Source organism: Melanaphis sacchari, unplaced genomic scaffold, assembly GCF_002803265.2.
Source record: "Melanaphis sacchari strain LSU unplaced genomic scaffold, SCAv2.0 Contig31_pilon_pilon, whole genome shotgun sequence".
Taxonomy (NCBI): domain Eukaryota; kingdom Metazoa; phylum Arthropoda; class Insecta; order Hemiptera; family Aphididae; genus Melanaphis; species Melanaphis sacchari.
Genome location: NW_020271193.1, coordinates 1,676,808 through 1,820,986, shown reverse-complemented (window position 1 = coordinate 1,820,986; position 144,179 = coordinate 1,676,808). Strand labels below are relative to the sequence as shown.

The following is a 144,179-nucleotide window of genomic DNA, read 5'->3' as shown; positions in this document are numbered from 1 at the left end:
AATTAGGAGTGATGAGTAAAAAATGTTATGATCGCTGAACAAAATATAATAATAAACTGTAAAGACAATGAAATATTAATTTTTTTTTTATATATATATTTTGTTACATAGACATTTTTTTTTTTTCATCAGCATCATCTAGACTAAAATAATTACTTATAGCTACCGAATAATATCGTTTCGCGTAACATCACAGATTTTATTATACATTAATTATATAAAACAAAAACTTACACTATAAATTATATTGGTAATGAAAATAATAGATACCAAAAAATAAAAAATAAAATTATATGATAAAAATAAAGTAACTTGTCATTGGTTTAATTAAATATAGGGAGTTACATAGATTATCTAAATGCGATTTAAATTATGAACAAAATTTCAGCATAATAATTATTATTAAGTCAGTAATAATTAACTGTACAGGGTGTACTGCTCAAATAAACAATCTCATGTTCGTTCAACAACAATAGTCTTTTCTCTTCATTCGTTTTACAAATTAAGTACCTTTTTTCCATACATGTTCAGAAATTGTTTAAAATGTATTTTGAGTTTGAATTATTTTAGTGAACAACGTTGATGAATTTAATAGCTAAATTAAAGAAATGTATCTAATGTAGTATGTTTTATTATGTAAAATGTTTATATAATTATGAGATGTGCTGCAAAATGTGTTTTAAAATTATAGAAATTTTCTTAAAATACTAGCATTCCAGGCATAAAAGATGTAATTATTTCAATCATACTCCTTATCAAATTTATGTTATGATTTTCCTATAAAATGTAGTATTCTATTTTTTATACATAAATAATTGAAACATTTTTTCTCTTTAATTTCAAAATTTGAATTTACAACTTTTTACATACAAATCAAAATAGGTAAACAAAAGAAATAATTTTGTTTTTAATTTAATTGATACTGTCCATTTATAAATTAAACTAAACATTTCAACAATAAAATATACAATGTAATCTAAACTGAAACTGTCATACAAAAATCAAGATGTTTTTAATGTATTTATCTTAATTGTTAACCAAAGTATACACCATAAAAAATATAATTTCTCAATTATAAAAAATAAAAGCAATATTATGTATGCAAGATGGTAATTTAAGATACGTACATAAAAATAATTACTATTATGAAGGGTAAAATAAAGTCAAATTAATAGAGTCTTAGTCTTTATGACGGTTGATAAAAAATAATTTTATAATTTATGAATAGGTAAATTAATGAGCACTTTACTAATTAGTAAATTGGTAGTAGTCACCAACTATATAATATACTTAGTAAGGAAAAAAATAAGTATATTAATATCCGTAATAAAATACAATAATATTCAGATACTAAATCAACAACGATGGATATGAATTTGTATAATTTCAGTCTAAAAATAAATCATTTGAATACCTCTTAAATTGATCAAAATAACTTATAGCTACTGTATCGACAATATTGTAAAATTTGTCATGATTACATATATTTTATTAACATTTACTTATTATTATTACTACATCACAAGGTCGCCTTTTTAAAAATTTAAATTTACTTCTACCAAACAGTTTTTGAAATAATATTATTTCAAGTTATATTAGATTGCGATAATTTTTAATATTTTCTAATCGCACCACAAATAACTATTATTTATTAAATGAAATTATAGAAATCATGATAATAAACAATATCATATAATTTTCTTATATTGTTTTAGTTATTTGAATAATTATAGGTAATGGTAATCAGTAAACAATGGCTTTCTATGTCGTTCAATTACTTACATAATTACAGTTAATTTAAATTTGAGGTAAAATAGTTTTGTTTATTTCATAACAAAATATTCTATTTGTTTGTACATGGCCTAAACAGCATATTGTTTAGTTGAAAATAATGTAATCACTTTAATAGTTGTCTATGTCAAAGAGAAATGTACAATAAAACAACATGAAAATAAGATTATTGTTTAAGAGTTTACCAACGAAGGAGTATGTATAAAGATATACGAGCTATAATTTGGTATAGTTAGATAAAGGAATTTGAATTATTGAATATGATAATATTAGATTAAAGAACTAAATACTTGGAAATGGAATAAATATTGCTTCACTAGCTCAAAAATCAATAAAATATTATTATTTTATGTTATAAGAACTTATCCATGAATACGATTTGTAATTTTCTTAGTTAAATTATTAACTGAACTATAATAATGGGAAATTTATTACACTCATCTTTAATATAGTTATTGTCCAATTAAAATAAGACATGTATTCAATAGTTAAAAATATTTTTTTTTTTTTTTAAGAATAGTTTGTTTTTAGTAAAATCTATATGGTTTATATATAAAATGTAAATATAAACTGACTAATTAACTATTTTAAAAATAATCCAAAGTAAATAAGTAGTTATATATTTTGGTAGAAAGTAATTTCAAATATTATTTTTACCAAACTATTAATTATTATTGATCTAAAAGGTATCTGATTATTTTTATATCAATACATTATTATTTTTTTTATGCAAATCTGATTATGACAACACAATTATAACTTCACAGTAACAATCAAAAATGTTAAAACACTATTGGTCAAACAAACATTTATTATAATAAATGGACAGAAATGTATTTGTTTATCAGCATTAGACACGTAAAAACAATATTATATATTTTTGAGACAGTGAAGAATAAAATAATATATATAAAAGTTGCATATAAATAAAAATAACTAAAATACTTAATGTCTTATGGTATATACTATATAGTAGGTATCAGAAAAATAATAGTACTACAATTGTATAGATTATTTTAAATGTGGATTAATTATGAATTATTTTTTATGATAGTATATGGAATATTCAAATAAAATAAGGAAAACTTTATCGGACTCAAAATATCTCATTACGAGCAAATAACACTCATAGAAATTATGAAGTACTACTATTGGAAACAAATATTGAGCAACAAGAATATTTCAATTTTTTACTTACATTTTTGTTAGTCTGATATTTTATTATTATATTTACAAGGCCGCTCAAGGAACACTGTATAATATAATAATATAATACTCAAAAACTGATGACAAAAGATAAAAGTTTAATATCTAAAATCCATGATTTTGTATTTAAATTTTTTTTTCAAAATTCATTGTTGCACCCTAGTTAATCAGTACAAAATAGTTATTGTCGTTTTTTTTTTTTTTGTTAAAAAACAATTTTACTGGACACTAAAGCTGTAATTGACAACGCTAATATTGCTGTTCTGTCTGTATGAGAGTTGTGTCGCTGCTGTCCTTTTGTAATTGAAATCATTACTTGTGTGCACGCTCACTGATTGAACTGTACGATGATGTCGAGTACGCTAGAGTAAACACCAGTAACTAATCCCAAAATGCCAAACATTATAATGGCCAAGTTTTTCCACAGACGCCAGTATCCTCTGCCTAATCCAGGTTCTTCCCAGCATGTAACTAGATCGATACAGCTTGGCAAGATTAGACCCAAAAATGACAGACACAGTGCTCCGACGAGCGATATGACTGGGCCCAGGTTAGGACAAGCAATTGCAACACAAACTAGAATAAAAAAAAAAAAATAACATAACTAGTTAAATATTTAAATTTTTCTGGATTTTAATTTAAATAAGTAATATTGTAAAATGTTTAATGACTCTCTTTTTATTAATTTATAATAATTTGAATGTAAATAGTCACATATTATTCATATTGATCAATTCCAGTAGGTGTTTCTCCTAAGTCCTAATCATGCTAAAAATTATATATTTATAAAATTATAAGTTATGTTTCAAAAAAAATATTTAAATGTCTTTTGAGAATATCGTTTGGCTAATGTTGACGTATTTTCCTCTTTTTCACTAGATTATTATTTAAATTTTACTGAATTTGTACTTTTTTCTTTATATTTTATTGTATATTAGACCTTGTCCTATATGTTGAGTAAATAAATATAATATCTGATGTTTTTATAGAAATATCTCACTCAAAATTTAACAAATAATACTTGTTATTGTATAATGCTCAATAATAAATAAACATTTTTAATATATTCATACAAAGTCATAATTTAATAATGATATTAATAGGTAAGTTAATTATTACCACAAGGTGGATGACTTACCCGTGCACACGACTAAAAACACTCTGAGCAAATATTCAAAAAGAACAGGGTGTGATGTAAACCGGTGCTTAGTGCCTTTCCAGATAATCTCAAAAGGTACATAAAACTGAAGACTGTATGTAAGGAAAATGGCCACGGCTATCATGACCTTTACGGATTGCGCTAATCTGCAATTAGGAACAGAAATTTTTATTAATTTATTTTAATGCTAAAATAGTTAAAATGTTATTGTAAGCATTTGTTGAAAGAATCACTAATGCAGAATTATAGTAACTTACAATTGATCTTTTGGTAAATTCAACGTTATGCTGCCTTCAGTCTTATCACCATACTTGAGGAAACCAAACAATCCAACGGTAGAGTACAAAACCACAACAATGGACATGCCAATGTTGAGCACGCTGGGACAACCAATAAAATGTTGTGGTGTTTTCATGTTGTTTTCCAATGGCATTACCTAAATAAATTATCAGATACATAGTCATTATATTATCTTATAATATTTAAGAACATTTATACACATATATACATAATTTTATCAAGAGATAATCCTCAACTTATTCTTTTGCAAAGTAAATGTTGCAAAAAAATATTAGATTATTATTATAAAATTATTACAAATACTCAATTTAAAAAAATTAATTTGTAAAATATGATATACTTACAACACCAATTCCTTCCAATGCAAAGATTGCAGTGCCAAAGAAAAGTGGCCATTTGTGCCAATCTGTAATATACGGTACAGTTTTTGTGGATGGCACATCTTGAAACACGTACCAGAATGTAATGGTCATGCAAATACCAACCAAAAAGTTTGCAATCATTGAAAATGGAGCCAGATACTTTAGATTACGTATTAAATTCATGGCGATTACCAAAGGCAACATCATCAACATGTACCATCTAACATTTAATTCTAAAACATATTCATCCATAACCTGAAAACAAAAACCATATGTTAAACATAAAAGGTTAAGGCAAACAATAAAAAATTGTCTCAAGAATCAACAAGACGTAGAAATTTAATACATTCAATACTATCATATTATATTAATAAATTATGTAGCATATAAGTGAAGTTACCTAATTATTTCAAAACATTTGTTGTTTATAATAACAATGTGGTACCTTTATATGAAAGTATTTAATAGTTTTCTTATTCATTCATATTATGTATTATTATAACTAAATAGATAGATATAGGCATATTATTTTATTCATCACAATATTACCTAGATATCTAAAAATCTAGAACTATTTCAAGTATCTAATTTAATTATATAAAATCTTTTTAAATATTTTTATAAGTGCTTAATCGTCTTGAAAATGTTCAACATAAAAAATTTGTGTTCAGTAGTTAATTATTATAGTAAGTCTTGATAATTAAAATGGATTAATCAATTACCCAACTTAAGTCAAGATATTGCATTCAGATCGGTTTAAAAGTATTTTAATTTACAAGTAATAAGTATATAAAATATTATAATTTATTTAAACTTCTCAATTTACTTAAAAATTTAAATAAAACATAAATTAATTAACTAGGATCATACAGAACTAACTTTAGACTTTATTTAACAGTTTATTTGAAGATTAATAAATTTCTAACAAAATAAAAAACTAAACCAAGGTTGGTATTAATTTTTAAAAGGAAGAATACCTATAATATTTATAAATAACAATAATAACGTTATTTATTTGCATTTGGGTTTATGAATAAAAAATTCTTATCAATTAATAAAAACTTAGTAATAAATGTCTTGATAACTACTAAATGTAAATTATAAATATTTGATAAATGCATACTATTTTATGTTTTACCTGTTTTATATTTTTTGCAACAAAAACAATATAAACACAACAGCAACCAAGCAAATCAATGGTTAGGAACGTGTTAACGAGGCCTCTGAAAAATAAATATATATTTAAGTCCATATTTTTATAGTCAATATGATAGACAATTAGACAAAGATACCTAAAAAAAAACATCATACCAAAGATTGTCATATTCTATTAATCACACGTGGAACTTAACATAAACAAGTTCACAAAGTTCTAACTTAAATTATTGGAAAATGTTTTTAGAGCTGAAATTCTAACATTAAAAACCAATGACAAAAATATTTAGTAAAAGAGTTTAATTAGCATACAGCAAGTTATTATAAATAAAATATATTTAAATAAAATTTATAATTAGCAATACTACAATGTATTAAATACCAAAAATAATGTTATAAGACACAATCAAAAGAATCTATTTTTATAATACCTAGTGTGTTACCTAACATTACTGAACAGTAACAATGATCATGTTTCAACCATTTACACTAATAGGTACTTTATGAACTTATTTTTACTGTATTCCACATGCAAGATGCAAATGTACAATAAAATTTTGTGAACCACCTCTTTCTAAAAAATTATATACCTACAAAGAAATATTTAGTATTTAAATTTTTGATTTTGTACCTGAAAAGACCTGAAAATTTATGGAAAGCTGGAGGCCCAGCGAGGAAGGCAACTTCTGCAACATCAGCAAATCCCAATGCTGGTACTTGCATTCTACGACACAGTTTATGAGAAGATTTTACCTAAAAATACAAAAATACTTATGTAAGTAGGTTTAGGTAATAATCATCATAAAATCGTTGAATTTATAATAATGTATAATTATTTCTAATTTATTAATTAATTAATTTTTCTTTTAGAAAAATAGTTTTATTGAATCATCTATATGGAAAGATATGTTTTTACTAAACTTTATAGAATATTATTCGCTTAACTTTTACGTTTTTTTTAAAGAAATATTGCTAAGTTGTTATCATTAAAATTCTAATAATTTTGTTTATATAATATGTATAAAAATATGAATAACTTAAGCAAATAAGTAAATGTTTAAAATTAATAATATAAATTTTAAAGGTCAAACTGATAAAACTCATTAAATAGACTGAATTTATTTGAAGAAAAAAAAAATAATCGTCTAGATACATTTTTTTAAAAAAAAATATTGATTTTATCAACAAAGAATGAACAGAAAGTATTTATTGTAACATAATTCAAGATAATATTTTATTTTATTTTTTTTTTTGTTTTCTCGTCAAGTCAGTGTTGTTTGTACAAACAATTAATGTCTATAATATTTTAATACGATTAAATCTTACCAGTATGTGGACACAATATGTACAAACGAATCCAATTACAGCGGTTGCGACAAGCCCAAATACTAGTCCAGCGTTCATAAAAGCTAAAGGCATGGCCAATATGCCTGAACCCAGACTTCCTTTCAGCAAATGTATAAATGTTTCCATATCTCTGAAATTTAACAATTTTAAGTTTTTGTACGATAATCTTGGGAAATATTTTATTTAATTACGTGGTCGGATATTGGACTGTTCGATGATCGAATGGATTGTAGCCACCAAACTCGGCATCTTTGCTTGTACTTGGAACCAGCGGAAGTGTTGAGCCATTGGTTTGTGTTATAGGTACTCCGTTTGATGAACATTTGTATCTATTTAAACATATATAAGAAATTATTTAGTTTTAGATTTTAAAAAAATGCGGTTTTCAAATACAATTTCACACAACCAAGTTGTAATTATGCACATAGTACATTATAGCTATATCCACAAGCATCCACCATAATATTACATAAATTGTAAGTAAATACAACCACATAGTTATTATGTTTAGCTATGCAATACCTACTAAAATTTAACATTATCTGAGTAATAATAATTTATTTTTTAACGCATAAGTTAGCATTTTTCTGTTAAATGGTTCATACAAAAATAGACGTTAATAAAAAAGTAAGATGGGTTACCTCTCCACGTATGTATTCCACCAGATTTTTAAGCATATACATTGTAAGCACATTTAGAGTAATTAAACAACGACCGACGTCGGCATCTTATAGTTAGGTAACCAATAGAAATCAATTAATTGTTTTTTACTACAGAAATTTTAATATAAGTAATGCGTATGACATTTATTGTCTTTGTTAAATTAAGATGATAGATAATCGTTGTTCTTGTTTAATGTATAAAACAAGTCGTATATATTATTAAGTAATGTATGCACATACGTTATTGAAATAGATCAATGATTCTAAAATTCTAAGGCAATCTAATAATTTATTTATCATTTTTTAATTATATTCCTACATAGGTACTAGGTATACAGATTAAACTAAAAATATAAATGTTTGAATTTTTTACTGAATTTAAAATAGATCAATTTCGTATATGATTATTATAATTATAAGTATGATATAATTTTCTATGTTAAGAGCTTTCAAATGTAATTCATTCTAGATGAATTTAGTTTGAAACACGTTGGTGCAATATAAAAATAGATATTGATATAGGTAGGTACCTTACCCTATAGATATTATACCTTTAGAAAAGTAGAATACTTTAATACAAATTCTAAATAAAAAAAAATAGGGTAAAAAACTGTTTGAAAAAATGGTGTTATATACTTGAATAATGTATACCTAATTTAGTATTTCGGTTTTTATTTTTAGTTTTATTTTAAAATATTTTATATCATATACTATAATACTATTTATCAGTAAAATAAATATTTTTATAACTCTAAATTATAATTTATACATCTTTATGTTCAAAATATGTGAGCACTAATTTAATTATGATTAATTATTAACGATTATTATTGTATTTAAAAAAATATTATAGGTAAATGTAATTTTTAAGAATTAAATAAACACGTTTAATTAAAATTAAATAATTTAATCATAACAAGTGAGTGAGGTTATTAATTTGATTATTAATTATGAACAACTTTTAAATATATAATAAGTATTTAACTAATACATATTTTGTACAGTAATTGGTATGTCTGTTTCTATTAAGTCATCGTGAAGATAACAAGTTATTTAAGCTCGTAATGATATATTATATTAAATTAATAACACATTTTGTAATTGAGTGTTCAATTCATTAAATTATGTCAATTTCATTATCATGATATGATATGCATTATGCACAACAGTAATATTATTAAAAGTTAATTTTCTGCCGACAAAAGTAGTTAAAGATAATTGTGTCATAGTATCAGTGTATTAAACATCTAAATAAGAACACCGCAAGGTTGAAATTTTGAAATCGTAAAATATAAAACAAAAATATATAAAAATGGTTATATTATAATATTCTCAACAACTTTATACGTAGAATTATTCTTATACAAATTACTGGTATTTTTGTACCATTACAAATTTTTAACCATGAATATAAGTAGTGTGGATATTCGACTTAAATGAAAATATAGTGGTATCAATCAGTGTGTGCGGAGACACACACTATTTACTTTAGTGAAAACGGATTTTTTTTTTTTTTGTAGATTTATACCACTTCAGATTCGGTACGGTGTTTTAGATTGAATAGAATGCTTTGAGAACATTTCTAGTAAATGTAAAACATACTGTATTAAAATTGTATTACGTGAATACATTGAGTGTGGGTAATTTTCAGACTAATATACCAACTATAACTATATAATCACATTATGTATACGGTGGAAAGTTGATGTGCCTGGGTACCTCCTGACATTTTATAATTGGGTTTTAAAAGTTAAGCCGTCGGGCCCGTATTTTATGTGTTTTATTCCTAAATAAAATCTAAATTTTTCTAGAATATGTGATAAAAAAAATGAACAAAAAAATTATTCCGTGTTATTACATAATGTAATATAAGTACATTTTATATTTGCGTGAAAAAATCATTATTTAAAAAGTAGAAGTTTCATGATCAAAAACCATTAAGAATCATTAGATGTCTACTATAGAACAATAAATGGCTTCGGCTTCAAATGTAGATTTAGATTGATAGGAAGCGGGTTAAACAAAGTAAGGTGCTCAAAAATATTGTACTTAGCATATCTAAATTTCAGGTTTGTTAATTTATATATAATGAAAACTAAAATATCTAATACGATTAAATATTAATATGTTATTTGTGTTGGATAAGCATGTCTTATTATTAAATAAAAGTTATGATTGTTATGTATTAAATAATGTACAATTTTGATCAAATTGTTTTTTTTTTTTTAAGTGGTAATTTTATGGATAATATAAGTATATTATGCTCAGATGTGCTATATAAAAAGTTTGATGTTATATACCTAATTATTATACCTATTTATAATCAAAACCCAATAGGTTTAATAGATAATGTATTTACATTATATGTTGTATTCAAAATAAATTATTTTAGTGTGTTAATTTCAATATTCCTAGTTGTTCATTTTTAATATGAATAATAATTTTTAAAACGTACTTGACCATAACAAGATCGGCAACATCTGTTCGAATACATCCCTTTTTGTTGTTATCCAATTCTGTAATAATCGGTCGCATGGACCCCTGTAAAATAAAACAATACAATTAATTTTAATTTAAAAATAAATAATAATAATGTTACAACAAAAATTAAATTGTTCGTTTTAAAATTATATGTAAACATTTTTTATAAACAATTTCTTTTTAAGAACAGTTTTTTTTTCATCATGAGAAAAAATGTAATAAATTGATCAAATTATTTAATTTATAAGTTTGAATAAAATATAATTGAATACATTATTGAAGCATAAATATTAAAAATATTTAAATATGATAAAGTAAAATTAATAATCATTTATTGGTATTTTAAAATTGAGTATTACACAGTTTTTTTTTAAGAAAAGTAAGAACAATTTAATTTGTATTGCTTTAAAAATTCAACTATGTGATTATTCTATCATCTAATTAAGCAAAGTAGTTTTTTCATACTATAGTTATGACTGTTATGAGACTATACGAGCTTGTAATGTAACAAACTTTTTCTCAACACATTAAGTAAACTATAGCAGTATTTAAAATTACAAGGGGACATGTAACAAAAGTTTGAGCATGAAATCGTCAATAATATTCATGCTAATGCTATGGAGAACAACACAAATTTGAAGTATATACATGCGATGGTTATTTATTATAGTATGATGAATATCTACAGAAATGAAAAAAAATAACTGTATATTTAAACACATAATTTTAATTTTAAGTTAGCTATCAACAATAATTTGAAAAACCTATATTAAATCAATTAAATCATTTAAGTTAAACTATCTAATAATGTTATACACAAAGAAGAAAACAAAACTAAACGATGATATGCAAAGAAGTATAAACTAACTCATTTGGTTAATAATTATTATGCATTATTAAAATACCCTATAGCGCCTCATATTGAAACGACACCAACAACCGACCAACGAACACTACTCACTGCAGACTAAAAAAATGTAAAAGTGTCATATTGATCTCGAGTTTTATCAAAAAATCATAGACAACTTATTTATTTTAAGCTTTAATGGTATCGGATTACAAATTGTTCTTTACTGTTTCTAAACATAAATTAATTATCCCGATACCTTATATTTATATCATATATATATATATATATATATTCTATAAAATGAAACACTTGAGATAATAATTGTTTTACTACTGATTTTATTTAATCAATAATATATAGTTTTTACTTATTCGTAGGCATAATTTTATGCTAAATTGTTGATATAAGAATTTGTAATTACTAATTATCAGACTTAAGTTAATGCTCTTCAAAAAGTTATCAATAAATCCATGATAATAAAATTACAAATATAAAATACTAATGTTTATCTAACTCGAGTACTATTTAAAATTACTCTGATTAGATTTATGTAAATTTATCAAATATGTTTTGGCACTTTTGTTTTTACAATTTTACCCGAAGGTTCATAACACAATTAGTTAGTTTTGCAAATAATGGTTAAAGTGTTGGACGCTAATTTATTTAATTTTTTTTTTCTGAGTATAATTATATTAATAGTTTTAAAAATACAATATTAATAATATTTGATATTACTAATAAAATTAGTTTGAATTATCATTTGTTGGAGTGTTCGATAAAACATAATTTAAATAACAGAATGTTGGAGATGGAGTTAAAATTTTTGAACATTATTTTTTCTTAAAAAAGGTAAAGTATGAATTTTTAATTTTCATAGTTATTATTGTTTTAATTTTATAGGAATTTAAAATTAATGCTTATTTAACTATTTTAATTTTTGTATAAAAAAGTATTATTAATGGAATTTACCAAGCAGTTATAAATAGTTCAATTTTAAAATCTAAGAAGATTTATTTGGCACCTAACCTGTAATTGTTGAAAAAAATTATTTTTATAATTTTTAAATACTAAGTAATTTTTTTATTAGAAAAATAAAAATATAAATGCTTTTTATTCCAATGCGATAAATTCTTGACGATAATTTAAATTTAATTTTATCAAATGATATGCCATTATAAAGAAAAAATTGCATTAGATACCACCACAATAAAATATATGTATACGCTTATAAATAAATAAACCTTAAATAGAAACGAAAATACTCGTTTATTTGTTAAAATTATAAACGTTGCAAGTTGAAAGAGGTAAAAGGAATTTTTTAAGATTTATATTATATAATATATTCCGATTTTGTTTGTTAACAAAGACATTAAATTTATTTTTACACGAAAATAATCATATCGGATCATAAAAATATTTAACTACTTAAAAGTTATAATTTGAGTATAAAATGTAAAGGAAGAGATGTAATCTTAAATCAAAAATCGATATTTTCGAACGGGCTATTTTAAAGTATAGTTTAATTCAAACATAACTAAGTACAATTAGACTGTTTTATTTTAAAAATAAAATTAACATATTATAATTATTTACTTATTATATAAAAGTCTTATTAGATCTTCATAAAATTATAACATAGCGACTCTACATAAATAGAGAGGTAGGTAATTAAAATTTATTAATATTACAAATCATACACAAACTACCGATATGATGGTGTGTATTATGTTTGGTATTATATTAAACATTGATATTAAATCTACTTAATACCATGGCATAAATAAATTTGCAAAAAAAATATTTTAATCCTCTTGCTGAAAACTGTCAAAGCGTATACTTAAATTTCATTCTTGTTATGTTAAAAAAAGTGTGTTGTAAATAATTAGTAATTACCAAAAACTTTTATTTTTTTCATTTATTTTTATACTAAATATAGTTTACTAAGTTTTAAGAAACTGGAGGGGTATAAATCTCTCAAAACTACCACTGAAGTTTTATTAATATAAACATACATGTATATTATTAAGTAACGACGATTAAAATAACTACAAATAATTACACTAAATAAATATAAAAATTGCCACTTAAACTTGCAGCTAATATAGGTACACGCGTCATTGTCCAAGTACATCATATCGCTTGTCTAGTAATTTCAATTGATTCACATCATTTATCCATATGCGTAATAGTTATCGATTTTTCTCTATTCGTTAAAAGCAAACGGCGACTTAAGGCGTTCAATATTATTTTATACAATTGATTTACCCTTGACTTCGGTGACCCGTTGAAGGGCCGCTATATGCATACTTCATATACATATTATATACATTGTGCGTGTGTACATACAATATCTGGAGCAGTAAACAGTGGCGTTTTGTTTGTAGCGCAATTGATAAATTATTATGTAAGAACGGCAAAAATTCATCGAAGGCGATTTCAGAATATATTAAAACAATTAAGAGAAACAACGTTGAATATGTGGACGTGTTCCGAGAATTGATGTTAATTTATCACGATTATCGTTTGGTATAAAAATAAAATATTTGAGGACGCACAATGTCTGTTTTTAATTAAAACTAATTATTCCATTATAATAAACGCCTCGGTCATCACTAGAGTGCGTCGCAATAATGACACGTAATAATCTCTTATTGTTTTTAATAAAAAAATTAATATATCAATACGACACAAACAGCGTTGTTTGTGTTTATAAATAGATATGAATTGTGACAACGGTGTTATTCTTGGTTTTTGTTAACGGGGGTAGTTTAAAAATGTTTACGTTTGTAGAATATAAAAAAAATTCAACATAAATTTAAATAAAAAATAATGATATTTCTGCACAATATGATATTATAACTTTCAATTTTAAATTTAAACGAAATTTTATTTTAATAAACTCTGTTTTTACCTAACATAGGTATTTCAATTATCTTACCTGAGGTACGAGTAATATGATTTGTTGATAAAAAAATTTCAAACAATACAGCTGTATACACTAAAGTAATTAAAAAAAAGCAATATAATATTTTTTTATCCATATATAGTGACATTTTTAAAATATAGGCTCTAGAAATGTATACTAAACGGCACACTATAAATGCAATTCAATACATATGTATTGTTTTTTTTTTTTTTTTTTAATGGTGTAATAAATATTTAACATAGAATGAAGTATATACAAATTAAAAATCTAATTTGTAAAGTTTGAACTGAATACATCGTACTTACTACAATGTTTTTTTTTAACTATTAGGCAATGACAATAACTATTAGAATTACTAAAATTTTGACAGATTTTAAAATATCGATAATCAATTAAATTTATTATTGTAAACATAATAACGTGAAATAAATAAATAATCTATTAAAGTCAAAAAAAAAAAAAAAAAAGAAGTGTAATAGACATTCAGCACGTGGCATTACTGCATCGGTTGTATATGAAAAATGTTTTCAAAATAACATCTAAATGCGTTTTTAAATAATAAATTAGTCATTTATTTGAACAAGTGTACCTCTAAGTGTAAATAAAAAAAAACCTAAACAAATATGGGATCAAAGAATTCACTGACACAACGAGTTTAAAAGTAGCTTAGTATGTATTTTTTTCTCAACCTCTACACAATATTAAGCAGATAATAACATTTAAATTTAACGTTTAAAGTGAAATACTTTAGCAAAATAGTCATATTATTAAACATTACTGTCGTAAATCATACAAGACGGTTTAAAAGTGTGTAGAGCAGCATAGTTTTAGAATACATAAAGTTTTACGCAAATTGAAAAAAACTAGAAATTCATGACCTAATTGTTTTAATTTTTAAGTGGAATTTATTTAGTTTTAATTTGTTTTATATATTTATTTTAATATTTTCAATAGATTTAAATTTAATGACGATATTACAGATTAACAGATTCATAGTAGTAATAAACATAATCGTTAAGATAAAATAATTTAACCAGAATATTTCAAAATATATTATATTTAGACATATCAATATATTAGATCCATTCATAATAATTCACAAATTTGATTTTGTGTGTTCTCATTCGATAAATAATGTTCCAAACTTTTAAAAATAGCAAGGAATATTAAATAATTTATTGAATAAATTAAATTATAATTAATATTATGTATTAAAAAAAAAAAATCAATGAAAACCGAAATTCATTCAATATTACACTTATAAAATATAGATCTATAATTAATCTTACCATACTGAATAACTATTAAACTGGTCGAAAAAATATATAGATATCTATATATTATAATATACATATATACTGTATGTATTTATTATTAAATAACATTACAAATTATATAAGTACACATTACAAATTGCAATAGAGTTGAATATAATTAATTCTTTTTTTTTTTGTAGCGATAAAAAATATCAAATAAACGTGATTGATTTTAATATGTATGTATAACGGACGCTTTGATTAATGTTTATAATTATTAAAGTAATTTAGAACATATTATTATATCAAGACAAAGGTTATGTTTATTTACTATAATATAGGCACCATAAAGCTCTTCAACTAATAATCACACCATTTTTTTTTTTTTTTTTTGATAACATTTGGATTTTATTAAGTCCAATGGAAACAAGTGAAGGTTGAGCCTTAAGCATAAAAATTTAACAATATATGTAGGTATATCTATGTATAAATACAGTTATAATATTTTGTAGGTCATAATTCATAATTAACACATTCATTAGGAAACTACAGTAATTTAATGTTATTGAAAGTATGCCAAAAAAGAAAACCCGTTAAATTGCTGATTTTGAAAATTTATCAACTACACAAAATTCTAATATAAAAATGTATAATGTATATATGCAATTAAATTAAAATATATACGAGTATATATATATATAAATATATTTAAAATTTAAATTACACAGTAGTAAATTCATTATATTTTATTTCGATATTTTGAGATTTATATAAAATTTATCAAATGGTACTATACTGAAGAATTACTGTTTAACCATTTCAGTTAATCCAGTCACTTTAACGTGTAACCAATATTGTTTATTGTACTTTTATACATTTATAGATTGTAATTATTCATTTTCAATAAAAAAATTAAATATGTATTGTTTCCTATTTTCTATTTTAATAAATAGATGAATGTAAACCTTGAATGTTGTAAGAAAGATGTAGTCTCGACCGGATTGACTAGTTATCATAGGTATTATTAATATTAAATTTTTTTTTTAACAAATAAAATAAGATATACGCTTCAAACTATCATAATGGTCAATATATACACGTATATATTATAAGTTCTAAAATTATTGATGTGAAATAAACTCGTGAATTAGATTACTTTGTTCCAACTCCTAGTTTTTGTAACAAATATATAATATAATAATAATAATAATAATAATAAAATAATAAGATAAAATTTAATTTATTTTAACAAATTAATACCTAATGGTAATTAGGTACAAGTAACGTTTAATGTTACAAAGTTTTTTTTAGTAAGAATTTCGATAAAATAGGTACATGACGGGAATATTGTTTATAATGTTAATAGTCACTCGACGACTGTACATATAATAATTAATGAGTATTAGATACTTATATAGAATTTATGTTACTGAAAATCGGGTTCAAGGCGATTACATACAAAAATTGCTAATACTTTTTAGTTTCGTTCGAATGTTTATCATAATAAGATATCGTTTCCTACACATCATTTGCACCATACACGTCTCTAGTCATACAAATATTATATTTTATATCGACTAAGGTTATTGGCATGTTCTATAAGTGCGGTTTTCGTATTGTCTAATTCACACCATTGTGTAAGCTTTATTCAATACATATAAATGTATATTACGTATATAATAACTTAAACCATGCATTGCTGCTAGGTACACATTGTATTAATGATGAAAAATAACGAAACTGCTTTCGGCATATGATAATAATAATAATAATTACTATGAACACGCGCAATCGGTATTTCGTATTATTGTGTTTTGAATGCGTAGTGATGAATAATTTGGCCACTTGAAGTGTAAGAATCACAACCAACGGGCCTCGAACATGGCGAGCTAATATAGATGTCTTGACGTACACTTAATTCTGAATTCCTTCATGTCGTTTAATTTTTGACCAGTAGCAACAGATCTCTATCCATAAGAAAGACGAGCCGGTACCCGGTAATATTCGACGAAGATAAGAATTTATTAAGACTCGAAACTTTACAAATTTTTACATATTTCATAAAGAAAGTGGTATATAATGTACATTAAAAATATATTTAGAAATAATAATGTATAATCTGATATAACTTTCAATATCCAACTAATAGATGACAGTCACGTGTATTAAAATGATGCATGAGATGGATATGACATTGAAGACTTAAAAAAAAAAGGAAGTTTTCTGATGATTTAAATCCCACTCACTACCCTATACTAATCTGCGTGGGGGGCATATGCTATCAAAGAACGATATTTCTGACAATCGTGTAGTTGCTCACATGCAAAAACAGGAATATCGAGCGAAACCTTTATACGGACAGCTAATTTACATAAATCACGATTCGGCATATTTCAGACGACCGCGGGCGCGTGTAACGACGTCAAGCGTCCCAAAAACGAATATGATATATATTTCATTATACCTAGCTGCCTCCAGCGATTGAGAGGATCAGCAAATCAGCGAAATGTTAGCAAAAAGCAAATCCCGATTTTCTAGTCATTCTCGGCGCGTGTTTATCACGTTATATTCTAACCAGCGCATAAATTGTAGATAAATCGCCGCAAGTCGATAAACCGTCACTGTAGGCGAATATTGTGTGACCGCGTATCGTGTGTTCGACGTACGTACAACATATTATTATTATAAACTATACAATATCATAAAGAAAAACGTGTGAAAATGTAATCATATACGCGTGAGTGTGTATATGTGTGTGCGTGTAACTAGGTACATAATTTATATTAAAGTATAAAACCCGTTTATCGATAAAATTGTACGACTTACGAAGTTACGACCGTCGGCTACGCCAATTGTTATACACGCCTACATTACGCTTGCGAGTTGTGATCCAAGAACAATAAATTGAAACCACTGTTGAAAACAATAGAGTTGTAGGAAGACAACGCAAGTCGTGTGCGGCTCAAAGCCGAAAAGGTTGCAATGGTCAACAATAAAACAACTCTATCGTTTTTCTTTTTTTTTGTTTGTTTATCCTCGACTTAGTGAGTTACGGCGATATAGAAGTATAAACTCTTGCGTCAAATCCCAGCGTTAAAGGTCACTTTGGTTCCCGATAATATATTTCGAATCTCTGCGGAATTATATAATATATCTCACACGACTAGACTAGAACACTTTAGAACCTTTTTTTCATCACTGTGTATAAGATCTGTAGGTATATTATATACTCGTATTATTATTTAATCGCTAAAGCAGCAAACTTGTTTTGAATATAACTCGAATGCTAACTGAAATTAGGCAATTATATAATTTTTGTATACCAGTTCATCATTTTTAACGAGATTCTAGTTTATTATTTCATCGACATGAAATTCCACAACCGACGAAAACGTATATTATTTGTGAGATTTCAATATTTCAATTTTTTGAACGATTACCGTGTACGGTTCTACTACAGATCACGTGTCTAATTCGGCCGAAGACTGCGTATATTTGTTTAAATGGTGCAATAAAAATCTGCGTTAAAGTTGTGAGCGGGTTGTGGGCAGACGACGACTTACGAGAAAAAAGAAAAATCAATTATGATATGCAGGCGTGTGTGTTCACACAGGTGCGCTCGGAGATACACGGCTCTCCTGCAGTAACCTGGGCTCAGGTACAGACTGGTCGGCTGGCCTGAATACATAATGAATAGTCCGTGCTCGTGTTTTGTGCTCTTTATTTTATTTATTCGCTCTTCGGATTGCATTTCTCTTCTAGCGTACGCGCATATAAAAAACATTTCGCACAATCTTCGTGGCAGTGCCGGCTTTCCCGGCGCATATATAAATTGCTATTTTTTGCCATCGTATAGTTTGTGATAACGATGTTATCTGAACGGGGCAACAATAATATATTTAGTAGACAGGACAGATGATTGGACTGCTTTCCTGATGCTGATGCACAATGCACACCAAAGCAAATGAGATAGCGAGAGATAAAAATATGGGGAGGAGGTAGCTAAGATATGATGTATATTATATGGAGAGATATAGAAAGAGAAAGAGAGTGAGAGAGAGAAGGCATTTGGCAGGCGCACAACCTGGTATTTTTTCACCGCACACATGCCTGTACGTAAAATGAGAAATGGTATACACGCGAATATCACGCTTTATACACGTGCTCGCTACATCTGGTAGAGTCAATACGAAACCTACCGCCGTATTACACACGGACATGCCGAGCTATTATGGTACAATAATATTGTAAAACATCACTTAAACAAATTGGAATGATTATCGCCATAAAAACATAACTTGTAATATTAGAGTAATCAGAGAATAACTATCAGCGTTAAAGTCTTATCGATTAAAATCGATAGATAAATTGAATTTTTATAATGATTGTACAGTGGAAACATTACGCGATGTTTGTTTACATTACTATTACACAGTCACGGGATTAGGATTATCGTAGTTGATATATTAATATTAATGCAGGTATCACGAAAACTGATACTACGATTACAAGTAATCTGGCGATATAGTAAAAACTAATTTTAAATGAACAAAAAAATAGCGGTTATTAACGATTATGTTTTGATGCGTAAGAAACACGTTATTATTACTTAATAAATTAACCCACGTATAATAGGTATAATTATCATAATTTAACGGTTATTATTATTTACATAACGCGGTTAAAAAATTATTATTACTAATTGTCGGTACGATATGACATGTGTATGTCGCATGTGCACGGTGAGCCTGCTTTTTGGCGCGTCAACAGAGGTTATAAAGCGTCGTCCGGACTGTAGGTTTCGGACGTCCGGTAACAGGCGGTTCGACTGGTATTGATCTGGAAAACGGACGGGGACCGGAGGCGGTGTGGAGCCGGCGCATACACGCCGACCTCGCCAATAACAGAGCTCATTGTCCGAAAAAAAATAAATAAAAGAACTATATAGTTGCTAAAAAGAATGAAAACACAATATACACTCCTGTAGTTCTGTCTCCTACATACTTGCATAGGTACTACAACTTTATACACGTCCATAAAAGTATTAAGGGCGTAACTAGAATTTAGTTGTGACCTGTGACGGGGGCTAGTTCTGCAAAATCAGAATTTAAAAAAGGCTTGGTGGGTTTTGCGCACCACGTCTAACAAATAAGGCACTTTGCATAAAACATAAATAATAACATACAACGTATCGACTTGAAAAATGCTTCTAAACTCGAACAAAACTATCAAATAATTACCAGCATGAGAGTATAATCACTAATGCAAGTTAATAAACTATATTATAAATGTATACCTCCATGTATAATACGTATAATAATAATAGGTAGAACAGGTAGATATATATGTACTAAAGGTTTTTATACTTTATAATAAAGGATATTTATATTATATGCAAATATAACTCAGTCCACAACTATAAGATAATAATAAAAGACAATATCAACAACAAAATTTACAGTTTCAATTTTATTAATTTGTAATCTAAATACTTTAAGCATTAGATGTATTTTTCTTGAATATTAAATGATTTGACAAACCAATTATGACTATATAGGTATTAAGTTGATAACAAAATATAAATTCCTGATTTTTAGAGGACTTGGTAAAAATTCCAGAAAAGGCAAAATACAAGGATAAGTCTCTTTAATTATATCAATGATCTTAACACATAAATGACCATAAATATATTTTATCATATTATGACCGGTGTAGTGTGTACTTGTTGACGATACGGATATAATTTACCTAAATATTTGGTATACAAGTAGGTACACAATATTATAAAACCTACTGTTAGGTCAGTACTTGAGAGTATTTTATTAAAACGCCGTGCGATATCCATCAAGTCTATTTATTTACTCGATTGTGACACAAGATGTAAATGATGTGACATATGTCTCAAGACGAAGAACTCTACGAGAACAAGAACACGAAAACAAATGTTTTTTCATAGTAAAAAACAGTAATGACCGAGTGTACATATCGTTTGTGAACAAATACACAAAAAATAATGTACACAACATAACTCGAAGACTACGTGTCGTCCGTACAAATTCGGTTTCGCGCAAACATAATATGACATAAAATACATCATATTATTCATATTGTTATAATATTGTTAACGACGACGCGTCAAAGTTATTGTCGTAGTTGTCGCCATCGCCGCTGTTATGTCAAAATCGATTTTTGACCGTCTCACGCTATAAACGCAGGGTAAATACACACACGTACGATTCATATATAGATACATAAAATATAATCTGTGTAAACCTATTATTATAGAGACATGACATTTCAACAGTTTATCGTGGACGCGAGTCATGTTATATTATACAAATATACGTACTGCATCGTTATATATCGGCTAAGTGTTGGTGAAATTGTTCTCAAGTGGAGGTGGAGGATATAAATTATATTTGAATTTTCCTTTTTTTTACTTTTTGAGACGCCGAACGCGTCGAGAAATGCGTATTTCATTGGTATTTTTTTCGTTGTTGACAACGATGAGTGGTGTGTTTTGTTTTTTTAAGGTTTCTTTTCATATATCACTTTTTGCAGAAGAAAATGAAATACCAACGAAGATTACTAAATTCAAATCAAACACTGCCCGATAAAGATGTCGTTTTTGAAATTCTAAGGATCGAATGAAAACAAACACACTGATTTTAACTAAATGATGTTCATCATTTGTCAACTCTACTAAACTATTATTACTTTCAAAGTTACAAAGTTCAAAAATGTCAATCCCAATGATTCCAGTTACGTTTGTTTCAGATTAGTTGTTATTCAAGATGTGCGAAAACAATATCATGCTTTTTGAAATGTTTATCAGAGCATATTATTATGCCTCACGATATTTTGTTATGTAGAAAGCGTACAGACAATTTAGTAATTTACAAATCGATGATTATAATATAAATAATTTAATATACGGCATCCTCCAATATAAAATATACTCTCTAAAACGCCACTGACGAGGTTGTGTATAGTGTGTGTAAACGAAATGAAGCCGCGGTGGTGCACTGGTGCCTATTACAAATTGAAACGACAGGATTAACAGAGAACTACCACATTTCGATGTACGTATCAAAAACATGCACCGTTGTTATGACAGACAAATTTATGGCATGCCGAATAGCAAGGTCGTCGATTGATCAATTCATCCATGCATAGATATTAATATATTATACGTGAAATAATAAAATATAGTTCAATTTCACATCCGAAAATTATAATCCGGCCGAGCATATCAATACTTGTGCATCAATTTTGGAAAGGGGACAAAATAGGCATTTTCCACTATCTGATTTCACAAGCAACTCAAGGTCCAATGATTGCTGATAAAAGCATAACTATTTTTATAACTTTAAGGAAATTTAATACATTGTGATTATTAATTTATATTGTAGTTTTTAAGTTCGAATAAATAGGCATGTATAATATATGTATAAGATTTGGTGTAAATTATGCGATATAAGTTGGTTCTGTGAAAAAAACATAATAATTTATATCAGTCTATATATTATTATGTATTTTTAAATGCAAGCTATTATTTGTGTATTCTTCTTCTACTGTCAAACAGAATAACGCGGATATTACATAAATATTAGATACACGTTTACAAATATTTGTATGCAGACATGTACAACCACAATATAAATAATATTATGGTTCCATCAAATTGTATTTCTTAACTTACTTTTTTTCATTCCATTGATAATGTGTATCAACTACCACAATAAAAATTTTGAACAACCACTTATAGATTTATAAAAAAACCTTTGATATTTTATAGTAGTGTTTTTTTTTTTTTTTTGTAAAACTATAATATGAGAACTGGTTAAAACTATTGACTTCCTCTATTGAAAACTGAAATTATGTCACCGGCGAGGCGACAGTAATCACCGCTGGCTTCCGTAAAGACAATTACAACTTCCGAAATAGCATGCGCTTTTGTATGAACACAAGCGTGGTATGCACACATTATACTCTTTCCGAAAGCGTTCAAATCGATATTTGGCGGCAGTAGAGCTACAGCCGAATGACGCACACCGGAGGGCAAAAATAAAATAAAAGCCGTACCCGAGACGACTCAGCCGCGACGGTTAAGGCCAACATGGGTAATACTATTCACCCCGAAACCTGCAACTGTCGGTGTTTCAATTCGTATTTATATTCCTCTAGTTCCTTATTATAAATCCATAATCGCTCACAGTTGAATCATACTTGACGGCTGTAATTGATTTTTGTAATGCAGAGATTGCATAATATTATGTTGTATACCAACGAAAACAACATGACCTAACTCAATTCGTTTTTGTGGCGCATACAATTATTATACAGAGTTGCTTGAGTATTTGATACAGTAGCTGGAGAATATGGTAGAAAGCTGATCGAAAATAGAATCGATTGCAACCAAATACCTATTATATTACATGCATATATTATATATTATAATATATTAAGAGGCACCGAATGACAAATATTTAAATCTTATAGGGAAATACAAGTATTTTACTTGCCGATAGTGATGATTATATGATTTAGAGAGAGATGATCGAGACCTTTTTACGATATTTGTCACGCTGCGATGTAATACGTAACATGTAATTAGAACTTTAGAATCATTCTAAGTAATTTAATGTACTCTACACCTATTTCTACATAATAGGAATAGTAAGACAAATTTTATGAAATTATCACTATCTATACTTTTGTTCAAATAAAATATACATATAAGTCCGGATTAGAAAGGTAAATCTTAAGTTCTTTATTGAATGTGCCAGTTGACAAAAACGTAATTTAAAATGAATCAATGATTTATTTTATATAGTTATTAGTTAATGATAAAATAGAAATACCGAATCTGTCAAAAAAATGTTGACGGTTGTAAAATGTAACGTTTAGTCCATTTAGATTAGCAATTTTTTTACGATATTTACAATGGAAAATTTCTTATTTTAAATGGAATATTTTACAAATCTATACCGATTACCGAAACATAGCAATACAAAATATTCACTGTACATAGACGTTGCTTCAAAAAAAGTGGTACACTATTTTTAAATCAATAATGTGTATTACATGTGCAACTCTACTTTTAGCCGCCAGCTCGATATATGATCACATTGAAAATACAAATCGTTATTATTATTATATTATATTGCCGGTGTGCCACACAAAAATGATTTGTTTGCATACAATTATTTTATATATTGTATTGTATTGTCCGTAAAAAATGAAAATGTAATCGTTGTCGTCGTCGGACATGGATCAAAAATATTTGAGTGAGGTTTTATTGTTAAACAACAAAACAATTTCGAAACTTATACAAATAATAGTTATTACATTATTACGTCATTCGTCCATATACATAAACATCATATATTAATTTTACGAAATTATAAAAAAACAATGTTCGTCCTTTTAATTTGAATCAAACATCTACTACGCAATATTTGCTAAATTTAAATTGTACATTGCGTGCGTCGCGCACTATTACTTCGAACCGTACAGTATAATTTTATTCAATAATTGGATTTTACAGAAATATCTCTGATAAAGGCTGAGTCGATAAGTCCGTCGTCGTATTGCGGTCGTATTTTATACACGCCAGGGTGAAACGCGTGTGTGGGAGGGTTTGTCATTCGGTAAATTTAAGACAACCCACGCTGTTCGTGGAAACGATTGTCGATTGGTATACGGTAAGTACTAAGTATACTGTTATTGTAATTATGAATTATATTAATTATTACAGGTTAGGTAGTAGATACATGTCGACTTGAATATTAGGGATAATTTTAGTGGAATTGACTAAATGAGTTTTCATAATATAAAATAATTTATTGTATTATTATCATTATAATATTATTTGATATTATTAATATAAAACTCACTTAAATCCAGTTCTTTTATTTTCGCATAATAATTGTACGCATGTATCCTGCCAAATTTGAAGGCACATAAAAAAACGACGATAGCGTAACAATGAAACGCTACTGAACAATAAGTGGAGCAATTTACAAAATGAAAATAGTGGAAATTCGATAACAGAAAAATAACATTCGAGTCTATATTTTTCTAATTATCTTATATTTATTTTATATTTTTATTTTTATTAATTATTATAAAATATATTAATTGACTATATTTTTCACATATTTTAATCATTATTATATTTGATATTATTGTCTTGTTGATTTTTATAAATACATTTAACTTCACACATTTTTCACGTACATAATTAATATTATTGGTGCCTATTACAGTGAATAATTTATATCATAAATGGCTTTTATAATTCCTAACAAAAGGTTTATTATACTCCTTTCATTTTAATGGCCAAACGTGATGTTCTTTTTTAGGGATATCGACTGTTAAAATGTAATGTGATTTTGAATACAGAACAGGTAAAAATTTGTAATTAAAAATTCCCCTATAGTACTGCATCGGTTAAAATATATCATAATAACACGTTATATTTTCATTTCTACGGTATTATACGGACAGTTGGGTTTTGGTTAGCATCCGACGATTTTGCATTGCGATAAACGAGCGTTTCGATCATCGTTTTCGTGATCACGATTAACATGGGTAGGTCACAAGTATGACATGTTTAATGACATAGGTATTATTTTTAACGTATTAATGGACGAACAGTGGAGTTCAAAAAAAAAAATCATTGTAACTGTCCTGACTCCTCTTACTTTAGGAACAACACTTTTTTTATCATTATTTTTATTCCTCCGCATCATGTACGTAACTCTCTCGATTGATAAATCCATGACGAGACAACGATGACCACCACGACCTTTAGGCTTTGACCGCTACTATATCGGCGAGACGATGACGACTTGTCCTTTTATTTTTTTTACGTTTCACTTTTATTATACTATTATATTATTATTATTATCAGTGTACATTGTACATCGGCGCCGCCTCTCTTACGTTACGCCGAATATTTGTAATTTATTACGTTTCAGTATCGGCGTTCGTGGAACACAACTTACAAGTTTCACCGAAATTATTATAATATGGATATTATAGAAAACGATCGTTTCTGTTTAATATACTGATTAATATTATGTATTTTTGCTACACTAAGTCAAGAGAAATATTGATCACGTACCGGGCAGCTGGTATTTCATTTGGACCAGACGCAAGTTGAAGACACATTTTTCGATTTCATAGGTTCTCGTCAAACAGGTAGGAAATCTACATACCCACGAGGCTTTAAATCGCGAATACGATGCCATTGACCATATGTCATTGAAATCCACGTTATAAATCACACATTCACATATTACACCGGTTTAATGTACTCGTAATATACATTACATACACAAATATATTATACATTATACACATTACGCGTTTATTATGTACACATAATAATGTTGGTATACAGAAACACATTATACTACATACAACTATCATAATATTTTAATATATTTAAGTGTTTCAAAATACTGATAATATTATGTTACAATCCGTTATATTACTGTGAAATTATCATAATGAATGTTATTAAAATACCATACACCGTCGAAAATATTTGATGGTAAAAATATTATATACTTGCACAGAAGACGACTCCCTCCTCGCTCTAAATCACCCTCCCACAAATATAGAAGTCTTGAACTTCGCCATGACAATATACTATTCATGCAAAGGACATTCATACGTATTACGTTGTTATGGAAATTGATAGAATACAATAGGAATTGATACAACACCTGTGTTCCATAATAACTCATATAGGTACCTAAAGAAATTGTAAAAGGACTATGGATCGATTTAAAACTGATGTTCATAATCTCTGATCTCAGAATGTTTTCAATCAACATGTTATTCGGATAATCGGGTGATACGAACGTTAGACATGGCCATTTACCGCGCATATCCAATGGTATTGAATGGCGAGGGTTATAGAATGATATAATTATGATATTAATAATGTTACATTCTTTCTTAACGGTAAAAATAATATACAAGATGATTCTGACAATCATTATTTTGATGAAAAAGTATGAATGTTTATAAGGAAATATTAGTTTTACATAATTTTAACTATTTGAAGTCATTGCAAAACAACAATTTTGAAAAAAATGATTTTTTTACTTATTGTATCATTTTTATTTTTTTTTTAATGATATTGTATATTTTAAATTTAATATTCTTAAAAATAGAATATTTTTCTTAGAATTTCAAATGATCGATTTACTTTAAGTTGAGATAAGCTGGAGTATCACGCAAAATGTTAGATCTTTCACTCATTAAAATTTTAAATGCGCCTCTAAATTAACTAAATATTCGTTTGAAAGTAGGTATTCTGTTTGGAATATGAAACTAAAAATATATACTGTCATTAAGAACTGCAATATTTAAAAAAATATAGAAGAATAAAAACATAATTTATTTAAAATAACGTTTTGTAATGACTTCAAATTATGCAAAAACAATATTTTCAATAATTTTAGTACTGTTTGTTAAAACGAGTTAGCCTTTGAAAAAACTTATTTTATAAATTAATTTAAGATAAGGTTTTTAAATACATTAAATAATAAGTAAGTAAAAATATATGAAGATTTTAAACTTATATTGGGTTATATAAATAAATTTAGCTCTCAAAGTCCTGAAACATGCACTAATAATTAATCTGAAAATATTATTTAACAAGAAATCTTGTTTAAAATAAATATTGGATTTTTTTAAATAATATTTAATATTTTAATTAATTATATGATAATAATTTATAGCAATTTAATTTAACTTTGAATAATGGTATAAGCGTTTTAATCATTTAGTTTTTCATTTTATTACGATGATGAAAATTATTAAAAATATAAAATGACACGTAGGTACATTTAGCTTTCAACATAAAATACAGGCATTTTATTATTATTGTTGAATTATAATTTACAAAATGTATTATAAATGTAGATGAAGTACCTTATCTTTTTATAATGTAAAACGATAATTGGAATATAAACATGAAAACTGTATAATTCGTTCAACGTATTTTTGTTGCCTAAAACTAAATTAAAATATAGGTACTTAATTACGGTGTCCAAGTAATTTTAATTTAAATTGATTAATGAACATCATAATACACAAAATAAATATTGTTCACATACATTACATAAATGTATTTTTAACTTTATATATTATTTATTTATTTTGTTTGATTTTTTTTTTTTAGTTAGAAAAATAAGCATTTAAAATTTTAAAAATATATACTAGGAGAAAATATTTTTTAAGTCGTTTTCCAGATGCAATAAAAAGACGAAAGGGTTAAACGAATTTGTAAAAAAGACTTAGATATCCAATACCAGCTTGAGATCCACATAATTAATAAGATGACATAATTGTATCCGCTCTAATTACATGCATTCGTTCAATGATTATTTTTTTTAAATATTAATTTATCTAATAGGCAATAGATGACAACCCCTTAACGCAGTTATATATGACAAATATATCTTATTAACATCTCTAAGTACGGTACGAGTATAGCTCATAGTTTAATTTAAATTTATTCTGTATTCAAAGAAAAGTTTTTGATTAAGGTTTTTTTTTATGGTTGATTCAACCTGGATAGATCGTTTAGTTTTTAAGTTATATTATGTATGAAGAGGTGATTCACAACTTTTGTACAGATTAATAATATCCTAAATAAATTAATAAGTATAATAACTTAGAAAAAACTAGTTAAAACTTCAATTTATGTGTATAATCACTATAATCAATATTATCAAACAAATCATCTATAAACATTTAAAATAAACAAAATTGGATAATGTTTGAAAAAAATAATTTATATTAACAAGAGATGCGCCTCGAATTATAAAAAAATCTATAATGTGTATCTAAAATGTGAATTTAAGTATAAATTGTATTATTGGAGGAAGGAATGTGAATGAATATGCTTGCGAATCAACCCGTATTCACGTAAATAAATGTTTAGAAGATAATAGTGTGTAAAAATATTAACAGTTCATCCCATGTTGTCACGGTTAGGATCACTTAGAAAACTCAAAACAGGAAGGCGGAAGGTAATATGTAGAGGTCAACGCGATAGGTTATACTAAAACAGTTAATATTATTACTATTTATTAGAGTTTAACTATTTTTTCTGATATGTCCTTATGTTACGATTGTTACGAGCGTGTGTCACACATCTAGTCTCTGTATAAAAGCGAAGTTCGATGGTCATAAAAAAAATAAAAAGCAATTATCAACAGACGTAAAAAAAATACGCTTATATGAATGAGAACCTATTACCTACTGGAAATCGTATGGCTTTTTATAATCATGCACGCCTGTAAAATATTAAAAAATAAAATAAGTAATAAAAATGCGCAAGTACATCAGAGGATTTAAGTAATAATATAGTTATAATTTGTGTTACGTAGACAAATCGTGAAAATATCTAGAAGGTTTACTAGCAATGAATAATAACTATTCATCAAAGGATTTGGTCGAAAAATAATGATACACGATTAGTTATGTTATTATGTATCCGTAATAGGAGAACATCGAATTCGATTAAATATTTAGATAGTTCTGGTCCCCCGGATATGAGAAATTATAGTACATTTGTTCGATATGACGATGAATGATTATGGTATAAAATATAATAAGCATATATTTTATTATACAATTACAGTTTTAGAACTATAATGAAAGGTTTTTACGAAAAAATCGTTTTAATTTTAATTTGTTGTTTGTGTCTATTTGAGAATCAATTTTAAGTTGTGCTCAATCTCCAATGGATGTGTTCTGTTGTTCAAACGAACCAAACGCAATGATATAAAATATACACAGGTATAAGAAATTAAATATTATTTATACTAATATTACTAACTATTGTACTGGATTTCCACCAATTTTCATAGACCGTAATAAGTAATAACGGTTGTTTGGTTGTAAAATTTCAAACAATGACCATTATATATACTCGTAGCGAAACAACTACTCGGGACGACGAACGAACGGGAATATGAGATAATAGATTGTATAATTATAAATAATTATTGCTGTTGTCGACGCTGGCTGGAACATGTATGAGCGTTGAGCGTGTAAATTCTAAATCCGTGTGATAGGTATATAACGAAGAAAACACGAGCGAGATCTCTGAAGAAAAGAGAAACAGTAGCGAAACAATATTATTCATCATAAGGTAGAGCTCGATTATGGCGTCAGGGCATTGTGGCGGTACCTTGTGTATAATAATATTATCATACCTACTATTTCTAACGAATTAACCGTGATCGTTCATTGGCCATAAATCTTAAAACAGGCTGTGTTGGAACAACAACTTACAACAGTAACAATAATAATAATATTACGTCCGAGAAACTGTGTTTAAATTATTTGTGTAACCGTAGCTAATGTATAATATAGATCTAAACGTCATAATAGGAATGAAATTATTTTGTTTAAAAAATATTTAAATGCTTTGGATTTGAACGATAACATTTGTTATTAAACAAATATAAGTGTACATATAGTAAATACAGTTTATTATAATAACAATTGTGTAGGTACCGAGATATAGGTTGATGACGTAATACGGATATTAATAGTCTTATTACTTAATTATTCCAATATTGTTAAAGCTGAAGTTGGCATTCAACTTGTACCTAATACATTTTATATTGATAACCTATGCACAGTTACTACGGAAGGGAATATAGTAGCGTAAAAGCCATTTATTGAGATAATAATATTAGTATTTACTATACATTTTTAAGAAATTGTTATGAATACGGCCACGTCTATTAAATTATAATATTTGGTAATGTTTAAGCCAATGAACACTATCAGTTAACCAGTCCGTACTTTGTTTAAAATATTTAATAATGATTAAATTTCTAAAAATAAGTCACATATTTTAAAGAATAATTTTGGTTACAATTTGTATTGCATACTAACATTTGTACACATAATTTGAAAATTTTAAGTGTATTTTAATTGTTACTACACACTCAGTTCGAAAGAAAAATGTAATTAATTTCAAAATAAACTTCGTGAAATCAGTTAATGTAATGTTAGTGTGTCACAACATTGAAATATATTTTTAATTTCAATTATTATCATTTTTATTTTTTATTTTTTTATAATAATAACACATTACGTTGTTTACCCGACTCCCCACCCTTACAGCATACGAGTGTTTTTGTTGCTACAGTGTACGAGATGCCAGATGCTAAATATACATCGGTTCTGTAGGTGTATGGTGGGAGGAAAAGAAATACATCATTTGACATTCAAGAATTACTTGGATGTTCTAATTTATTTTTAAGTTTGACATGACCTTACCGGGTTTAGAAAAAACTAAATAGCTGGTGCCAGTAAAAAAATATCGATAGGAAAAATTGTTCAACCTCTTGCGCGATATGCAGTAAGAATAATATTTTTAAAAAAAACTGTTTTACATTTTTTACTCTGTACGTTATTCTTCAGTCCGTTTTTTACACGACCGTCAGATAAAACATTGCACTAAGTATATTCAAAACAAGCACCGCTTGTACGTGACCAGACTGACTTAAACATTTTCGATTTACGTCCATCCCCGACAGGTCATTCAATGTTAAACAAACCTTGGCGTTCCTTAAACAGTTATACTGGATCAGATGTGACAGAGAATAAAACTTTTCGGTTTAATAAAGAAAATGTAAAACCATATCGACCAAATACCACATACGCATATTACACACAATAAGAATAGAATATATTGGTTTTATTTTTGAAAGTGATCAACTTCTGTTGTTATCTTTATAGCCATTTTTATGTAAATATATGAAAAGGTAGATCTAATATACGAGAACAAATAGTTATGATAGAGTTGTATTAACAGTCATATATTTTTAACAAACAAAATAGCATACTAACATCGATCAGGTAAAAACATTTTTATAAAAATTCAGTTTAAGAATATCCATCGAAATATTTTAAAAATAAAATGTAACTATAGAACAGTTTTCATATTTGTTTGTAAAACATTATTTATAAACAATACAAGTTCTTTGAAATTTACTCGAAAAGTTTCGATTTCCTATATTCACAACATCTAACTAGTATACTTAATGAAATCACCAATTTGTAAAACAAGAAAAAATTTTTTTAGCATTAAATATGACGACTATAATGTATTAAACTTACTCAATAAAGCAAGTTCACAATTTTTGGTATAGAATTCATTTCTCGTGTTTCCCGCTTACCCCAATAGAAATCAATCATTTCTGTCCTAAAAAAACCATCTATTGGTTAGTCGCTTACCTAACTAAAATAGAACACAATGTTTGTTCAACGACAATAAGAGGAGTGGCCATAACGTTTTAAGTGCATATTAAAATTTAAAACGCACTCGACACTTTTGTAATCAACTACAAGTTTTAGTACACAATATGATTATACAGGAATTTAAATACATTATTAATATGAAAAAAGTATACAAAGTTATTTTCGACCGCGTTACAGGGGGTAGCTGTTTCCTAAAAAGAAATAAAAAATAGGCGATCGAAATACCCCGTAAAAATAGCATTATACATTTATAATATACAAAAGAATATAATAATAATAATAAATCGTTCAAAGTTAGAACCCTCATAAGAAATATTACATTATGGAAATAGAGAATATTATACTTTAAGACTAGAATGGTTAAATAATGACGCGGTGGATCAATTTTATTCAATGAAATCACTGTTTAATGTTTAATGTGTTGTGTAGAAATAAATTGAATTGTTATTAGTTTTATCGACGATCGCTTCAATTATTCATGTTAGAGTGTGTATACTGTTGTGGCAAATACCATATTATTTAGAATTTTTTTTCGTTCTCATTAAATAACTTAACGTCTTTATACCGATGTCATGATGATTGTTTACCAATCGATAATTATTTTTAAAGCCCGGAAGTATACTTAACAGACTTTTAAACATTGATTAAATGTATTTGCATAATATGCGTCGTATATATCAGCTATACATATGGTTATGTGGAAGTGAATAAACGCACGTTCACCTATACATATTTGAAGAATACGAATAATGTAAGTATATTTGTATTGAATACAATAAAAAAACCTAAATTAACGATTAGTTTATTTTATCGTTTCGACGTTTCTTTATAATTAACTACTATAATATTATACAAAAATGGAAGCCGCAAACGAATAATACAATAAAAAAACATTAAAACGAGTACTAGAAAAAAACATATTGTTCGGCATAGGAAGTTTAAGGGACAACTCGCAAACGAATAATAGATTGATTGACTCGCAACTATATAACATATTAACATTTAATACATTATACGGTTAACATGCAAATTTAATGTTAAATGGACAAGTCTAAATGTTTGACAAGTCTTGCTACACCAACAAAATGTTATATAATAATATTGTTATATAGTATGTAAACGAACACATCTCGTGGTAGTATAGAATTTTGGGATGATGGGATTATGGGCAGGCATCACTTGTATATTGAGGATGGTGTAATAGGTTATTTTTAAGTAGGTAAATGGGATCCCACAAACATAACATTATTATTGTATGAAAATGGTAAAACCAGTTTGCCCTCATTGTGTACGTGTTTAAGTATAAAAATAATATAACATAATGGCATATTATTATACACATGTGTACAAGCAGCATTATAGGATGTCAAAACTAGAAATTGAAACCCATTTTAAAAGTCGTAATGGTACCAGAAAAAAATACCAACAATTAGAATCGATTGTAATTTGTAACATTGACTAACTAATGCAGCACAACGAATCGTGAGGACAAGTTTTCAAAAAAAATTATTTTTGTGGTAAAACTCGAAAATCTTGTTGCAATACAATCATAATAATATAATACAAAATATCATTGTAAGTTTAATTTTAGTGTTGTGGAAGTCGGGTGTATTAATATTCCGGAAGGTTGCGTACATTCGCGCATGTGGTATCACAATCATATTATTATATATTGAACGTAACCTACCTATAAACCATCGTTTTAATACCAATGAAATTGATTCAAATAGTTTATAGAAATATTAACTAAACAACTAGACATAGACTGCCTAAGCGACTGCGCGTAGTAAAATAAATAAAATGGGAATCGCGTTTGGTGTTCCGGACCCCAATTCATGTTCAATATTTACACTGGAATGATACGAACAGATTTTTAGACCACGTAAAAAGCTGTGTAAATTGTTTGTCAGCCCGTGTGTCGTAATTACTGTCGTCACAATAAAAAAACTAAATATGGATGAAAAAAGTGAATTTTATTCGGTGGCGGTGTCTACAATATATAATGTAAAAATGTTATACTACACTAATGTAGTAATGATGTCCGTTTATTCGTACGCTGCACTGCTGTAGTGACAAATTAGCTAGTGTTAAATTTTAATTACAAGTTACAAAAAATAACAACAATAATAATATTAAAACAATAACACAGCAGCTCGTAAGCACTACTACTAACAATAATATCTATACATATGTAATTATGTATAAACGAATGTATCGTATCATTATTATTATTATCATTAATACTATTACTGTGGTAATTTACTATTACTGCATGTCTGCATGTGTTATATAAATCGAACTAGGCATATTATGGAAACAATAAAAAATAATTAAAAAATACAACAGAATGTAACAATATTTCGAGTTGCCCACTCAGAATGAATGAAAGCGGTCTTTGCACGCTACACACACAATCGCGCGTACGGCACGTTGCGTGTACTAAGTTATTAATAGTTATTAATATAATAATATATTTATATTATTATTATCTTTTATTGTATAGGTATTTAAGAAGACGTCGTACTCGCATGTGTCGTCTTCGCCTTACTAACGGACACCGTAGCAAATATGAGTTCAGCAGAATCCATTTTATGCTGTTTGTTTTAATCGTAGAGTAAATTTACTTAATCTTCAACTTTAAGGTTACCTAGGATACCTAGGGTATAACGTAGGCTTTTATTGATATTTTAATCTTAAACTGAGTTATAGCTATGAAAAATATTATAACTTAAAACGCTAATGACTAAAATATCGATAAAAGCCTATGTAATGCCCTAGATGATATTCTTACTTTTAAGTTAGATAATTGAGCAACTGACAGCATAAAACGGATTCTATTGAATGCAAATTTGCTATATTGTACGTTAATAAGACAGAGACAACATATACGAATATGATGTCCACTCAATCGTCTAATACAAATCTATTTAAATTATGTATACATTTAGACATGTAATTAATTATTAGTATATAAACGGTCATCAACATTTTTTGTAATAAAACTGGCAGAAAGTGTAAGTATAAATTTTGATACAATACGCGCTAGTATAAACGAACACTTTTTCGTTAACCCTGCGTATATAATAATATAATATTATAATAAAATCAAAATAATATTATATCGTCATGGTATAAAATCGTGGCATGCCAACAAACAAGCTCTCACATGCATTTCAGTTGGAAGAACATTGTTGTTATAACAAAATTAAAAAAATAATAATAGTATTATAAAAAACATGACATAATTATTATTAGATATATTATGATGTAGAGATAATATCCAAGCGTGTAGAATTTTGGGTGAGACAAACGTTATAGAATTCGGTTTTTAAAATACATTTTTTTCTATTAGATTTCCAAAGCATACATACGCACACCTGCAGTTTTCTGTCATCATTGTCGAAAGTCTGTAGGATTATATCTTCGGCCGAGACAGGTATACCCACCCCGACCTGAAAACGGGCAAGCGTGTCAAGAAAAAAAAAGCCGTACCACCAAATACAAATAACAGTATAATAATATTATATATTAATATTATGATTTCAAGGAACCCATAGAAGTTGAAAAATCTAGGAAAAAACTGATTTTACCGAATGCGAAAACGTTTTTGTAATCTTATGTAGGGAAAATCTTATAATTAATTTAAATAACAAGTATCCACAACATCAAAACCGTGGTATTTCTAAACAACACTATAGACAATTGATATAGATATTATAATAACACGTTTACAACATATTATCATAGAAACCCTTTTTTGCGAACCAATGTGCCGCGGTGCGTATATTTATATACATATAAATATATATATTTATATTTATATATATATATATGTAAATATATATATCGAACCTCGGCATCTGGCCAGCACGTGAGTCGGCGGCCGCAGCGGTGCGATAACACGCGTATCAACCCCCTCGTTGTGACGGAAAAACGTACAAAATCGTGTGGGTTCGTGAAAAATCGGGGAGGGAAACACGCGTTGCGCTTTCGCCGAGTGCAGGTGGAAAAACGATATATATAAAAAAAAAAAAAAAAATTAATTAATTAATAAATAAAAATACTTCCGCCAAAAGGCCGAACCAGCGCAAAACCAGTGGCGTTAACGCATAATCTACGGGACGGTGGTTAGTGGCGGCGGGTGGTGCAAGTGGTGACGGCAGTGTCCCCGGGAGGTAATAATATGTAATAACATAATGTAATAAAAATAAAAATCAATTAAATTAACGATATCGCAATAGGTATATTATTATAATGTGGGGCAAGCGCGGTCGCTGCCGCAATTACTTACCGTCGACTTGAGGGGCACTCCAGTGACGTCTCCGTCGGCGGCGAAATGATGCGACATAGCGGTGCGTCTGGTGCGGTCTGGTGCAGCTGTGCGGTTGTCCGTCGTCGTTAAGGCGCGCTGCAGTGGTGCAGCAGTGGCGGCGGCTGCGGCCGGCGGTCGTGCGGTACGGCGGCGGTCGTTTGGGTGCCGTGGCTACTACTACGTCGGGTAGCTGTGGCGGTGCGAAATTGTTACCAGTTTTGCGGCGACACGGTCAAGAGAAAAAACGGACGTGATGCGTGCGGGGACTCGGGTCTCGGGAGGGTCGGGACTTGGGACAGTTGGAGCGTTGGGGGATAAGCCTCGAATTGAATGAAAAAAAAAAAAACTTATGCGTCCCAGAGCGGAGTGATGTCTATTTTTTATTAATGTTATCCGCACGCGGACGATACCGAGACACGTCGGCTACTGCTGCAACGCCTACTACTCAGGTGGTAATAATAGTAGTAGTAGTAGTAGTAGTAGTAGTTAGTAGTGGTGGAGATGGTGGTGGTAGAGGCGACGGCAGAGTGCAATGATCGACAGCTGCAGCAGCAGTGCGTCGTGAAGTACGGTCCGCTGTGAACTGTCGGTGGCGTGTAGTGGCGGCGACGGTCGTCGTCGTGTAGTGCTAGTGCACCGTCGCGGTCGTCGTAGCTGTCGGCTCTACCCGCCGCCCACCACCACCGTTGACGCTGCCGTCCCGACGCGGTCCCAGCCGCCGCGCAGACCGTGCGCACGACGATCGCGCGAGCCACGCCTCCGTTTCTCCTCCGCGGCGCGCAAAAACGAAAACCATTAATTTCCATTCCCTCCCCACCGGTTTGCGAACGGATCTTCGGCGGGGGGGTATAGATACGGAGGAGCGTATATGCCAGCCACCCGGAGCCGTCACCACCCTGTTCTCGCCGGGCGCGTAGGTAGATGAGTTTACTGGAAAAACGTTCGTTCCGCGGCTTTGGCTGCCGTACGCAGGCGGAGGAGTTGACGGCGCACGAGCGTTGCCTCGATGATTATTTCTGCGGTTATTAATATCTAATAACAATTATTATTATTAATAACCACGACAATAAATAGTATTATTATTAAACGCCACCACCATTGATATAAGATATCCCTTAACGGATTGTTGTGAGACGCGATGACGCAAACGTGACGTCTCCACTGTTCGTTTCTCGGGTCAGCATAATATCAGAAACGCGAGTTGGTTTTTTTTTTTATAAAGCAAACGTCATCGGGTGGGCATTATCGTTGTTCCAGAACGATAACGTAATAGGTATATTGTTTTCGGCACGATCCGTATTATGTTCAATGTAGTTTCGCCGAACTCGGTACGCACATAGAGAAGGATTTCTGTGGAAGGGAATTCAACCTTCACTGTTTAAGTGTGTCTGCGCTGAACTACTTTCCAAGTTCATGGGTAAATATTGAATGTACTTTTTACCCATTCAGCCACCCCTTAAAAGTGTTATGTCGTATTGTATTGTATATATTATAACTAATACAATGTGGTTGATTAAGACATGCACTTGCACTCGCACTTACAGGAAATTTCCTTTTCGCTTAGTGTTCATATAAGAATTACAAGGTTTGTTAAAGTATTAAAATTATGAATCCGCGTTTAAAGCCAGTACACGAATACAATACATGGTTTTATTACGAGCAGGTATATATATATATATATATGTGTGTGTGTGTGTTTATAAAAATGACACAGTTATACATTCTTATAAAATATGTATGATAATATGTGAAATGTATAATATTTTTATACAACTATAGAAGATATAATTGAATATTACAATCCGTCATGTCATCCCACCCGTGTAGGTATTATATAAGATCTATTTATTTTAAAACTTTTACAACGATTCAGGTACAACCAAACCCCTGATGCACTGCTTGATATAGATACTAAGAAAAACATTTGGCTTTATACATCATATAATATTTCCTACGAATGTAATATATTACATTATACACATGCAATCATCTGCTACAGAATAAATTCAATTTGTTCAAAAATTTGATTAAAAAATCGTTTTTTAAACGTCTATGTGTATCAAATGTGTATAGATCATAAAATTTGATTTGTGATATCACTAAATCCAACGTTAGTTACATAAATCTGAAGCTTTTTTTTTTATAAATATTTATTATACCCATACAAAATAGCTCTTAAACACATTGTATCGTCATATCTGTATAGTGTACAAAAATATATAATTTAACGAGTTACAAGATAATAATAAACTTAAATTTTATTTCACTGTTCGTTAAACTTTAAATTAATTTATGAATTTACTAAAATTCACACTAATGTGCGTTTTAGTTTTTTGAAAGTTCAAAAATATAACGGCTACAACTAAGTATAACACCATTTAAATTTAAGCAAAATTACTGAACTGAAACAAAACCATGAGAAACTATAAAGTCTAGAATATTACAATAAAAAATATAATTATAAATTAATTATAGTTCATAACGTACAAAACTTAAAATTTAGTAATAACAACTGTTCTCAAATTTTTGAAATATTTTTTCGTTACATAAATATTGGCAAGATGACAAACAAAATATATTTTCAACTTATTGAACATTTTAGATACATTTAATTAAATATATTTCATCTCAAAGTTTAGTTGGCTACAGCCTGTTATAACAGATTCCTCGGTTAAAACCGTATACGTCTAAGTAACGTTTTTAATTTTTAGATACGCTCCAATCAAAGGATGATGTAAAAAGTCGATGATGAATGAAGAGCAATTATGAATAAATAATAATTTAATATTTTATATTATTAGCGATAGTGGACTAAAATAGTTAGGTACACAATAATCATTTTAGATTATATTTTTTCATAATTAACGTGTATTAATTATTATTAACTTTTAACTTATTATGCAATAGTCGCGTGAAAAATATTTAAACATGTGAAATGATAAAAGTGTATCTATATAAGCAAAATAATATTGTCATTAAACCAGGGGTTCTTAATAGGCCTGCAATTGAATTCCAAAAATCCATAATAAATCGGTGAATGATGTAGGTATAGGGTAAAATTCAATTTTTTCACTCGGGGGAAGCTAGACAAATTTGTAACAGACCTATGGGCTATGAGTGACATAACCTTCTCCTCTCCCTAACGAGGAAATACCCCTTCAGCATAATTTTTGAAATCTTGCTAAATTTTTATTTTTTATGTAAAATGTTATTGTTATATTATGATTATCACTCAAGCTTCTTTAAATAAAAGGTACAGGAATTGTCACTTCACACACCATCCATAGCATAAAAAATGACACTATCAAATTTTTTTTTATATTAAATGTATATTTATTTTATTTTTAAAAAGAGGACGTACGCTTGGTTTTCTTTAAAAGTTAGTATATTAAATATTTTGATATTATTTATGAATTATAAATACTTATAAAAAATAAATTATGATAGTGGGAAGGCCCTATTGCCGCTTACCAATTGCTCTTATGTTTCGTTTACCGAACTCCTTCAATGCATAAAGCTGCAATTTACATTAATAGCGACTGCAGCATCACCTCAGAACAGTATAACGGAGCAAGTCATTTCAAATGTTACTATAAATATGATTTAGATTATTGTAGATTTTTAGCAATATAACTTAATACAATTATTGCACTGCATTTTAAAAATTTTGAACTTTGTAAAAATTACACAAAATTATAAATTGATTGAATATAATAAGAATAATAAGTTTTAAAACAACGAAATTAATATATAAAAAAAAAAATTATAAAATAATACTCTAATTTGATAATTATTTTAGTTCAAAAAATGGTTTTTACGGTTACAAAATATGTACTTCAATTTTTGTAATTATTTAGTGATACGTTCAATTTTATGATTTAATTATAAACTAATATACATTTTCTGTAATTTATTAATCAATTTATTACAATATTCAATTAAAAAATCTTAGCCTGTTATTACTATAAATCATGTATATTTAAAAAAACTAACTGTATAAAATCACGACATATATTATATAAACATATAATTTATAATCAATCATTTATGTGCTATACTGCCATACCGTAAGCACATATGAAATTGGTGTGGTAAAATTTTTCTTCAATGATATTTGGAAAAGTCCTGCCCTGTTGTGTATTATTATTATTATAATACACCTAGGTTACCTATATTTTATCTATTTTATACAATATATCATTTTGAAATTTGAATTTATCTTTTAAAAGGACGTCAACCCCGCATTTATTGTCACTATCTTATATAAGTGCGTGACATAGCAAATTATTTACACTCAGCAGTTCACGTTTAGCTTCATAAGCTTAAATATTAAAGTGAATAACCTATTATGAAATTTAATGGTAAGAACGTTTAATGTATTCATTTTTTATGATGATTCTATTATTAAGTGAGTTATATAAGGATTTTAAAATTGCGTTATTTTATTAACGCAATGTTACAAAATTGAATTATTGTAAATACGATAACAAAAAAAGTTTTTAGAACAGATAAAGTTTCATAGTAGATTTACCATATAATATTAAAGTTAACGAAGCTAAACGTGAATAGCTGAGTGTAAATTTACTAGGCATGCATTTGTAAGAAGGAGACTACAATCGCGGGTGTAGTGTGTTCTTCGTAATTATTTTAATTTTTTTAATTAATAACACAAAAATTTTCGATATTAAAAAACCTAAGTGTATTGAGTAGAAATGACAATCGACTACCGACTAACAATGTAGAATATAGTATATTTATAATATATCTTTATACTGAATGTTTTCCCTAATTTATTTTATTCGGTTACTGAAAATAATTTATATTGTTATGTAAAGGATATTAATGAAGATAATAATTATATTGTCATTGAACGCAATACGAAAACTTGAAAAAAACAAATAACATAATTAACTACGCACGAATCATGTTAATACACAATGAATCCAATATAAACCTATAACTATTGAGTTGTTATTGCGTTTTACTCATCATTTGTAAAACAAATACTATAATTTGGATCTTAATATTTTTCTATGTAGAAGTCTTTGTAAATTATAAATTATAAGACTCGAAATTCAAAAATCTTAAAGAATAAAAAATGTACTAAAGTGTATTGTACGGTGTAAATACAGTAAATTATGTTAATAAAGCACAGTAAAATGATGATTATTTCATACTTTGTTGAACAATGTTTTAAGCTCAGAGGAGTACATACACGCTACTATAGTAGTTCTCAAAATATATATTCTTCATGAATAATGAGCACAATTATTGAGTAAAAAAAAAAAAAATATTTTTTAATTATCAAAATAAAATGAAAAGTGAATTAGGTATTGCTTAATACTGTTCACTAATGATAAGTTTTATATACTCTGTCTTCGACATCAGTTAATAGAATAGTCATTTATATTCTAATGATAAATAAATATATAAAATGTTTTGACATTAAACCCGTTGTTAGAAATACTAAAATAGTCAACTAAAAAGAAATTTAGATAATAAGAAAGTATGATATATAAGTTAACATTAGCACATAGAACTTTTGAGTAAAAAAATAAATAAAACAAGTTAAGTAAAATCAAATACTCTTTTAATTACTATAACAATGTCAAAATAATTTTTATTTATGTCAGATTTTGGCCCATTGATAGGAATATAAATTATAATGTTCGATGACTAATTAAAAAAAAAAAAGAATGAGAGATATGACAAATAATTTACACTTGAAACACGATTAATTTAAGACGTAATACACAGAAAAACTAGTATAAAATTGAATTGGTGATTGAAAGAGTTTGGTATCTGGACCACGATCAATAGACAGTATAAATAAATTTGTTTTGTAAATATAAATAAGAAAAAAAGAGGGAAAATAGGTAACCATTTTGTTGTACACAGTAGAAAATAGGAATGTATGATAATGATGAAATGAAAAAATTATAATGCAAGTACTTTTTGCTAAAAAATAAATAATAAGCTATATATTATATAATAGGTACTATTATAGATCAAGTACTTTTACAGCAGTACATTCAATTTTATAAATAATAATATTCTGTTTATTAAACGAAAAATAACATTGTCAGCTGCAAGGGAGAATCACGACTATAAAAAGCAGCACTTTACTTAAAATTTTGAAGTACATAAATGCTTAGTGTAATTATTTTTCTTAGCTCACCGATGGCTGACATCTTTAAATTATTTTAAATCTAGTTATGGTTTTTTTTTTTTTTAAATTCAAGTATAAACCAAATAAGATAACTTTGGTAAGTTTATCGAATAGTAAATAAAGTGAAATGAAATGCAAAAAATAATAATGACGTAAACAAACATTTGTATACGGGAATACATGATGGCGGCAACGTAGGATTTTGATATTGAGGTGGATAACTGCTGACATCATCTCACAATCGCATACGATGTACTTATGTATGTACAGAAAAAACAAGCACATATGATAACAAATTAATAAAAATAATGGCCGCGTGTAAAGATTATATTAAAGCATTAAATATAGTAATTTGGATGGCAGTGACTGCTGTGTTCAAAGTTTAAATAAATAAATAAAATAATTCATGTTATTATTACATCGTTACCAAGACATCAATGAAATGGCTAAGGAGGATTAAATCGATTCAGATGAAAACTGTTAGGTTTTTATATAATCTAATTTAAAACTCGTGTTTAATAGTAATCTTGTTAAAATTTTTGTCAAGTATTAGTCCGAATTATTCAATAATGTTTTATATTTTGATAATATTTAAACTATTACTCATATTATAGTCCATACACGTGTACCACCAGGTATAATATACCTGTAATAAACTATTGTATAATCATATTTAATTTCAATTAAAATTGTAGTTATTTAAGTTTAAAGTTACAAGTTATTGACCTTGTTGATTGATCATACATTTTTTAACGTTTTTATATTTTTTTTTTCTTAGTGATATGTATATATTTTTGGCGTGAAGGTGGATGTGTGGATGGTATGATATAAGTCACTTAGTAAAAAAAAAAAAAATACAGTCAGAACCTTTATTGTAAAATAATAAGTATTATAATTTATAAAATAGTTAATACAATTGTCTATGTCGTTTTTAATAATATACTACATACCTATGACCTGTCTATGTTGGACATAAAATATTAAAATGTAAATATTGAACCTATACGCTGCGTATAGATTACTGTTTATAGCTAGATGTGAATTAAATATTTAATATCTAATAATTATGCTTTAAACAATGCAGTAATATATAATATGGCTTTGATTGTTTTGAATAAACAGCAATTAATATGCACTTTGACCCAAATAATACATTAATTAATGTTATAATATTGTGTACCTACTTAGTTTTCGGATAGGTTAAAGCTAAACATTGTTGAATAAAACGCAATATAGCTATGTATTATATTACTTACCTATATCCAGCTCAATGTTTATTTAATAGAATTATCTAAATGCAAATAGTTGGTAAATATAATAATTATATGAAGGTTATACATACTTTAATATATAACTAGCATACGTGGACTACAAGTAAAAGATAAAAAATTACAAGGATTAGAATGAAAAAAACGATTTCATGGAGATAAAATTTGAAAAATAAAATACATTATATTATTTTTAGATAATTATGTTTACATTCTCGTTGACTCAATTTATAGAAATAAAGTTGCATAAATATTGAGTACCGAGTACTTACTTTTATTGCAAATATTTTCGCGTCTTATTGTTAAGTTGTTTTGATAATTACAAAATTCATCAGGAAATTGTTGGTTATCTTGTGGAAGATTATTGTATAAATCCATAAGAAAATAACTTGTTGAGAATGATACGAAACTAATGAAACTATGGAATTGTAGTAGCTGCAACTGTAAACATAATTGAATATTTTTCAGACAATAAATTATGTACTCAGTACTTGTGAGTCAGTGAGTCAAGACTTTACTTTCGTACGAATGTTATATTAATTTTAAATATTAAATGATAAAATGGTTGTCATGCGACATTAAAGTATAAATGTCATCTTAAAACAAAATTATGACATTCTGTGGTTATCATACGCAACCAGAAATTATCTACTAAAAAATACCGAACATCAGATTCTATTTAAAAATTATACAAGTTATAATAACCTACTATAATAAATAATAATTAGGTAATAAGTAATAAAAGTAATAACTATATTATATTATTAGGTAGAACTCAATTTTCGGATTGTATTGTGTATGTTGATTGAATAACAATAAAAATCTATAAATACGACACAATTGCGTTTTAATCGTTGCTTAATTTTTAATTATACGATTACAAACATTATACAATAGATTTTGTGAGTTTCTAATTAACAATTTCATGTACAATTTGACACTATTTTTTTTTTTTTATTAGAAAATAGATAACCAAGATTTAAAATATTTTTAAGGAAGACTATACTACGTTAATATTCTAGCGTAACTTAATGTATAAAATTATATTTACTTAAATCAACTGCCAAGTGCTTAGCCCATTCTAATGTAATTATTTTGATTGAATTTTTTATGTTTTACATTTATTACTAAGCATACTACACATTAAATATTGGTCATATAAAACTGAACTGAAAGATCAACTAATAACAACCCATAATGATAACTTATTAATTATTATTGATAAGTATATGATATGTGAATTTTTATTATTCAGAAAGTTGGTCATTAACTGGTTACAAAATTAAAGTTAAGTTAATTTTTTTATAAAGTTACTTTTAATTTAATGAAAATAAATTTGTCCCGATTTTATATCCTGTAATCCCTTAAAAGTAGCATATTAAAAATGAATCTAAATAGTTAATAAGTTTTGTTAGTATAATATGGTCTATTATGGAGTGAACTAATTTGTTACCTACTTTTTCATTAGTTTTTTACTTAATATTATTACTGTGTATTTCTGTAATTTTGTTAGATTTTTTTATTGCACTTTAACAAAAAAATGTAAAAATTCAGTCAGAAAAAAAACTGATTTATAATTAAGTTTTTTTTTCTTCTAATCAACATGTAGCTTTGACAGGTCGAAAGAAAAAAGGTAACTTTCAACTTAATAAGATAAAATATTAGTTAACTTGCCCAACCTTGATTTTACGATTATATAGTCTATACTCTAGACACTTAACTAATAATTAATGTAATTTCCTGGTGAGGCTAATGAAAAATGTACTACCATATTGAACACGGTACGCAATCGTATTCTATACCCATATTATTATTTTATTATACTACATATCACGCTTCAGAAAGGAAAAAGGTTGCAATAAATAACAGATCATCGCGTGATTCTTGAATTATCATGTTTGTAACTCTCATAAATTTAAAAAAAAAGCTTGATTCATATAGTATACTAAATTATTACTTATTGCGAACAAATCACTTTTTTAACTTTATATCAAATAAGGCCTTTGTTAATGAATATACCAATGTAAATAATATAATGCATTATTGTACATTCTTTTAAAGTTTTAAACAATGCGTAGGTCAAATTTCCTCAATGTTGGGTGGTTAACTATTAATTAGATATCATGCTGTTACTTATCAAAAAAAAAAAAATGTTATATTTATTATTTTATTAAAAAGTAAAGACAATCTAGATTCTAGTGACATGAGGAGGTTGCAGACAAACGATCCACGGGTATGTTGCGATTATTAATTCTCTCCGTTACCCTTTTCTTTTATAGCTATATAAATGATTATTTATATTGTTAATTATTTTCATATTACATATTAACTATAAATTAATTCTACCAAGTACAGTTTAAAAATAATAATCACAATTGTAACTAGTTACTTTTTTGCTTTGAATATTTATGTTAATCTGTTTATCAAATGGGTATTTAAATTATTGCTGTATAAATAGCAATGTATCATAATATGACCGTTTCAATGAATTGGTCATGATGGCAATACAAAAAGAAATATTAGTAACTTTAGACTTCAGACTAAATATTGAATGTTGGTAAAAATAAAAGAGGAAAATTTGATTGACGAAATAAATTATCTCGTAAATTAGGTAAATGTATAGGTAGAATTATTACTGTACTTACATTGTATAGAATTAGTGCAATTATTTTAAGCTTTAATGTTCGACTTGCAGACTTATGGTGAATGTTTATACTAATTACTAATGGAATATATTCAAACTAGTTAAAACATAATAACTAATAAGTAATATGTACGTGAATGATGGATCTTAATTTTTCATTTTTAAATCTTGTAAGTTGTAATAATAAAGAAATATATAATTTTGTACCTATAATATACAGGAAAGCGGAGCATTGTGACTAGGCTCGAGGGTTTTGATGTTCTTCGACACCGGGTAATAATTTATTTATGTATTTGACATAATATTTCGAATGTACATTAATAAAATATTAATGTATTTCCATCATCAACACTATCGCTACCACCACAATATGAGGTTAGCTTTGCGTTGGTTTAGACCAGCGGTTCTTAACTTGAGGTGCGCAGGTTAGGTTAGGCGAAAAAAATTGACTAATACCAGAAAATTTGTTTATTTAAAACCATTCGTTTCGAAAATATTCATTATATGTTATTAAAAATGAAAATTTATGTTTCAAATTAAAATTTAACCGTCAACTTATCTAATTGATATGAGTTTAGAATGTAACATAGAATTGTTTGCTACCTTTTATTTAAATATTTTAAAAGTAGTTATGTGAAAAAGTTTAAAAATTATTATGAGGGGTACAAATCTAGCAAAATATGAAACTTAGGGGTACGAAACAAAAAAAGGTTGAGAACTGCTGGTTTAGACGACTATAAGTTTCGTATATTCAATATTATTCATTAAGATATATGGTTTTATTAGAATTTATTAGGCTCCTGCAGAACCTCGAGTTCAGAATGTCCAGAAATCGTTTAACTGACTGTGTGAGTGTGTAAGGCAATGGCGGCTAACGTCGGAATATACTTCAATAAGTACTTACTATATTATTTGATTTAGTCCTTGTGGTGTTTTGTAATCAATCTTATAGGCTATAACTCTTCCTAATGGAGATTCCGTTATACTTTAGTTACGCTTAGTTAACGGTTTGGCCGAGCTGCTATGAAGATATAAACAATGCAAAACAAAAATCAATTTTAATACAAACCACAGACATGACTAAAATATCAATTTTCTTGTTTTTCGTATATTATGCTGATGCCAGTATTACTGTGTAATATGTAAAATGTAAATTTAACTGATTTGTTTTCGTGCATCAAGTGTATATACTACATTAAATTGTTGACTGTTGTTATTATTAAAGTCGATTGACGTATGTTCTCGGCCCTTGCATCTGTAAGAATAATAATAAAATGTCTTACAATATGTGATAAATGATAATATATTATATCGTCATGATGGACAATTCAATTATATCATTTTAAACGTCTTGACAGCAAATCGTATTATATTTTAGTGATATTATTATATTATTATATTAATATATTATACAGAATTATTGGAGTTTATTTTCGAAATTCTTCGTTAATTCGAGGATAACGAGGATAATAATAATAAAACCTATACACTTTGGTCCTTCAACGACGTACCTCATGGAACCACAATTAAAACGTATGGTCATTATGTGACTAATTAGTTATTTATTTGAGACGCGTATTTATAAATACGACAATTGCTGCAATTATACATTTATACGTATATTATATAACAATAATTGTGTATAGTTCGATTTATTTGGCTAGGATACCGTGGCTCCGGTCTGTTGTCAGTAATGACAGCGGCGGCGGTCGATCTCTACGAATAATAATAATGCATAAACGAGCAATTTAACAATATGCGTCGTAGTTGAACGGGTCGGCGGTGAAGAGCTACCTCCCTCAACGTATACTTGTGAGAACTGAGAAGACGGCGGTGACGACGGCTGTTATATTATCGCAGTGAAACAATATTAATGATCGAATCTTCTTCCGTGCCGGCCTATCGTCTATGTGACTATGTCACCGCAGCCATTACACCAGATAATTTTGTGTTTTTTTTTCTGTCTTGCGGTGGACTCGAAAAAGTTTTCCCTTGGGATTGATGTGCTTTAGAATATATATTTAATTTTATATCCTCATAATACTGATATGCACATTATTATGATTGGGCTAGAAACGCACATATCTTGCAGGCTCATTGCGTGCTTGTGAATAGGAGTGAAGGGATTAAAGGATCATGATAAATCAAAATAAAGTTCCACGCATTTTAATACTACCTAATACTAAAGATTTAGAAAATGCTTCATAAAATTTACAAAATCCCCAATATTCTATTGCTGAACATGACAACCGTAGACATTTTATAAACATACACATTAAAAAATAATAAGATTTTTCACTTTTTTTTGTATTTTCAAGAAATAATTGATTATATTTGATATTAAATATAAATACCCTAATCGTTCATCCCCATTTCCTGTACCACTCAACCATTGGCTAATATTGCCGACTGTTAATTATTAATAATTTTGCATAAAATTTCAGCTAAAATTACAAATATACAAAATCTATTATTGTAACAGTTTTTAATTAAAAGATTAATTATAAACGATATACTCGTATTATATAATAATACTCACAATATACGAATATTATCCCTCATATTCCATTAACTGATAGAAAAACTTTAAGTGAATTAATATTTTTTGGATAAATTAGTAAACGCTTCTATTTTTTCCACTCTCGTAATTAATACTATTTTATTTTTATTTAAATCATGAATTATACAAGGTACAATCCAAATTGGGTTTTATGCGTTTCTATATAATGAACGCACTTCCTTCTCATAATTTATTTATTTTATGTAGGTACCAACTTTATTTACAAAATTATTTGTTTTATTCTAAGTTAATTAACGGATTATTCATATAATAATCTTAGTATTTTGATCAATAGTTTTAACAACTAATACTGAATATTGATAAATTGGATTTTCTAAATTTTCATTTTCCCTTGCATCAGTCAGTGTTTGCCTATAGATTATAACAATTAATAACCCTATTATTATTAGACTATATTGTATATAGAATGTTGGCCTATATAATTTAATTTTTAATATTATTTCAGATATACAACAAAACTCATTCTCAATGGCTAAATCTTATATTAAGTAAATGGCTGTGAGTATCTACCTATCATGTGAAGATCTCTTGACTGAAATGTTGTATATATTTTCAATGAATACACAGCCATTGAACTAGGTTATCAAAAAATTCCTACACTCGTTTGTTCTCATATTGTATACTTAAAGAAAAAATTGTTGGATTCAAATATTTAGATAGGTACCCGACTAGCCAAAAAAACATATGATAATAGTTACACAAGTAATTCGTATTGAGTAGATGTTGATCTAAACTGGTAGATTAGTTGCAATCCAACAGAACCTTAGCAAACTATATATTTACATAATATGCATCACGGATAACTGAATAATTCCCAAAAAATACTCAATCCTTCAGTGTCATGGCTGATGAGTGACTTATTTTTCGTCAGGTGTCGGTAATATTTCTTTGTATACACTTGTAGAGAAAAAACTATTGAAAAACTAAATCTTCGTAGGGTGAATATCGTTCACTGGCCAGATTCGGTTCCACGAATATGTTTCTAACTCTTGCAGAGCACTTATGTTTGCTTTTACTAGTTTTATTTGAAAAAAGCGTTCACTCTCAATAACAATTTAAATACAATCAATCATTTAAATTCAATGTGACTAAGACATTTTAGGCTTTAGGTATATTATAATTTATATTATACTCTTTGCTTCGGTAGATATAAAAGTCAAACAAATAACACACACAATATTTATGCGTACACTCGTATTGTTATGATTAAATAATTGAGTAAATGTAAACCTATACATCGAATAGACGATCCGATGGTGGCTACGATGTCGACATATTTGTGTAACGAGATTTGATTGAAATGCATTCCGTCTCACTCCCAAAGAGATCAGTTTCATTTTAATACACCTTCGCAATCGACTGCCACCGTCATGACTATAGATTGTACCATTAAAATGTTTGAATAATTGTACTTTATTGTAGTAAAAGTTTTTATACATGCCATTATGCATGTTTATAATATCGCACATGCTTATAATAAATATGTCTCCACTAGTGCTGCAGGCTGTTGTTGTTGTGGTTTATTTTATCTTTAGGTACATAGCAATATTATCAATTATCATACATCGTGCGTCGCTAGTGACTAGTGTAGTATATATGGTTGTTTATACAAAACCACATCCATGTATAAAAATTTATTAACATTATGCGTATTACTGCATAAAATAATAATAATAGTAATATATTACTGTATTGGCCAGTAGGTATATAATAATATTATTATTTTTATAATTTATTATTTTGTTTCGATGTAAAACATACTGCTAAAGCAGTTATATTTTACAGGGCGATTTTTTTTTATCATGAGCCAAAGCACTACATATTATATGAAGCCATCGAGGTATTTTATTTATACCTACGTATATGGTACCTACTAATTACCAAGTTTTTTTGGAACTTTTATGCGTTGACATACATTTTTTTATACTGCAACTCATTTATGTAAATTAAACGTTAAAACATAAATAATATATTAACTGTAGCGGGATAAGCTGCAGATTGATTATTTATTATATTGTCGGTTTGGTCGAGGTTTACGGTAAGAAAATTTTTCTGTATTTTTGAAGTGAAAAATATTTTTGTAATATCATACTGCGTAAATATATTACATAAAATGTAAATTGAGTTTACCAAACTTTTTTTTTTGTGTGCACCGCAAGCTCATTAATTTTAAGTGACGAAAAAAATCGTTTTCTAAACTTGTGCTTTTAGATCACCGAACTTCAATGAGTTTTTGCTTCAGACGGCGTTTACGTCATTTCATCTCTTTACATTCGATTCCTTGAAAACCTAGTCAACTCTGTATTTATTCAATTTCGTTTGGTAGATAGTATAGTACTTAAATTATATTTTATGACCTATGTCCTATACAATTATAATGTTTGAGTCTTGGAAGTTTGCTTATATTATCGGATATCATCGGATAACCGGTTTGTATATTTACTGGTTTGAAGTTTGAACAAATTATTTTATTATTATTAACTGATTTTAAGAAACGAAGACTTAGCAACCAACGTTCCACTTAGTATTTGTATTGTTTCTATTAGTTTATAATTCTATTGTAAAACGATAATCACCGAATACTACTTGGTAAAATAGTCAATAAATATAGGTAATATTCATTATTTTTTCCTCAAAAATGTATGCTTTTTTTTCAGTGTACATACAGAATAAATATTTTATGATTATGATGTGCTATTCGCTCTATCACATTTCACATATTAAAAATTACTGTAATAAAAATGTATTATCTCTATAATATACGTTAAGGTACATAATATTCGCATATTCAATATATTTCATATTAAGATTTAAATTTTTATCCATACATACTATTATTTTTACAGTATACAAGGCACCGTCCATTAGTTTGTAATTTTACTATAAGTATCCTTAACTTCTAGACATATGAATTTTACAAAGGAAGTATATTATAATATATTGGATAACAAGTTTCCTTTATAGCGCTATAATAATGTATTTAAATCTTATATCAATATGTCATCATATCCATTAATGTATGTCATTATTAGATATTATAAGCATTAACTTACGTATGTATAATTTATTTAAGCTGTTGCGTAAGAATTAAAACTAAATATTTTTAATTTTTAAAATACGTTTGATAGACATTTTTTTGTATAACGTTTAATCGTATAAATGAATTTTAAATTTGAATTACCAAAAATATTGACTTTACAGCTTATGACTTATTTATTTTATAATAAAATTATTATGATACTCAAGCTTAGTTGATACTTGTCATAATATTAGTATGTACTTTGTACTTAAACAATATAATTAGATATTCAATAAACCAAAATTACACGATTTAGTTATTTTAATACATTTTAATTTTGAAATACATTATAGTTATGAGATATTTATTTTAAATGTATTTTAATTATATATTATATTTTGATTATCATTATACCAATATTGTCAACATTAAATTAATTAATGTTATTGAATTATCACTAATCTAGTTGAATAAAAATTTAAAAAAATACATTTTTCAAGTTAGACTTCTAAATTGAACATATTATGGTCAATTATAATATTTCATAAAAAACCATAAAATTTGATTTGTGCCATACCTGTAGTATAATATATAGATAGGTATTATAAAATATTCCATATCAACGATTAAATGTTACGGGTAAACGATTAATGCATATAAAACCGACAGCATAATATAGGTTACGATAAATATTCTAAATTATAAATAATGTGTGGTCATAAAAACATATATGTATTGTAGTTCATTATTGTATTATATATACATCACCATTTATACGTAAATATATAATAATCGGCATAACCCCCGCTCTCAAAAGGGATGCTTCAAAATGTGCACATTATATAATACCTACTGTGTTGTACAGTAATCGAGTTGATCAAAATGTGTGAGCATTCATCCAGTTAATTCCAACATTTTGCGTTTTCAAAACTACAGTACTTTACTGTAGCCGATAATCTGCTTTATTGTAATCTATCTTAATGATTATCTATCATATGTATTACTGTAGATATTATGAAATTATATTTTTAGTGATTGTATAATATTTTGGTTTACAATTAATGACTATTAAATACTTAAGTCTTAAATGTCAAAACTGTATTAAACAAAATATTTTTGTGAAAAATAATTATCTACACGATTTATAAAAGTACACATTTTATTATGAAAAAAATTAATTTTTCAAAATTGAAGAGAAGGATGTGTAATGTATAATTTAAACAAAACTAATAGAAGATATGGAAATCGACTACGAAAAGAAATATAAGGATGACATATTATTACCTTGTACGTATTTCTGCCACTTCAAACGCTGCTTTTATAGTGTTGTTTTTTAATAACATGCGTAAGTGGTTAATTTTATTATTCGAATAGTCGGATTATTCATAAGTTAATAATTTTAAATTTTCTATATCAAGATTTATAATAATAAAAAAAATCATCTTCAATATTTGATGATGGGTTTTTTCCGTATTTGTTTACATACTCGTATATTAATTTTTTCTTCTTCAGACTGTTCTTTGTCCTATTTTTCTTATTTTTTTTATTTCATAAGATATATCATTTGTAGGATTATACAATTTGTTTAAATCATACTATATGCCTTTGTCATTTGGATTGACACTTGACATTCAAGTAAACATAATTTGGATTACCGATATCTAGTATATTTTCTTCGGAATCAGATTCATAAAAATTGCCTACGAAATTATCAATTTAAATTTTTTACTGATATGCTTATTGAATTTTATTTTGATATATAATATCTTCTTTGTTTTTTTTTTCGGGATATTCTTGTATTATGAGATATTTTATGTCTAAGATTATCAATTTTGTAAATAGTTGGAATAATTAAATCAGAAACTAATAATAACTTTATTTTTTTTTCATTTGGCAGTTATTTTTTTTTGTAGTTTTCTTGATCCAGTAGAATCATTAATTTTCTTGAAAATTTTGAATTTATTCTAAATCCACTACCTGGGGGTTGAGAAAAAATCTTAACATTCACAAAACTCTGACCATTGTTAAATCTAAATGGTGATTTATTTCTTTTTGGAAAAATATAAAACTGAGTATTTTCAGATTAGTTGCAAGTGTTCATTTTCTCATCATTATTTGAATAGAATCCAAATTTGGAACAAAGAACCATTTTACTCCTACAGAAAGTACGCCATTTTATTTTAGTGTGATTATTTTTTAATTTTAATGTAGGTACTTACTTATTAAAACATACAATGTACTTTAATACTTATTGATATGGTTATATCGCATCTCTGGTTCATTTGTATCTGGCTGAATATTAACCATATTATTATCGTTAAAAGGGGGCTTATAAATAAATGGACGTATTGGCATGTTTAAATATTTAAAATATAGGTACTGTCAAAAACAAATAAAATTGATTATAAAACATATTTTGCTTATGCGAGTATATTATTTATAATACTGTTTAACATATATTTATAAGTTTAACTATTTCAACTTTATATAAAATAGGTACTTATTAACTAATTACTAAAATTTATAAATAAATTAAAAATTATTTCTATGTTATAGTACATTATTTTACTTCATAAAACAATATCCAAATAATCAAAATATAAACGTAAAAAAAATACGTTTGTTTATAAAAACTTGTAAACGTAAAATGCAGTTGATTGTTATTCAACATAAAATACTTATTTCAGATAAAAACATAATAATTGTTAAAATAAAGTATTTTTATACGTCCGTTTGTTGTTGTGAGTTGTGACTAGAAACGTATTTACAATAGAATAAATTTATCATGTATTTATAATTTTATAACCACTTTGTTGATTACAACAAAAATTATAAATAAATAACCTGGACCGCGTAGGCGAGTCCTATATAAAAATATAGGCCGCCGCCACGCCGCTTGATCTTGTGACGTCAGGCACTTATATGGTTAATCGACGTGTAAAAATTTTAGTACTGCTGTTATTTGTATTCATTAATTAAATTTTAATCTATTAATTAAGCCAAAATCGCTTTTTTTGTTTCATGGTCTTTGAACATTAATTTTTCCATTATTGCCTATCTCTAACCCCTTAAAAGAAAATTGTTTTTTAAGCAATGGTGAAATTCAATTTTTAATTTTTCTAAATTTCGAATTTACTCTGTAATAAACCACATCGTTATACTTATTTTATTGAAATATTTCTCCTGAATTTTATTGCTTATCAGATATCACCTAAGTATTATTAGAAAAAAAATGGTAGTATTATGTTAAGCTCATTCGACCACGGAAATAGCTAACGTTATCTGAATCGATAAAACAGTCTGAAAACGCGAATGGCGGCACACTTATCTAATAACGTAACAAATTGATGAATATATAACATTGAAATAACGAAGACGATAGATGAATTTAGACCATAATATTATTGTGTATATACATGTATACAATCTTACGTGTTTATAAATAATTATTTTAATATTCATAATATATTATATAATGTAGTGGGGAATCTGTCTTAACACGTCAGTTTCAAGGATATGAATAATATTTTGATAATGTTCTATCTAACGTTTGAGATGCCCTTACGAAAACTGGTGTCCAAGTGAGGATCACGACTCGTCAGTCGTGTCCAATAATCGGAACCGTGTTTAATAATGTGCCAACGGATGCACTTAAATATCTGACCCTTTTCATAATAATGCATGGCTCCTGACGGTAGACGACTCTTACAGTTACCTACATATTGTAGTTTTTTTTCGATATTTTAATGATATAAAATACTGTACATTTTATATAAATACAAATAACGTCAAAGCACAGTAGTATTTGGCTCGTGACTCATGAACTATATTATATAGCACTGAATTAAATGATCTAAGGTTCTAAAAAAGTTTTATTTTTCCAACATGATAATTTATATTATTTTAAGGGCCATAGAAATTTTTTAAAATTATTATAATAATAATTAAAATGAAATAAGACAACAATTTTTTAGTATAAAGTCATAAGGCACCGGAGTAGTTAAATACCTACTATAGTCGTCGAAATTTCGTAAAAATATAAAATACCAGCTATCTGTCTATATGTCTATATGCTTAACCTAACATAATAAGATAACAACTACTGCACAGTTAAATGAATATACCTGTCTTATATTCATACCTTTATTATTTACTTCCGTATTTAGTAGTGACGTTGGTACTTTTTTTATTAAAAGACTTGAAAGTCTTTGAGTACTTTTAAATTATAATTATTTTGTCATTGGTTAACAGTTTATTTTTATTCTTTGGTATTTTTGTAATCTTAAATTGTTATTTTATAATGCATTTTAATTTATTGTTTATATATGTACTTATAGTTTAAACACTTTAAACTGTTTTAACCATTTTATAATATAATACACATTTAATTAATAATACATAGGTAAGATGCTTCATCTCCTATTTGATGAACACACGAGTATTAACTTATCTAACAATATTTTATAATTAAGTTAGGCACAGATTAAATTAAAAATACAATTCATTTTATCACTTAATTTTTGTATAGGTATTAGATAACAAAACTGATTGTTTTAAGGCTTATCGTAAAACTTAAGTGTTTGCACGTAATAACTGCTAGGTATTTTTTCGTAGATTAAGGAAATGTTGAAATTACAATATTATCTGTTTTTTTCCATTTATTCGCATAAAAAATATTTTACTATTAAGTTCAGAGGGTTGGTCTAATACAGAAATGCACTTCCTAACTAATCTGTAGTAGGCACGCAAGAAATATAAAAAACGGTTTCAAATTTTAATGCGTAATAACATAATGATAACGTGTCCCATAATACGATGATAATATTCTGAAGTCCATGCATTAAATATATAAATAAATGTTCGCTAAGCATGTGTACACGTTGTATAGTACATCAGCCATGTTTAACATACATATTATCTACTAATATACATAAATACGTAAGACTTGTAAGAGATATCCAATTATTGTTGTTGTTGTTACTAACTGACCTACGCCGTATTTTCACAATTTGGTCAACAATAGGTACGTGGTTATATTTTTGAAATATCAGAGTATAACACCATCTACCAAGTACCTACCAGATAAAGTACGCCATTTCGGCATCTATGCTAATATAATATGTAATTATTATATGTGTGTATTAGGTAGGTACCCGTATAAATGCATTATACTGGCACTTGCGATAACTATGCACACGATATAGCTGCTATATAATTCAAAACGTGAATTTATCATCGATTCGTAATAATATATTTATATATTTAAACGTATAAAATATATTCAAGGGTTTGTATTTAAAACTGTGCAAATCATATCTGTAGATATATTATATAGGATGACATGACACTTTACAAAATACACATAACATAATGTATAGTATTTCCGATGTTTTACTCGTATGTGTATAGGTATTTTACATTACAATAGTAGGTATAGATACATAGTTAATATAATATTATGCAGTGTATCTAAATATAATACATATATTATATATGTATTATTTAGACATATATATATATATCTAAATATATACCTATATATTAACTGCAGATATTATGGTATTATATAGATGAATGGACTTAACCATTATTATTTTTAAGTCCCACAATAAATCAAATGTCTTATCAATTTATTGATGGTTGTAACACGTAGAAATGTAATACTAATGCATAATAATATTATTCCATCGAGCTTTGTGTATTTATAAGTTTTGTAGAATATGTAATACTGTATACACGAATACATTAAGTACATTTATATGTATTAGATACGAGTTTCAGTATTTTGTATAATACGAGTAGGTACACAGAAAATAACAATATATATATATATATATACGATACGAGAAAAACTAAATATTATGTATTATTAAAGTTTAGTCATAGCGTATTTCCATGACTTTAAGTGGGCCTAGGTATTTGTGATTTTTATACAAGTGATTTTTCATACAGTTATCAATAGTAATACATCATAGTCAGACTTTATCTTAGGTCTACCGCATTAACATAGATTACCTATCATATTGCATACTGTAAAATATATATAATAAAATAAATATAATTTATTCAATAGATATTAAGGTATTTACCATTTTGATGCTTAAATACTTTTTAGAATAGTGAAAATGCTTTGATTTTCAAAAATGAGGGTGGTTACTGGTAAAAAATGGAATCTATTTGTGTTCTTTTGAGGGGGAGGGGGGGAGTAAAAAATTCCTAAAAGTAAATTTTATAATTTTACGACATTAAATACTCTATCATAAATAATAATAATTATTATCATTAAGCAACTTTTGATATTTTATTGTATTTAAAAAAAAAATAATAATAATAATATTAACTATAGATACTACTTGAAGTTATTACTAAATGTTTATATTATCATTTTCATTATATAATTCAAAACATTTTAATTCTTAAAATTTTATAGTTGTTAATAAAAAGATAAATAGGCACAATTTTTTAGTACATAAATTTGAAGTTAGAAATTTGACGGAATCAATAAAAGTTGGAAAAAAAATACTAACCATTTTTTAGATAAAAATTTATAAAAACTTTTATTTTTTTATCAAATTATTGAAAATTAAATAAAAGATTTCTCACAACTCGTAATTAGTTCATATTGAAGCCATACAGTCTAATAAATGTATGAAGGTAATTATTTTTTATAGACATTTTAAATTCAATTTTGACAAAATTTCTCATTTAAAGATAAATAAAAATATTAATTTATTATTAGAATTAATAATTTAACTAAATATTACTGACAAGATATGTGGGAAGAGACTCCAAATAGTCCAAATACGAACAAACTTAAGGAAATAAAAACATCAATAGACTCGTGGAAATTCCTCTCACCTTCTTCCAGACCCGAAGAAATAGTTGTCACAAGGACTTGGATTAGACAAGCCCATTTAATACATTTAAACCTTATTACAAAAGAAAAGTGCCCGATCTGTAAACTCTGTGATAAAGAACTGACTATCAAATACATCACTTTAGAATGTCTCAGGTTTACTAGCTCAAGACAAATTTTCGAAAACTCATTAACGATGCAACAAACACTTGGCGAAAAGAACTCCAAAAATATTTATAATTTTTTCACTATCATAGGCTTGGTAAAATTATTTAAAAAAAAATTAATACATATTCATAAATTTAAGTTATCTCACTAACTTTCTCTACGTTTAAACATGATGTAGTTTTAAGAAAAAATATTTTTATAATTATTACAGGCTAATGACCTCAAAATAGTTGAAGCCTTATCTACCCAATAAAAAAGAAATTGATGCTAATTATTTTTTTATAAATTAAAAACATTATTTATAGGAACTTAAACTTTGAAATATATCATTATAAATTTTACTAACTCAGTGATCTTTTGATTTATTTTAAGATATTATTATCTCTCTCTCTCTCTGAATATATATATATATATATATATATATATACCTATTATGAATTTATTCTTACTGTTTTACTGTATTTACTTACGGAAAGATGTTATTACATTTTGAATAATATAAGTCGATGTTTATGGTATAAATATATTATATCATTATTTAAATTAAATACTAATAATTTATAATATAACAAATGTATAATAATATTTTCGTAAAAGATGTTATCAATCTATACTACAATACTAAAAGGACAATAAATAACTTTAAAATAGCTATATAAAAAAATACATCATGACATTGATTTAGTGCTATCGTCTCTGTCAGACCATTTCAGAATCGTTTTTCGTACACAACGATAAATTATTGAATTCAAATTTCACACACCTATAAAAGTGATCTACTCGAAACTTGTCCACTTGCCTACCTTTTTATATTAAGCTTCTATTAATTAAATAAATTAAATAATTAAATTTTTTTTTATTGTTTTGATGTAAGGAAATATATATAATTGGAAATATACGTAAATTGGTGAGATACACTAATTTACGCAGACACAAGGTCCCGTGATAATATTTACAATATTGACTGCTAATTTAATTGTTATATAAATCAACATAATAGTGTAAATTGTAGAGACCTGAATAATTTTACATTGAAATTAAGTGTAAGAATATGTTGGATCTTCGTCGTATGATTTATACCTATATAATAGTATAAAATTACTATTATAGCAATATTTTTTTTTTTTAGACATGATAATAGACGATGAATGGATATGATGAATATATTGTGTGATCTTTGATGCCACTAAAAAGAAATATGATCTTAAATTTAAATACTGTACTATACTTAGTACACCAAGTATGAAATAATAGAGAATATTTTTTCATAAAAAATACTTAAATATTTGTTGTAAACAAAACCGTGGTTAAAAATATTAATATGGATACTTATCGAAATCGATAACTTCAATTATTATTCTTGTATACATTCGTATGTAGAAGCTTATACAGTTTAAAAAAACATAATTCAAAATATAATGTTATTTAATGATCAATATTCATAAATATTAATGTACAACGTACGGATATTGTTCCGTAGCCTTATAATTTATTCGAATAAATGTGTTCAAATATGTATTTAGAATACTAATTATGTATATTTTTTTCATGTCCTAAAAAGAAGAAAAAATTATTCTAATCAAATAATTTATGTGATTTTTACTAGATTTATTATTTATTGTATTATAAATATAATATTTATATTTTCAATATTTTGATGTTTAAATATTAGCTATAAAAGTTAATTTCTAATCATTCCAAAATTGACAAGTTAGCAGAACATAATATGTATTATACATTCTAAATGTATCCCTAACAAGAATGGTGTAAGGTGTTTATAAATTATATATTTATTTTTAAAATTTTTTTTATTGATATAAACATTGATGAGTTTATTTTATTTAAACTTTAATTTTTTATATCAATCTATTATGGTTATTTTTAAAAAGAAATAATTTAAAATTAGAGTATAATATTATTTACATTTTTAATAAATTTTAGTATTTTATTGAAATATGTTCATCGATTAGTCTTATATGTCTGTAGTAAAAAGTACTTAAAGAATAAAAAATGTTTTTATTTCTATTTTGACAAGTAGTGAGAGAAGAGCAATTTTTAAATTTTTTAATTGATATTACTCATAGAAATACAATGTAGGTGTTCTTATGTATAGTACTCAATATGACAAGCAAAGGTAAATTTTTTTATAATTATTATAGTTTTTATATTCTCTTTCGTTTTTATTATTTTACCTTTTTTCCCATTCTCATAACACATACCAGTTTCCTTGGAAACCAATCCAATATTTTATCAATATTCAGCGTATCAAAGATTTAAAATTTCTTTAACTAAATTATTTATAATTCATACAGTGAATTTTTTAGCTGTTATACATACTTACCTAGTTTAAATTATCTTCAGTGATTTTATAGTCGCTAGGTGAAAAAAAAATTCTAAATTCGGTACCAGTAGAATAAATATAGATGTGGCAACCTAGTCGAACAGTATAATTGAATTTGAGTACGTTTTAATGGTGTTTATTGGCAGTGGTTTATTTAGGTTTTTAATCTTAAAAAGCTCTTTCTAATTTACCAACTTTTCTTCACTATCCTTCCTAAAATTATTTATGAAACATATTTGAGTATATAATTTGTTATATTATTATCTTATACACACACAAAAAAAAAAAAACCTCATTAATGAAAATTAAATAATTAAATAATTTTACGTAAGTTATATTTTTTTTGTCCAGTTTACAAAATAACTATACTTGAAATTATTTATATTTTCTTATGCTTTTTACCTTAAAAAATTTATCAACTAAATCATCAATATTCAAAATCAACAGCAAATCCGTTTTCATACTCAATATTTTTCTAACTATTGGGTAAATTTTTTTGTTATGTGCGTATGGGGCTGTATTGCGTAGATGACTAAAATATGTAAGTAGCTGCTTAATTTTGAGCGAATTGATACGGTCGTTTATCTTGTAATTCTAAATGATATATAATATTATATAATTAAAAATCATTTGTACAAAAATATTTTTTTACTAAAAATAAGTAAAATTTGATTTCATCAAATAAAAAATGTTTTTTTATAAAAAAAAAATATGATAAAATGTGCCGCCTTCAAAATGTTGCCGCTTTAGATCTAGGCCTATAACTGTTTATTGACGTTATATTATTAGTCATCGAATTTTATAGATTTATGCACTGTTTAAATAAGTTTTTATCGGTTCATGACGTCGACTACATCCGTTCTCGACCGATTTAAACCGAAACTTTATAATGCGATGACTATAGTGCTTACGGGTGCATTGACAAAATCGAATTATTGCGCTAAATTGTGCAAATTGTATGGTGTACTCGCATTATTCGCATTTAATATTTACTCAATTATATTATTACGTACGATAATATCTATACTATATTTAAAATCAATAAAATAATATATGCAAAACAAAAATGATTATGGCAAAACTTATTATGAAAATATAATATTAGACATAATATATGTATATAATATTTAAGGATACAATACATTGTCTGCAAAACTACAAACATTAAAAACACATTACTAGCCCCCCCCCCTCACATACACATAATCGATTAATAGTTAATACTACTTCAAAGATATTTTATCCTTTGCTTCGAAAATTGGAAAATGATTAAAGTCGTTCCATAGCGAGTATATCAATCATTGCATCCCTCGGAGTTAAATTACTGGATACGTTAGCATTATTGTAATTTTGTATTATATATCATAATTAGAGCAATCTTAACTAATTTAAAACTAATAAAACAAAATCTCGTTTTCAAAATTAAAACAAAATGTTCAAGTCTAAAATCAAAAAAAATTTATTACCATTATATTTAGGTTTTAACTGAAATCATATAAAATATTAATTTTTCATTATTCGTTTGTTGTGTAATTTATTTTTGTAAGTGTATTTGTTCTAAATTGGAAGTAGTGTCGATGGCGCTCCCTTCCATCACGCTTCCATGTCTAGTATCCTATGTTAACCTATTTACTCATTGTATAATCCCATGCATACAAATTGTAAATATTTTTTATAAATAATAAAAAAAAAAGTATATTCAGTTCTAAGCGTATAGGGATGAATGTATTACATATTAGTTTTACAATTATGTAGGTATGTCTTTCTTTTTTTGGGAGTCTGTTTTCATTTTTTGGAGTCATTGCTTTTCAAGATAATCATAATCAACAAACAGTTTTTTCATTTCCATGACTGGTGTACTTGTTAAATACGCCAATAATAATTAAATACTTGTACAAGTAGTCAAGTACACTGTTCCCACAGTTGGCTGTTATAACAAATACTGGTGGTTGGGATCACTTTTATATTAGCCGTTCCTTTGACTTGTGTCACATTTACCAAAAATCCTCGGAAACGGCACCAGTGACAAATAATTGTACAAGTATGCCGATCCGACAGCATGGCAAGTAACCATCAGTACCAAATATTGGCCAAGTGCACTGTTAAGTCACTGCCAAGTCGTAGGAATGAGGCTTAAAGAAATGCAAATTTTTTTATGGAAAAACAGTTTTAACAAAATCAATTTATTTTTTTGATTTTAATTAAAATTAATGATTGTAAAAACTATTTATATGATTTCACCATATAAATGTATATCAGAATTTCCTTAACATGATATATTTTTTGAAATATATATTGTTTTTTTTCGTGTTATTTATAGACATATGTATTTTTTGGATTTATTTAGGAATTATAATTATTTTTTGCCAGTAAAAATGCTTAAAAATTTAATTTAACGGTTCTTCATAATTATTTTTTCTGTAGCATTCTAAAAATATTAAAAATACTTAATATGCACAATTTTCTTTTGTAGACATTTCAATTTTTAATTTTGACAGAATTATATATTTGAATAAGACTTAACGAAGTTCCTCGATTTTAATTATTAAGTTGTAAGAAAAATAATATTCACCATAGAGATATACAACTTTTTTCATTATGATTAATATTATTTTTTATGTATAATATAACATTTTCAAAATATTCATAATAATTTTAAACTAATTTATGCGAAAAGAATACTCATACCGTTCTATGGTGAATGTTATGTTTGCTTTGACTTAATCTCTAATAATAACAATAATGTATGATAATATAAAGATGGAGCTGTACACAACTTTTTCTGTTGAGTTGATATGGTACGTTTTTTTGCCAGGCACATGGGCTATACAAGACGTTTTCACTTAGCATAATATTGTGTTACGTTTTTTATTTTGCAATATTTAATCATTTAAAAACACGTTCAAAACATATAACATTCATTTGATATTACATCATATTCATGTATTATCATTTAAAATTATTAATAATTTTTGTAACAAAATCCAAGAGTAATAATATAAGTGATACATTTGGCAAAAATAAGTTAATTTCATGGTACTAATAACAGAAAAAAAAAATTAATAATAATAATATAAATAAATTATGAAATATCTTAAGAAATAGAGGTCGATGCCCATCTTTGTTAGTCTCTGAATTATTTTTTTGTTTATGTAATCATTTATTATTGTAAATGTAATGCAAATAAGTTACAAAAAATAAAATATATAAAATAAAAATTATTTCTTGTTTTGTTTGAATTTTAAGTTTGAATTGTATTATTATTTTAAAATTACAATACTAAATATAGGTATTGTATTCTTAGTTGTGTTTTTGTGAACCTATTTATACTATAGGAGTAAAATATAGTTTTACTTATTACCTACTATACACTTTTTAATTGCTAAAAATTCTCTTTTATACTATTAATATAAAAATTAAATGTTAATCTCAACTAGACAAATGATTTTACAATTTAGAAACTAAGGAAATGTACAATATACAGAACCATAATTATTTCTTTATTGTTATAATCGAAAACAAGTGAATCGTAAAAATTGTTTTGACAGTAAACTCTTTAATATGTATTAATGTAAATAGTCCTTAAACATTTTATGAAAATATAAAACCTTATATGTATTCACCGATCTAGTCTAATTTTAAATTCTGATATATTTACAAATAATACAATGTCGATTTATAACTCGAGTTTTCAATTTGTCATATTTTTCATATGTTCCAGAGCCGATATCATGGATCAATTATTACTCTTAGTACGTAAGGAATTAAACAACTTAAAAAATACGCGTTCAAATTTCGATTTAGATATGCACCTCAAAGTTTTTAATAAAGTCAACAATTTACAAAAAAAGTGATGATTTTTGTTTGAAAAATTTTATGTTAGTACCGTATACTCATTAAATAATATAAAAATCTAAGTATTTGAAAATGTGGACAATATAATTAAAAGTTCAAAAAATCAGGATTTGAATAAATTAATTATTAAAGAAAAATATGGGGGTCAGAATTCCTGGTGAATCATCCTGCTATATTATGTGTGTGCATTATTGCAATCGATAATTCAATAAGTAACAAAATGAACAACTATTGGATTCAATGATATCATGCAATTAAAAGTAGTAAAATACAAAATACATTTCTTATCACTCATAGTGAGGGGCTAGAATGCAATCACGTAATTTTGGCCACTACAAAATTTAATGCTTTATTTGTTTTACACGTCATAGCATAAAACAGAATTTTTACTTGATACTTGTATAATCATGATTGACAGTCATATTTAAGATATTCGATTTTAGATAATTTGTATGGTATATTTCATTTATTTCTTCTAATATACGTCATCTCCGTGATTTAAATAGGTACATTCATTGTATTCTTTTACTCAGCAAAGTTTCTTGAATAAATATGTATTTTTATAATAGATTTAGTGGCGTAATGAATAATAATAATAATATCAGAAATGGTTTATACGACATATATTTAATGTAGAATGAATTATTAAAGTTCCTCTTCTATAATACACTACATGCATTATTATTGTCCATAATTTTCACTAAATTTTATCCTTGAGTTAGGAAGGTCGTTATACAGCATAGGTTGTAGGTATACTGGTGTGGCCATATTACTGTAGTCCTATTATAAATAATCACGCATAAGACATGCCAAATTAAATTTGTTTGTAATATATATCAAAATATTGATAGTATCAACTAAAATTATAATACACATCATAATATAAATAATATTTGTTGTACTTAAAAATTGTTTCTTTTTTTTATCCCGTAAAATCTAGATTCCACTCGTAATAATTAATGTAAGTGTATGACAAGAACATTTTTATTTTCTTGAGGAATATAAAATGATCAACTACATTTGTAGATAACTTTATTTTATTAATTACAGTCAACATTTTTAGAATAAAATTTTAAGTACCTAGTCCCATTGAACTATTGAAGTTTCAAGTGTACAAGTTACTGAAATATAACTGATTTATTGTGTATATAACTGTAACGCCTGTAACACAAATATTAAGTAAAATTATTATTCGTTTAAATATTATTCATTTGTCCTGCATTGTATGATGTGCGTGGAGAGTATTTATGTTGATAAAATTTAATAATCACAATTAATCAAATAGTTTAATAAATAAAAATGTTTAATAGGTAGCAGGTATCTTAGGAACATGTCGTATATGATCTAGACCAGGGGTCGGCAACCTTTTTAACCACACAGGCCATTTTTTTTTTCAATTGTTCATCAAGGGCCACATTAAAAAAAAAAATTACATATTATGATATAATACTTATAATTGTATTGATATTATGAAACGGTTAGATTAGATTTTATTTATAAAGGAAAAAGAATTATATAATATTGAAAATTATATGAAAAATGTTATTGAAAAAAAGTAAAACACAAAAATTAATCACCTTTGTGCGGGTCATCAAAAATTGCTTTTCGGGCCGTGGGTTGCCGACCCCTGATCTAGACAGTTAGTCATAATTTACTTACAATTATTATCGACAATATATTTTGTAAAATACTAATGTAATACTTTATAGGTAAATATATACATATATATTTATAATTTAATTTAATTAATTCTAAGGGTTATCAGTCCAAAAATGATTTGTCTTAAGGTCATATCTGTTGTTTTCGAAAGTTCGAATAGTTAAATGTTAAAAATATTAAGTTGGACGCGAATAGTTAGAAGTAATAAATATTTTAAATTTCTAATAAGATATTTTGTAAAATATCACTTACAAGTTGAGTGATTTTTACTAAGAGAACAGTTTTAAATAGTTCATATTAGAGAATATTCAGGAAATAATTTAAAAATGAAAACCTATGAATATTAAAAGACGTTTCTATCCATATTTTTTACGAATGATCAAAATGGTTTCATACTCTTTCATGATAGTTTTTTTTAGTTGATACTTGATACAATAGGTATATGTTATTAAGTGAATTTTTTGAGTTTTCATTTTTTCATCAGTACTGTGCCTCATTTAATGACCGTGGATCAAAATAATTTTATTCAGACTTTATTTATATTCTGTTAGAGATTATTTTTTATGTATTTAATATTCCATTGGCATACTTAACTTAATTTACGTTTAAAAAAACCAAAAATGTCTATATGTATACCAACACGTAATAAAAGTGTGATATAAGAAAGCTCCTAAAAAACATATACATAGTTAATTTATTTTTATCAAAATATAAAATATTTTATCACGATCGTATTTAAAAATAATTTTATGAAATTACTTCGAACACACAATCGTTCGTGCGCATAACATTTTTAACACTTTACAATTGACGTACTTTTTATTCGAATACGCTTGACCTTCGGAATTATAAGCCACTCCCAAATCATTAAATGTGTAATACGCATATAGATCTGGCAGATGTGGATAATTCGAAACTAAGGGATTAAAATTATGAAATGAAAAAAAATGAAAACTGTACATATATTACTGAGCTTTTTATATTTTCTACGATAAATACTCCTAAACGCATTATTTTTCACCTTTAGACATTCACTGTTAATTTAAATGAAAATGAAAAATTAATTATTAATATGTGTTGAAATTTTTAAATATATGTATCGTGGTAAATTTCTCTTGGGTATATTTTTGACTAGTAATGGAATTAAAAAACTCCATTGAATATATAATAATATAATAAAACAGGGAAATCTACTCGGAAAATAGGAAATGTAACGAGAATAAAAACACCAGCAATAAATATAAATTAATTAAATGATTTTCGTACTATTCAGCTATTCATGTGTATTCCATAATAATAACAATAATATTATTATTTATTTAGTACATATGAATGTGATATACTCATAAAAGGTAAAAATAGTATTAATATTTTATTATAGGTACCTCTACTACTGCTATACAATAAATCATTTAATGTTACAAGCAAAACGATGAAACTTAAAGAAATATTTAAAAAAACATTCTCAAAAGAATTACAAGTACATGAATCATTGTTAGAATAGAAATACTTTTCGAAAGAACGAAATGAAAAAAAAGTGGCCAAACAAACACGCCAGGACGCAAATGCATTTGCCAAGATGGTGTTCGCACTTAACTGTAGTCAGCAATACGTTTATATGACATATTATATACGATATATCGCTAACATACCTACTCGGAAAATTCATCTCGAAAATAATATAATATATTCGTATCACAAAAAAGCGTTTTGAATTGTGTAGAATATTCTGACATGTCACTTATTATTGTACATAAAGAGACTAGTCCTGTCCGCACAATTTTAATGTTAAATATTTTTTGAAAATGGTCGTTTTTCGTTTGATTGAAGATTCATATGATGATCTACATTGAGTTACCTGAACTACATATAAAACAAAATAGATAATTGTTTTTGTTTTATTTTTTTCACTTATGGTATCAGCTTAGTAATATTATAGAGTTAATATGTATATGTATATTGTATATATTTACTTTAAAATTTAAATTATAAATGTCATGAAGTTTTGAAATAGTTATGTATATATTTTAAAATTTAGGTAGAAAGCGTGTGTGTACAATGTAGTTAAAAGGAAAAACTCTATTATGTTAGAAGAAACGCATTGTGCAATAACGTAACTATTGCACGTTCAGCCATACGTGAGCCATGGAGTAAGTGCTAAAAATGATAATGGTTAGGTACTAAGTATGAAAGAAAAAATAAAATTTGAACGTGTACCTATAGGTCGCGGATATAAGGCCAAATGTGCATGCGAAAACTTTTCAGAGGGTTAGCCATAGTGCTGTATATATAATATATAGGTAAGCATCTTATTTGGACAGATACATTTGTTCTATATATTTACTATTATTGTTGTTATTTGTTATTATATTATTATAGTATCCGAGTCTGCTGTATTTTATATATATTAAATGTATACTACACGTATTGGTTTTAACAATGTATATAATATATTATAGATCCACTGAATAGTGAATGTTATCGAAGTGGTTTGAAATAAATGAGGGTGGATATAAATTATATAATAATATTAAGATATCAAATGTATCACTTAAAACATATATAGGTATATATTTGTATATATTTGTTAAAAGACGGTATCGATTTATGGCACTTTTTACATATAAAATGTATGTAATGAATATATATTTTTTAAATTTACGTTGAATATAAGTGCATCCTATAAAAAGTATTATAATGATAATAATTTACATGTAAAAAAATGCACAATATATTATAGTTTGAGTGACAGGTGTCGGGGATAACATTTTCTAAATCAGTGAATGTATATTTATTTATATCAATAAATTATTTTTATGATTTAATATAAATGCAGCACCTTAGAAAAATAAAAATGTAAGAATTATGGAGCATGACGTGTAAATTAAATTTTTACAGTTAAAAGGATGGTGGAAATATAATATATTTTTATATATTAAAAAGATACCTTTATGTTTTAATATCATATAGTGTACGATATTTAGTGTGGGTAAAGTTTTAAAAATATTATTGAATTCCTACATATAATGTGTAGACGTGTAGTTATAGATATTAGATGTATAATATATATTTAAATTAAATATTTATAAAAAATAAATACTAGAAGTTAGTATTAAAATATTTAATTTTTATAAAAAACATAAAATCTGAACTCACTTATAAGACTTAGGTATGACCACAGTTATAAGGCAAGAGACGGAGTTTTAAATAAGATTGAATACAGGAGCCAGGGGTGCTAGAAAAAATGTTGTTTAAAGTTTTAATTACGATAAAAAATGTTTGCTTGACATTATGCGAACATCTATCTGAGTCAACTTCCACGTTGTGGTATCAGGTGCAATATTGACGATAGTTGTGAATTATTTTAATATTATTTTTAGTGCGTTTAATAACTACACGATTTCACAATCGTGTTACTGAAAATGCACAGGATGGATATATTATATTATATAGGTCAAGCGTAACATTTAATAATCCTGCAATGATTCTGCAATGGTGTATATAATGTGTAGGTATTGGATATGAGTATATAAAATAATACATAGCTCGGCTCAAGCATGTATTTGTTATTTATATGTTCATCTGTTTCATCATCTCACTAATATGACGATATAATATAAAAACTCATACACTTATCGTAATGCCTCATCTATATGCGCATCATTCACAACATCGGATTGAATTCATCGATAAACTTTTAGTATAAATAAAATATGCATGTATAAACTTTATATTATAAATATATATTTGGCGATGTTACTCAAAGTCTAAAAACGTTGATGAGGGGCAAGTTTGTAAAATAACATGTGTTCTTTGAACATATATACACACATATATTATAATATATATTGTAAGAAGACGTTACGCCAAGGTTTGTTATTGCATCTCGGTGATTCTGTTGCTTATGTGCGCACGGAACATATGAAACGAAAACAAGTTCATGAAGGACTGTTATAGCTTATTGAGAAAGTGATTTTGGAGGTAAAACATTAATAAATATGTTTATAAATATTGATGAAAACCACTTTACTGATTCCGAGATCATCTCACAACTTTATTGTTTTTAAAAAGAATAAAAGTATATGCGTTTAAGTGAAAAACTTGTAGATACTATACAGTATGAAGTTTTAAAAGAAAATACCCAACTAAAAATATTATGCGATAAATTTAATATAATAAAAAAACGCTGCGATAGATGCCCTCAAAAATATTATGTCTTCGGTTTATAAGTACTTGTCCTTTAAAACCTTTTTCAAATCATATTTTTATGCAACAAATCTACGTGAAATTTTAAATTCTAAGTGGAATGATGAATACAATATTATAGGTATGTGTGTTTTACTTTTTTTCAACATCTTTTTAGTCATTTTTGAATCTATCAGTATATTATCACCTTTTTGTGAAATAAAAATACTTCGATTTTTAACTACGAGGGCGGTGGTTTCTGATGAAAAATTGTATTTTGTTAATACTTCAAAAAAACGGAAATTAAAAATTTCACCGAACTTTTTAAAATAATCAGGTAAAACAAAATTATTTACATTAAATCAGTTTTTGACGAAATTGATTTTGTTAGTATTTATAAATTTATAATTTATATTATACTATATATGATAATATATGATATAATTTAAATTTTTTTAACATTGGATCTTTTGTATTTAATTTATATTTTTAGCTCTAAATAAGCATTTTCTTATAAATAATCTTAATATTTTAAAAACATGTTTATCAATAAGTTCCGTTAGTCAGATTAGGCAGATTGTATTGTGGTTAAACCAACGTATATAATAAAAGTTTAGAAAAAACATCGATCGAGTAAATTATTTTATTTTATTAATAATTTAAAATAAATAATTTTGAAGTGAAAATAATACAACTTAGGTAAGTCTAATAATACATTTTATATGCGTTTCAATTATTTTTGGTTTTATTAAATATTCCATGACAGGTACATTTTTGATAGATATTAAATTACTATGGTTGTTTATTGGTTAAACTTCAAACGGAAACATTTAGTTTTATTCTAAGTGATACTGATTGTATAAACATTTTATATTAAATAAAAATATTTAAAATTTTTATTTTATACAATTTTCAGTAAATCATTTTACTTTTATGCAGAAATACGTTTTGAAGTTATAAAAAAGTTGACTGTATTTTATACGCAATTAATGAACTACGACGAAAAAAAAAAATGACCAAGTAAAGTTGCGACGCAATAATAAATGAACTCTTGCGGCCGTTCAGCATTCAGTAATAATGGGGGAAAAAAATGTAAAATAATTGTGTTGCCTTGAAATATATAATAGGTATAGATGGTGTCATACAATAATAACTGTTATAGTTTATATATTATATTTAATGAATTGTATAATTGCAAATTCGCTTATGGGTTTAGATATGGATTATACTGCGTATATTGGTATCCTGTATGACACATGTTATATTATATATATATATATATATATATATATTAAGTCCTCGCAAAAAAGAGATAAGATATTTAGGTAATTTAAATAGTTTCTGTATCTAATGAATATTTTTTACCGCAAAATATTAATCTACAACAATTGTTTCCACCGCATAAATTCCAAATTCTACCATTTGAATTAGATAATTTTTATTGTTTATAAATTGCACACTTTAGTAACTTTTATTATATGAGTACTATTATATACAGGGTATATAATAAAGATTTTACTTACTCAAATTATGTCCTTTTAATGCGAAATTGTTTAATATTCATGACTAGAGATCAAAAGTTATCAAAATATAAAAGTAAACATTTAATCAAATATGTATGCAAAATATTCACATAAAAATCTATAGAATAGGTATAATATTAGAACTAATTAGTAGGGTTCAGAAAGTTAAAGTTAGATATAATATGCATAATAAAATTTAAAATATACAAATATTATTTTCCAAACTTTGAATAACAAAATTATAAACTTTTAATTATTATTTATTAAAATGTTTATGTTGTTAGTATAAATTTTTATACTGGACAACTGCAACTTGATGATTAGTGATGTCAATTATTGAACTAAAAAAATATTATCAGTAAAAATAAGTACTAATAAAAATGTATTTTTAATACTTGTATAATTGAATACTTAAATACTTAAATAAAAAAAAAAAAACTTTAAATATGAAGATTTAGCCATGAATATAAAAAACATGTATTTTTATATTCTAAATTCTTCATTATAAATTAATAATACATCAGTATATAAATTGAGCGACTATAGATTATTTTTCAGTTTCTAAAACTTTTAAGTCCTAATACTTAATCTTTTTTGGAAAATATTAAATATGCATTAAAAATGTTTGAAAATTAAGAAATATTATGTTCTTTTTTTAAAAAATGTGTGAAATATGCAAAATACCTATGATGCATTTTGAGCTTTTGTTTACTAGACAGTGTACAGAATGGATTTTTTACTTTATCTACTATAAATCGAATGTATATTATTATACAGAATAATATGCACCACTACAACTATCAAGCCCTACTCATGACACACACTCTGTATAGTATCAAATATGAGTGTCTGTGAAAGCCGCGTGCACCGAAAACTTAAAAGTTTTCAAGAATAAAGGGTCAAAGAATAATTATTGTTATTTTAATAATACATACGTGAACATTTTAAAGGTTTTAGAAACTGGTTCTATGCCGTATAATAATGTTAAAAATTGTACAAAGGTATTGGTGAAATGAATAATATACTTACCTGTATTATAAATAGTTTTTTCTCCTCAGTCATATATGTTATCGTAACACTGCACGAGGCAATAACGATAATATAAAAGTTTCACGCGCGCGTCTGTTTGAAATATTTGAAAATTCTTAGTATAGAACGTCAACATTTTCGGTTAACTGAAATCAGCATTAATATTGTGTCAAATACATCATGCACCGATAAACATCAAAAATCGTTACTATAATAATTATTTTTTTACTTTTTGCGATGTTAAAACTTGGAAACTACGAAAATCGGGCTCTGCTCGAATATAGAATGGAATTATTTATCGCATGTTGAGAAAACCACCTACATACAAATGACAGGTCGGTACTTGAAATGGCGCACACACAATGTGACCAAGTTATTTATTTTCTTAAATATTTAAATTCATACACACAGCGTGTATATAGCTGCAAGTTATTATATTTTTATTCATTAAACGTTTAAAAAATATACTTACATAAGTAATGAACTAAAAACTTTATGAAGATCATCGTGACATATCTATAATCAGATTAAGATACAAAATAAAAAATGTTATCAATTTTTTTTTTTTATGTCATTCACTTTTAAGTAGGTATACGAGGTAGAAATAGGTACCTATACGGTTTATTTTAGATTTTAGATTATGCAAGCTATTATATTGTGTATTACTAACTTTTGAAATTGGGTAATAACGGTCCTACTCACATCGCACATTAAACAATTAAGAAACATTAAAACGACGCATGAAATCGTCCAGTATACCTATTACCTACATAACGTCGACAACGGGTTAAGTTTTATCAGTTATCTATATTATACAGTTTATGTACCTATACTGTTTAGTGTATAATGTATGTAATATAGCTAGGTATATTGGGTTGCGGGAATAGACTTCCTATGGGTCACATTTGGTTAATAAATTAAGGTTTATGTTTTCTCCCAAAGTTTATGCAAATATTGCGCTACTGTAAATATAAACTTACCTATATTTACCAATGTTACGCCGTGGTATTCTGTAAAAGTTTCAACAAAATTGAATTAAAATGGGAGAGTTATATTAAAAAAAATGAAAAAATAAATATTATGTATAATTTTTGTAATTATTGAAATCGGGCAGTACAATATTACTCGTATAATTCAAACATTTGTCATCTTAGCCCGTAACAATTATCTATATTATATACAGTGTATTATAAGTTATAGTGAATATTTGCTATCGTTAATTATTATAAAATATAATTCATATAGCTCATATTACTATGATAATTATTAATTATACATTTTAAACCATAGAAATGATGTAGATTTGTTCTTAGTTCTTATTTTTTTTTTCAGATCCTTCTAAATAGATATAAAACCAAAGAAAACTTGGCAATTACGTACTATACTGCAATTTACGGAAATGGATAAAATGTATTACTCGTGTATAATATACAACTTATACAAAACGAAATTAACAATTTTAAACAATCTCGCGCACGAAACCTTTTTGTTATTTATTGTTATAAAACTTTTGCGAGTATATTTATTAATTATTACTATGATACGCCAATCGTGTTGCGCTTTATCATAAGCAATTGTTAAAATCAACAACTCGCGGCACTGTGGTGCATATAAATGAAATAAATCCAAGTTCTTTATTCCTATAACAACTAAAATCGTTTGGATTTAAATATCGTAAAACGTGAGTGTGAATAGTAAAAAACCGCATATCTATCATTGTGGTAATCGGTGGGGTGGAAAGTAAAAATTACCTCATCAAGTCTTATAAAAAAAAATGGGCGTAACACAATAAATAAGTATCTAAAAATAAATGTTACCTATTTATATGAATTTGTTGGTATATTTAAATGTGATCTTTGTTTAAAACAAATCAAGTCTCAAGTTATTTATCGTGTTAAAATATAGTTTGCAAGATGTACCCATTGTACATACCCTATTTATAGCTGTAGATGGTGATTGACGTATTTAAATTTAGAATGCCAGATCTTGTTATTAATTATATTATTTATTTAATTGATTTTTTTATATGAATAAAATTAATATTTACTTACTAAAAATGTATTATTATTACTGTTTTTGGTTAATACGCATCAGGTGGAAAGGCATATAACAATTTTATTTGTGGATCACGATGTCCCCGCATGCAAAATTTAAAACAAAAACACAAATTCTTTTATGCTTGCGTTAATTTATATTTAAAAAAAACATTATCATTATACTATAATTATTGTCTATGCCTCTTTAAAAAAGTATAATGTTACCATTTGACCTTGATTTTCATCTTACAGATACTTGTGATAAAAGAGAATTACGTGCATCTTAGGCCCGCGTTCGTTATATTAATACATGACTTATCTAACAGTTATATGTAGTCACTGAACGTGCCATAGTTTTACGATAATGTGAACAAATTTATGACCACTTAATAATTAGTGGCTATTATTTTACATGTTCCGCAATTTTGACAAATATTTAAGAATTATTCTTGCTCGATGTCACATTCAAATTTTCTACTTCACGCATTGAGTTAATAATTGCGTAGTTTTGACATCACAATATTATATCTTTTCTTCGAGGCATTATTTTTTTTTTCTTTAATGTGCTCTCTTATACATTAATTAATTTATATCATGGTGATTACTGTGTTGTAGCAAATACGTCTAACATGACCAATGAGGCTACCTAATCGTCGAAGTCCAACCTCGATAATAATGATATGGCAAAAGCACAATAAATCATATTATATTTATAAATATGAGTGGTATTATAATATTATTTTTTGCATCTATATGATTTCTAAAAACGAGCCTTACCAATATTTGATAAATATCATATATATTATTATATTGATATATAGATAAAAATTCGTGGAAAAAATTAAATGTTACGTTACAATATATAACCAGAGATAACAATTTAAACTAGAAAAAAAAATATATCAATTTTACTGAGTATACGCGACTACGCGGCCGTGTTTTGGAAGATAAGGATGTGATTCTAAAAACTTATCACTCTGATGCACTATAATAAATAACAGTTATTCAACGTATTTCTTATACGTGTATTCGTTAATTTTATATAATGTATATAAAATTAATATAAATCGTTTCCATGCCTGGGGATCCTTTTAAAACGCATCTTATATACTAAAATAATAGGTATTTATCTACTATAGATAAAAAACCGGATCTAGGAAATATTGCACCCGGGGGTCAGTGCTGACTCAAGGTGTTTAAACTGAGTGGTGCAAAAAGTACGTGGAAGGAAATAATAATAATAATCGTAATAAAGCATAAACCTATTTTTGAAAATTAAGGTGCCATTAGTTTTTACTGTAAACTGGTTTACCCGCATAAAAAAAAAAAAAAACATCAAATAGACTGAGTAAAATTAAAAAGAATATAATATAATCAAATGTTATAACGAGAACAGAATATAGAAATTCTTGATTTGTTCCTACTTAATTTAAAATATTCTGTTTAAATTAGCAATTTCAGTATACAATAAGAAATTAATGGAATCATTGGAACCAATTAAAAGCATAACAATAATGTGTTACCGTTCAGTTAACTTAAAACTTAAGTATTCTTTGTCAGGAGTTCTTTTGTTTTTTAATAATGTATTTTTTTTCACTAAAAATATAACTTCGTTTTCGTTTGTTCTTAAGTTTTAACTTTCTTTAACGATTTTGGACTCTCAATATACAACTAAATAGTAATTAAATAATAATTATCAATATTAAATATATATTTATTTTTATAGTTTATTTGGAAATTATTTGTATTTTTCCTTAAAAAAATGTTTATTTACTAAAATATTTTAATATTGATGTCGAGACAACTCTACAAGTACCAATCGTAATCGGTATAACAAATCATACTTGAATTGATTCATTACGCAGATCTAGAAAATAATTCTCTATGCATTACGATGATAACATTTTTATAATGTTTTTTCTTCGATTTGTAACTGCGTACTTACAGTAGTATAGATTGTTTCTTGCTCATTAAAAAACCCGCAAACACGTGTAAACAATAATAACTGACAACTATAGTATTATTAGTTGCTTATGAAATATCTACGTCATGTATAATATTGTCGCTTCAAAAAATGTGATCTGCAGTTAACCGTTTGAAAGAACCCAAGGAAATGGAATAATGCGTCATTTTTAAGAAGTTTTTCGATCATCGGTTTATTTTCTGTACTAATGGGTTCCTATTCTAAATAAAATATATCAATAAAAAAATAATAATAATTGAACATAATAATACAGTTTAACAAGCAAAATACGTAGGTACATACATACGTGTATAATATGTATACTGATAAACAATAAATACGAACCTATACGCAATTTCATTGTCAAAGTATAATATTTATAGCTACGACTTCGTTGTTATAATAATAATTTATAATAATATAATATAAAAGTAATTATAATAAGTATTAGTCTATTTATCTATAAACATCAACGACATAATAATTTATACTTAAATAATACGGTAAATACCGAGCTTGAAAATAAAACATAAGAAAATATCATACTTAATACTATACAATAAATAATAGTAAGTAAAATGTGTAAGCTTTACGCAGAATCACTACTACACGCCTACGTATTATTTTGACAAGATTTAACTATTCTCATTGTAAATTTAAATTTTTAGAACAAAACAATAAAATTTAAATAAAAAAAATAATAATAATAAGATCTAATAAAAAAGTGGTGTTTTTATACAACAATCTAAACAATAATCAAATAATCTATATGCTACAGATATAAATAAAGTATCTTTTAATATTACAATAGTGATTTATGTTTGTATTTACTGTTTTTTCCGATTATCGACATTTTTAGCTACATATTACAATATGTCAATTTATAAATTTAACTTTTTAAAACGAGGTAAACATGTTATATGTAAATATTTCGGTTATATATATATAATATATATAAAAAATACTAATTAACACTAAATATTCAAAATAATGCTAGTCGAATTCGTTCAATAAAAAAGTAGAAAAAAGATATTTATCTAATGCATAACATTTCTCTATTAGTGATAGCATTGGCTAATTAATCAGAATGAAATACAAATAGAGGACCACATCTACTCAAATAATGACCTATTTTCTAAAATAAATAGAATACAAATTTTTCTAAAAATGTTTAACAATTGTATATTATATTAATTAAAATGCAATTAATAATAACAAAACAAATTAATAGAAAGAAAATTATAGACTATAATATAACGAATTAAGAAAACTTTATACAAACAGGATAAACAAAAACAAAAGTCAATTTATTTGCTTTCGTTCGAATTGAATCATTTTACGAGCTAAAAAAAAAAAAATATATAACATTATCCTAATTATTGCGAAACGTAAAGGTGAGTCCATTTCAGTATATCTGTGATTGTCACTTATAACATTTTTATTTTAAATTTAAAATTATTTTCTTATATTACACATTCGATTTACTACCTTGGTGTTCAAAAATTACTCTAAAAAAATCTTAAAGATATGATATATAATATTATAAAAAAAAAAAAAAAAGGAATTCTAAACATTTTTGTAATTTTTTTCTTCAACATAAACGATTTGAAATAACTAATCTACCCTGTGAATACATAAATGTTTAAGTGTGGTATGTAAGGTATGTATGAAATATGTATGTGTGTGTGTGTGTGTGTGTGTGTGTGTGTGTGTGTGTGTGTGTGTGTGTGTCAGTGTATCTGAGTGCCAGTGTTTTTAATTTTATGATTTTTCATACATGTTTGTGTTTGTGTTTGCATAGTGAGAAGTAGAAAAAAAGATACTGAAGTATTGACAGAAAATCCGGGTTAAAAAGTGGTTCCCATTTAAATTGCACTTTTCATATTACACAACGGTTGTACACTGTTAGTTAACTTGTAAAAACTAATAAAAAATGATTAACAACAACAATAACAACAACAGCGTAAGAGCTATAATAAATAGATTGCGAAAATGTAGTATAATTTTAAGACTTATTGCCTACAAATAAAATATAAAAAGTACCTATGGAATGTAAAAAGATAAAATAACACAAAATTCAACTAAAAAAAAAAATATATATCACATAAAAGCGTTTTTGTTTGCTCAGTTACTGGACCAAATTGCTTCAGTTGACTAGTGAAATTATAAAAAAAGAGAATACGTACGAAAAAATCAAATCATAATACAATAATAATAATAATAATAAAACTAATATTAAAAACTTTCCCTAAAAAAAAAAAGATAAAATTGATTTTTAGTTATATTTACCATACAGTATTTAAATATTACAAAATATTGCTTAGATTTTTTTGTCTTTTTAAACGAACTCAAGATTGTCAATGATGAACACAGTACAAAGACAAAAAAAAAAAAAAACATTTTCAGGCCAAATATATCGTACGTAATACATAGAAAGATAAATGGAGCTCTATTACAATGTAAAATACGTAAAATACACACATATGTGTGTATAAATATTAAGTACACAATATTGTTTAACAAAACCAATTATATCATAATACTATTATATTTTATGAAAATGATGATATTATATCCGCACTCCACTAAGCCATGAACACATTAGGTATGTGATTAAAAAAAAAAAAAATGCATGATATGAAAATGATTAATATATTGTTGCGAGAATCCTAACAAGAAACGAGAACGCGTATATTATTCGTTACTATGTGTAAGATGAAATTTTGATCGTCATTGAATATCTATAACTATAAAATAACTAAACAGAACACACTTATCATACAAGATTGTTTAGTTGTACATGTACCCTATGTCATATGTTTTATTATATATATTCTATATAATAATACTTATAAAATGTTTATTTCGTTTACATAGAATTATTCTAATATTAGACGATATAGTGTTTTTGTTTTTATAATTTAAATTTTTTTTTGCATTTTATTGCTCTTTATAATAGTGTAGTATTATAGATATATATATTATTATATATCTTTGATCGACACGACGTCGATGATTATGTTGTACTCTTGCGCGACCGGACGAATATTTGAGGGGCGCAAGCATGTTTCGACGGCGACGGCTGAAGCGCGTTAACAATATTTATCGTAAGTGTCAAGATTATTTTTACGAAGATATTGTTAAAAATTATCATTACTAATACATTTTTTCTGATTTTGATTGTAAACACATTTTGTTCGTTTAGGAAGTATTCGATTCGTTTTAAATAAAAAAAAAAACGAAACATTATAAGTAAATATAAAAAAAAAAAAAAACCTGTAACAATAAAATAGAAAGATAATAATTCAGCCTTGATGCAAGTCCTCTTCGCACTTGGGTATGTCGAATATTTCGGCGAATAACGGTGGCAATTTCAGCATGTGCCAATTTAACCTAAACCACTCGAGGTATGAAACGTGTCGGGCACCAATAGTTCGTAGTTCGGGCAGTTTCGACAACACCGTTTGAGCCAAATTCTTGTCTCCTCCATGACCTTTGCTTAGCTACAAATTTAAAAAAATAATAATATTATATACGTTTTTTAAAGTCTTTTTAACATTTGGGGCTTTAGTTAGTATGGTGATTAGTGTTATAAGGCGATAAGCGTAAAGTATTTTCCTAAAATTAATACTACCTATTGTAATTGTCGTAATAAATTCGTGTACCATATCACTCAGCAATGTAATGTGTAGGGTTTACTATTGTGTGGCTGTACGGAATCCACTTTACCATAGTTAAAAAACGAGTATAAATAATGAAAAGGGGGAGGAAGGTTTAATATTTGGTACATATATTAGTCCTAAAATTTATTATTATCTATCAGACATTTTTAGCATGGCTGCACGAATCATCTAAGCTATCTAAAAATTAGTAATCACGTTTAAATAATAATGAATTTTTGATGATCAATTCACAGAGATTTATTTTTATACTATTGATCTTAAAATTAAGAGTGTTCCGATCTTCGAATTAAATATTTGATGCTTGTGTTTTTGGCTACTTCAATATTTTTTTTCTGATGGGAGGGGAGGGAGTAAAATTTATAAATTACATTTGCATATACTAAGTATGTCTTGTAATATGTTTATAATTTAAAAAACGTTGAGATAAAATTACTACAGATATTGTAAACTAATATTTATTTCCAACAGTGACCACCTGTAGTATCAATAAAGTTTGAGTATTTTATAAATAAACTATATTTTCACTGAATTAGATTAAAAAAGTTTTCCGTGTACAGAATTATCACTCTGTGATACAGAGTTATTTTTTAATTTTACATGTTTTCTTATGAATACGCATTATTATTTTGGTATTTTTTATTGGAACTTTAAAACCAAAAACTTAAAAACTTTTTAATCAATGTAAAGTTATTGATATTGCGCTATCGTTTTAAAGATAATATGAATGTATATTATTAAAATCATATTTTAGAAAAAATTCACTATTTGATGTCTTTTATTAAACACCCACGATACCTATAAGTACATTGTCCAAGGTTAATACTAAAAAGAAGGTCGCGGGGACGTAGGAGTAATAAATAATTATGGCATTTTCTCCACAGTTATTCTTTCAAAGATAAAAAGAGAACGATAACGATGACTCACTTGTAGTTTGAATGCTTCAACAATTCGGTCTTGACTGTGCTGTACGGTTTTGACATCAGAAACGCCGGGTCTGTCCGGCGTTAATAGCACGATGGCAGCAAATAAACCAACTTCGGTATCCGTCAGCGATAAACTATTGAAAGATGTCACTAACTGGAACACGTCTGTGGCGAAGTCCAACTGTAGATAATAAAACGTAGTCTCGTAAATAAAAACAATAAATTGAATGGTGAACACTTGGTAATAAATGGTTGTTTCATTAATTTTTGTCAAAAATTTCATAAAATATTAGGAGAAAACGAGGTTAAAAAATGATGCACGAATGTTAACAGTTTTAATGATTTTTGTGTTATGTTAGAAAATTCGATTTTTGTTTTCACCATTAACTTAATTAAGTAAAAAATAAAGCGATTGTTCAATATTTTATGCTATAGATACATTTTTACAAATGTAAGACACGAAGCGATCTGATAACAATATTTCGATAATTTGTCTTTGAATGGTTTTAATTTCAAAACCCTAAATAAACTATAGTTTAGTTATCAAACTATATTTTTTTGTTTTTATGTCATAGATTTCGTTGAAAAATTAAAACATAAATCATTGATACTATAAATGTTATTACTTTTTTTTTTATGTATAAACGATTATTACATAAGTTTATTTTATATCCAGAAATGTAATTGATATTCCATTCAAAATACTAATCGGACTGATATAGAATAAAACCAACAATTAAAGTGTTCAAGGAAGATAATAGTTTGTGCGTAGGTACATTTATTTTATTTCCCTGAAATTATTTTGATAAATCGTGATGAACTTGACATTTTTTAGTAAATCAATACAAATAATTTAATTCAAACAATACGAATCACTAATATCATTACAATTTATAGGATACTCTTTATATTTGAGTGCAGTAGTATTTTTGCTCTAATGTCGAATTTCGGAACACAATTTTGATTCTTATAAATTGATAAGCTTCCGTCACTATTACTAATGAGCACGTTTTTACTGTGTCAAATAATTAATACATTTGTTTTAGTTATTAAATTAGAATACTTTATACTTTCCAATTGAATAATGTACGAAAATATTGTATGGTCAGTTTCAAGTGAAAAAATAAACGGGATCTTCTTTGAGTTATTGCCAAATTTTGAGTAAGGCTTAAAATTGTATTACATAGTACAGACTTTTCTAGAAAAAATGTATTTTCCCAATCTATCGAACTCGTAATAATTCTATTATTTTCTTATTGTTTCTAATGCATACATTTACGCCAGTTTAAATATTCAAACGCATTACCACTTTAATGTGTTTATTTTAATTTTGAACTTTGAACTTCAAAACTTCAAGAATAACTAGTAACATAGAGAAGTACCTATGATTAAATGTGAATTGTTTTTAAAATACGATGTTTTGGTTAAACAGTACATGTGTGCATTTTCACTCGTATTTATATTTTTACTGCGAGAAAAATTATTTCGTAGTGTAGTATCTGCAGTACATTTTTAGAATTATTTGGCAACTTTAAACAAATATACACACGTATACTATCCCAGTAGGTAGATATTTTTGTTTATAATCATATTATGAGGAGAAAAAAAACCTAATTATTAAAAAAATCAATATTTCAAACGAATATTCAAAGAAATAAAAACAATATTTTAGTTTATTGTAGAATTGTAGTATGTTCATTTTTAAAATGTATGCAGGGGTAGTTGTAACAATAGATTTTATATTATTGTCCTAATCATTTAATAATCATAAAGATTTTTTTTAAGCTAGTTTGGAAAATAGGTAGATTGAATCGCAAATATATTATACATATTTAACAAAAATAGATGTTAGAAATTTACAATTTTGTGCATATGAGGTAAAAATATGTTTTTTGGTAGCCAAATTAAATTGGGTGTTCCATTTGGCTATCCACCAAATTTAATATAATCTATAGGATTCTAGTATATTCATTGAAAATTTAAATCGAAAATGTTATACGAGTGCTCGCAAACGTTGGCTCTATATCTTCATGTAAATATATATATTTAATGTTTAGATACTTGCTTTTTATTTATTTTTCATTTTTAAAAGACATTTATAATTTGTATATACACAAAATAATATATTAAGTTAACAATTTGTACTAGACTTGAAAATGTGAAAGAAGGGAGCATTCATTGACACTACTTTCAAGGTACTTGTTAAAAATACCTTCGAAATGTATTTTAAAATCTTAAAAAAATATTTTAAATACCTTTTAATATTTGGAGGTATTTCTATTATCTATGACAGTTTATTTTTGTATATAAATATTTTCATACGGTGGTATATTTATTTCACTGGAAGCAATGCTAATAAAAAAATTTCTATAGAATTTATTAAAAGTACACTTAGGATATTTCATAATACAAACCAGAAACTTAGTATGTTTTTTACGTAGCTTCAATGTTGTTCAATGAAAAATTATACGGGGCATACAACGAAATTATTGACTAAGGTTAAGACTTAGGACGATAATTTGGGTTTACGACGATCTTGACGATTGATTTACATATACATATAATTTTGAATGAAATTCTTACATCGTAAATGAGTTCCAGTTGCTGTCGTGTGATGAACGTGCCGTCATAGAAGGTGAGTGAAAGGTCTGTAGCCAACCTGGACACATAGCACAGCCATAGTTCGAAAAATCCCACTTTAATGAGAATCAGCTGATCGTCTTGACTGAGGTCTACGAAACCTAAAATGAAATAGTCAAACGCAAATGACATATAATTAGTAAGCGGCCGTAACGATTTTGAAAGTTTAAAATATAAAGTTAACGTTATTGTACGATATGTGAAGATGATTATTTTAAAGGTAAATACTAATATTATCGGAAAATATCAAATATTTTGAAATATTTTTTAGATACATTTTTTCTATTGCAAAACAACATTAAAAAAAAAAAAAAACTATATTTGTATATTAATTTTATCGTTTTAACTTTTAATTTATTTTTCTTTTTTCTTTTTAAAATATTAGTATAGATTTTAAAATCAATAATTCAATTTCGAATTTAATTCTAAGAATTTTAAAATATAAAAATTAGTGGACCTAATTTAAACTTATAACACTTATAACTAATTAACTCCTTATTTAGATAGTATTTTACAAAATATATACGAAATATTATCCGCTAACTAATATAATTTAAATTCTAATCATATTGACCTTGATGCTACAATGCTACAATTTCGAATTTGTATTTAACGCAATTTTGATGTATAAATAGACAGGGACAGTATACAGTATACAGAGTAAAAAAGAAAAAATTAACAAAATAATGTAGATAATAAAATATAGCAAAATTAAAATTTTGATTAAAAAGAATTTTGTGTTAGATAGTTATTTTTACTGTAAGCCCTGTATTTAGATAAAATATAATAAATTATGTCTTCTTAAGTTGCTTGTAATCGATTGCAAATAAGTTTTATGAAAGTAATATCTCTTTTCAGTCGCGTAAAATCAGTGCTAATATGCCCATTAATTCAAGTACACGTTGTATTTACAATGTAAGTGTAATAAGGCTTATTGAAGTTGTAAGTCACTTTGATGAAAACGTCTTAAAATCTCAAGAGTTAAGATATACACATAAGTTATCTCAAGGGAAATTATATTTTCTTACCCGGTACTCTTTTCGCGAATTCAACTACCCTCTGTACGGTCGGTGTAATGTGCGCGGCCAATTGTTGCCACAGCCATATTTTTTGCTGTTCCTCACTGTCCGCTGTTGACGATGCTACTTCTGGGCTGGAGCATCCCTGGGCGGGCTTCACAAGCAAAAAAAAAAAAAATTATTAGAAATTATTAGTTAATATATACAATAGCCATCATGTCCATAATATGATAAAACAATAATTATTATAAAGTGTCAATGGATACATTATGAGGTGTATATAGTTGATATATAATATAATTAACTGTCATTTTACTACATTTTGTTTCTTACGTAAAGTATAAAACGCAACAGAATATTTGTGTTATCATAATTTTGATCAAAAAAACAAAAACTGCACTTATTGTTCGAATGAAAATTAATAAAACTGCAATATTAAAAATGGTTAAATAGTATGATGTTGACAGAATATTCATTACTAAAATCGTATAACGTAAAGTACCTATAAAAAATGTTCTATTTAAATCAGTTATATTTATTTTCATTTAAAGTTTTAACGAAGTAGATATAATACGGCAGCAAACAATTATAATGAATAAATATTTATATTATATTACATTATATTTTTCTTTTTGTCTCGAAATAAAAATTTTTTACTACTTTAATTACATACTACAACATGAGGACACAAAAAAAAGATAATGTTCCACGATTTTTAATTAAAATAATCACATCATGTTATGTGACCTTCATAGTACACGAGCTTATCATTGTCTTCAATTCTGAATTCAACATTTTATGAATTCTACTTATTTAAAATTATAAATAATTATAAGACATCATAGACAATTTATTTTATTATTTTAATTTATTTTATTACTTTCCCTTTTAAATGCATAGTTTTAATTGGAAAAAACACTTATGTAACTATTTAATAAAGGAAAGTAAATAATAATAACGAGTTTAATTTCAAATAATAATAATAATGATAATGACTTTTTTTTTATTTTACGATATTGTCCATGTAAATCAAAATACAAAACATATTGAAAAATGATCGTAACTTGACTAAAATTATTTTTTATGTTTCATCTAAGTACATTAAGACTTGATTTAAGGGTACGGAATTAAAATATATTTTCTGCTTATGTGCGTCTTTGAACTTTTAGTCATTATTGTCACACTACCGCTGAAATAGGGTATATTACTCGTACGATTGTAGACGAATAATAATACAAATACAAATTAACCAAATAGCAATAATAATTAATAAATATCGCAGGGAATAATTACTGGAGAGGCCACGGGTTTCCGGAGTAGTGTCCTGGTCAGCTCGTCCGTGTAATCGCAGTTGGTGAGGTGTGCTTGCGATATGGCCGCAATCACGTCGTACGATATGGACACGCTACCACCGTTGGTCTCGATCACTGCGGCCGGTCCAGTGCCAGTCATGATCGGATCGGCCACGGCCGGCGCACTGCCGCCAATCCCTATGGCCACCGCGGCTGCAACAGCTGCGGCCGCGTTCGCAGAGACTGTCGTCGTGGTCACCGTCGTGGTGGTCACTTGTACGGCCGCCGCCGCCATCGAATCGGCGGCCGACACGGTCTTTGACTCTGACTCGAGCTGCTCGCGAGACCTCTTCGGCACTCTTCCGTACCGAACGGCTGAAAAAAAAAAACGATACGCACAAATCGCGATAAGTATATGATAAAATAAATGTTCGTCTACTATAATTCGCTCATTCAAAATTTTAATACTAGTAAGTTGTAACTAATTAATTTCGAGTTTGAAATTCGTTTTTAATGTATATTGAACGTACTTCAAAAAAAAAAAGATATGAAATTAAAAATATACGCATGTCGTTATTCAAAAATAACAGTAATAACTCAAAAATGATAAAAAAAATCGTTAAGAATAGAATTTTTTTCAAACAATGTCGTTTTGCGATGACATCAAATTATCAAAAAAAGTTAAAACTTTTTTTTATCACCTATTATTTGTAAAGTGAAACGTAACAAGTAACAACTAATAGTGATAAATAAATAAATGTATTTTTATATAATATATAGGATATGAATATGAAATTTTTTTTTTTGTATTTTTACTCATAAATTTAAACAACATGACGATTGTAATTTAATACAATAAATATGACTTGTAATTTCTCCTGAACGTATATGGTACATAATGAACGGAAATGTCTAGAAATTGCCTATGCTGTTGTTGGATGAGGAATATTTTTAAAATTGGATAAATAATTATTATCATTGCCAGTTCCATTAGCCGACTACCGACTGTATGCTTATTCACTCAAATTTTACTGTTTGTGCAGTTGATATGAAATGGTGTAGCAGCAGCCAACAGGGTGGTTGTGCTAGAAATTGTATTTATTCAGAGTATACTATGAATAAAATCATACTATGTTTGTAATATTATGTAGAGTATACGGTAACAGGCTACACAAGTATGATGGATTTTTGTGGTATCGTGTCATTTTTGTGTATGGTATTAGGCTAATACACGTTGTATGGTGTTGGGTCGTATTTTTCTAGTAATGTAAACCCTGGTATACCTACTATATAGTATATAGGATTATTCACTCGTGAAATCATATAAAAATTCTAAGTATTCGAAAATAGTATGCCAGTTTTCGTCCTTAAAATTTAAATATTTTCATTATTAAATTATAATATGGGTTTGGTGAATTACTCTATATTATATTACCCCTCTATTTGAATAGAATATCGTTCGACGTTTTGAATCTTTGTTGCTCGAATAGGTTATTGGCAAAGCTGTGTAGGTTCATTTTTGTGCAGGCGTCATAATAATATCGTGATCGTCATCGTGTTTGTATATGTTATAACTTATAATAAATAATAATGACAACAACAATAATAATAAAATTATGATATGATGAATATTATGTAAATAACACTGCAGTGATAATCGTTGGTGAGGAAATAAATTAGAATGTAGAACTCTAACTTAACCTAAAGTGTGATTTTATTTTCTACATTATTAGGCGAGTAACCGCCATAGAAGAATAAGTAATAACTAATAACAAATAGTTGGTATATAATATAACATAATATTATTTTTTGGTATGTATATAGTACATATTTTTATTATAAACAGATAAGTTATTTTTTCAATATTGGAGATACTATTATAAATGCAGCGGATGTAGTTTTAAAAAAAAAGATTCTTTTGGAATTTAATGAATTATGTGACAAAATAATAATAATAATATAGACAATGAAGTATATCGAATTTCTGCGAAGTGACAACGGCGTGTTGTATAAGCGCGTGTAAAGTAATATAATATAACATGATTCATCAAGCATGATCTTCCCTCTTATCTTTCAAAAAAAAAAAAAAATTTTATTCAAAATCTGATTTTGAAATTTTTAAATACTTTAAAATCCTTGAGAGTTTTGTACTACTTTAGGAAAATCCTGTAAAGATTCAAACTTTTATCTTTTAAATGACAACCTTTCCTTTTTACTGTAAATAATTTAGCAGATAATTTTTCTGAAAATTTTGAACAAATCAAAATTCGAACGAATAGTTTTTGAGCTACTTAAATTTATTTACTGCGGATAATCGGTCCAGGATAATGAGTTTAAAATATATGGGGGCTATGTTTAGTTTAAAATTTTGGTAATTTTTATTTAGATATCAATATTTATTATTTGATATTTACAAAAAATTTTCAAGTGTAATAAGTATATAAATTATAGATGTTATAGACAGTAAATACAATATAACATATAATATTTTGAATTTTTTTAAAACTTTTGTTAAGGACTATTTTTTTTTTAATATAAACATTTTAGTAATTAAAAAGCAACTTAATCGATTTTTAAATTAAATACATATTATAATTTTCAAAAAGATAACTCAAAATAATTTATAGCAAAAAAAAAAAAGAAGGGTACTTAAATGAAAAATATAAGTTTGTATTGCCATAGGATACTATTTAAGTATTATAAAAGTTTTAAAAGTTTGCAATAAACTATGATCTTAGAGTATATTTAAAAATTCTTAATAATGGAATTATTTGAATAAATTGATTATTTAATGAAAAAATGAAAGTGAGCATGCTTAGTGAACCACGCTGTATTTGAGAGCGTTTTCAACTGACAATAACAATATACTATATATTTTTCTGTATCTAATCTGTGTTCGATTACTTATGTATACATTTCTGTAGCATTGGTATCGACAGTATGTAAGTATATGACATAATATTATACATTTTTACTATTTGAACGTGTATATCCAATACGGTTGATCAAACGAAAAAAAACAATAATTGTCGATAGATAATAGTACAGCGAAATTCAAGATACATGACATAATAATATATTACTGTCGCATGCGTTCATGTATTTTTTTTATGCATTACTGCGAATTTTTAATAGTGGTTTATTTTGCGCAGGGTGGTGGTGTAGTAAGAGTACTTAGACTAAGTACTTGAAAATTTATAATGTATTATACTTAAATGTTCAACGCACCCTCCATAACTTTTCTAAAAAACCCATGTAAATCTTGAATAACGATCATTTTTTATATTATAGCTAATATATAGTAGCTATGTTTTATGATTATTTTTTTCTAATATTTTTTCTGAACCTCTAACACTAACGAAAGTATTATATTGTAAATCCCAATAAATAAATACTAACGATAGGTACGACCCGCAAAATTATCATGGTTTTAACAATTATCACATAATGGTTAAAGTTATTGTTGAATGACATATTTCATTGTTAAATATAATGTCTATATTTTTGCATATAAAAATATAGTTAGATAAGTGTTATTTTCCGGAACATGAATAATATCTAGGATTAAAAGTAATGTAACGTAGTTACATAAAAAAAGTATTGTAGTCGATATTCATATAATGTTTATTTAGATTTTTATTTTACTGTATGTAAATACTTTACTAGTATGTGATATACTGATATGTTTAATTTATTTATATCGACACCTTAAAATATTTTCTAATTTATGTTAATAATCAATATAAATAAAATTTTATAAGTAGTAGGCCCGGGATATCAATAATAATATAATTTAGAGCCATGTGCTTTATAACTATAAAATATAACAATTTAACAATCTCTTACAATTTATTGGCCGACTTAAAATTAATAAAACATAATAGGATCACTACTCAATTGTTAAGTAATTTATTTCATAATACTATATAAATTGTATGAATTCCAGTCTATATTAAACTTAAGAGATAAAAAAATTAAATTTCATTATTTATAAAAAAAAATAAGGATAGGGCTTACAATAGTGAAACAAAGAGAGTAAAGAAGTCTATTCATGATTTTATTATTTGATAAAAGAAACGAACGAAGAGTTTATTGTTTTAAAATTATAAGTATAGTTCCTATACATGTTTTTTTCTATTAAAATAGTATTATTATCGAACCAACGAGTAACAATATTAAGTTCACATAATAATTATAATAAAAATAAATATAATTTATCAATACTACGATCAAAAACGTGATTTTTATTCGCGTATGTCTATTATTAGCCACATATATATTGCCCATATCAAAAAATGGAGAATAACTAAGTACCTATAGTCATAAACTGCCATGATTTTTATAATTAATAGATGGCAAACCTAAAACTGTCTGATAGTACACACATGCACATATTATAGAAGATTGAAATGGATAGTTTTGTAAAGGGCTGGCGCTACATGTAATCACCTTTACAGATCAATACATCATAGTGCAAATCAAATCAGTATCTATAGTTTCATAGACCCAATTCCTGTTCCCGGAAAATTGAATAACGAAATAGGAATACACACCCTTGGTGACCTAACCTATCTGGTTTTTATAACGATTTTTTATAATAATGTCTATAGAACCTTCTACGTATTATGTTAAAGATCTGTGGTATAAATTTTATTCTCATTTTTTTACGGGAAGTACATTTACCAGAATACACGAATCGCTACAATCAGTCAGTCGCAAGTGGATTACGCATCTTTTTCTCATATTTCTCTACAAAGCCATGAGCCAAGTACCAGTAGCATACAAGAGGTTTTTCAGCAGAGTTTATGTTATTAATTATTTTCTTGAAATTGCATACTATACTGATACTAGAGAAGAGGATATTTGTAGAAATACATTTTCTCGAAGGTGCACATTTCGGGGATAGGGAATTTGATCCTTAAGCCTCACCTCTTTATGTGTGTCACTACCAGGTACCTATACCGATTTGAACTTCGAACTGAAATACGTACATCAAGTTCTGTATTTTATATTTATTAATATTTTCCAGGGCGAATTCGAATAATATACAAATACCAGTGGCGTATTAATGTATGTTTAAGATTAATAACCAATAATAAATATGTACATATATCTATGTATGTTATACTTCGTTATAAGAGTCGCATGACATTTGGTAAGTATGTATATAATATACTACTACAGCGACTGGCAATAAAAGGTATACGTGGCCGTAGGTGTTTTCGAGCCGTTTAAAACGACCGGTACAGCGATGTCTAAAATATGTAGATTTGTATTGAATGTGGACGTTCGGCCACTGAACTCAAATCCGGTGTTAAAAGTGTTTGTAACAAGCCATATAGTCCGCGGGCGTGTTGACTGAACTGGCATGTTGTGTACTTAGTATGTTGGTGTGTAGAGAGGGAAAAGGAGAAAAGGATAGTCGCGAGTCCCCTTGATGAAGTGTCACACCCCCAAAATATTTTATGATAAATTATATTATTAAGATGCTATATGTTTAAGCTTAGCTACGTCAATTGTATATGGTTTGTAATTATAATATGGTTGTTACTTGTCATATTGTTGTTATTGTAGTTTTGTTCGGTTGCGGACAATGTTATGATTTGGATTTAGAATGGCCGTAATTAAATAGTCATATAAGTACACGGCTTGTAATCGTTGAAAACAAAAATGACAATATTTTAGTACAGGTATTTAACAGCTGGGAAAAACGTATTAAAGTAAACATCAGCGGGTTCTTTTTTTTTCTCGTCAAGTGGATGTTTATAATATTATTGTGATTATTTAGATTGTTATAATTTAAAAATTATTAAGTATTAAATAATAACAATTATAATGAATATTATGGTGACTATTTTGAACAAATAATATTATATATAAATTTAATAATATTGATTAATAATTTAATTTTTAGAGCACAACCTTTATGTTTGTTCTATTGAAAACTTTGAAATATTAAAACTATATAAAGTCAAGTCGTTATAACGTCAATTATAAGGTATAATTTTAATCATTAAATTTCATAACATACGTATAAGTACATTAACGTATCTAAAACATTAATTAAATACCTTTAAACAAATATAAATGCAAGTCTTAAATCATAAATTAATAATGTACAACGCACTGTTTATAATTTTCTTGTATAAAAATGAAAAATATACATTCAAATAGACCTATTAAATCACTTGTAAAAATAGCACATTTTCCACAAGAATTAACAGTTTTCCCTTATGCTGTTGGCAGATTATTACAAAACGTGTGCTTTTAAAATGATTACTCAATTTACTTTGATAAAAATAAAATCATAAATATTATTGTGCATATTCAAACCATTAAAACGTTACAAAGAAAACATATTTTCGCTTATTATAAAAACCAGTCTCATTTTTAATCATACATTACATGAAATAAATAGTTTGTTCTTGAAACTTGACGACGAATATGTTCGCATAATAATACAGTCGGAAATTTCTAAATGAGTTTTTTAATATTTTTCTTGATGTTTATACATCTCAATAATCTCAAACAACTCTATGAATATTTTATATATTCATCCATGGCATATTAATTATAAAGTTGCACAATAACACAATGTATAAGATATTGTACTTACAATCCCTGGACATGCCAACCGTTAGACATTTTTTGAATCGGCAGTATTGACATCGATTCCTGTTTAATCGGATTACCAAACATTTACCGTCCCTCAGACACCGATATTCGATTTGTTTTTGTATACTGCGTCTGAAGAACCCCTGTAAAAAATATTTTTAAATTATTTATAGTAATTATTTTATTTGAATTTATCTCAATGCATTTCACTGCGTTGAACAACATTAGGATCGTTGAGCTATGCAATTTACGGGCGACATAGTGAAAAGAAAATTTGTTCTTATGCGTTGCCGTTATACGAATGTTATAATGATAGAAAAAAAAATCGTCGAAGGTCAAAGAACCGGATAGTCCAACGGTACCACATTATCCACCTGTTTACATTTTTTTCCATCTACAATGTCTGATGACTGTTATAATAATAATAATACATATATGCTTTCGAATAAAATGAAAAAATATACAATAACAATTTATATAAGTATATGTAATTTTAAAATTTTATAATTTTAACCACTCATGATCTTTATTGTTTTTTGTTATTATTATTTTTTCTTGTTTTGCTATTGTGCAACGAATGGACATAGTATTTATTACCGTGAAATAATAATTATTATACAATTTTTCAATCGTGCGTAATAATGGACTGGAAAAAAAAATGAAATGATCCGGGTAATTTCTTTTCTACTTTATAATTTAGTTTTTTCAGCACATATCAAGCGCATTTGATAAATTATTTAAAATAAACATGAAATATTATATGCATAAACATCAAAGCGGAAAAACAATAATTTGCTTCCATATTAAAACAGTTTGTTTATACCTATATATATATAATATACCAATGCGAGTAACGTGTAAATGTATTATATGCTTAAATATATATATAAAAACACCGGCTGTGTATATGTTGTATCTACAGAATATTGTGTGTTTAAGTCTTTTCAATAAATGGACGAGTCGTACAACGCACACGTGCAGTCAACGTACTGTCCAAACAGTTCTCATTTATTATTACCATCCTAGTAATGCCACTAAATTAATTAGACACACTTAATATTTTGACTATGCAGTACAAACTTTATATATACATTTATTGTACTTTTTAGTTTTTGTTGAACGGATTTAATATTACATTAAAAAAAAAAATTAAAAAAAATACGACTGAACTCAAAATCAACATTATAGTTATTATTTTAAATTATTTCTTATTTTTCTGTATATTCGAATAAATATTATAAACATGTAGATTTTCTGATACTATTATTCTTTTGAATTACAACAAAATTGAAGTGAACCTAAACTTTAGAGTTCAATTAAGATATTGTACATAGATAGAAGGTATGCAAGTACAAAAAAAATATTCCTGAATACTTGGAACGATGTATGGGTATGATGAGTATTCGAGAAATCAATTTCGATTCGGGGTTCAGTCCGTACAATTTATTATAATAGAAGGGGTAAGGATACTGTCGTGAGGCTCGTAAAAAAATAAAGAAACCAGACAGGTTACAAATTACAGATGTTGAGTGTAGGGTACTCGTATCTCTTATAGCTTGCTTCAACACAAGTAATAACAAATAGATACGTAGAAATTGGTTAATCTTACAATAAAAACTTTGAATCAGATATAAAATAAAAAAAAGTTCTGAATAGAATTCTGTAATTTGAAATACGTTTTATGCAAATATTTCGTACATTGCTTTAAAGTTTAAAATCTTAAACTAACTTTTCCACAAACTATATATATATAATATTTTATACGTATACACAAGATGTCTCATAATGGTTGTTTTTATAAATATCGATTTGCCAACTATAAGTTTATAACCACCTTCTACCTAAGCTTTAAAACTTAAATTACTATATTTTAATTCTTAATGGAAACAAGTAGTTCAATTTTAAAAGATTTACATAAATTAACAATATCAAATTATTAAGCAGCACAAAAACAAACATTTTAATTTTATTATCCTGAGTTTATGTAAATTTAAAATTTTTATAAATTACTACAATCTATAATACAGAAATACACATAGTTTTCTAAAATTATGTTGGCGAATTATTAATTGAAGATGAAAAGTTATTGACGGAGAAGATATGTATATTATATCATTATTTTATGTGTGGTAAATTTAATATAAACGTAAACCAAAACTTGTGTAATTAATTTTTAGTTTGATAATACGACAATAGCATGAATTTTTTTTGTCCGTGATCTCTTGTCGCGACACACGTATTGCGCGCATTCTATTATTCTTTAAAAACTCCTCACAGAAGATAACATGTACAATTATTATAATATGCACCACGGTTATAAAGGCCGTGTGTATCAAATAATCAACAACAACTTGAGTGTAAAAAATTACAATTGAAACGTACGTAATCTCACTAAATTATACATATTAAACATTATATTGTAATTAAAGTAATATATATATATATAAATTATTATGTATCATAGCGTTATATACCTTGCATCCTTCGCACGACGTGACGCCATAGTGGTATCCAGACGCTTTGTCGCCGCATACTCGACATGGTACAAATGATTTAGCCGGCGTAGTGTTTGAATCGGCTGCTGCAAAATGTTGATCTGTAAACAAAATATATATTGATAAAAATTGAAAATCGCAACAGAATAATGTTATTATTTTAACGTTTTAATTAAGAGAGAAAAAAATTTGTTGTTTATTATAATTTAGTTGATCGTGTTAACATAAGGGCACTAAATGTTTTTGCAATGTTGGAATAAAAATATTACAAATAATACACAGAGAAATATTTTTTTATTTACATGTTTGGTTGGTCTTAATTTTCAAAATATGTTTCACACTCACACATTGACTAACATGTAATATCAGTTACGTGGTATCTACTAATGTCTCGATAAATTTATCCTCATATATAAATATTTATAAACATTATAATTTGTAAAACTATACTATAAATACAAATTACAAACTAAATAAGATTTATTTAAGTTTGTGAATCTGCATGATAACTTCCTCCACTTGTAAAGGATATCGTTTTAAATCTTCGTGTTTTTAATAAACTAGATTAAGTAATAGTTATACGTCGTAATGTATAACATTATTATATGTTCAGCACGCGTTTTCGGAGCTTTTAAATCGTAAGTAAAAGCGTACATTATATTTTCTACGCTCGGAGGAAAACGGCAATATCGTTTTGCCAAAAACTACCGACATCGATCCGCTACCCGGGACTGTATATAATGTATATATAGTATATACATATATATACAAATGTATATACACGGAGCCTCGGCAGGGAATCCAAGAAAATAGGTCACCAGACCTGTCACGCCCTACATTTCATGGCACCCTCGCGATATACACGTAGTCACTGCTGTGTACCTTGCCACCCCGTTCTGTATACGTTATACATATACATTTTTTTACCCGTCGACAATAAATCATCTAGCTATTTCAATCATTACAACAATAACAACTCGACGAGTATTTTTGATTTTTCGTTTATATATATAGTATACTGCATAATGTGGGTATAAAAAACGAAAATGAATCTATGTATGTAACTTATGCGCATTATAGAACCGTATTATGATTACCTATACGATTTGATTAGTGTTTCTCGACCTATGGGAGACGACTTGCAGTGTTTGTAAATTAATAAGGCAACTATGTTGTATGTATAAAAAAAATTTAAATAGATTTAATCATAAATTGATAAATGTTTAAGTTGTGTTTTATTTGATACCTCTTAGTATAATAACAATGTGAAATCTAACTACGAGTAGTATTGTAGAATGAACTATGTAGGACATACATTTTACAATTGATATCACCATAACTTTTGTACTATTTTATTGCAATTATTATTAAAATTTGTTTTATCAGTAAATGTGCTAATGACTGTCAATGAGGTATCGGTCGATTGTCTATACAGTTGAGTATGAATAGTACATCGAGACTGCGAGAATAAGTACAAACGAAAAGTTCTGGTTTACTATTAGACACTCATTTTAAAACTATTAAATTTTATATATTAAGTTTTAATTTTTTAATAGACAAATTTATTATTCGTAAGACTACAGTCGGTGGTATAGATCAACCTGTTCCACCAGACGATTCAGTAGGTACAATAAAAAAAATGAAATTAATAGCATCAGGTAATCATAGTTAAAGTACAGATTTCATCGAATTTGGATTCGAAGTTATGAAATCAATGAAATAGTTCAACCACAATGCGCTGTATGCGGAAAAATTTTAGCCAATATAAGTTTAAAGCCCTCTAAATTATAAAAACTTCTCGATACCAAATAGCTAAATGTAAAAATCAAACTTACAGAATATTATAACGTTTAAATAAAAATACAATGAAAGCTTATTGTCACGCTACAATTGCTGCTGTAAAAACTCAATTATTAATAATACTATATTATCCTATACTTTTTTTTCTAATAGAGGATCCAATAAGCAGTTAATTTGTGAGTCACCGTCATAAAAAAGTTGGAAAATACAGTTTTAGATCACTCGTTAAATTAACGCCATAGTTCAAAATAAAAATCGTGTAAATGTATGACCAATGTCCAGTATGGCTATCTAATAGAATAATACTAAAATAAAAATCATAGTAGATTTATTCATACATATTATATTATAATGTCTGTAAACATCAGTGATTTAAATTTCATTACATCTGAATGACTACTATAGTGTACACTCAACTATATACTTGTTTTATGGACTATAGGTGTACTTGTACTTCACTATGTATTGCAATTGAATATTATTTAAAGTCAATCAACCCGAATATCATAAATATACAAAGATAATGTAATGATATTATATTATGAGAGGTCAACATACGTTTAATACACTTCATCAGTTCATAAAACCGATTTTAACACCAACACGCAATGGTGTTTAGTTAGGTAGGTAGGTACTTAATTAGTTATTATAATCACAACCGTTATGATATTATACATACATATTACATCGAGTATAATATGTAATAAATATTGTAATAAGATCAGTTAGTAATAATCTGTTTATCCATCGTTAACTACATTTTATTAAATATGTAAAATATGCAAAACGAAGTGAGATGAAAATAAAATGTTTCTAACTATGATGATATGATTATAATAATGTTGAGGCACTATAGATCAAAGGTGATATGTATAAATATTAAAAAAAGTTTTACTTTCTAGGGACGAAAATCAAATCCATCACAATTTTTTAACACTGTAAAATATATCATTATTTTACTCGGAACGGTGCAATTGCAATATACTGAAATGTATGTCTGACAAATCGCGCTTAAAATAAGCACCGACTCCAAAAAGGAACGGATGTGATTTGCGCGGGTAAAAAGTGAACTTTAACAATATCACGGAGACTGTGGAATAACAATACACAAGGTAGAAAAATAAATGGTCGTTACAAATGTTTCCCATACGTACTTACATCTGTACGCGATATTATTGTAATACAAGAGTGACGCACATGTTGAGATTTGAATGCCAAGGCGATGGTGGTGGTGGGTGTGTGCCGTCACAATAATAATAATAATAATAATAATAATAACATGGTAGGTGTACAACACCGATGTGGTGTATAGGTATACATAGGTACACGTGCATGATATTATAATAGTAACCGGGCAAGGAAAAAATATAATAGTAATAATAATAATATATAGAAAGAGAACTATCTGCTGCTGGTTCGACGAATACATTTATATATATATATATATAAATATTATTATAATAGCAGTCGACAGACGTATGTATCTGCGCAGTCTACTGCTATGTCTATATAGAGAACATCACGATTACACGTTATATTATATAATACGATGAAAAATGATTATTATCTACTCGTTCTGTATATATATATAATATATAGCGGAGAGTATTATAGCGAGTGCAGAACACGCAATCACGGTGTAACAAATTTAAATCAAAAGTGCATTGGTAACTTATTTACCTATATTATATTTTAATTTTGACATAATATGCGAAAAAATCAATGTCAGTTTTTACAATTTTACATTCAGTTTATTTGTTCTATCTATTATAAACTATAGGTAATATTATTTACATTTATGAGAAAACGTAAAAAATAGCCATAGTACATTCAATAATAACTAAATAACGTCACGAGTTCCACTACCATTGAATTTTGCATTTAAGTCTTTCGAGCAAAAGTACTTTTTACCTATGCAAAATACAAAATAAGATATGTGGGACCCTAGTCCTACAGAATATATTACAAAACGTATATTATATCATTATGAAAATTATACACGTTTTGTTACTAGCGATTTATATGAATAATAGGCACTGATAATTTTCACCGGTGAACCATAGCAAACAAAATAAAAATGTGGATAAAATACTATGACTATATCATATCACTAAATATTAAAATTTATAACCAGTATACCTGTTCTATATGTTATAAATACATAAACATACGTATATACGTATTTACTGACTACTATGTGGTCTTAGATAAACTAAGTATTAATAAATTTTATTGATATTTATGTATTAATATAATTATTAAGAAAAACGCTTATTGATGCAATGCAGTTTTAAAAAATGTATGTTCTAAGTGTATTAAATAAATGTAAAATCTATACATATTAATTATTATTAAAAAATATAATGTATGCTATACTGCAGAGCGTTCACAAACTATTCTAAAGTAAGATTACCAACGGACATCGACGTACCTATTTATGATTTATGAGTCTTATAATGTTATTATAATATGTTATACCTATGCGTTGCACCCTAAGGAACACCATAAGCTTATAAAGGTATATACTTTTCCTGATATTATAAGCATTTTTTTTTTCCCAAATCTTCAACTATTTTTTACATAAAAAAATAAAATATTATAAGATAACATTTTATTTCTAAGTACACTATTTTTTTTAAAATTTAAAACCTTTTGTTATTTGTATTTCATCAATCAATACATTATGTACATATCTACTAATCTAATAAAATTTATGAAATTGGTCAATTATATACAAGTATAAATAAATAAGATAATGGTCAAGTTTATTTTGGTAATTATTAGAAAAGTATAGTAAAAAGTTACGTACATTGACTTTAAATATATATATTACTATACGTTTATAATATAGATTTTTGTTGATAAGTTACATTATAGAAATTAGCTGATAATAAATTATAATACTGTTATATCAATTTTGTTTAAGGTTTATGCTATGTTAAAATACAAAAAAATACGAATAATCGGTGATTTAAAACCAAAAATTTACTTGGGTGAAAATTAAATCGTATCTTTTTTTTCTTGATTAACCTACAGCAGAGAAACATTTGTGTAAAACATAGAATTGTACCTAATTTTTCGTGATATTTTTTTTCTGAGAAAACAGCTGGTGTCGGAAAACAGTCATTTATTGGATTATGGAGGAGGATTAGGACACAAGCATGACTGCGATTATATTATAAAAACAGAATAAAAATGACGGGTGAAATTTTCAAACTAGTCGTTAATGTATGATAATATTGTTATACAAACAATAAAACAACAAAAATAAAAACTTTTTAGCGAGCGATATTACACATAAACTATTTTGTACGTATGATGATAAAATTAAAACGACAATAGAACGAAACAAATTACTTTATACGGTTGCACGCGCGTTCAGACGTCAAAATAAAATGTCTTGTATATAATATATATATAATACACGATACCGCAGCGGGTAGGTATAGCAAACGTAATGTGTAGGACTCACGCGATCGGTAGGTAGACCTAGGTACCTAAATAGTGTTCACGGACCGTATCAAAATGAAAAGTCGAGCATACTATTACTTCTATTTAAAAAAAATGTTTTCCAAAAAATCACTGCGACAGTATATTATATATGTATAATATTATACTCTGTGGTCGAGTCAACGTTAGTTTTTTACAATTTCCCGTATAAATATTTAATACACAGCAGCTATAAATATTATATATAGGTGGTCTAAGCTATACTATATATGTATATTGTATATTGTATAATGTATATATAATATATAGGTACGCGAGCATAACCGGTACTCTGGTCGTATACTCGAATAATATTATTATCACCTGTACCGTGGTCGCCATGTATTAAACGTATACTATATCCATACATACGCTTATATCTTATAAAATACTTAATATTATTGGTAATCAACTGCGACTATACAACCCCACGTCTTATATTAATTTTCGTTTACGCGTACGCATTTCGATATAAAATCCCATCGCCGAGTCATTCATATGAGAATGTATTACATGCACCTAATATATTTAAATATTTTTATATTACAATAAATTCAGATACCTTGAATAATTTCAAGAGCTCAATTTATTTTTTCTTCAGTTGAAATCCCTATCGGCTCCGGTCTTTACATATGACCACTGAACAGTCTTCCATGGTTAAAATCTTAGGTGTGTTACCGGTCTCACCGATTTTGAATGGAAAATGCAGCACTTATAATAATATTTTATTATAATCACACAAAAAACTTGACCCAATCGATGAGCAAAACAAAAAAAGTATGAAATCGGAACGGAAACGATTGACGCAATTTTTGATTTATTATTTATTGGACTTGATATAGTTATGACGTACACGAGATGGTAGCCAAATCCGATACTTAATTTGAACGCCAATTATTTCAGTTTTAATAGAATCGAAAATATTATATTAGTGTAGGCTTTAAAAATATTCTATCTATATAAATTTATGATACTTGTCAAATTTTATATAATAAAATCACAAAATTATTTAGTTCTAAACTTCTTTGAAAAAGATGGAGACACTTCAAATCAGAAGACTTTGGAAATCTTATTTAATCACCCTAATTCGACGTTGATCATTGACAGACAACGCCATCGATCATTATGCGTCAAGATAAATATTCTCTATGCACGCGCTTATACAATATATCATAATATTATAGGTACCTATACATAATAATACCACACCTTACTCCGTGTAGATATTTCGACTTTGTGTGGACACACGGTCGGCGGTGGCATGGCGTTTTAACGACGCGATGCCAACGTCGAATTTCAAACATATAATATTGCTTACGTAGTTAAAGAAAAAGAAGAAGAAGAAGAAGAAGAAGAAGAATGGAAAAACCATCGCATAAAATTCAAGTATATATATTCAACACTAATGGTCGTATACATGCATTATACGATGTATAAATATATATAAGTTTACTTCTTGTATTTGGACGTCTTGTATAAACGTATAAATATATGTATGTATGTATGTATGTATGTATATACGGTATTTGTTTTCATAAAGTCTTTTTTTTTGTTTATATAGATGCCCAGCCCGGGGATTCGGCTATTTTATTATTGTGTCTCCCCACAGCGTCTATATATATATTTACAATATTTGTACGACTGCATTGTTCGGTGAAAAGATTCGATAAATATGAATAATATATACATACACAGAGTGGTTGATGATTTACTGAGCTTATTTTTGAAGTGAGCCCATTGATATTCTGGAGTTATCATAAAAAGTCCAACATTCCTACATCATAATATATAGGTACCTATTTTGAAAGAATTAAAAGATCAAGGGACATTTCAGACATAATAAGTCTAAGTCTATATTATAGAATTTTTAAATCATAATACATTTTTCAAAACGGTTATCAAAATTCTATGCTCTTTGATTACAAAATTGCAAACAGTTAATTATATATTTTGGTTATTTCAGTTAAACTTTGTATATTTGAATATTAAATATTCGTACTCCAAGAAAAATTTACAACACTCGAAATTATATTTAAGTCATTATCATCATCATCATTATTATTATTATTATTATTATTATGTGAAACGTAATAATTATGCATTCACTTGATATCAGCCCACTAAAATCAAAGCTTAAAATATTGAAACATTAATTTTTATCAAGTATACACTAATTTATTTATCTGAGAGATTTCTTCTAAAAACGAACAAATTAAATAAGAGTAGGTTCTTGATATTATGTATATGTACAAATAGCACGTCTAACGAATTCGATTCGAAAATCAAAATAATTTACAATGAAATCAAATTATACAAATTATTTTGATTGTAAGTCAGAAAGAATACTACGTATAACGATAAATTATGTATGATCCAAATACTTATACCAATACCGATATTTTAGGTAGGTACGTCATTTTCGAACACTAAGTTATGCCGTGACCGAGAGACGTCGCATAACTGATTGTTTGCACCGAGAATGTAATAAAATATAAGTTATATAAATAATAAATGACATTATATATATGTTACATAATGTCATAATATAATATATATATATATATATATATATATAATAATATAAAAAAAAACAGCAAAAAAAAAAACAAAAAGAAACAGCGAGACACACGACAATATAATAAAAGATATAAATATAATATTATTATTATTATTATATTACATTTACGTACACACTCGCATCACATATAATATTTTTATTATTATTATTATTATACAGCGGTTAGTGGAGTGTGGAGGCAACGCGAGCGGCAGCAAAGGATTCCGTCGTCGGACGGTTCAATAACCTTGAGTGCTTTCAGAAATACACATACACATGTAGTACTATACATATCTATATAGGAGGTATCTACGAACGCGAAAGACGGTGTGTGTATTCGAGCTGCGGCGGCGGCGATAGTGCGCGCGCGCGCGCGGCATAACCAGTTTGCCAACTCTTTTTTATAATATTATTTTTTTTTTCTCTACCCGCAGCCTCACTTCTCCCGCACACGCGCGCTGCCGGGGCTCGTCCGTACCAAAACTTAAAACACAAAACCAGTTCCGACGACGATAAATAATTATTAATCGCCTCTCTCACTCACTCTCTCTCACTCGTCTCGTCTCCGTCTCACCACGCGTTTTTCCGTCCTTCCTGTGCGTACACACACACACACACACACACAATTGCGCGTGGTAATATTATTATTATTATTATTATTATTGTTGTATGATCTGAGTAGACGGCGTACACACATGCACGTACAACACGGACCACGGTACGTATATAGAGGTACACACATTTCATGTAGGAAGTTAAACGCACGCACCGTGCACACTGCGCTGCAATATAATAATATTATATTATGCGTACACGGCGACGAGTATATGCAAGACGCGCGCAACCGGACCGAAGACATTTTATACCTACATTATTCTAATAATATATACGCGTAAATGTGCCTCGTACCTGTGTATATTATTATTATTATGGTATCTATTATCGGTTTTGTTCTTTCGCATTTCAAAATGTGCACGCTCGTGTCCGGCCATCATCGCCAGTGATGTCATTCGGTAATTTAAACTGTCGAATATTCGTCATGCGCATGTATATATCATAGTCATATTATAATTTGGCGGCGCAAAAACTTTAGCGGCCCCATCACGCGTCGTAGTTATGTTTTGATTAATTTTCCAGTAACGGCTGATAAAAACGAACCGTTGTCTCGAATATTACGAGCGGTCGACCGGCACGCTCCAAAATGTCTGCTAAATCACCTCGCCGTATAACCACTCTAAACACACTGCTATTGCAGCCGAACGTACACGCAGGCGCGATTTTATATCGCTAATACTATATTATGTTTTACTTCGGAGCCGCCCTCGTTACCGCCAGTCCATTTCTCGTCATTTGAGACTTCGAGTAGAGTATTTATAATAATATGTGATGACGAGCAACTCATCAAAGTTACGAAGTTTGCGGCGACTCAAATTTTGCTTGTAAACTTCGTGACAATATTCAGGTATCATATCATATAATGACCCTAAAGGAAATTTACTACTGGAATTTTCCCTATGATTAAGACCAAAACCATACCTTGATACATTTTTTCGAAAGGGGAAACTGGAAAGGAGTGAGATATGTACCTATGTAACGTTTACTGAATTTAAGTTTTGACATTCGGTTAAAAATATAATAATAAGATTAATTATACGACCATTTATGACTGAAAATATTTATGTTGGTGTCAAAAGTTTTTAAACATTTAAAACAATTTTGAGGGGGGAGGGGGTAGAGTCCGGAATTTTGACTTAGAGCACAAATCATCAAAATGTGTTACGCATAAATAATATTTATTTATAGAGGTACTAATAATCAAGATTTAAAATTTTTAAATTGTTACTTTTCCGCGGTATGCATGTTAATAGGTGGTTTTATAATCTCATATAACTAAAATTGCTGTCGGGGTTTGAAACATTAAAATTCTGTAACATGCCTATGGGAATGTATTTACATAGTACACATCAAAGTTAAATAAATGTAGAAACATAAGTTGCGAAGTTCACGAGAAAAGTTAACGAATATCTGTTATTCAAATATCATTATAAATGTATTATATTACTAAATTTACATTATATTGAGATAACAAAGATAAATTGTTTACGCTAAATGATAATAATTAATTATATTATGCTCAACACTATCTATGCCAATTTAAAAAATAAAAACAATAATTTTTAATTTTAAACACAATATGTAGTAAATGCATGATTAATTCGAAGCACGATTTAACACCACCCAATAACACTACACTCGGACAACTAAATTTTTTTGTTATTCATATTCTGAAGATTTATTACCTATTCGCAATTTATTCTCACATTTCTACATACCTATATTATAATATCATAAAGTAAAAGAGTTTGTATACTTGAACGTATTAATCTTAAGAGCTTAATAGACAGATTTCAATAAAAGTTATATTAATAAATTTCTTGAGACTAAGAGAGTATTTTTAGCTTTTTTACAACCTCTATAGGTTACTATAAAGGGGTTTATTTATGAATTTCCTTTTGGCCACATGAAAATCCAATATTATTTTCTTTTTATATATGTATATCTAGGGTTGCCATTGGTAACAGAAAAAAAAAATTATAAAAAAATTGTAAGACTATTCATCTCACTAGGCCGTTGCTATGGGATTTTTTTTTTTAAATAAAAGAAAATAATATTTAATTTATAGTTTGTTATTCAAATGTATAACAAAAGACTTCTTTATGTTTGCGTAACTTATAGACTTAAAAACTACTCGACCGACTTTGATGAAAGTTTTAGAGGCTGTTCTTAGAAATATCAGATAAATTTAAAAAGTAGTTTGAATCAAATTAGGAAATGTACAAAGTGGTGCCATGTCCAATCCACTATATAGGTGAATTGTCCATTTCGGTTTAATTAGGTCACAAAACGAAGTACACTAAAACCGAGATACAACGATATAGCACTGTAAATTTATGTTTGTTCATTTTTTTCCGAATGAAATTGGGCTATACAACTATAATATATATCACGGTCGCTTTGGAGATACACGCAATGGTTAAAATGATGGCCATTCAAAGGTTACCTGCAACTGTAGTTACTAAATAATATCACGGGTTTATGGTGGAGATAAAATTAAATTAAAATAGTTATATTAGCATATTATTGCAGTCATTAAACAGTTATTAATTTTTAAATAATCTTATAAAACGCCAGAATAAATAAATATTATATTTAAAAAAAAATCATGGCCGTATATAGTACACTAGACAAAACAAATCGGAAGCGTTTCTGATCGATAAAAGCAGGTAAAATTGTCTATATTTTTCTGGATTTTGTTTCGTTGAAAAACAAGACTACAAATATCGGTTACATAGGTTTGGCGTAATATAGTGTAGTTCATTTATTTTCCTTGTGTAATATAGTTTCCGTTCAAAAATGTCTCTATGAGCTGTGCGGTTAACTGCATGGTCCGTAATGATTTACGATACCTATTAAATTGTATTTACATCTAAAATCTCTATTAGTTATAGTACTGTATTAAGAGCCATTCAACTCGTTGATATAAATAAAGTACTAAAGTAATTTTGCATAGATACTAGAAATTTAATAGTAGGATGCACTTTTTGTAAAATGTATAACGTTTATTATAAGCTCACAAAATTATAATATGAGACTAGCAATATAATATTATATTGATAAGTATTAAATAATAATAACATTATAATCTATTATTAAATCATACTTACCAACAGATTTCAATAATATTTTATTTTTAAAAGCCTATTGCATAATCCAATGCGACATTATTAGACATATTTGTATTATTATTTAATAACTGTAAAATATTTTTTCGATGCTTGTTCGGGATGAAATACCTAAAGTTTAGATGATTTTCATCGTAGAGGCAATTAAATAAAAAAAAAAAATACAGAATCGTGTTTTCAATTCTCGGAAAGAAAGTAACTCGAATACTTTACAGACTATACATACGTGCGTGAATTATACTAATATAGTGTTTATATACATTATACACTATACATATTAAATTATTACAAAGGTGGTAAAAATAATAAAATAAAATACCCTTTTAGCCATTTTTTATCGTCTAAGGATGACCTGAAGAACTAAAAACGTTTTTATTGATCATATAAAATCTCTCCTAATAGCATGCATTGTTTTAATGATGGAATTTAAACGAAATTGAGAACGTGGCGATTTATCAACTGAATTCATAATGTATCAAAAATTGCTCGTTTTCTAATAAATATTATATAATGGGATTTTTTTCACAGTTTAAATTTCATTAATTTTCATAATTCAACGTCAAAGTTACTGAGTATTATGTTTTTTTTTCTTTTTTTTCAATATTTACGTTTTTATGTTATATAGGTTATAACCAAGTTAGAAAAATTCAAATCAATGATAATTATTTATTTTACTAATTTCATAATACAACGTATAATATACGATCATTATTACTTTGTAGTAGGTTTTCATAACGCATTTGTTCTGCTATAATTCGTTAAAATACGAGATGACTACAGAATATAAAAATGTGGAGCTATCCGATTTCGATAGAACCCTAATCAGGAATTGATGACTACCAAGTGACGACATTCTTATAAAATTGTCTTGGTATATTGCCTCTTTAGGTAGTATTTATCTTATTTATAAATAAGTTCCATAACCAAATAATCTTAATCTACGAATTATGAATGATGATTACTGATGTGTTATTTCTACCTTGTTTATAATATTGTTTTTTGTAATATATATTTATAAGCTTAAACATAATTATTATTATTATTATTTTAATTCAGTAGTTGTATTGTTAATATATTATGTTAAAAATGAATTTGGATTGATAATTTATGCTTAAGTATAATTTAAATTGTGTGTAATGTAACTGTATAGGTAAATACAGTTTGTAGAATTTTACTGCCAGTGAATATTGGACATAATATGAATATTTTAATTTATAATTGGTATTGTTCCATGTTTAAAATATGGGATTTATTGTTTTTGTCGCGTGTGTACTATCTATTCTATATAACTGTTGCCTTGACATATTACATTATAATATATATATTGTTTATTGTACACAGACAAGTTCAATATTGATAGTATTTATTGTCGCGTTTATGTTTTAAATCCATGCAAAGTAATGTCTTCATAAACAAATCCATATATTTTTCATATAAATTATATAAGTTATAAACGATGGTTTTTACAGGCTTTTAATAATTATAAGTTTTAATCAGTTTGGTATTTTTTTTTAAAATATTATGGTAATTTTAAAATAATAATATCCTATTTACGAGCAATTTTTTGCAAAAAGTATCATTTTCATTTTCATTTGAAGTTTATATCATGGCGTATAAAAAACCAACGAAAGGATTAAAATTTCATAGGGTTTTAAAAATATTATTTAACATAATATAAATGTAAGGCCTACCGTAGAAGTTACAACATATTATACAAAGAACAATATTATATTATCAAATCGTCTATTAAAAATATATAATCCTCAATAATATAATATACATATGAAATAATGTTATTAGTTGGAACTTTTTATATGTATAATTTGTACATTTTCATCATTGTTTAGAGTAATTAAATTTCAGCTCAATATTTATGTAATTTATAAACCTACATATCTAATAATTATCTAAGTGAGTGTTCTCAAATCATTGTCTCAGGTTCGATTAAAATAATTCACTAAATTATCCGGAAATGATTTAGACTAAACAAAACTATCATTAGCTGAGTATGCAAAAATACTGTAGAAGTAGAGGAAATTGAAAATTTACGCAAATTTCGATAGCTAAATAAGTAAATTATATTGCAGCTTATACTATATTCATACAATAACTTAACTTCAAAGTGCAAATGTAAAACGTCTTATAAATACAAAAAATATTTTAAAATCATTAAATCGTCAAAGTATTTTTGTTGAGATGGAAAATAAATATTTGTTCGTTCATTTTAACATGCCACATTTAACATTATAGGTCACAAAAGACCTTTATTTATTTATAAATTAATTAATTAAACTATAAATTAATAAAAAACTTTTAAAACACGTGAACCAGGTTGGTTTAAAGAATTTTTAAAAACTCAATGATAACTTAAAACTTGAAAGGAGATGTTATATAAAACAATACAAATCATGCAAAAAAAAAAAAAGTTTTAAATTTAATTTTAAAAATTCAATTTAAATATAATTTTATTATTTTGGTATCTGTATCTCAAACTTAAGAATTTGAATAAATACTATTATGTTTGTCTAAAATTATAATAACGTCTAATAAGTATAAGAGAAGAATACTAGTTTTTTTATTGACATGTTTGTTTCTATTTTTTTCACGCAATTATTGAAATAATACAATTTTTTGGGGGAGAGAAATAAATATTATAGTTCAAATGAATTTCATAAAGAAAAAATATTCAGTAGGAAAAAATCTTCGGAAAAGCCCTGGGAATAATAGGAATGTATTACTGTTTTATTTTGGTATATGGTAGTAATAGTTACACTACGATTTTTTAATAAGTATAACGCAATATCACTAATTATCACTACATGTTGTCATTTATAAAATATAATTATTTTATCATAAATTAAAAAAAATAATAATATCATTTTAAATTTAAAAAAAATTATTATAAAAATTCTAATAAAAAACTGAAACTACATCACTGTCATGGTTATGTGCAATTTTTATAAAATATTTTTTTGTAAAAACCGGCAGGTTTAACAGATTCTCTTGAAATTTTCCTTTCCTAGTTAACTATGGGACCACTATAAATGTTATTTTTTCGATTAAAACAAGTAGAACGTAATGAAATGCCTTACATTTGCATAACAGTAACGATGATTGTAACAAACTTTCATTTTATTATGTTGTGGTACTACAGTATATCATGATTCATGACTTCCAACCACTATATTAAATTATTTTACATGCGCACATTTAGATACAAAACGACTCACCAAAATATTAAAATATTGTGACATTAAGAAGTAACACCGCCTATCTCACATTTAAAAAAAATTGTATGTAATTTATAACTTTATAAAAGACATTCTCAACCGCATAGAAATTTTTGATGTCCTGTAATCTACAAAAGCTGAGATAAGCAGTAACATCTTTTAAGCAATGATACGACAGTTAGAGTAGCATTCCTATCATAATATGATTAAATTGATTAAAATTGTGTTTTATATATACCATATTTTATTAACTTGTTATGTTAAAAAATATTATATCCATGTATGAATTACAGGCTGATAAATTTAATAGCTAACGCTCATTGTTTTCAAAAATATTACTAGTGAAACGATTAAAATTAAAATTTTTTTAAATAATTGATTATATTTTTATTTTTATCATTCGAATACTTCTCTAAATATTAAGAAGTTTAAAAACGTTGATTTAAAAGATTATTTACAATATCATCATTAAAAAACTTTAAAGTTAAAACTAGCATAAAATTTATGTATAACATAATGTTATTGTTGATTTAAAATTTAAACTCTCATCAATAAAAGTTTGACTTCAATAATTGATATTCATACATTAATGTGTTCATGAAAAAAAAAAAAAAAAAATGTGTTTTAAATTTTATGTTGCTATTTTACAACCAAAATTTGTTAGGGTTTTGAAGTTTCAAAACTTTATGGCATAATAGTAGACGAAATAAAAGTCATATAAAATGTAGGAATAAATGTATTTGAAGTTTTCCAAAGTAAAAATTTCGAAAAAAAACTTTTTGAATTAATTACCGTTCATTGTTAAAACGTAATAAATGGTTGAATAATACTAGCTCTTTGTATAGATCTCTAATAGTTATTTTCTGTCTTGCCCGCAAAGCTAATACTTAATAAATTAACACTGCTGAAATTACGCAAATTACGCTTTTCTTCGGTCCTTTCAGCGAATTATACGACTACTTCTAAAACTATGGTTAATTATAATTGTTTTACTTTGCTCTAACTTTTTGGAGTATAAAATATTTAAAACCCTATATTCACCTTGTTCATAATCAGGAACTATATACATATTTATACTTGACTGTAATTATAATATTATACCTAGACAGGTGAACGAACATAATGTGATGACTAAAATTAAATATTTATATTTTAAAATCTTTAAACAGAAAATAGAGTTTTAAATCATATATTGTAAATACAATAATTAAAATAAAGTCAGCATAAGTATTAAATTAATCACTGGCTTATATAATTAATTATAAAATATTTTTTGTAAAACTCAAACCGAATCATATATTTGTTTATGCATAATGTAGGTATGCATAAAAATATTATATGGACCGATTGGCTGATTGTATCAAAATGACCTGTGCCAATGTGATAACTAATAACATTTAATGGAACTCATATATATATTTTTTAATGAAAAACAAATTGATGTAAATTATTTGTAAATTATTGCATTCGAAAAAATTTTAAGTCCGATATACATATATTATGTCGTAACAAAAAAAAACCTAAGACTTTTAAAAAAGTATATTATTTATACTTTTTTTTTTTTAATTAATTTTCTTGACACAAAAAAAAAAAAAAATGGAAGAAATTTAAAAATAAGCCACTACTTTTAAGCGTATGCTGAAAATATCATCTATTACCAATAAAGGTGTTATATACATTTTTTTAACTTTTATTTATTCTCCTAATCTCAAGATAAAATTAAAGAGTACAAAACCTCCACAAGTCCCTCGCAAAATGTGTATTGATTCTATATATTTACTTCATTAAATTGTTTATATCATTTAAGGAGAATTATGTGGCGATATAAACTTTTTACTAAAATAAACATTTTTATTTTTACTGTAAATAGTTAAGCATGTAATCTTAAAAAAATTGTTTATATACATAATTTGCAATTCAAATGAAAAGCATATATAAGTTTTTATTTTTTAGTTATTAAGAATAATAAGTTTAAAAAGTACGAAGACTTTGATAATTTTAAAATAATTATAGTAATTATTATTAATTTACTAGTTTTTTTTTTTAATTTGTAAATATTATCTAAGTATAATAAATACTATACTTTAAGTATTACATCTATTATAAATTATAAATGTAAAATTACTATCATTAAAATTAAAACATGATATAATTTATTACTTAGAAATTACTCGTTTGAATTTTTATTTAGATAAGTTAAAATTGTAAAAAAAATATAAATAAATTTATAGTTGAAATTGCTGTTTTGTTTTGAAAAAATAAGTATATCAAGCTGTGGAAAATACTTCTTAAATAAAACACAAAAATAAAATATATGAAAATATGATCTCCTAATATAGGTAAGTCATTATTTAAAAATTTGAATAAATTTATTATCAAAAGTATAATGAAGAGTAATTGTTTACTAAATAACCTTTAATTTAATTTATTTATTACATAATATATTAGAGTGTGACAGCTGATCCTGGCAAGTACAATTCTCAAAAACAATCAATATCAATTTTATTTTATATTACCTATTGCAATTCTACAACCGTTAATGTAATATAAAATCGGAAAAAAACATAATATTATATAAGTTCACGTAGTAGGTATTTACGGTATTATTATCAGTGCTACAGTGTATATATATAATATATGATATTATTAGCATCATGGATAACGTTATTATATATTTGATATTGATTTGTAAGTGGCGAGCCGGCGCACCGCGTACGGTAGAGGTGTATAGATATAGCTACAATACATTTGGTTCTGTTGAAAAATTAAATACTTTTGTTCAAACTTGCAACGATGGTTTATTATTACTATTATTATTATTGTTCTCATTTGATTTAATATTTTCCGTGTGCAGTACAATAAAATAATGTATTGAACATCATAGTAAGTATAATAAATAAATTATACGCCAAACAAACACACAATATACAAATCTACATTAAGAAATGTAATGTCTATATTATTTAAAACTCCAGTAAGATAGTTATGATATTCTTTATCCTTTTTAATGTCAAAATCCCATGGCACAAAATAATAATGTGTTCAGTAATTACATTTTTTTGTTATCCGTACGGTACCGTTAAAAGAATTATCCAAAAATCAAAACCGAACAATAATTACAATCATTTAAAATGAATTACATATCTACTCATGATTTTTTGTAAAAAATCGAGATTTTTATTTAAATTATTATTTTATTACCCCAAATTTAATGATACAGCGTTTATTATACAAATATATATTATATATATTTAAATATAATAGAAATTAATACAACTGTCACATATGTAGTCACGACGTTTTTGGCATACGTGTGTTTCGAATGGTAAATTATTATATTATTTCCGTAGTAATATACAGTACAAATGCAACAATGGTATAAGACGAGTTGAATTTGGATGAATTTTAAACCGTTATGTAGGTATTGCGATACTATGGTAAACTATAATATGTCTGTATATACATATATATTATATAGCCTATAATTGGTACTAGGTATGCATACCTATAATTTTATTATGTTATAAGTATACGCTTTGTAAGATTTTATATGCAATATTTATTTAGCGAAATGCTGTTGACGGAATCCTAACATTAAAATTGGTATATTTATGCAAATCATAAGAACACAATATAGATATATTAATATTATATGAAAATATTCTAATTGAAAAAAAATTGTACGACGTACATATATATACATCCCTGTATTCGATTACGTTTAAAAGAAATTTACCCGGAAGGCTATGATAAAAAAATAATAAATAAAAAAAAAACCAAGTAGGTGTAGGTATGTTATTAAATTACGCAAGTTTAAAATTGTTTGGCACAAGACCAGCGGTGAACGGTTTTGGTAACCAATGGCATAGGTGCGGGTAGTGCTCTCTTGGCGCATAACTAATATATATATTTATATATATAAATGCGCGCGTGTGTGTATGTGTGTGTGTGTGTTATATATGTATATGTCTATGTGTGTGAATGTACGTATTCATATGCGTTAGTCATGGTAACGGTACACGAGCAAAGTGAATGATCTTCAACATCAACAACGTTGACCAATCGCAAGCCGATGATCGATCAACAGAATATAATAGGTGTAGAGGATGACTGAATGTGCAAGGAAAAAATAACCGCATAATCGATACATGCACAGGCGCGAGATAATCATACGCGACCGGTATTATTAGTATCTACATGTATGTAATATCCGATTTTCCTGTACGTACTATGTCGTATATATGGTTTAGTTGTTATATTACGTGACCTTGAATTTTTGTACTTATTTTCCGCGGTAGATTTTATACATTAATAAGTCATTTTTTTCTTTTATCGCCGACGAGCGACGGCGATTTTCTAGCTGAAAGATTGTTTTTAAGGTGGGAAAAAAAATCGATTTTTATTTTAGTATAGCGTACGTTGCATTTTATGCGGTCGATGAAGTCTTACAACATTTCCGACTACATTTCGTGCAACTTCTCGCAGAGTATTTTTAGTGAAAACTTTTAATCCGCTTTGTATATATATACACGAACTAATTACGATAAATTCCGGAGAGTGCTTGATGAAAGTTTTACAGACGTTTCCTTAACAAGGTCTGATGAACAAATCGGCTTGAGCATTTACTCCTCAAACTTCGGTGTTCGCATAAAATATATAACCCCGTCATATATATTTAAAGTAGGAGGGTGGTAATTTTTTCGTTTATAGCTTTATATTTTTATAAATTATTATTTCGTATTCTTTGAGAGTATATAGATAAAAAAAAAACCTATAATATTATAGTAGAGAGCATATATTAATTAATGTGCATTTTCAATAAACTAATAAATAACAAATATTTGCATCGCGGATCGTCAGTTGAACCCAGAAATCGAAATTTAACGTAACATAATATGATTACAGTATATAAACAATAAACTGTGATTTTATAGAGAGAAAAAATTAAAACATAGCATTGATGTCAAAATACGCTTAAATAATACTCATATACTATTTCTATTTATCAATAATTAATAGTATAAAAGTATGTTCTGCGTAGGTATGCCAACGTGTATAATAATTATAATTTGAATATGATATACGAGTACCAAAGTATTCACATTCAATCAACATAAAGCGCGTGTCAGATGCAAATCAAAAGCGTAGGTACCGGTTTCATATAAACAATGTAAAATATAATCTATCCTGATCAAAGTATTTTAACGTAATACGATTAAGCGAGAAATATTATATTATGCATATCGATACACACACACGCGCGTCATACATATTATATACGAGATTATAATATAATAATATATGCACCAAAAATATTAAAATAAAATCACTTCCTGCGGGCTACGATATACTAGTTGAAAAGATTGATTATTTTCGTATATACTTTCACTGCATGTACACGAAAGTTACATAAATTATATAATATTTAAATACCGAATGATCTATTATGCCTAAATAATAGTTCCTCGTAAATCGTATGAACGATATATTTCAAACATATTATTATTATTTATTATACCTATATATTTCAAAACGTATCGGCGTATCGCACAGGGTCATCGGAAGTAAACGCACGTAGTCTATATACGTAGGTATGTACATATACTGCAGGGTCGAAATTAAACGGAGAGAGGGGCGTGAGAACCCGGGCCCCGAGGATACTACAGAAACTGAAACATCCGGGCCCACTGACAGATAAGCAGATCCTAAATTGAAAAAAAAGTGTAGCCAGCAATTTTCCCAAAAGTTTGAAATTCTACGATTGGCTTCGGAGCCATTTATAGAAAGATTAGCGAGTTACGACGAACAGAATTTTCGAAGTCATTTTAACTTTACTTGCGAATTTGTTCGCCTACGTCCATATCATAATGAATGTAAAATGTTATTGATTTTAAACAGTTATTGTAAATACTACGAATAATGTTTATGAATGGAACGACAAAAATAGATAGTAACAATGAAATCATCGCATTACCTTGATCGGTAAAATACTTGTTTTTTACCAAACACTTATTCACTAGATGTTTTGCCTCTAGTGGTTATAGGTTATTCAACTTGTTTAGGACTTGGCAATCCATAAATTCACGTTTACGCGTTAGTGTACAGACCTCGTGCTGTTCCGCATACATGAGTCGTACGCGGTGATACATTTCGTACAGTAATCAACTAATCAAAATACGATTGCCGAAAGGTAATGAATGATACGACGGTAATCACCACTATTGCAGGGAATGCCTAAGTATAGCGGACGTGCGACTAAAAGGCTGTTCACGAGTCTACAACGATACGACAAAATCAGTCATTCACAGAAAAAAAAATATAATATACCACCTGTGTCACCGCGTTCGTCTGTTACCTGCAGAGAGCGCGTGAAATAACTGTTCGTGTCAAATGTCCATCATCACTATACGTATATAACGCGCGTGATGATAAAACGTGAAAAAAAAAAACCAACTACTATACAACTGTACTAAGTAGCTAGTTATACTACTGTGCCTGTAAGTAGGCGTGTGACGCGTCGCGGGCGGAAAAATCGGCGCAAATCGCGCGCCGGGTTCGAAACACTGACCTGGTGCGGTGGTAGACGAGGACGGCGTCGAGTTGGCGGTGGCGGCGACCGTCAGCGGCGGGGGAGGCGGTTGAGAGTTTGCCGCGTGGCCAGCGTACGCGGTTGGCTGCTGCCGGTACGTGGAGCTGGTGCACGGGGACTGGACGCGGACGTCGCGGAAAGCGGCCGCGGGCGTGGACGCGGTCGCTTCCATGGCCGCGGCGGTGCAGGTCTCGTCGCCGAATCCCTGGGCCGGCGGGTCGTGGCTCTCCGAGCCGGCCGTGTCCGTGGTCGTGTCGTCGAAAAAGCTCAGGTTGAACTCGTCAGTGGTGCCGGCGCCAAACGACACGTCGGCCGTCAGCTTGTCGGCGGACGGCGCGCCGCCCAGCCCCGCCGCTAACGACTGGTCGAGCTTGAACACGTCCATTTTGCGACGATATGTATATATCGTATATACGTTTATAACGCACGCGGCGTCGTAGTAACGTAGGTTATATTATGTGAGATATTATTATGTCGTAGCGCGTTCGCGAAAACAGACGACTCGAATGGATGTCCGCGGCGACGGCGACGACGACGACGACGGTGGCGGCGGCGGTGGCGGTTCGAGTGCGGCCGGTGCCCGACGAGGGCCGGCGGTCGTCAAGTGACGGCACTGCGACGGTGGAACATGCCGGTGGTGACGCTGCTCCGGCAGGTGGTGGTGCATCGCCACCGCCACCGTTATACCACGGTGGGATTTTCGGGGCGCGAATTGGCGAGACGCATATTTTCGGATGGAAAGCGCGAGACGGCGATTCGCGCGCGCGAATTATTCCAAAACCTATCTCTCTAACTCGGCCGACGGCTGCAGGGAAATACTGTTTTTGAAAAACGCGCGTACACAGAAAAATACGTAGACCGATCGAACGCGCGGCCGAATCGACTATTTATAAAATGTATTATAAATGTATGTTTATTATGTATGCGTTCTGTGCACGTGCGCGTACCCGCGATGACTGCTGCACTGGAGCACTGATGTCTCACACGGACACGTCGGCCGGCCGGCGATGGTACGCGCGCAGAAGACGACGACGACGACCGCGGCAGGTAAGCTACTACGACGACGACTACGACTACTACTACTACTACTACTACAACTACTACTATATACTACTACTACTACTAATACTAATACCAATACTACTAGATACAGAGATACTACAACAAAAACACACTATAATACGACTACGTTCCGGCCGCCGTGTAAGCGTGTGCGTGCATGCGAGTGCTGTTGATAGTTCAGTGACCGACGACGCCGCCGCCGCCGCTGCCGTAGTCGCAGGTTGTCAGATGAAGTGGTGGCGGCGGTGGCTATGCAGGTGGCGGCGGCGGCGACGGTAGTACTCGGCGGCGGTACGTACACGCGTAAGCGGCGCTCGGGGTTTAGTGGGAGTGCCCCGTGGAGCCTCCTCCACTGCAGGATTCGCTTTAAGTGCGCTCTCTGGTCGACGTTGTGCATATCCGAATAATATTATTATGTGCCGTGATACAAGCATGTACCTAAAGAGACGTAAATACTCTTTCGTTTGGGTCTCCGGAGTCTTCTTCCGGTTTTCGAGTTCGCGCTGATCTACTCGGAACGCACAGACATACGGTCGGTGCAAAGCGACGCGTATTTGGTCAGGAGCGCACTTCCGACGGTCTCTTTTCATTTTATGTTAAGGTTACATGTACACAACCGGGGCTACTGTTGAGGGAGGCAAAAGAAGAATACTTGGCGGTAAAAAAGGTGCCCATCAAATTTACTTTTTTACAAAAATATTTATGTGTATACTGTATATGTTATTCACATTTGTTTTTCTAAGTTTTTCATATCAAGTGTTATACATACACAATGATTGATTAAACTAATTTAATACATATTATTCATTAACTAAGTAGTAGGTACCTACAGAGGTTCATATTTTTTTGCTTATATCAACAGTTAACACTTCTCTAATTTAAGTACATTCAACTATTCAAGTATATGCATTTTTTAGGTCAACTGTTAAAATATATTTTAATATTATTGTATAATATGAGAACCCTGCCACAAAGAATTCCATCTAATACAAAATATAATATCGCATTATTAAATATTAGTTATTTAGTCTAGCTACGAGTTCATATTTTCATAATTTGTTACGTAGTCTTGTACCAAACTACTGCAGGGGTAAACAATATTTGTTTATCATTATTCGTTTAAAGGTTTATGCTGTTTTTAGTTTTTGACTACGGTTAAATAGTTACTATGTTTGTACAAAGTCATATTTTTGGTGTGTAAGTCATTGAGTGATAAATAATAAACATTTAAATTCTTCGTTATTATGACATCAGCTGTTACGCGAAAATTTTACTTTTCACACTTTACTCAACAACAAGTTATCAATTAAAATTACATACTACTGCAAATCTACCATACGTTTAAAAAAACAAAGATAATGATTCACGATGATAATAATTTATAGTTCTTATTTAATTGTATACGCCGTGTATTTACACACGAAATATAAACGTATTTACAATTAGTTTTAAATTATGTGTGCTTTTGCCCCTTTTAATCTCATTCGGTAATGGACGGTTTATACGTTTTGTCGGACAGCACATTGTGATCACTTTGGTGATGATGTAAGGTTCGCAAATATTCGTACAAGAATCGTTTTTCTAGAATGTTCATCCACGACTGAATATGACTATACTCGTATTATGACTTATTAGTAGGTACTAACAATCCACGGTCGATGATGCAATAACGATTTTATTTATGATGTCAATAACCAAACAGTTCGCGGAAAACATAAAAAACGGCCAGTAGTACGAATGAAATTTTCTTACGATTGAGGAGTGTCTGAGCGACAGAAAATATCACGCAGTTCTCCCTATTATTATACGATATACAAAGTATACTGCATTGATCCCATTGTCAGAGCTTAAATCACGATTGTATGCATACACGAGTTTAGAGCTTTTAATATAGTTTTGCATAACATGAATTGAAGGCGACTTCGTGATAGCTTGATTGCAGTGACAATCGTAAAACTTCAATAGTAAATTACAAAAGAAAAAAAATTGACGTTATGATTGGGTAAATTTTGTGGTTTTTTAAGTGGTATACGAGAATGTTAATAAGTAAATACCATATACATTGCATGTACCAGAATTTAGAACAAATCCAGCTCAGGTCATATTATGCTAAACCAATTATGCATTTACTATTCAGTATATCAATAAAATCGCTTTGATCTACACATTAAAAGAATTATAAATATGAGTTATAAATTTAAAAAATGATATTTTGACAAAAGTCATGAATCACGATAAAGTGTAAAGAGTCACCTTCACGCGCGCTTCCGGAATATTGGGAAGTACCAAAACTGCAATACATCGGAATTCATCAGGATTCGGTTTAATGATTTTTATTTCGAAATACAAGTAATTATACAACTAATTATTGCACCCTTCTTGTATGATTTATTCGATGTGTTTATCCACGTTTTGTTGGTATTATTATTTTAGTTTTGTTCAACGAAACATCATGATGACGCATATCATTACTGCAACAAATCCTCCCAGTTTTTACTATTCTTTTTTAAATAGAAATATATGATCGTTGATGAAAAAACACTTTTATAAATTCGGTATTTTTGGCTCGCGAGACTTACATAAATCAATTACGGTACGTTGTACACAATATAAGTGCTTGCAAAGTATAATGTTGAACGCTACAATTGTTATAAAAAAAAAAAAGAAATTGAAAAAGGACAACACGACTTATGGACCATAGTTTCAAAAATTCTCTTTCGAATTGTTTCCAACGAAAAATACGAGTTGCAAAGAACAATATTAAACGACTTTAATTTATAGTTTGTGGAGACTTTTCTTTTTAGTAAAACACCGAGGCAGCACTTTGCTGATAAATTTTAGTTACACAATCTCTTAATGTTTATTCTTTATTCTTAAAATACACACTGTAATATATATTTATAATCAAAAGTGCAATATCTGTAATGATTAATTCAAATCAGCTATATAAGATAAGTACTGTGTATCAGTTCAATAAGCATCTAAGTTTCTTTTTTATATTTTTTATTTTTTTAGTACTTAAAATCAAATACAATAAAAGAAATATCGTTTTTTTTTCTTTTTAGTAAGTATAAGTACCTTCATTTTATGGTTAAATTATTTTTATTTCATATTACTACTGGTAAAATGTTTCATTCACTAATATTTACGTATAAACAATATAACATGTGAACACAATTGTTTGATTTTTTTACTGTAGAATAATATAGTGTAAATACGTCGCATTTTTATTAAATTCTCTTTTTAGTTTCTATATTTACTATTTTAACAATATTTCTCAAATGTCAATAAAAATTATTTTAAGACTCGATTTTTCGTTCTAATTCTTCAGATAAAACATTGTGTAAATAAAATATATTATTTTTGTTTTATATTCCCATCGTGTTCAAGTAAGTGATTTATTTAAACGATTTTTATTGCTTATTTGTTTTATTTAAAGGAAATTTTATATTTTGTTTTAATATATAGAGCTGCATTGTTTTTCTATAAACCTAGGTATCTTCACTACTTATAAGTATTGAGCACTGATAAATAATATTATGAAATCATTTTATATGATACATATTTTATTATCATGTTTTTAATTCATACAAAAATAACTAAGTATAGAAGACTTAAATTTTATAATAAAAACTTAATGATTACGTTTAAATATCATTACCTATTGCTCAAATAAGATTTAAAAAGATCACACGATTTGTTTCTGTAAATTAATATAATTTTGTGAATTACAGATAAATTAAACTCATTTAGATTTATATACCACCATCACAAAATCATTTTAAATATCTCAGCGTTGTATAATAATTGAATCATAATTATATAATATATGAATTAATTTTGATGTTCGTGGATACGATTTAATTAACTCAATGTGTCACGAGAGTATTCACAAATTTGTAATTTTTTATTAAGTCTCATTGGTTCACATCACAAATGTATAATTTAAAATAATATTGTAACACGTCAACTATTTGCACTTGCACAACGTAAAAAGTACAATTGATTTTAGAATTTTTTTGAAATATATACAAAAATACCGGGCTCAGTCAATATTGTATTGATTTTTAATTAATAATAGTGATATAACAGTTCTGAAATAAACGTCTACGGTAAAAAAAGTTAAATTAGTCATTCTCTTGATCGTGTACCAAAAATGCAAATACTATAATACTGTCTATACCGGAAAACCAGTTTTTCTATGCAACTTATTGGTGTCTTACACATCAAATCCAATAATGGCAATACAAATATGAGAAAACATGTACTTCAAGGACCAGAGAGTGAAAAATTAAGCTAGAAATTTTTAATTGTAACAATCAATAAAAAAATAGTTAAATAAAAAAAGATAATATGTTTGAAAATCAGGTAAAACTTTAAAGATTTAAAATATAATTCCCAACAAAGAAATTTCTATTAGATTTCATAATATAATTTATGATTGATTCTGTATATAAATTTACTATATTCACGCTACAAGATATTTTTATTAAAGCATTAAAAATGAGATTTGCTAACAACCTAATGTTATAAAATGAAATTCCGTTTTTAAATGTAAATTTAAATTTTATAATCGAAAATATTAGTAACGTAATTAATTTTCCATAGTATATTACGTCCAAACATATTTTGTTAAGATTAATATTGAGAAAATTTAAACATTGATCGTTTTGATATTTAGTTTTAGTGCTTTGGGAATGTAGCTCCGTTAGATGAAATAAAATGGAAACATTTTACATTATAATATTATAAAATATACGCTGCATCGGTTAGAATGGACGGGTGTTGTTCGAAAGTACTTTTCAAAGGACGGTATACCTATTTGTTTATAATTAAGAATACATATATTTTCTGTAAAGTACTTTTATTATGCAGTATATAGATGTGATAATAACGCGTTTTATGTTTAATTAAAACTTAATGTAACCACAGTGGCTCATCAAAATCCTTCATTATGTTTTAATTTCTAATGTTTTATTCGTAAAGTACATCAAAGTTAAATTAGGGTATACATAAACTTATACAAAAGTTTTTAAACGTTATTTATATCATGTTTTATACATATGTGTATATATAAGTATTGAGTATATTTTTCTTTTCTAACACAAGTCATAATATTATATTATTATTACCAATAACGAATAATATAATGTTGCATGAGTATTTTTAAAAATATAACAGTACATTTAAAATGATACAAATATGTAGGTATAGTAGGTATGAACAATTTTTTGATAATTTAAACGTATAGATACAACCATTGCAATGGAGATTAATACATTTAATACTTCCGATTTCCAACATATAGTCAATATTACTATGATTACTATAAATGTACAAATATATATATATATATATATACATACAGTGAAATATTGATGTACTCTCTACACGAATATACTACTGCAGCTGAGTTATAAATTATTATTATTATTATTATATTGTGCATATTGTACTTAACTCAAAACTATTTGTCTTATAGTACGACTACTTCATCGTGTAAATAATACGAGATATAGGTATACTCTTATACATGCGACAGTTACATTTATATATCATATACAGTTAAGTCTGTATACAGGGATATACACACTACACAATAGTTATCCGAAATTAGTCTTAAAGTCACAATTGTTGATATAATATTATATCCAATACGAACAAGTTCGACTAATTTGTAAAAAAAACCTAACCACACAAATGTCAATTATTTAAGATTACCAAATCAATGGGTCTTTTGTTAGGAATGCAGATCAAAAACAATAGCATCGAACGAAAAAAATACAACATGGCACAACGTCATGCAATAGATACAAAAGTGCATGTCTTGACGTTATACAAGTTTTAAAAACGTTTGTATAATACAGGTACGACCAAGTCTATTTTAGCATTCTCCCTCGCCCCTCCGCGCTAAACATCAGTCGGTATTGAACGTTTTTAATTTTAATAAAAAAAAATAATAAATCGATATCCAACATTATATTATATATTTTACGCGTTTAGTTGTAGTGTGTAGCTATAGCAGCCGCGATGTAACTAAATATTACACACCGGTCATCTCTCCCCGCGGTGGTACTCCAAAGAATGTTCTAATATATACGAATTATGATTATCTAACGACTAGTCGCACAAAGTTATTGGTGATTTCACCTCGTAGCTATAAATAGTATTAATAATACTAAAATATTTTCATGGCGTAAACCGCTTCGTTATACGCATAGATGCATAGAATTAATATCATGATATATCACATATCATTAAGTATATGCGTATAACAGATTGCATGTGTGCCCAACGATAAACACTGTCAAGTAGGTAAATGCCAAATTGCCAACACAATAGTTTATAATCACGCATAGAAATTTAGAGGTGTTTTATTCACAACAATTGTCAATTTTATACATTTGAACGTTTATTTTGAGTTAATGCTGTCTTGCAGTTGAATCGACATCAATAACAGGGTTACATTCATAAGATAACCACGGATTTAAAAGCTTATTAACTACACTCAAGGTTTTTTTTTTTTTAATGTTAAAACAAGTTTGAAGTTATATAAATCGTGTAAAATTTGAGTTAATTTGTAATTATTGAGCTGTATTTTTAGTTAAAATAATTGTCATTTACCACCACTTTAAAATCAGTAAGTAACTTCTACTTAATGTTGATTTAACAACCGAATATTTTGTGATTTAACTAAAACGGGCTCATTTTAATAACATTATCAAAAGTTATCAGTTCTATTACTTATAGCTGGGTTTCGGGGTTCACAGCACAAAAAAAAAAAAAAAAACACTGAAATATGTGCTGTATAATCCGATAAACTTAAAAATACGTATCTACTAAAAATGAAAAAAAAGCAATTAAAAAATAATTAACAAAAATAATATTATTAGATATAAAAAAATAGTGTTAGTGAAAATTTTAATATTATTATTACCTTATATCTGTATAATATAAGCAGGACTGCCCTAAGTACCCTAAGTTGATTCATAATCAACGCAAATCCGAACCCATTAGAGCTATGGATTTGAAATTTTGAGGGTAAATTAATATTATAATTTTACCGAGCGCAAAGAAAGAGTTATTCAAAATATTGATATTAAGGGGTTGAAATCGACAAAAAATAAATTTTTACGTGTAAAACCTATAAACATTCGTGAGTAAGTGGTTGTAAGTCGTGAGTCTTTAGCTTACATTTTTATACTTTTTCACATGGACAATTTTATATAACATGTTCCAGAGTAAGCACACCCAAAAGTTTAGTAATTTTACTAAAATGTAATTTATAAAAAAGTTTTATAATAACATTGTTGTCATAAATTATAATTTTTTATTATATACTTATTAAAATTTTGTGGGCAAAGTCGCGACAAGTAATTCGCTAGTAAATTTATACACTTATTAATATTAAGTATTTAAATATTATTAAATAATGAATTAAAAACTGAAAAATCTTTTGAAAATTGGAATGTTATGAAAATATTCATATTATACAATATAAGTAAATATTTGCTAAAAATGTGTTATTATTAATACAATTTTCCCCTATGTGACTGCATTGAACTATAAGATGTTTTCAAACGTTTTCAATAGGAAAACTTTCCCATTATTGGTTAGTATAGACTTTTAAATGTCGAAAATAGACGTCCACATCAACGGATATAATGGGAGTATATTTGAAAAATACTAAATCACTGTATGTAAGATTTTCTGATATTAAATAATTTATAATTCGATGATGATTTTAAACATTTATCTTAAACTATTTAAACCCTGATTTTTATTAATACTTCTCTAGTTTTTTTGAAATTGTAATGTTACAGAGTGCTTGTAAATTACATAATTTCGATTCAATATCCTCGATAACTGCTATTGGAACTTCTTGTGTTTGTAGTTGTTTATACATTACAGTTAATACTTCAAAATTGGCTTTAATATAAGCCAAGTTACTCTGTAAGCTCGGTTGTGATATACATAGTTTTGCCTTTTGAATATTAACAGGATCATTTTCGTCTAATAAATTTATAATGCGAACAATTGTTTCAAAATGTTCACAATGTATTTTGCAGCATCTAACCATGTTCCCCTGCGAATTGTTATGGGCTCTGTTGGGCATTGGCAAAAATTTCTTTAGGTAATTTTATTTGATATAAAGATACTTACCAATACGAAATATCAGTATATAGTGTAAAGACGTGAAAATTCGATGTTAAATTGTATTTTCAATAAGCCAATAACTGAGTATACTATGCACTTTTAAACACATTTTATGGTGAATTGCGGTTAATTTATCGACACCGTAACACTATACTTACTACTATCAATTATATAATAAGTAACCGACTATCATCAACAAAAATCGAAATTTATGTGTTTCAGATGAATTATAAAAATATAATAATTGTACATATAGTTTTCATATAGTCTTGCAATTTTCTATTAACATAAAAGTTAATCTTTTATATTTTTTTTTTTTCATATTTTTAATATTCATAATAATAATAAAAAAAAAATGTTCGATGAAATCTGACACACCTGTATGTTGACTATACAGATATCTCAAAAATGATTTTTTTGTGCACTCGTGTTCAATCATCTGTTTCCTGTGCGCGCGCTTGATGCACACTTTAAAATCCATAATAGTTAACACACCATCAGCAGTATCAGTATCAATAAAATATTAGGTACCTACGTAAGTACTGTTCAACAGCCATCGAGGTATACGAGGTATGTGCAGCAAAATAATGCAGTATAGACAGAGTCACGAAATAATCACCTCCAAAAAACGACCAATGAAAAAGGGTCAAAAGAGTTCAAGACGAATTAAAATAATGAAAATGAAATAAATTACGTTTTTTTTTTTTTTATTAATGGTTATTCCGTAAACCGGTTGTGTCTGGAAAACTAACTTGTATACCGGTATGATATTTTTTAAACTTAAATAATAAACCGGTTTTGGTTCCGAAAGAAAATATTTTTGATACCGTCCACTCATTTCTTCAAGCAAATATACACGAATATACAGGTAAAAAGTGCAGTGTTTATATTATGTATTATTACATTACTATTTTAAACGGATGTTTATAATTTTATATTAACTGAAACAAGTTGTTTAGTAACATTTTCGTTCAACTTGGTGTTTTGTACAAATTAAGAGTGATTTATCTACAAAAAAAATCTTATGCTTTTAATTACGAGTACATGCTATTTATTAAGAATTTAGTATCATGCAGTTACTGAATTTCATTAGTTGTATTATATTTTATACATACTTCCCTCGATACTACCTAAATAATTATACACCTATTTTTAAGCAACCATTATCAGTTACTTAGATTTAATACTTAAATTTTACATCAATTACTATTATACGTGATTGCTTTTAAGTATGAAAATCAAATATTGAATAATTTTTATCCATTTTGCAAAAATTAAAAACAAAATATTTAATGTTTTTCGATAGTATTACATAAACTCATTAAAATTACAAACTTATTTTTATAACCACTAAATATAACAGTCAACAATCTGAAAATTTTGATTATCTTTTCAAGATATCGATATTATATATTATATATATAATATACTTATAAATAATAGTTACTCTTCATATCATTTAATATTTAAATATTATCATTAAACAGTATTTAAATCTTTTTTTTATACTATCTTTTAGAACACGTTATAGTACATAAAGTTTGTTTTATATAATATGACGATGGTCTATTTAATACATAGGTACTTAGACAATAAATTGTGGATTTAAAATGAGTTAATGGGCCTGTATCCTTTATGATAAATTTGAGGAGTATCTGATGTCAAAAATAATAATTTCAACAATAAAATTTTAAAAAATTACAAAAAACGCCTAGAAACATTACAGCAAAAATGAATATTATTCATTCATAATACAACATATTATATAAATCTCAACATAATTATAGTTATAATAACTGCAAACTTTAATATTTTGACATATTTTTTCGTCAAAAACTATGTAAATATATGTAAAATTATATAAATATTAAAACGACAATGACGTATAGGTGTAATTAAAACAAATCTTTTGAACAACGAAAGTTGAAAATGTTCGTTTATTTAATACTAATTACGAATAATTAATACGCTACCGATCAGTAAACAATTAATTATAAGTAAACGCAGAATAATTACAGCGGAACTACAGCTTGTTTAATCGTTGGAGCGGGCGAAAAGCTTACACCCACCATTTTAGACAGGCCAAATGTAATGAAGAATTTTAATAATTAACGGAACTACAATAGAACTGTTGCGTGTTTAATCGATAAAGTAAGCGCGTGGATACAACGAAGAAAAATCATAAGACCGATAAGTCCTGTACCGACGAGAAGCTGCCGATCGACGTCGCGTGACGCTGACGATGCACACAGCCGTTCTTTGCAAAACCAGACATTGCAAGGCCCGACTGCAGGCGACTGCATCACCTCCGCTTTAACACGGTGGTCGTCGAACCAAAGAAAAATTCAAAAAACCGGAAATGGGCACGATATGTCGTTTTACATAGATAGGCCGCAGACGGGTAGCTACAACACTGAGCTTGTTGTGCCGCATACAAGTAAAAACGGATCCCTGCATGTCCGGGACCCGCTCAGGGCCAGTGACTGCTGTGGATCTTTATAGATCTTGGCACCGACCAACTGCACTATTAGGCTATCGTGTCGTTTGTCAAATATCAGTCAATAAACGGTGAAGTCCAGATTGATGCAGTGATATTAGATTACGTCGGAACGCTAACAGCCAACGACCGCTGACAACGTACGTTTCCTTACCTCACTATTCCCACAATCAATTTTTAATAATGACTTTCAATAACGGCTAGAGCGTTTAATTTATCGTTTTCGGGGTTATTAAAAATTTTAAAATCACATTATGCTACATAAATATATTTTTATCGTGCTAATGTAGTGTCTGATGAGATAGAGCGATGAACGTGTCCATTGTCTATGGAATAATTATTACGTATTAAATATTCGAAAATAGTCTATTATTGTGAAGAGTCGGTAAATTATTAGCACATTGTCAACTTGATGATATTATATTTCGTTTTTTGAATTGTTCTATTTGTCTGCATTGATAGTGATAGCATTTGGAACAATAGGAAATGTATCACATCTTACTAGATTAAAATTTGTATAAGTATTATACTGAATCGTCAACACACCTCTGAACTTACGAAAAAATAACAAAAATATTACTATGTTTCTACAATCATTATAATATAGTATAAAAATAGTAATGTTATGATTATTTGTCTAGAATAATAGCACTTTATAATAATGTTTAAAAAATGTTAATAGCTTATGATTTATGAATAATAACTATAAAACTAGGAAAATGTTATTTTCATCAAAAGACATTAATAATTTGGTACGTCGAAATTATTATCATGAAAGTTCATAAGTGTTATTATAAGGGTTGCATATTTTTCTATATCCATGTTTTTAATTTATGAGAGACCAAGCTGGAAATCTAATATAAACAACAATGAGATAAAAATTCACGTTTTCGCATATTTCGTCAATTTTAGAAAAAATCAATAGGTATTTTATTTACGTCTTCAATTAAATTTAAATTTTTTTTTTAACTATCTATTTGTTTTATACTCAATTATTTAATAAAGTAATTTTCTGTTTCTATGGATTTGTCCAAACTACCGAAAAGCTAAGTTTTCTTACTGATAACACTATAACGTTTATGTTATGGCTTGCAATACCTACGCAATAGTGCCGACGTTTTTTTTTAATTCTTTTTTTTTGTCCAACCAGTTTTCCATTACATTTTATTAAAATCACTGTTATTTTGATAAAATATAATATTTAATATACTATTTTAATAGTACGTAACTAATAAATAACAAGTTGTATTTTTATTTTTTATTAAATTTTGATTAAATTAGTTTATATTTTTAATTTTTAATGTGTACATTAATCGAATTTTCTATCTTTAACTTTTAAGCACTTCAGTTATCACTATAATGCATAACCCTGATTCCCGATGTTTAACTGTCAAAGTGTCTATACTATCATTGATAAACGGGAAATCGGAAGTACGATTTCTCTGTCACAGAGCGGACACTATGCTGGCGTTCACTAGGATTGTCAAACTAATCTCATGTCGAATTTTAATAATCAACAACGATATGATTAATATGTTTAATTATATTAATATATGAATTATTCATTATTTTGTTTTTCATTTAATTCTACCTGATTTAAAGCAGAGTGACCAAAAAATAGTTTATTGTAGTAGAAGATAAGTCAATGTTTGTTTAATATGTATAATTAACTCTAAAATCTTAAAGTATTTTAAACAAGATTGCAAGAGAAATTGATTAATTTAATAAAATTAAGAGGATTAATTATGATTCACTAAAATAAATAATGTTTAAGGAACCATTAGTTATCACTATTGAATTATTCAATATTTAGTGATTGCTCGTGGATAACTGAGCATTAAAGATTGAAAATATATAAAAACAGTGTATCATATATATAACTCGTATCTGTAAATTACAGCATATGATAAAATATGTAAATTAAAATAAAGATTCTGAACGACTCTAATGTTGTCTCTATAAGAGAAAATAATAAATAATGAGAAACTTAAATATCACTTTTTTAGTTTACTCTCTCACGAGAGAATCGAAGTAGTAATATAATTTTGCCTAATTAAATTTATTATGTAAATATATTACACTATATTTAAACTATTTACATCTGGAATAACATTATAATAATATTATCAAAAGTTAATAATAAATTATTGCGATTTAAAATAAAGTAGATTCAATTAATTTAATTTGCATATATTTGACTAGAACTATAATTTTAAGGCTTAAATCTTAAATTAATGTTAAAAAATATTCCAATAAAATCGACATTGATACTGGTGAGTAGTAATACTATTGAAATGGAGGCAATGACAGATATACTATACGTATATATTAAACACTTTGAACGAAGTTTATGAGAACTTAAAAATAATAATAATAAAACAAAATATAAAATACTGCTCTGAAAAAAAAAGAAAACTAAAACAATATAGTGGTTGGATTTTTTTGAATATATTTTTAAGTAAATACTATATATCTGCCTTATAATCATTATAAAAATAATATAAAAATTATTTTTAATAGTAAGATAAATATTTTTATACTTATCTTTCTTTGTAAAACGGTGTAAAATATATAACAAGTATCATATTAATAAATTACATAATATTATTCATTAAAACAAATATTTGAATAAAAATATTTTTTTAATACATACTATACAAATATATGCATAAATATAATTAAATAACATTTTAATCATTTTAAATATAAATGATATTCAGCAAATTACATAATTTATGAATTTCAAGCCATTGCCAAATTAAATATAACTAAATTCAGAAAATATAACGAAACTTGCATGTGTACGAAATACTACATCCAACTCTCATATTTTGTACCAACCTAACATATCAACAATAACAACAAACCCAAAACTTAAATCAAAAAATTCAACAACGAATAATTATGCACAAAATGTAGGCACATCCTAGTCGAACGTCAGTATTGAAATATTAATCATTAATAGTTAATGCAATTTATATATTATAAAAAGCCATATAAAATAATATTATGTTAACATTTTAGAGAAAAAAACATATTTAATAACGAGAGATTTATATACTACAACATAAAAGATTAAAAATCGTTCATATTTCAGAGAAAATAAGTCCTCCTCCCATATATCAATAGAAATCGAATTCAGAAAATAGCGTTAATTTATCGATATCACAGCTTATGGTAAACATAAGTATATGTCCTTAACATCTACAATAAACTAGCCATAAAACAGTGGAAACGTTCATCAAGATCTTTTCCCCGTCTCTCTGCAAAGTACTAACAAAATTATAAGTATTATTGATATATTTAATACATTATTACATTATAGTATCTTATGGTCTTTAATACAAGTAACCAAATTGTTATAAATACTATATTTTAAGTATCTACCTAAAATGTGTTCATAGTAAGTTATAATTAAGGTTTTAAACTAATCTGTGATAAAATGTATAAATACAAACGGTTGATTCAAAATTGAATACATGATATTTTCTATTCCAATTATTCCAATTTCCTAAAATTAAATGATTTAACTACAAAGATTATATTAACAATCTATTACACGTTGGATTAACAAAAACCTTGTTGGCTGAATAGCAATAAGAGAATTGTTAAACTGACATATATTATGTTTTTATTACTATTATCAAATTATTTTTCCAGGAAAATAATATAAACATGAAATTAATTTTTTACTAACAACTTATCTCAGAAACTATATACTAAGCCAATTTCAATAAAGTTATATCAATAGATTCCTTGAGACTCGAATAGTGTTTTAAGATTCTTTTTTAACCCCTTTCGCCTATAAGTAATTATAAAGGAAAATTTAATTTTGGCCCATGAAAATTGAATAATTTTTATTCATATATTATACATAGTTTCCATTTGTTATAAAAAAAATTAAAAAAAAAAAAAATTATGTAGACTAGCTGACCCGCCAGACGTTGTTATGGGATTTTTTTTAATAAAAGAAAATAATATTTGATTTATTATTTGTTATTTAAATATATAACATAAGCCAATGCCTTTATGTTTCTAACTTATTATAGAATCAAAAACTGCTTGACCATTTGTAAGAAAAATTTCAGAGATTTTTAATAGCGATATCAAGAATGTATTTAGAGATTTCAAAACGAGTTTAAAAATAAATTAAGCAAATCAAGTGCTATATATGATGCATCATAAACAATTAGTCAATCTTGGTCGAATTAATTTTTAACGCAAGGTATACCGATATAATTCCGTATTTAGTGATTGTTTAAATTTTTCGAGGAATTAGTATTATAGTAGGTAGACATAATATTTTACATAGAAATAAAATCAATAAAAATTACATTATTGCTAGTTTCATTTGTTCCTCGTAATTATATTGAATCTCATTAATACCGTATAATAGGACATACAGTAGTTGAACTGTAAATATCTGGCCAGAATAGCAAATAAATAGGTATGTGATCTCATTAATAAACTTTCATTTTATTTTTTCATCAATATAAAACAAATACTAAGCAAACATAATAATAATATTCTTTTTAAATTATACCCGACAGTGAAAGTGAATATTTTATTTATTTTTACGGAAGTGTTTATAAAATATTTACAAAAAACTACCTCATAAAAATACATTATTAATTATTTTTAATTATATAATTAAAAAATATAATCCGAGGATTAATAATAATTATATAAGTAAACATAAACTTATACTTTGTGGATGTTTATTTAAATAATTTATATTTATTTTTAAGTCTTAATATTTCTCTTGAAAATACGATATATTTAGTAATGTATTGCAACTAAAATTTTAGTAAAAGCTTAAAATCTAGGACTCCCTTGAACCAACTATACACATTTATAGATTATCAAATCCAACATTGAGTGCACAAAGATATTCATATTGTTTTAAATTTTCATTAAAGATAATTCTAAGTTAGCGTATATAACTCGAGTGTATACATTTTACACAATAAATTAAGTGTTAAGAGAAATGAGAATAACAAGAACCCAAGTAAGTGCTGATAATGAGATAAGCCTGCTTGAAATGATTACGTAAATCCGTTGATGCATGAATATTAATGGGAATGGTATATGCAAAAATTATATTGATGTTTGACGTTTTTAACTTTTGATTTGGTATACACTATATTAATGATTTATAACCTAATAGGTATTTTTATATTTATCTGGTATAACGTATTTTTGTATACATTTAAATTTCAAATGTACAAACATAATGTTTGAACGTCAAATGAAAAATATGTAAATTATAAAATAAGGGGTTAAAAACAAAATGACAGTAAAAATATAAAACATCTTTAAATAATTTTATACATTAGTACGGTACAATATACTTCGAGCCTATTGCATTTTAGTGTGTTTTTTAAGTGATTTAAAATTTTAAGTCCAAAAATCTAAACTTTTACATAATGATAATATATGAGTAAATAGTATAATAGTAGTGTTTTTAGAATTTGAAACTATCGTAGTACGTAATAGGTATCAATAAATTTAGTAAATTAAAGCAATTTTATACATCTATTATGACTAAGAATGTATTTTTTTTAAATACATGCATAGAAAGTTTGTAGGATATGAGGACCAGAGTTCCTATATAGTAAACAATAGGTACCTATATACTATAAATTTAATTTAATTATTGAATAATTAAACAAATATACCTGAATATAGTATTTTTTAATTAAAATAAATGAACTGTGAAAATACTATTCAAATAACATTATAAATATTAAATAAACTACTATTTCAAATAATATTATGTAAAATGTACATTGTTTATTTCCAAAATAAAACTATTGAATACTGAATATTCGGTTTAATAAATATTATATCGTGCAATCATCAATTATTATAACAATAATGGGAATTTCAATTTTAATTTATGAATTGAATGTTTCCATTATTTTATTTTAATATGAAAATACAAAATGTTCACGCGACCGTACATAAAAAATAATATTACTTAAAAATTATATTTTACTTTCATGTTAGTGTTTCATCCGGTTATTTAGACTACAAAAATACCCATACAATCACATAGGTATAGTGTTTATACTTGATATTTGTGCGTGATTTCTTAAACAAACTAAATTATATGATAGAATTTATATACGATAATAATATTGTATCAATTAGTTATTAAATACATTAAATTCATAATATAGATATTAAACGTGCGAGTAAAACGATCAATTTTCAATTTTGACTTTAGATTTATATCATACAATTTCAATCATTTATACGCATGAATGAATTTCAAATAAAACAAACGTTTCAAACTATATGCTCATTATGGTCCATTCCAGGTATAATACATACAATTTATAAAACAATGAATTTAATTCACCACACCTCTAAGCCCATTATTATTTAAACTCGTGTAACTTGGCTTTGAACAGAATCTCTCCCACGTTGTACGGATTCATAATAAACGAGGAATAAAAATTATCTTATCATACATGGGTGTATGTGTATGTGTGAGGTACTGGTACTATGTAATCATTAGTATGGTATATACATGTCATATGCGATGTACCTATGTGTACAAACTAATTCATTACCGAATTTCAGTATTATATTAACAACGGCGAAACTGTTTGCGGTCCTATTATATTATGTTTTACAATGCGAAAACTCTAGTTATCCGTCCGGAAACTCGAAATGCTGTTTTCATAAAATACTTAGTAATTTGTTTTCACTAGGTACCTACATTTTCTTGTATAAATTATCATTTAATTAGAATATTAAATTACCAATATTTTACCGCGACGTATTCATACCCGGAATAATATTAAATATTCACTTAGACAAGCAAAAGCCACATAAACTATCTTAATTAATGAAAAATCATTTATTATTTTCAACCGTTGGTAACAAACTTAACAATTTCAATTATTTTTTAAGTTAAATATAATAAAAAAATTTTTATGCCTACATTTTTGTTTATTATATAATTTAAATAAGGTAGGTACCTATTTGTTATATTATTATGCAAATACACAAAAGAGTCTGCAAAATAGAATTTTCTACAATATTATACACGTATTCCTTTATAAAAGCAATATTATAAAATGACGTGAGTTATTGATCAAATTGAATACAAAATGTTATATTATGTAGTTTGCTATACATTTTTAGTGTAGCAATTATTGAAAATATATATTCCTCGGTGAATAAACTAGTTTTTTTAATTTTTAATATGATTTAATAATTTATATAGGTAGGTACTCTGCAGCAATGAAAACGAGATATAATACTTACGAATTTAATCAACAAAAATTATTGCTTTTATTATTAACTTTATATAATTATCAAGATATTTATTAATTTATAATTATATATTTTTGAAAATATGAAGTGAACTTTCTCAAAATTAATGTAAATTATAATGTAATTATGTTAAAATGCTTTTATTGAAATGAGTTTAAAATTATTTTAAAATTATCATAATCATAAAATGAATAGGTACTTAAAGTCTGTGTACAATAAACTTGAAAAAAATAATATGATTTTTATAATTTATAAAATTATCCTTACACACGACTAATAAACACTTAAGTATTATGAGCAAAAATAAAATCAAAATTATAAAAAGCCGAAGTTGTTTTATTTATAGTTATTAAATTGTAGAATATCAAATAAGAACCGATAAACAAAAAATAATCAATTTAACTTTGTTATTTTTTTATTGTATAATGAATTGATCTAGTATCGAATAATTTAGAGGTAAGAAAGAATCTCGGAAAGAATCTTAGAGACCTATAGGCTTTCTTTGATATTTTAATTTAGAAGCAAGTTATAAGTATTTTTAGATTGTAAAGTATTTGTTAAATTATTTAGCAAATTTTAATCGTTAATCGACGCGTTTGAAATTATGAATAAGCGACCTATTTTGACGTGCGAACTACTTAACGACGAGTTAATATTATGATATTAATACTGCAACACATCTTATAATCGGTTTATGCTTGTATATATTATTATGTGTAGGTACTTGCACCTCAGTAGATACCACACATAAACGTATTGATTTTATGCTGCAGTTTATGTATAAATAATGAATTCCAGACAGACTTGTAACTCTTGACATTTAAAAACAGTTTCAATCATTCTGTAGCCGTATAGTGCAGAACATAGTGACAACGCGTACGCCGTACATATAGCATATTATGCATATGCATTCATATCTTATGTTTGTTATTGTCACAATTTTTTTATTATAATAATATGATGTAAGAATATCGTAAAATATGTCGAGGGTGCGATGTTACAACGGTCAATCTGGAGAAATAGAGAATTTAAATTCGAAAAAAAACTGATGTCTGGCGTCATAAAGAGCATAATACATCTAAGCATAGTTATATGCAGTCTGCTGCATTTTATGCATTTGTGCTGGAAATACCCGCAGAGGTATATACGCATTATCGCGTGAGCTTTGTTCAGCGGCAGCGGCAAGACGAATGCGGGGAGACAACATTTTCGTCCGTGCAGTTCGTGCGTCTGCATAGGTCTTTCTATGGCAGCGAGTGGACAAACAATTTGTGCCAATGATTTCGCGAATAACGTTAGTCAATTTTGTAGTGCAATGTAAATATACTGAATAAACACGGAAACTCAAATCCTCTATACATATATGCACCTATCGGATGACAATTGGCACGGCTGTCTGCACAGTTTATGACATGTAATATCAGCAAAAGATTTCATAAAATGACATAAAAATAGAAAATTTTCATATTATTCTAGATACGTTTTATGTACATATGTACTACAATACATACATACAAAATAATTCACCTATCATGCTCAATTTTTTATTTTAAAAATTAATTTACACAAATTATGATTTTCAAAATTTTTATATTTATTAGTATCTACTTAAAGATTATATTTTTAGATTCTTGAATTTATTCTTTCACCATAAATTATTAAGTGGATAATTGTTTTGAAAATGACTATGTGCATAATTCAAAACTGAAACGAATAATTTTTCTGCATTTATTAAAATGTTTATATTAAAAATAATAGTACTTAAAAATGGCTTTAAAAAAATAAAAACATACATACATCATATCTAGTATTTATTATACTTGGACTATTTTTACAGATTATAAATGTTTATAGATTAATATTGATTACCAAAAATTTTCAAATCACAATATCCACCATATTTTCCGAACTCATTATAATAATGAATCTATTATCTTTAATACATAAAGTTAAAATACTCAAAAATTACTCGCATTTGAATTTCGTTTCTAATGCGTCAATATTTTAGTAAATTTATTAATCAAATAATTTATGATAAAAAAGGGAAGGCTTTCATTTGAAAAATAAAAGTTTGTATCTCCACGGGACATTCTTTGAATAGAACAAAATATCTCGATAATTTATAAATACGATTTGTAAGTATATTATGTACATAGTATGTTTAAAAATTTTAAACTAACAGATTTTGAATAAATGTATTATTGATAGGGAAAAAGGGGAGAGTCACTCTATGTAATATTGTTCATCTAGCGTGAGTAAAAAATATCGAGTTGTAATACTATACGCGTATATTATTGTCGTCGGTGGGTTTGTAATGCATGAGCGAGGCAGATAGGTACCTCCTATATAATATGTTATTATTATAACGACGATATTGTTGTAATGGCGATGATGACGATGACAGACGTTGCTGCGGCAAAGTGCGTTCACCTTGCCAAAAATTATTATACTATCCGCCCATGGCTGCGCGGATAATGTGTACTTGATGATGTGCCGCCGCCGCCGCTGTAGCTGCATGATTACCGGTCGCTCGCGAGAGGAACAGACGCCAAAATAGGTGCAGAGCATGGAATGGCGGAGACTCGGGGTGTATGGTCTAGCCCGATTGTTAAGAGGGGGAGGGGGTTAAAATTACACACAACCAAAGAGAAGCAAAAAGGCCGCGGAAGAAAAAAACTAGAAATGATTATACTATATTGTTATTATACGTGCGAGTATTACATGCGTGAACGTATACCGTCATAGGTATGTGGCTGATCATCAATCTAACTCGCGCGCGTTAACGTGTAATCAAATCATATACGTCATTATACTGTTATATACGTATATAGAGGACAGAGGTAATTGTATATAGTATTTATGATGTTTGCGCGAATAATATTTCGTTTCGCACATTATAATATGTATTGCAGGTAAAGGTATCTGCAATACGTAAGTACACACGAGGTTGTGACGGCGAAGATAAAGTCGATAATCATGTTTCATAAAATATATTTATATGTGGCCTCACCATAAATAGAAGTATACCTAGTCTTATTATTAGTTACTGTATATTTCATAGACTAGTACTATTATTATTATTATTATTATTATCATCAACATCATTATCAACGCGGTTTACCTGGGTTCCTTATGATCACCGAATCGATCAGCTTGCCCGTGGGACTCGACGGTAGGGACGTGGGTTCTTTCTTGATGCTATAATAATAAAAAATAGAGAAAAGACAAATTAAAATCTTATGCATTACTATATTGATAGAGCGTGCAGGAAAACAATCAATTTACTCTATAATATTTTTCACATAGATCAAATTAAATCTTATCGTGAACCCTGCCGGCGTGCGAACCCATACGTCTAGCTAGAGAGTAATGAAATGATGATGTATTAATATAGATATACCTATCGAGCAATAGTCAATAGGTATAATCCTATATGTGCACGAAGGGCTGAAATTTTAACCGTTGGTCGAATAAAAAAATGTTTTTATTCCATAACTATTACACAGTAAAATACACTTATATCTGATGGCTTAGAATGCCTAAAAAGTGATCAGACAATCAGTAACCCCTTTTCCCATCGAATTAGACTCACAAGTATCCTATATTTTACGTTCAAAGTTTGTTTGTTTATCATTACCATTGAACTATTTGTACACAATACGCGTCATTTTACATAATATATTATAATAGTTTCATATATTACTCGACAAATAAGCCTAATGACAAGGTAAATAATACATGGAAATCGATCACTATTTTTTCCCGAAATCGTGATAAAATGTATTTGATTTACACGTTATAATAGATATCGGTATTAAAAAATAAAAATATTTTGTAAATCATACGGAATTCTAACGTACACCACTGTCCACTGCACACCTCACGTTTCGGACACACAACATCACATCGTAATAATATTACTAGTGATTTTTAGTAGCGTCTAAATTTTATTGTTTTATCATTATGCATTATGCATCGAGTAGGGGGCAGGTACTCAATATTATATATTATTACGACACAGAAGACGTTCTCCTCAATAACGTATACGTGTCGGCGTGCAGTCTCGGACTTACCTGATGGTGCTGGCCGACGGAGGACTAAGCGGCACCGACGACGACGACGACGACGACGAGCTCGTAGCCTCCATGAGAGCCTCCAGACATACCCGCACAGAGTCCGGCGCAACCCTCGCGACACACTACGCGGCCGTACGACGGTGTAGCAGTGGTGGCAGCGATAGTGGTAGTACAGCGTACGCGTATAGTACCGGCGGCGGTGACGACGGCGGTGGAGGCGATGGTAGCGGAGGCGATGGCGGTGGCGGTGGCGGTGGTAGTGGTATTAGTCGTAGTGTGCGTACGCCAGTGCTGACGCTGTACGCTATCGCAGCGGGACCGGCGCACGAGGTGGCACGGCGGCGGCGGAGTGGAATAGCGTCCGCCGCGCGCGCAATACCGTCGGCCCGCGCCGCACGCGCTCTCGAGCTTTCTTTGCGATCGATAACAGCCGGCACAACAATGTAATAATACGCGAGCTTACGGACGACGAGCCGCAATCGCATATATATATATATATATATATATAAATATACGCTCACACAAACGCGCAACGAAAGCACAAGGAAGACGGGCAGATAATATTATGTTGCTATCATTTATATTTTATATTTTTCCCGTTCCTCCCCCTCCCCACCGTCACCGCCGCCAGCCAAGTCGCAATTACTTCGGCTTCGATGCCGCCAACGCCGCCGCCGCCGACGGTTTCCAATTTTATTTCCATCGACGACGGCGTCGTCGTTATTCTCCGATATTATTTTCTCTCATATTTCTTCCCCGAACCACTACAGCCGAGTATACGATTTGCGACCACGAACACACCACCGTCCTGACTCGTATATATTATTATTGTACTCGTATTATAATTATTAAAATATGTGGGCTCGGGTCGTATTTGTACGAAGTCATTTGCGATAATATAATCGTATGCGGTATATGCTAATAATTCGGCACATGGTGGGCTAACGCGTGTACGTGCTATATGCGATGTACCGGATCTAAGATGAGGAGGAAACCCGACATCCGTCCGCGGGTATAATATTTTCGAAATCCATTTTTGCCAATTAATTGCAGGCACATCAATGTACTTTTCTTTTGTAGTTCATACATAAGAGATAGATTGGCTTTATTTTCATCGTTGAAAATAAATCGAGTGAATTTTAATAACGAAAAAAAATTTTAGAAATAGTTAGAACTACGAATAAAATATATGTACAACGAATATTGTGAAACTATTTAATACATTTTGTTACATTTTTTGATCTCAATACTAACAATTTTCAGTTGTATTAGCTAAAACTTCTAAAAAGTTAACAAATTTTCAAAATCTTACGAAATTTCTAAATTATTTTAAGATCAATATTTATATAATAAATAGTTTTTTTGTATTCTTATAATTTTTTCAAAAGGTACGTACTTTTTGAACAATTTATTTAATTTTTAATTGGAATCGGTTCAGTGTTTATAAAGTACAACTTGTTTGTCTGTACGTTAAAGTACTTCACGTAAAATAACTTGAGACAAAATAACAGACAGAAATCGGTAAAGGTTCCTCACCTATACATGAAACCCCAAATTCAGAGGAAACCACCAAATGTAGAGCTAAGCCCACACTAAAGATCTACGAAATATAATGATTACGTATCCTATTATAACTAAACATATTTTTAGCCTACAGTATACATGATAAACATATAATAATAGTAATATTTATTTTATAGAAATTTTCCATAAAATAATATAAAAAAATTAGAAATAGGCTATATACATTTTGTTCTGCCAATTTTTAGTTTTTTCATATAAATTTCCTGTTTTATTAAACGTAGGTAGGTATTTATTTATGATAAACTACTATTTTTTGCTAAATATATTAAATACGAAATTGTAATTGCTTCAAGCATAAACGTCCTCAACTGTGTTTGTGTATGATACGTTGTGTAAAATATTATTAATATTAACTACGGAGAGTATAAGTCAGCAATGAGTTGCAATTTTATAGATGTAATAATGCTATTCAATTTGGTTATCAAAATTTTATCAATTTCAAACTACATATACTGCATGGACGACGTAAGTGAATATGTATATTATATACATAGATGTTAATATATAATATTATATATTAGCTGACATGGCAAATGTTGTTTTGCCCCTAAAGAATTTTTATATTTTATAGCTGACCCAGCAAACGCTATATACATGCTTATGATCGCGATTTCATACAAAATCCTTATCAAAAAAACCCTTTCAGTATTTTCCGAAATTTTTGATTTTCCATAAAACTTTTCCAATTTTGCATTCCGTAAAAAGTTATTAGGACTATTACGAATATTTCAAAAATAATGAGCTAAATTAATCCATCTATTTTCAAGTTATGTTTTTACCCACGAATAGCATTTCATTTATATATATATACACATATATAGATAGATAGATTAAAGTATACATATACAAAAATTGAGTACCTACTTAAATAGTTCTAACATATTCCAAAGATGTTTAATCTTTTTAAACAAAGGGCCACTTATTGTTTTTGAAAGATCTCACGGTCAGATTCCTAATAAAAACATTTATTAAATGAATAAATATGTGCTTAAAATTTGTTCACGTGTCTCAAATGACGTCAAAGCGGA

General features: G+C 27.3%; 2 protein-coding genes across 7 annotated transcripts; both read right to left on the bottom strand.

Moving 5' to 3' along the window:
* Window positions 1-3,186: 3,186 nt before the first annotated feature.
* On the bottom strand, window positions 3,187-37,726 carry LOC112596299 (proton-coupled amino acid transporter-like protein pathetic). 5 transcript variants are annotated; one of them, XM_025341899.1, is made up of 11 exons: window positions 37,097-37,726; window positions 36,177-36,257; window positions 10,438-10,523; window positions 7,512-7,649; window positions 7,300-7,450; window positions 6,605-6,726; window positions 5,957-6,041; window positions 4,801-5,073; window positions 4,414-4,592; window positions 4,136-4,302; window positions 3,187-3,573 (listed from the first exon to the last, which is right to left on the bottom strand). In XM_025341899.1, the coding sequence occupies exons 1-11, from the start codon at window positions 37,151-37,153 to the stop codon at window positions 3,326-3,328; spliced, it is 1,587 nt and encodes a 528-aa protein (XP_025197684.1). In that variant the 5' UTR covers window positions 37,154-37,726; the 3' UTR covers window positions 3,187-3,325. The 5 variants fall into 5 exon arrangements, with proteins under 5 accessions (XP_025197684.1, XP_025197685.1, XP_025197686.1 ...); XM_025341900.1 differs by having other exon boundaries at window positions 36,183-36,257; XM_025341901.1 differs by lacking the exon at window positions 36,177-36,257 and having other exon boundaries at window positions 37,097-37,724.
* Window positions 37,727-81,337: 43,611 nt separating this feature from the next.
* LOC112596402 (ecdysone-induced protein 78C) lies at window positions 81,338-141,779 on the bottom strand. 2 transcript variants are annotated; one of them, XM_025342063.1, is made up of 9 exons: window positions 141,565-141,779; window positions 140,613-140,689; window positions 97,060-97,181; window positions 94,587-94,728; window positions 87,972-88,345; window positions 86,688-86,832; window positions 85,603-85,760; window positions 83,021-83,200; window positions 81,338-81,916 (listed from the first exon to the last, which is right to left on the bottom strand). In XM_025342063.1, exons 1-9 carry the CDS (start codon window positions 141,636-141,638, stop codon window positions 81,719-81,721), a joined length of 1,470 nt encoding a protein of 489 aa, XP_025197848.1. In that variant the 5' UTR covers window positions 141,639-141,779; the 3' UTR covers window positions 81,338-81,718. The 2 variants fall into 2 exon arrangements, with proteins under 2 accessions (XP_025197848.1, XP_025197847.1); XM_025342062.1 differs by lacking the exons at window positions 140,613-140,689; window positions 141,565-141,779 and adding an exon at window positions 118,468-119,548.
* Between the last annotated feature and the right edge of the window lie 2,400 nt (window positions 141,780-144,179).

Bases quoted from the DNA above. Each gene is read 5' to 3' on its own strand.
- LOC112596299 (XM_025341899.1), bottom strand. From the start codon at position 37,153: ATGTCGCATCATTTCGCCGCCGACGGAGACGTCACTGGAGTGCCCCTC. The intron at 6,042-6,604 runs GTACAAAATCAA...TTTATTTTTCAG, and splicing joins AAATTTTCAGGTCTTTTCAG to AGGCCTCGTTAACACGTTCC. The intron at 3,574-4,135 runs GTAAGTCATCCA...TTTTTATTCTAG, and splicing joins GTTTTTAGTCGTGTGCACGG to TTTGTGTTGCAATTGCTTGT.
- LOC112596402 (XM_025342062.1), bottom strand. From the start codon at position 118,873: ATGGACGTGTTCAAGCTCGACCAGTCGTTAGCGGCGGGGCTGGGCGGC. The intron at 83,201-85,602 runs GTAAGAATTTCA...TATTATCTACAG, and splicing joins AACTGGAACTCATTTACGAT to TTGGACTTCGCCACAGACGT. The intron at 81,917-83,020 runs GTGAGTCATCGT...TTAAATTTGTAG, and splicing joins TTGAAGCATTCAAACTACAA to CTAAGCAAAGGTCATGGAGG.